Below are 144,179 nucleotides of genomic sequence, written 5' to 3'. Positions count from 1 at the left end.
GAGAGGTTTGTGGTCAAAGAGTCATGTTCTACACACTTAGAGGAGAATTAAAGAACACATTTTGATGTTGTGTCTATATTTGCAAAAAGAGATATGTTGATTTTGTATGAGTTATAGAACTTTCTATGGAGATTATTCTTAGAGTGAGTTTCTAGAAAGAGAGTATTGGTAATTGTGTTGTATCTTTTTGGTGAGGATGAAGATTATTCATCAAGCTAGGATTATGGTTGAAGACATGTTCAAAATTATATGGTTAACATGGTAGAATTAGATTTTCATTCTATGAAAATTTGTGATGTATGTTCAACATATTTTTCCTAGGTGGTTGACTATTGTTAATATCATTATAGGAAGTGTATATTGTAATGTAACATGTAATGTAATATCTTAGTGTGGTCTTATACTATTAATTATAAATTGAGAAAACCTCAATGTTGAGACAATACTTGATTTAGGACTTTGTAAAAATAAAGGATACTTTTCTTATGGTTGAGTATCCAGTGTAGATGTTTTGTAATCAGTGAGATCATATGTTATGTTATGTGAGGTTTCAATGTGAATCATGTAAGATATTCATAATGGAGATTGATGTTGAGAAATGTATTGTGAGATTCAAAGGAACTATCTTGGCAAAGAGGTTATTTTTTAGTCAATCCATGTACTTGGATATGTTATCCCAAAGATTATTTAGTGAAGACATTCTTGAAGTAATTTGGATGGGTTCAATTTTCTACCTATCAACTCCTTACAAGGTTGGCACAACTCCTAACAAGCTTGGAATCTCCTGATAGGAATTTAAAGTCTCCTAATAGGGACTCATACATACTATTTCTATTAATTAGATCCTAACAAAGTTTATCCTTTCACAAGGAACTTCTCTATTAGTATATCATCTTGTGGGCATCATTTCCCCCAGAGTTTTCCCTTTGATCAAGGGTTCCCCTAGTCAACAAATTTAGTGTTATTGTGTATGTTTATCTTTATATGGTTGTTGCATCTTTTGAATACATATTTCAGATTTGATAAAGTCATTATAAGTTGTTTTAAGCACATAACAAATTCACCTCCCAACTCTCTCAATTATATTGGTGAACTTTACTTTTTAATAGTTTTGATACCTATTTTTGGACATTATTTTTCTTGTAGGATGGTTATAGATTGTTGATGAACATCTTATGGTTATTATCTAAGGCAGTCTCATCAAAATAGATTGAAACCTCGAGATGAATTTTTTCACCTAATTTGGAGTTTATCTACAATGGAAAAGGTTAACTATGCTAACCTTTATTATAATGTTATCTTGAAAATGAGTGAGGAATGCATCGATAAGATGGTAGAAGGTCTACCTAGAATAACTAGGAAGGGAACTATACCATTCTATGGAAATTTTTTTAGAGATCAAGAGAACAACTTAAGTCATGCATAATCTTTGGTGTGTTAGTCATTGCATTGCATCAAGAATGAGTTGATATCAGTTTAAAATTCTCCTTCACCACTGTATCATTCAAGCATGAGAGAATTAGATCCTTGTGGTAATGATGTACTCAACAGTTGCATGGTTTAAAAAAAACTACAAAGATAAAACAAGGTTAAATAACTCTGGTTAGTCATAGTTGATAGGTTTTCTAGTCATTTCTACATATGACTCATGTTCTATAATATGATGTTAGAGATGAGATTGTTAAGAGGAAAAGGTGGTGGCACATTATCACCTCTAGGAGGAATGTTACCACCTCTTGGTGGGATGTTATCACCCCCAAATAATATATAACCACCTTTAGGTCTAATATTATCACCCTTGGATGGAATATTATCCCCTCAAGACACTACTACATTTGGGCGTGAATTGCAATGGCAAGTTGTCACGATTGTGATGCCCACCCATCGCCCAAGAGACAAAACCACAAATTGACTCTCCTTAGATGGGAGCCAGACTTTTGTTCTTACAAATTGTGATGGAAAGGGTTGTTCTCACAATTGTGATGGATAGAACTATCATAACCTGGAAGAAGGAAGGGGCAAGAAGTCATGTCGATGTCGTCATAGTTGCAACACTACACCATCACAATTATGACATCTTAATCTAATAGTAATCTGTTGTAATTGTGACATCCATGCAATAGTTGTATTGTGGAAGCAACATTTAAATATCAGAACTATATGTTATAGTTGTGAAAATGTTGTAATAGTTGTGCTTTGGGAGTGATGACTATCCATCAAAACATGTTGTCAAAATTGTGATAGATAGCTGAATTAGTTTTTTTAAAAATTGTTGCTTGGACATCCCACATAGCTAAAATGTCATATTCACATGTATCCAGATTTGGACAAGAGAATACAACTGAATTTAAAGATTTATAAATATTGCTTCCCTTTCTGAATTTAGGGTATAATGTAATGGTTGAATTTAATGTTTTAGAGGTATGTCATCCCTATTTGAATCATTGGTATGATCTAATGGTTAAATTTACTATTCTATAGATATTAAATCTTCATTTGAATCATTGGTATGATACAATGGCTGAATTTAATGTTTTACAAATATTGGATCCCTATTTGAATTATGGGTGCACTATAATGACTATAACTCAATGTTTTATAGGCATTGCATCCCTATTTATATTGTGGGTATGAAGTAATGGAAAAATTTAATGTTTTAATTATGGGTATGATGTAATGACCAAATTTAAAGTTTTTCAGGCATTGTGTCCCTATTTGAATTATTTGTATGATGCAATGACAAAATATTATGTTTAATATCTTTCTTATAGAAGTCTTAGTAATTGAGAATGCTTTGGATTTATCTGGGTACATGTGTTTCAGTATTTTGGATTGTGAAAATATAGGCTCTCAGTTTAAGTAATGGATTATTTTCTTCTAGTGGTGTTTTGTCAGAATAATTGAATATGAACAATCAATTATAATTTTATGATAATGCGTGTGATTAATGTGATTGGGATATTAATATGTCACTCTTAATTGCAGAGAACCTTTGGATATATGGCTTAAAATTTGACAAATTGTTTCTTTGAATAAAACACCACATCTAATATTTCTCAACTCCATATTCTCACACTCAAAGATCCATCAATACTAGTAATAAAAGGTATCAGTTGCATCTTACTAGTTTTAGAGTTTTTGGCCAACAATAGGAAATAATGGTCTCACAAAATGAAAGTATACATTCAAATTAATAGTTTCCTTTAATCATCTTTTGGGGAATTTGATCATCTTTGTTAAGGAGGTTCTATCAATTCTAAAGGTTCAAAGGTTTGCATCTCCATGTATTTTTTAGTCATATAATTGTCCTTTTAGGTAAAGAGAATACAACTGGCAATTGAATTTCATATGTAGAGAGTTCCTTTCATATTAGGCCTCAAGAAGGAAAACCGAGCATGGAAGCCTGTTACTGAATATGATAGTATTTGCAAGCCAAGATATATGTATTCCTTTAAGAAGTGATCTTCACCATTAATCCACAATGCATAGGAGGATCAAACAATTTATACTATCCATCACGTCTTTGAGGGATGGTTGTTTGCGGCCAATTTTTTGTTGAAGAGAATACATCCAGGGATAGAACATGGAGATCCCATTGGAGCATCCAGAGACTGCTAGACCATTGAAAGGATTTGGAAATTTCTTGTTGACATTCAAAGTATGTTCATGTTGGTTGATCCACATGACTTTCTAAGCCTTTTGAATGGTGCTAAGATGGGTGAGATCAGTGTCACCAATGGTGTATATTACCTTAACTCTACTACTTTGAGAAGCCTTAGAGATGCCTAAAAGGATCTAAGAAACCTTGTGCCAAAAGTTGTGGATGTTGAGGCTAATCCAAAGGGTAGACCTACACTTCAAGAATCAGTCATGAAGTTATTTCATTCAAATAGAAAACATGAAAGTGCTCATCATCACGATGGAAAAGTTCATTTGTTGATGGCCTTTAGGCAATTGAAGTTATAGTGAGAAGTTTCCTCTTCTCTTATTAGCATCTTGTGATTGTTGTTATGGAGAGGGTTGAATTAATGAATATATTTACAACATATTCAGCTACTTCAAATGCTCTCACTCATACTTATTTCGACTCTCAAATTGAGATGATTGGAACATCATCTAGAGGTCCATCTAATCCTCTCAATGAGATATATTTGTGCCTCCTTATTTCCCAAGTGAGGATGTTCCCAATACATTACTAAGTGACTACTTGCTTAATAATCCTACAAAAATGCTCTAAAAGATAACTTCTTCATGATAGAAAATATTTGCATACTCTATTTGAAGATAAAAGAAAAATCTACACAAAATTTTGGATGTGAATATATTCCAACATCAATGAAAAATTGATGTGAAATTTTGGATGTAATTATGTTCAAAGATCAAAGAAAACTTGATGTAGAATTTTGGGTTTCATTATATTTGAAGACTAAAAAAACTCCTACGTAAATGTTTGTAGAAATTTGGGTTTGATTATATTCTTAATAGAAGATATTTTCATACTCTATTCAAAGATAAATCTTGACACTATTATAAACTGTAGAATTTCATGAAAATTAATGTCTTTGTCAATATTAACTGAAGAATTCATCATGATATTTAAAAAAAAGTTTCCTTAACATAATTTATCATCTAACCTTATTTATTTTATGATACATGCATTGTGATATAAATGGAATTTTCTATTTAGAGTTGTTTAATCCAAACATCATCTAATTTTAATACATAGAAATTCATGGTATTATAACCTAATCCCATTACTATGTTTTATAATTATATATACCCAAAATGAAAATATAAAGACCTTGTAAACTTGAACCTTATTTGTTATAGCATTATGAGGTAAGTCAAAGACACAAACCCGCTCTAATATTTTGTTTGCTTGGATGAATCATATTCTGGAATACTAAAAACAATTTATCATTAAATTAAATAAGAAATGTTGAAGACAAACATATACCTAAGAAATCAAAAGATGTCTAACCATTGGTGAAGCAACCAATTGGATAGTGAAAAAAGAGACACCATATGGTTAAAAGTTTGTTGTCATGGTACTGGTAGGAATGAAGTTGTTGGTGCTGACATCTCCTAAAGAGTCCACAAATACATACATATTGTTGGGTAAGCCATCACTGTAAGGTGAATGAACTATTTGTATAATGAGGTCTCGTGCCAAGTTCAAGCATATATTTTGAAATCTTGCTATTATGTATTATTAGATTTTTAGTATTATTTATTATTAATTTTGGTTTAAGATCATTCTTTCCTTGAGCCATAGACTTTGAGCCATTTAGCCATACATGGAAATTTTTCAAGTAATTGAAAGCTCTAAAGAAAAGAAACACAAAAAAGCCCTTTGGTAATATGTTTTTTTTTATTTACTCACAATTTACCAACTAATTTCAAGTGTTTGTATCTTGTTGTAGTGTATAGGGATCATGATGTAGCAAAGAGAGAAACCAAACATATGTACATCTATCAAGGTGTTATGTATGCATCTGAATACCCTCAATATATATACATCTATTTCCAATTCTTATTTATAAAATCAAGTTTAGGCACTTCAAAAGTGCCCAAAATATGTCCAAACCCTAAATAGAATTTATATTTATTAACTTATTGGATTAGAAATATTTAAGAAATCTTGGTACTTTACCTTAAGCTCAAGATATGCCACACATTTTTATTCTCCAAATATTTAAAATTATTTTTTGATAAAATTAATAATGCATGCACCATGTACACCAATTTTCCTCAAATAATCATGATATGCATTCAAAGATTACCTCATGCATAACAAACAATTTATTCCATTGAACCCAAAATATTTGAAATGCATGGTACAAAAATGTTTGGATGTAGATTGACCACATAGGCTATAATATATGAAAGAAAAATGCTACAAGATTTTGAAGAGGAGAGAACTACTTGCTCAGATGCCCAATCATCTTCATTTAGGTCATATATATTTGTTGCACTTCTTGGAGACCACATGATTCCATCCAGCAAGCCACTAATGTTATTTTTCTTGTCTTCCAATATGGCTAACTCTCTCTACCCTCTTTCTCCACACATCATCTCATCCATCCTATATTCATCATAAACTAAGAAATGTAACATCTAAATTCCCTGTTAACATCTAAAATTCATTCATTCTATTAATAAAATGTAACATTCATGAGCTACCTTAGCAGATTCAACTCTATCCTCATGCAGTTTACTTGTCAAATAAATCACTAAATTTGAGGCAATCCCATAGAAAGCCATTCTTTCAAATACTTCATATACAGTGAAAAAAATTCATAAATCAATGAGTTTGACTTTAAAAAGTACACATGAATTGTAATAGAAATATCATAATTTGACATAATTTAAAGAATATCTCCCACTTATCATGAATATATCAATTAAAACTCTATAAACCACCTTACAATTAACTAAACTTGGTAATGCAAAATTGTAGATGTGAATGACATTGTACCATTGATTTGATAAACTTGTGAATGCCACTTTGAATGCTCCACCTCATGTCATATGCATATGAATTGAGATTTCATATTGAAGTATGATGTCCTTCTACATTGCCTAAAACCAAGAGATTCACATAGTTAGTTGTCATGCAATCATAGGTTAATGTTGAGCTTCACTTGGTTTCGAGAATAGTTTAATATTCTCTACTAATCAAAGTTAGCCATGTGAAGGTGGAACCTCATTTGGTCTCACCCCCCTGGTATCTAAATTCCCCATTAACATCTAGAATTCATTCATTCTATTAATAAAATATAGCATTAATGAATTATCACATGATAACAATCATTAACAAATAAGTTTCATTAGAACATTAACATTAAAACATAAGATTCATTAGAACATGAACATGAACATTTAATAGAACATAAATAAAATACTAGACACAAACACCAGTCATTATCTAATAACTTAGATAAGTTCACATGAATCATTTCTTTCTTCTTTTTTCCTTTTTATGTTCTTCCCTATATTGTTGCAGAGGCATATCCATGTCGTCATTGATATTTCTTCTCACCCATGGACATGCACTCACTATCCTTTGCAAAGGTTGGTCCTTTGCAATAACAAATAAAAGGGTTACATTTTTAAAAAAAATTGAGACTTTAAATATTTTAAAGAACATTTTAACACTCTTTACCTTGTCCAACCACATCATCTTGCATGTTGGCTTGGACCTCAACACGCTCATCAAGAACAACCTCTACATCCCCTGCAACTGAAATACAAGATGTTTTCTTAGTCCCAACACATATTATAGTTAAATTTCTATTACTGCACCAAATTCAATTTAAAATGTTTATTTGAATTAATAATTCAAAAATACAAAATTGAATAGAAATATCTACCTTGAATACTATGATCCACACTCGAATTGATGCCTCTATGATGCTCCGCTAATTTATCAAGATTGGCAGGCTATAATTCAATGTAAATAATTAGTACATTTATCAATAATATATACATATAAATACAAGAAAAATACTAAGAAATGGTAATCATTCATTTTAATACATATAAATATATTCACTTTAAAGTTTTAAATAAATATATAATCATTGTTTCCTTACTTAAAACAAATATAACGACTTATATTTGTGAAACTTAATATCAAATGTAGTAATTGCTAAAGTATTCAATTTGAAATAAAAATCAATTGACTTAATTACCTCATCGATAGATCTAACAAAAGAACCTTGCGCACTCATTGCTTGGATTCGTTCAACCACGATTGTATAGCCTTGTCTGAAGGCTAATTTCTTGTCCTCTTCAAAAGTTATTTTTTAAAACTCCATGGCCTACATTTTTTCTTCGTATCATGAATTTTTTGTTGTAATCAATTTCATCAAGACCAAATTGTTTACAATTTAGAAATATTTTATATAATTTTTCATTTACTTATACTTACAATTCGTGCAACAAGTTTTTAATATCCATCTGAGTCGATCTTGTGTTGTCTATGCTTCTCTTTTCTTGCTTCGGTTGCCTTTGATGTGTCAGGAAACCTATGTGAAGTTTGAAATATGTTAGATCAGATAAGTATTAAGAGTAATTATTACATGATTTTATTCTTATATTATGACATATTGTCTTTCCTCAGGTGGTACCATTTCTCCATCATCTATTATTTTTTTCTTAGTGACATCCTATTTAAGATTCTCCTACTCAATAAGAGGAATATAGGGGGCCACTCATAACAAGGGTTCTTTTTCATTTGAGTCATTTAGTTGTACCTAATATACTTCAAAGCTTGGCCTAATTTCTCAAGGAGCCTAAGTATTTGAAAGATGTTGGGTCCAAAAAGTGTTGTCATGGCATCAATTAGTTTATCATTTAACTCTTTCGTTTGCAAATTCTACCTTTTAAGAAAACTAAAAAATTGTTAGATTCATAAATGAGCTAAAGCTACCTTTTAATTTACTTGAAGAAATTGATCAAAGGAAACATGGTCAAGTAATGAAATCAAAATATGACACCCTGTGCATATGGTCAGCCCAAATATAGGAAAACATTCATCATTAAGTTTTTCATACAAAAAAAATTATTGCCTACAAAATAATGATGAGATTAGAAGTTATTACAAGGGACTGCACAAGAGGTTAGTGCATTTGATTATGAGTATAATATTGCATAGTAAAAGAAATGATCAATCTTTAAAACACCTAGAAGTCAGGCTACTCTTGGGGGAAGACCATCTTCATTGCTAACAAATAATTGATCACAATTATTTATTGTTCCTGTACATCTAATGAAAGTACACCTAGGAATTTCCTCATCACCTCTTGCATAAAATAAATACAATATTACAAAATGCACCCTAAGAAATAATAGTTTGAGTGAAATAAACACATGAAAAATGAGAGCGAAAAAGAGGAATATACATACCAATAGGTGTTGCTACTGCATCGTGCTACATGTTGCCAAATTTGCAATGGAGATTGCCTCTTTGGTTCTGTTCCTTGTAGCAGGCAGCGTAATGAACATCAGATCAATGGTAGAAGTTGAAAAATTAGGTTGTTAGAGCATACTATAACAATATTGTTAGAGCTATTACAAAAAATATTGTTTGAGAAAAACACAAGTGTAGGATAAAACATGTGATGTACTTGAACCACTTAAAGTATCATTCTTTGGGGCATCACCCTTGTACATCCTCAGCATCCTCTACAAAAATAACACATGTATTTTATTTAATGACATAAATAAAAGAGTATACTATAAAAACTTTTATTGAGATTTTGTTACAATTGTTGGTGTAAATAAGTATTTACCATTTACACTTTACTTAAGTTTATTTAGGTTAATGCTTTAGCATATTAGTTGTCATGTAGACACCTAGGAGTTTGCATATTCATATAATTCGTACATAGACAACATAGTTGTTTGCAATCCAATTAAGCACATGTTGTCTACTACATCTCTTTATGAGATACACCTTTGTATTCTTATCCTCTCATTATTGCGCCTACAGTCATGCACAATGGAGGATAATCCACTCTTGGTGGACATGTGCTTAGTTGTGATGATTATCTCTTTGTTGACTCCTATTCATTCTAGTTTCCTTTATATACAAGGCTCTTCTATGATGTATTCATCCAATCATCTAATATTCATTCTCATTTGATCATCATTTGTCTCTCTTGTGCTCTCTATTGAGCTTCCTGATTGTGGTGTTGAATTATTGCCTTAGGAAAAGTCTTACATGGTGTTAGAGCTATACCAAATTCTTACATGGTATTAGAGCCATAGGAATTTCATTGCATAGCCATTGGATTATTTTTTATTTTTTTTTGCAGGTCAAGATTGGAGCTTGCTGGTGCAAATCAGATTGTTGGTATCACATTCAAAAGGTGAAGAAAACCCCAAATTAACTTTTGTTTCATCAAAATCAGACATCTAAGGTGAAATCTAGATTCATTTGATTTTTGGAGGTGCTACGGTGGCAATTCAGGAAAAATAATTATAGAGGGGATTTTCAAACAATGATATCTCCCTCATACGGACTCCATTTTTCAAGCAATTTTTTTTTTGTTTTAGGCTAGAATTTTGTGATCTACACATTGGTGCAGGTTATTTGTGATCTCTATTCCTAAATTTTTCTAAAAATTGCCAATCCTAACTTTTACAACTTTAGAGGCTTCGTTCGGGCTCATATGGACACATAATCAAGTGTTATTTTTTTTGAAAGTGCATTATTTTTTGTCTACTTTTTAGATCTGGTATTAGTTTGGAGTAATTTTGAGTAGACATTGTACTTTTAGTATTTATTCATTTTTGGCCTATTTTGGCACTTGCAATTAATCAGATCCTTGAGAAGTCTTGTGTCTTATCTTGTTGAGTCATATATAACTTCATATTTTTAGTTGTCAATATCAAAAATCAAAGTTCCACTTTGGCCCAAAATTAGCAAGTGGCTATTGTACCCATACTAAATATAAAGTGCCAAATCATCTTTTTTTGGGGTGGGGATTCTTTGATTGAGTGAAAAGGGGGGGGTGTCTTGTGTTCTTCCATCTCCTTGATATTGTGCTCTTTCTTTTGCATTATGGATTCTTTTTCTAAATTAACACCACATAATTATGCTACTTGGAAAAAAAAGATAAAGGAACTATTAGTTGAAAAAGGTTTATTATGTTATGTAGCTGGTGCTACAAAGAAATCAGATGATGATGTTGATGAGTCTCGTAAAGAAGACTGGGCATCAAAATAACAAATGGCCTTAGGAACCTTGTTAAAGAATATCTTAGAACCTGTCAAATATCACATTAGGAACATTACCAATCCAATAGAAGTTTGGAATAAACTTGAAGCATTGTATGGGATAGTAGATGAAGATATCACCTACACCATTGAGGACAATCTTCTCAAATTGAATCCTAGGGATTTTGACACCATCAAAGATTATCTTACCCAAGTAGACATGTATAGGGCACAACTTAAGGATTGTGGTGAACCCATCAAGGATGCAAATTTGATCAAACGTGTGATGACTCATCTTCCTCCTAAATATGTGGCTTTTGTTTCAAGTTATAATACTCACAAGTTAACAATGGGAAGTACCTTCACTAAGCCTTCATTCAAGTCATTTTCAGGAATTTTGGTTTCAGAACATGAAAATTTAATGAGTATGGGAATTATCTAGTCTTCCAAGTCCAAAGCGTTGGTGGTAATAAGGGGAATCAAGGGAATCAAGATGGTAAAAATTCCAACAAGGAGCAAAAGAAGTGGAAGGCTAAGCCACAAGATGACACACAACAATATTCCTCTACACAAAAATCTTTCTCTACACATCAATCTTCCTCTACACAACAATCTTCCTCACAATAAGGAAAGTTTTTTTTCCAAAAATAATAAGAAGGGGAAAACCTTCAACAAAAGGGAAAAGAAAACTTGTGCCTATTGTAAGAAGGATGGTCATGATGAACATGAGTGTAAGGATAAGAAAATTGATGAATTGCTAAACATAATGAGGAAACATAAAATTGATGTGCCAAATGCCTATAAGGATAAGGGATCCTCATCCACTTCAAAAGGTAAGGGAAAAGCTTTGGTAGCAAGTACAAATAATTCTAAAGAATGGGTTATTGATTCAGGAGCTATACATCATATGGGTGCTTCAAGGGAGCATTTTTCCTCTTTGAAACCATCACATGTACCTTACATCTATGTGGGAAATGACACGCAAGTGGAAGTTGAAGGAAAATGGAATGTTGAGTTGGAAAATGGAGTTTTCAAGGATGTTCTTCATGTTCCCAACCTTAGCACCAACCTCCTTTCAATCTACCAAATAACTCACTATGGATGTGGAAACCAAGTGGAGTTCCATCCTAATTCAGTTGTGGTGAAAAACCTAAAGGATGATTCTATGGTGGCAATTGGAAAGGCTAATCATGCTACAAGACTTTATTCTTTTTTTGATTTTGTGCCTAAGTCCACTTCCCTTGCCTTGTTGACCCACTCAAATTCACAAAGTAAACTATGGCATGAGAGGTTTGGACATCTCAATTACTGCTACCTGCAACAACTTAGAAACAAGAATATGGTCATAGGTCTACCTCAAGTCAAGTATTCATAGGGTGTATGTATAGGTTGTGAAGCAGGCAAGCATCCTGAAGAGAAGTTTGACAAGGGGAAGTCTTGGAAAGCTATTGTTGTTCTTGAATTGGTTCATAGTGATGTAGTTGGATCATTTCTAGTGCCATCATTTGGAAAGGCTTGCTATGTTCTCACCTTCATTGATGACTTTTCATGCTACACTTGGGTCTTCTTTCTTGCTCATAAGAGTGAAGTGTTTGATAAATTTATCACCTTCAAAGCTCAAGTTGAGAAGCAATTAGGGAAAACCATCAATATTCTTCGAACAAATAATGGAAGGGAGTATGTAAACTCAAGGCTTATATACTTTTGTACTCATGAGGGTATTTATCTTCAACATTAAGTTTCATACACTCCACAAAAAAATGGTGTTGCTAAAAGGAATAATAGAACCCTTAAGGAAACGACCACTTGTATGCTACAACATAAATTTCTAGATCAAGATTTTTGGGTAGAAGCTATGTGTTGTGCCAATTACATCCAAAACAGAAGTCCCCATGAGGCCTTAGATGTAATTACACCTTTTGAGGCTTGATGTGGAAGAAAACCAAGTGTAAAGCACTTTAAAGTTTTTGGTTGTCCAGCATGGGCAAGCATAACTCCACAAAAAAGGAAGGCATTAGAACCTCAAAGTAAACCTTATATATTTGTTGGATATCTTGACCATCTTAAGGCATACAAACTTATGGATCCAAAGACACATGAAATTTTATTTGAGAGGAGTGTTCACTTTGAAGAAACTTGTCCAAGATTGGCTCCTTCATGGAAAGTGATGATAGTGATGATAGTGACTTGGAAGATGATATTCCTTCAACTTTGACTTGCAGGACACCAACTTTGCAAGGTCCACAAATAGTTGAGGATATTCCTTCTTCTTCTTCCACTAGACCTCATTGGGCAAAAAAAACACTTGATTTAGTAGGTTCATTGGTGGGGAATCCTTTAGATATTAGGAGGACAAGGGCACAACACAAATTATTTCCACCTGCATATATTGCCATTGCTTCTGATTCACAGTTATTTAAGGAAGCATCAGGGTTTCCTAAATGGCACAAGGCCATGGAGGAAGAATATAACTCTTTAATAATAAAAAATAACACTTGGGACTTTAGTTCCTCTTTCTAAGGGAAGAAAGTTGGTTTGGTGTAAGTGGATCTATCGGATGAATTTTGCAGTGGATGAAAGTTTGGATAAGTATAAGGCTAGACTTGTTGCCAAAGGTTTCTCATAGGTTCTTGGTATTGACTATACTAAGACCTTTGCACTAGTAGATAAGATGAATTCTATTCATTTGACACTAGCCATTATTGTCGATCATGGTTGGGTTATACATCAGATGAATGTGAAGAGTGATTTCCTCAATCAGGATTTTCATGAAAAGATCTATATGGAGCAACCTCAAGGATTCATACAAGATTCTACTATGGTTTGTAGGTTGAGAAAGTCTTTCTATGGCCTTAAGAAGTCTCCTAGGGCTTGGCATACCAAGATGGATTCCTTCCTACTCTTAGCAAGATTCACCATGTGTCATTCAGATTTGAATGTCTACAATCTTCGAAGGGATGACTCACACTTGATACTCATGCTTATGTAGATGACTTGATAATTATAGGAAGTACTTCATCCATCATTTCCAGTGTCAAGACTTCTTTGTAGGATAGATTTTCTGTGATAGACTTGGGTTTACTTCATTATTTCCTTGGAATTGTGATCACACAGTCTTCAACTAGGATCACACTTTCTCAACCCAAGTATGCTCTTGATTTCATTTCTTACTTTCAAATAAGTGATTGTAAGCCTACACAAACTCCATTTCTTTCAAATGTTAAGTTAGAGGCCAAGTGTTCCACTCTACTTGTTGATGCTACATTGTACAGACAATTGGTTAGGAGTCTCATTTACTTATTACATACATGCCTTGACATAGCTTTTGCAATTAGCATGGTTTCTCACTTCATGCAAGAGCCATATGAGCTTCATTATAAGGCTACCAAACACATCTTGCACTATATAAAAGGTACACATACACATGGGATACACTATGCAATAGGTATTGGACTTCAGTTGGTTGGATACATAGACTTAGATTATGCAAGAGATCTTGATTCTCGCAAGTCTACTTTAGGTTACATATTTCATCTTGGTTTTGGCCCCATTTTTTTTTAAATTAAGAAGCAAAATACTATTGCACTTTCTTCAACTGAGGCTGAGTAACAACAGAGGCTATATGGCTATGACATATCTTGAAGGAGTTTGGGTTCAACTTTCCATAGTCTACACTCATTTATTGTGATAATCAGAGTGCTATTGAAATCTCAAAACATCCATTTCAACATCAACGGACCAAAGACATTAAGGTTCATATGTACTACATTGGAGAGCTAATACATGAGCAGGTCATTGAGTTGAGGTATTGTCCTACAACAGAGTAGGTTGCAGATATCTTCACCAAATCCTTCATTAAGGTCAAGTATATCCATTTGTGAGATCTCTTGGGGGTGTGTGATATTTTAGTAAGGGGAGTCACTTGACTTCTCTCTTCTTTCTTATGGGAGGGATATTTTCCTTACATGAGGTCTTCTTCTCTCTCATTTAATTTTATTATACTTATCTCTCTTTTTGGTGGGGGGTTTTTCCCATGTGGTTTTCCCTCTTTCTTCACTTTATGAGAGATTGCATTGCATTTTTTTGCACTTTCAATTTGCACATGGGTACCTAACATGGCCTAGTAGCCAGGACCCATGATGCATTTTCATCTAGCTTTTGTGAACTTAAGTACATTTTCCTAAGTTGCACTTAAGGGGGGGTGTTTGTGTAAATAATTATTTACCATTTACACTTTACTTAAGTTTACTTAGGTTAATGCTTTAGCATATTAGTTGTCATGTAGACACCTAGGAGTTTGCATATTTATATGAGTTGTCATATAGACAACATAGTTTTTGGCACTCTAATTGATCACATGTTGTCTACTACATCTCTTTATGAGATAAACCTTTGTCTACTTATCCTCTCATTGTTGCACATACATTCATGCACAATGGAGGATAATCCATTCTTGGTGGACATGTTCTTAGTTGGGATGATTATCTCTTTGCTGACTCCTAGTCATTCTAGTTGCCTTTATATACAAAGGCTCTTTTATGATGTATTCATTCAATCATCTGATATCCATTCTCATTTGATCATCATTTGTCTCTCTTGTGCTATCTATTGAGCTTCTTGATCTTGGTGTTGAACTATTGCCTTAGGAAAATTCTTACATGGTATCAGAGCTATACCAAATTCTTACAATAATTAAAAACTACATTAATACTTATTGTATATGTATGAACTAGGTGCATCAACTCATCCTCTGTCTGTTGTATTTCAGGAGTCTAAGGTCGAGTTGATGCCAATTGATTTAACCTTATTGCTAAAGTATGAAGCACCTTTTACACTGCAACCACAAGATTAATAGCTGACACAAAATCAATAATGAATTCATCATGCTCATTTGTGGCTCCTCATGGACTAGTTTTTCCTTTCCCTTTTCATGATCAGTACTCATTTGTAAGAGTAATATTGTGATATTGCTATTAGGATTTAACTATGTGATTTTGAGTCAAACTCATTGACCCATGTTTCATGAGTAGTGATTCAACATGAATCCATCTCTCATGAGAATAAATGAAACACTTAGCACTCACTGTATATAGGTAATGCTCACAGGGGTGAAGCACCAAGACTTCCTAGGAGGCCACCCATCCCATTACTACTCCACCCTAAGTGCACTTCTATGAATTTTACTCTATGGTTAAACCTAAAGCTTGCAACCCCATTTGTAAAACCTTCACCAAGTGTTGTGCCTTATGAACCATTCATTAGAAAGCCCCTTAAGGTCATCAATTGATAAGTAGGAGATAATTTCCATAGCAATTCAAATTATACTCCATCTATTCTCATGAGAGACAGATTTATGTTGAATCACTACTCATGAAACATGGGTCAATGAGTTTGACTCAAAATCACACAGTTAAATCCTAATAGCAATATCACAATTTGACTTGTTGTGGAAACTATCTCCTACTTATCAATTGATGAGCTGAAGGGGCTTTCTAATGAATGGTTCATAAGGCGCAACACTTGGCGAAGATTTTTCAAATGGAGTTGCAAGCTTTGGGTTAAACTATGGAGGAAACTTCATGGTTAAGCACACTTAGGCTAGAGTAGTACTAGGATGGGTGACCTCCTAGGAAGTCCCCGTGCTTCACCCCTGTGAGCATCACCTAGATCCAATGAGTGCTAAGTGTTTCATTTATTCTCATGAGAGATGGATTCATGTTTAATCACTACTCGTGAAAGATGGGTCAATGAGTTTGACTCAAAATCACACAATAAAATCTTGATAGCAATATCACAATTTGACTTGTTGTGGAAACTATCTCCAACTTATCAAGAGTAATATTATTAGTGTTATATTTAAAATCAATCCAAAATAATAGTAAAGAATAAAACATAATAAAAAATACACATTAACATATTTTTTGTATCTAATTTGTACAACAATAATAAGTTTTACCTATTGAGAAGAAGAAGTCTTGTGAGAACAATTGCCACTATATGTATCCTGTGGTTGTTGATCCATACTATAGCCCTGTATTTCAAAAAAAATCATTAAGACATGTTAAAACACATGTTATTATTCTAAGTTAGGAAAAAAAAATAAAAATTTAATGGTGTGTTGGATTCATTGATTGGATTTGATTTTAAATGTGCATAACATAGCACCTCACCCATGATAGTGGTTTTGTTTGCATCTATTGAATTCAAATTGTAATAAATAAGAAGCTCTTCTCCTCCATGTATTAATTTTATTGCACATAAAAATACGCGATTTCCTTTACATGCCTCAAATATGCAAATGGGTTGCTTCTTAGTTAACATAGGTCATGTAGTATTTATAAAACCTATAATATTCCATGATGCTTTTGGCCTTCCATCAATGTATATAGCTACTGTTTTACTTTGTTCACTAACTTTTTGTTCTACATAATTTTCCACGAGTGCATACCTACACGTCTTTTTTTATCTAACAATCTGCATCCAACTACTGTAATCATAATAAGTTTTGACATACTCCATTAATTTAACAACCTTGTTATAAGAGACCTTTATTCCATCCATGGAAAATAGCCCAAGCCATGTAATGAGGATGGTGCTAGGTGATATATCCTCTCTCCAACACAAAAATCAATGTTTATTGGAGGAAGTTCATTAGGGACCCATTGTTTTTGTAGATGTTTGTATCTAAAGGGCACATTGAAGTTACCTTCATTCTCATCATCATAAGAACATGACCCCCCCCCCCCCCCCTTGAGCAAGGAAAATTTTAATGGACTTATTGAATTTCTTTATGATATTTTGACCTCAAGTTGATCTCCTTGATTTAGACATACTAAATGTGTCACTTTCCTCTTCCATTCCTACATTTTCCTCTCTCAAGGAAGACAAATATGATGAATACATATTCCTTGGTACTTGCACTCCATGAAATAAGAGAGGTGGAAATGAGAGAGATAATGTACAAATGGTAAAAGATATTAATCTCTATGGGGTGTATTGACTTATACCTAATGCATCATGAGACTGTATGGGATGCTCGTGAAAGGGGTTCAAGTTTTTGCAATAGTAAATCAATTGTCTTATGTTAGTTGAAAAATTCATGATACATATACTCAACATTACATCGAATATTAGCATCACATATAAATTATAAATAGTAAAAGTTACATGACAAGTTAATCAAAATAATCATTGATCTATCAAGAATTGAATATTGAATAGCAAAGGCATTGATCATAGAACAATACATTTCATTCTTCTCATTGATAATCAAAGCCCCTGCTAATGTTAGCTGTTTTTAAAAAAAAAACCTATCATTGATATTATTATTCATTCATCTCATTATCAATATCATTGTCATCATCAAAATTTTTACCACCACTACCATGCTCATCATTGTCATCATCATCATCTTAATCATCATCATCACATCATCATATCATCATCATTGTGATCAGTATTAGCATCATTTGCATTAGAAGTATCATTGACTAACTCTCGATTGTGATCCACTTCTTCCTCTTCCTCGATATTTCTTCTTCCATAACTTTATTCTTTATCAGCCTTCCTCTTGGATAACGTCTAAAAAAAATTGACCAACCTAGTTTATGTGGAACCTCTGAGTAAAATACCTACTCACATTGGCTTGGAGGAACATAGGGTTCATCCCCAATTGGCTCAAACGACCTTGTATTAATCATTGGAAATTCATTCTCATGCTCAATAACAGTTCTATCAGGATAATTTTGATTGATTCGTAGTCTATACCATTTGATGATGAAGAGATCTAATTTGAAGGAATTAAATGCATAGTCAAGTATATCAACCAAAATGCCATAATATCAATTTTGAGATTCTTGAGGATGTAAGTCATTTCTAGATGAAATATTGGTCACCTGGAAGATTGCACTTATCCCAGGATCACAAGTTCTCTTCGTGCCATCAAAATTTTTGATGCAAAATTTATAACCATTGCATAATATAGCCTTGTGGTGTTTCACCTACAATAATGTCAAACATGTATAAATTATTGCATCACAAGTTCAAAAACATATGATTGATTAACAAACTTATAAGTACTCGGAGATATCTTAAATCATATGCTAAATTTATTTTATTTTGTGTAACATTGGGAACTCTATTACAATGAGCTATTTCAATGTTTATTCTTCTTGTCTTTAAGACATTACAACTTTTGCAAGGATAATAATATTTGTCATCACCTTCTCTTTGAAAGTTAGACAAAAATCTAGTGATTATCTCCCTATTTTGATTAAATTCCCTTATATTATCTAACATGATCCTTCTTCATGGGAATAACTTATTCTTGTACGTTATTGAGTTGATTGTACTTAATGTTTATATCTACACATATGGTTTTGAAAGAAAACTTTGGTGTAATTAATGTGTATATCTGCAAAAATATTGGACATGTTGTACTTAATGTTTATATTTGCGCATATGGTTTTAAAAGAAAAATTTGGTGTAATTAATGTTTATATCTGCACATATGGTTTTGAAAGATTTGTTTTTGTATTTATGCCTCTTCATTTTGATTTTTTCCAAGGGAATCCTGTCAATGGTAATAGAAAACAAAAATGCATTTTCTAAGAGTTTACAACTATTCAACAAAATTAATGTTTTACAAGAAAATGCACCTAAAGAACTATTAGCTCAGAAGAAAGAACATGGTGTTGAAACAACACAAAAAATGCTTGACATGAGAGGTCTACAAGTGAGGGGTTGACCAATCTTGAAAACATGAATGCTGAAATGAAAGCTATCAAGGATAAAACACCTAGATGCCAGAGTTACAACACAATGTGAAGTTGATTTTAGATATGGTAGAGGTAGATATTCATAAGTTTGATCAAAATTGAAGGCACGAGAGAGAGTCTATGGCAATATACCAGAAGGAGAAAGAGTGGCTTTAGAAAAAGACTGCACAATAGAAACAACAACTAGACAACATAGAGGATATTATGGGAGCACTAGATAGAATCACCATAAATGAAAAGTTGAAAAAATTTAACCTTCATACTAAAGTTGAAGTTTTTCTAAGTGTATCAAAATGCCTTACACATTCTATTTTAGGCAACAAAATGGGTTAGGCATTTTGTTCCTTGGGGAATTTGCCCAAAAAATTGACTAGTTACAATCCCACAAGTCTAACCTTTATGAATCTATTATGACATTTACAACAACACATGTAAATATGAAAATGATGGGGGAATGGAACCCCTATCTAGGAATCAACCTTAGAAATGAAATACAATTTCATGAAAAAAACCAAATCGAAAGCTAAATATTAGATCTACCTTGCTAAGTCCTAATGGGTTGGGCTATTATTATTTGTCCCCATCACATTCTCTTTGATAGCCATGTTAAGGAGGTGATCTCACCTAATTCATCCTTGTGACTTTGAATTCCTTAATAATGATCTTGGCTACTCAAATTAATGTCCAAGACATTTGTGCCTTAGGGCCCTATTTGATCATCATTTGAAAGGGCGTCAATGTCAACTCTCAATATGTTGTTATTTACTTTCATTAGAGGGGGAATTTGTCTATTTCTTACTTGGAGATAAGGGTGAGCACCCTAAACTTGAACTTTTTATTATCTCTAATTCAGTTACAACTTGTGAAGCCATCTTGCCTTTTTACCTTTGATTCTTTTGAGGTGGCCCCTTGTCCTCTATCCCCTTCCTCTTTATTCCTCTTTTGAGGAAAGTTAAAATCTGTCATAGTGGTTAGTCACAAGGAGTATCCAGAATTGAAAAATGATTTAGATTCCACTAAGAAACAAAAATCTAAAGGGAAAATAAAAACATCAATAAAAAGTAAGGGCTGGAGCAAGAATGGAGACAGAGCAGATCAAAGTCCATAAGAACATCAGATATATAAAGAGAAGGAAAAAGGAACTCTAAACACTACTATAACCAAGCATAAGAAGGCAGAGGCTACACCTAATGATAAAGACACAGAGTTTAAGATAAATCATGCTAGTGAAGATGTCAAACATAAAGGGAAAGTTCAACAAGCAGAAGCTACACAGGATAATCAAGAGGGCAATATAGAGGAAATTGAGAATTCTTTGATATTTAATTCAATTGGGAAAAATGAAATGGAATTCAATATTCAGAAGTAAATGGGACAAATGAAGCACTGTCAGCCTCAGAAGCCTGATAACAAAATGGAAACTCCAATCACAAAAAACAAGTTCTGGCAAACTCCTGCTACCACAATAAGCTCTCCATTTACACCCATCAATATTCAACAAAACAAAGGAATGAATACAAAGAGAGCATATAAGGTGCCGATAAAGAAATTTTATGACTTCTTGAACAAGGATAGTACTTTGGATACTACAGTGGAAAATTTGAGTGTTACAAAATCAGAAGAAGCTAGCCTGAACAATCTAACTAATGAATTGATCCAAGTGTTATGTTTTGAAAATATTGATAAAAACACTAACATTTAGAAGGAAGAATTAATGCAGAGAATCCTCAAGTTAGGTGGGAACAATTATACTTATGAAGATCTAAGAAAAGATTTATTAAACATTGAAAATGAAGACAATAAATTGAGCCAATCCCAGATGATAGAGCTTGGTACAACTACGGAGCAAGAGGGCAATGATAGTGTTGGTCTGATTTTTCACAATATAGAAATTTTTTGAAAATTTGGGTGAAAAATCATTTAAGTCTTTGAATTAAGCAGATTAGGGTTTTCATTTCTCATATTTTCAAATTTTTAGGTTACCCTAGTCCTGCCCTGTTTCACGTGTTGTCTTTTCCTTTTAAATTCTCAAGGTTTGTCTCTTGGCTTAGCCATTAAAATACCCTAAGTGTGAAAAACCCTAGGTCTCTTTTTAAATTTTTGAAAAGATTTGTAGAGTGCTTAAAATTTTCCCTTTACGGTCTTATGGTGTAGGGTTGAGTGGGTGAGCACAAAGGGTTTGAAAAGGCATTCCTGGGCATACGCTTAAGGTGATTTGTGAGTAAGCATAAGGGTTTTAAAGGAAGATGTTATATTGCTTTACGAGGATATGAGTAAACAGTTGAATGAAAGGGTAGAGATGTATTGAGTTATGATTTACGCATATATGTTTCAGTGGATAGCATAAGGGCGTAATACCTCGACATGGCATAAAGCATGATCTAAAAGGGTGCATGAAAGCTTTTATAGTTCTATAGGTAAAAGGATTCCATAAGAATGAAAGTAAAGTTCAAATGTGATTATGTGCATACTTTTTTTAGCTCGGGGACAAACATAAAGCCATGTTTTAGCAGTAAAAGTGTCAAGTGGGACCTGTTGAATTGTCAGATGGGCCCTAGTGTAAGAAAATCAGATGAAGACACGACATCCATGGCAGATGGGCCCAACCTGCCTGGCATACAACTTAAAGACTAAATTTTGCATGTGCACAAAATCAATGACGATGTTATTTTTTAATTTTCTGAGATCAAATCTGGGTTGTTGATACTTGAAAAGGGTAGTTTTGTCATTACGCTATTACGCTTGCAAGCTAAGTGTATGAACGAAGAGCCTTTTTATCCTTTCTCTATGGTTATGAGTTGAGTTTCAGCGTATAAGCATAAAAGGGTAGATAAAGGAGATGAAGAGAAGGCTTTACACTTCTATGAGAAAGGGTAAACATAAGAGCAAAATATCATCTGAGAAGGCTCTTCAAGGTTACGAGGTAAAGACAACTTGTAAGGGTGTAAAGGAGAAATAAAAAGGGTAAATGGAAAGCCTTAGCAAGGGTTTTATGCTCATACGAGGAATAGTTGAATCATGAGATTGAAGGTGTCAATAAAAAGGTTTCTGATGTTGTGGTGTATAGGGTTGTGTATAGGCATAAAGGGTGAAGAAGGCTATGATAAGGGTTTTACGCTTATACGAAAAAAGTCTAAATCATAAGAATGGAAGTATCAAGTGAAAAGGTTTGAGGTCATATGGGGTAAAGGGCATCGTAAGAACATAAAAGGGATTTTCAATACAGTGCCAAGACATCATTAGGTTCTTATGATTAGGGTATGCTGAAGCATCTCTGAGTGAATGTAGAAATTCATCAGGGGTATCTTCGGTGTTACAAAGATTGAAGGTTTGACTCAGCATAAGAATGGGAGACCATAATTTGAAAGAAAGTAGCTAATGTGTCATGCCAGGTAAGAAGGAAAGACAAAATTTCCATAGCCAAGTAAAATAGAGCTTTGAAAAGTACATCAGAATCAAATTTTGCGGCTGATATACCTTGATGACAACTTGCATGAATGGTTTTAAAGCTCATGCATGCTAAATTTATTGAAAAAGATAGCAGTTGCATGATTAAAACATCAAGGGTTTAATTAAATAATAGAATATTTGCCACTTTGAAGAATTTGTTTTCTATTCCATTCTAAAATCTACCAGTTGTAGAGTTTTGTGTATCCTGCATAAAGAGTCACGAGCATACTTATAGAGAAGATGGCGGACAAGGAAGTTGAAAAAATGCATGAAGAAGAAGTCAAAGTTGAAGACGAGGGTGACGATGTTGTAGAGGTCACACCTGAAGGAAAAAGGAAGAAATTTGCTGCTAAGATTGAGAAGAAGACAATGGTCAGGAAACCAAATAAGTATGCTGACGATTGGCTAAAAATTCTCCCAGGATCATTGAATGCGATTTCAAAAAATGATCATGTTTTTCGAAACCCATATGTCTTTGTTCGAGATGCTGAATGCCCTAGAGTGACTGGTTATGATCTTTTTATGTACTTCTATCATAATAGAATAGAAAATGTGCCAGTATGTAACTCATGGAACATAAATATGGAAAAATCGATATTTGCAAAAGTGTTCATGGATGTTGATTTGTTGAAAGCTCTGATGAATTCCTACAATCCAATAACTAGAACATTCCATAGGCATAATGGGAGTATACTATGCACGTTGGATAGAACTTCTTTTGTTGAGGCCTTTGGATTAATGGGACAAATGGATGTACCTATTGACATTGCAGATTTGCAAGGAAAGTTTGACAAGAATAAAACATACTTTGTGAACAATGTTATGCTACCACATATTCCTTACAAAGTAGAAAAGGCAGGGTTACTTCCAAAAAAGGTGGGAGATTTTTTGCCTTTGAGTAGATTTAAGAATTATTTCAAAAACACAGTGTATGGGTTGTACAAAGTGATGGGAAGTGATGGTGTAGAAGATTGTGTGTATGGTCCCCTTTTTTTGATGGCATGTGATATACAGGACCCTTTCCACCACAAGGAGTATGATTATGTAGCCTTCATCATTGACAGTATGCATATGTAGATTTGTAATGCAAAAAAGGGAGAGATGAAAGACTTCAAGTTCCACCATTATTAGCTACTGATGCACCTTATCCTATACAACAACATTGGATACATCAGGGGCGACTTCATTGATCAAACTTCTGATGAATTTGGTGAGTTACCTATGCAACTTTGAACTCGTATTTGGCATAAGGATTTATATTATTCAAATGCCCTTGTGTTCTTTAATTTGCTTAGTTATGTTATTATGAGGATGGTAGACCATACCTTTTTCAGAGCACCAAATGTTTTAAGACCTTTTCTTAGACCTACTTTCCTAGATGAGAAAATAGGATAGATCATAATTGGGGGGACATCTTTTTGTTTAAGGAGTGCACATTGATTAGGGTATATGCATGTCCACAACCTCCTCACATTTTACCCAAATATTTACCCCCCAAATTGGCCATTATTGAATTCTTTTGGTAATTTATATTGATGAACAAGGAAATGATCGCTCGTACCTTACACAAGCCTACATTTGTTTGTAGAACTTTTAAAATAGGGGATTTTGAAATTGGGAAAAATGCATATAAGGAATTGAGTGAGTATTTGAGCCAATATAAATTTGCTACTGGGCCATATAGGATGTCTGACCCTGAAAATTATATTACCAATGAGGTCAAGGCCATTAGGAGATATGTCCTGCCTCCAAGCAAACCTATTCCTTTTGAAGATTTGATTGCAAATATAGTAGCAACAGGGGAGGTTGATGAGCTACTTGAAAGGTATGGTGAAATTAGGAAGGTAGAAGAGGATTTGAGGAGAACAAATCCTAATTTTAAAGGTTTTTACACAGAAGTGCCCTATCCTAAAAATTTAAAGAAAATGGTGGAGAATTTTGACTACATAATATCCCAAATGCCACATGAACTAGAAGGAGAAGAGGCCACTATAAATAGGGAATCACCTGAACTAGCTGTGCAAATGGAGGTTGAGTTAGAAGAAGAACAACCATCAACCTCAACATGGGTCCCTAAGGGAAATAAAAGACAAAAAACAATGCATATCCCGAAGAAGGTAGTGAGTAGAGCTTTGCAAGTAATCCTGGGAAATGATGAGTATTTTTCTAAAATGAAGCAAAATTATCTATATCAACAAGCTATTGAAGCAAGAAAGGCTTCCACTAATTTACAAGTTGCAGCTTCAAGATTGGATGATAGGCTCATCCAATCTGAAAAATTCATGGAAGATGATGATTTTATTAAATCATCAGAATTTAAAAGTTTCTTCTATAAAATAAAACAAAATGAGCTTAGTTTGAGCCTTATGCTAGGAGAAGACCCTGACAAGAATAAAGAACTGGTGGACAAACTACTTGCATATGACCCTGAGACTAAAAAAATGACCCCTATAGAGGCTAGGGAGTTGGTACATAGGAGTGGTATGATTCTTATACCACATTGGGATATTGAAAGGGCTTTTGTTTTGGATCAAATGAGAAGACAAGAAAAAGCTATCAGTTATGAAGCCTCTAGCAGTGAGGGTTTTAAAAGAGGGTCAAGGTTTAATATAGACACAAGCACCTTAGCAGTGTGGACTGTGGCCCCTGACACTAAAAAGCCCAAAGTGATGGACATAGAGGAAACTGCACAAGGCAACATGATTGTGTGGACCTTGGAGAACACTACTGGGAAAGAAATCTCTAGCTTAGTCAAACACTTTGCTCTCATGAATGAGGTAAAGGTGGAAGAAATTGAAGACAAGCTAGCTTCAGTGTATAATGAATATTTAGATATAAGGAAGTTGTATGAAGAAGAGCTCATGATGAGCCATGTGCAAAAACAAAAGATAGAAGAGTTGGAGGGGAAGATATAGAATTTAGAAGCAGAAATAGTATCCCTCAAGGAACAACTCAAGGTAGCTTTACAAGTAGAACATGCACCAAGGTGGGAAATAGAAGGAAGGAACACTATAGAAGCAGAGACCCAAACAGAGGAGATATCTATAGGGGTAACAGTGCCAGTGCCTGTAGTTAGTGTGGAGACAGGAGCTTCCCAATCTGATAGTGCCACCAAGAAAAATGATTTGATAAATGTATTACATCATAGAATAAGCACTCTGAAAATAATATCTCAAGATTCTTATAATGCATTTATCAATCTACAATCTGCAGAACAAGTATGCAAGGATGCAATTGGATGGCTTAAACCTATTTTTCAACAATGGGGGCCATATATGCAATTCTTTGACAGGATGATACCCTTGTTAGCCAAGAAGCCAGATCTCCCAGATAAAGTTATTACTATGAAGGAAGGTATGGATAAAGTGAAAGACTTATTGCAAATTTTCACAGGGAAGCTAGCAGTAATTCAAAGCAAAATGAAAGTGTTGACAAATGGTTTTTATTCTTTAATTCTTTCTGTTACTAATTCTGATGACAAAATGAAGGATTTCAATGAATGGTCTAATTCTTTTGACCATATTGTAGACTTGCCACAGGTGGCACCCATTTTTCAGAATGATATTGATGAGTATGTTTTTAATGAACTAATTGATACCCTATTCAAGGTTGAAACTAAAATGAATAGGTTTGCCATAGAAGGAAGGGTAATTACTGATGCCAGGTGGTAGAAAACTGTTGATAAACTAACAATAGTCAAGGAATGTGAATGGCCCACCAAAAGAGAAGTATTTTTCTAGGAAGCAATCGTAGAAATCAAAGCCATACCAACAGGGAGCAGTTAAAGAAAAAGAAAATATGAAAGATCTTATGCTCCAGTTGTCATCTGCAACTATTTTTTGTTTCTTTTTGAATTAAGGTGTCCAGTTATTTTTGAAAAAGGTTGATGTACTCATTTTTGTAAAAGGACACCTGTCAATCACATTTGCCCTTTTCTTATTGCAACTCATGCCTATATAAATGAGTTTTCAAGGCAATGTGAGGGTCCAAAAACTTGTATAATTTTTGTGTTTCTCAAGAAAAGTACAGACAGTCGGCCCAATAGTATGTAGTTGTTTTGAGTTTTCTTCCACTTGTACTCTTTGATGACACATTGGAATGACAAAAATAGCAATTTGTTCTAACCTTTCAATTGATTTCTATTGGTCATTGTATTAGTCATCTGAAAGGATAATACAAAGGGGTATTTACACTATATTTGTGTCATCAATTTATGTCTCCTTTTTATGGGTTTGTCTACTTTGAAGTCATTTTAAATAAAGTTTAACTTGGCGGAATGCAATTTGGATGGGTTGTATGCTGATATCATTGTTTCTTTTAATTCAAGGAATTATAGAAATAGATCTCCTGCCAATAGAAATAGGAATCAATTCATTTACAAGTTTTTTTTGAATTAGATCTCCTGCCAATAGTTAATTTTCTGCCCAATGGATAAGGCACTGGTCACATAAGTTAGAAGTGAGCAAGGGTAAATTTTGTTGCTGCATATCAAATCATTTAAAAAAAAATCAAAACCATTTTATTCCATTTTGTTTAAAGTTACAAATGTTGGTTACCACTCATTTGCATATAGTTTACTGAGTCTTAGATAGCCACTAATGTTGGATTTGTTGGATACAATTGTTAATTATGTATTGTCTTTGATGTTACAAAAATGTCATATTAGTCATCAGATAGAGTCTATCGAGCTCAGATGGTTAGCAAAGCAATTTATAGTGACTACTGAGCATTCCTGAACATTACAAAGGTAAGTTAGCTTTTATTAAGCTCACTTGGTAAGCAAAGGCAAGTTAGCTTTTGCCGAGCTCACTCGGTAAGCAAAGGCAAGTTAGCTTTTACCGAGCTCACTCAATAAGCAAAGACAAGTTAACTTTTACCGAGCTCACTCGGTAGGCAAAGGCAAGATTAGCTTTTACCGAGCTCACTCGGTAAGTGAAGAAAAATTAGCTTTTACCGAGCTCACTCGGTAAGCGAAGAAAAATTAGCTTTTACCGAGCTCACTCGGTAAACAAAGAAAGGTTAGTATTTATCGAGTTAACTCGGTCTTCGAAGGAAGTTGCAAGGTTTACAGTGTTTACCGAGCTTCACTTGGTTAACACGGGGAAACCATTTTGAAGCATTGGTTACCGAGCTGGGTCGGGCAGCAAAGAATTTTATGATTCTAAAGAATTAAGTTTAATTTTTTTGTGCAACTGACTGATTTATGTTTTTCCAGTTGTTGTAAACTTGTAATTGAGCCGACTTGACAATCTGTAAGGTATATATGAAAGGTCAAGTTGTGAATTCAAAAGACGTATAAGCGTGTGGATGCATAAAAGTGCGAATGTATAAGCAATTACATGAGCAAATGTTGAGGAAGAAGTTGTCATCCCTATGAAGCTGCAAAGTTCCTTTCGATCAGTGAGGATTTAATGAAGCAGAACAGAGATCTGTATTCAACAAAGATAAGTTGCATATATCTTAGATCACTTCATTATTGCTTTCTAATCATTGTAACAGTGATTCAAAATCTCTTAACAGAGTTGGTTTGACAGCCATTTGTAAATCCTCTAACAAGGTGACAATTCAGTTGAATTGTTTTAAAGACCTCTCACAAGGCCATCTCTAACAAGGTGATCAAATCCTCTAATAGGGTCACACCTAATAGTGTGTTTTGTAACCTTTAACAGGGTTGGCTCCTAACAGAGCTCACTTCAGAAGAGTGAAAATTGGTAACTAGTTACTTGGTGGTTTTTTCCAAATTGGGTTTCCACGTTAAATCTGGTGTCTCTTCTATTCATGTTATTTCTTTATGCATGCATGTTAATCACTTTAAATGCTTAATAAAGTTAACAGAACATCTATCAAGTTTCAACATTTATTTGTGTGGTTACCAAGTGTCAGCAGCAACTATATTTTAAGACATCTAAGGATCTGTAGAAATAATTTTTGTGGTAAATGATTAACCCCTCCCCTCTCAGTTACTCCATCTCTATTTCCAACAATTGGTATAAGAGCTTTTGGTGCTTGCAGGATAAGATTTCAAGGATCTAAGCCAAAGATCAGGATGTCTTACAAAAGGGAAATCTCAAGACTTAATAGAAATAACCTCTCAGCATGGCAAGGACTGATGAGACTTCACCTAGCATCCATTGGTGATACAGGACTGAAGTACCTTGATGAAAAATATGCAGAACCAGCTGGTACACTATCTGTCAATGATATTGCTGAAAAGAAGACTCACAACATTATGTTGATAGATATAGCATCTGCTATGAGTTATGAAGAATTTTATGATATCAAGGACTACAAATCTGCCTTTGAAATGTGGGAAAAGCTAAAAGAGATATATGGAGGAGATGATAATGTTAGAAGAGCCAAAGCAGAAAGTCTAAGAGAGGATGAAAACATTGCAAAATATGTTGAAAGAGTTAAAGCATGTGTCAGTGCAATCAAAGCTTCTGGTGGACATATCAGTGAAGAGACAGTTATAAGCAAAGTTCTTAGAACTCTCCTTCCCATTTATGCAATCAGATTCTCTGTAATTCAGGAAAGAAGACGTGAAGCAAATCATAAGATAAATCTAGAGGATATAGTTGGAAGATTGACTGCATTTGAACTGGACAACTTTGATAACTATGTTCCAGCTTCCAAAAACATTGAATCAGCATTTGAAGCGAAACTTTCACTCAAGGAGAAAGGCAAAAAGAAATCTCAGTCAAAAAGTGAAGATGAATCAAACCAAAGTTCAGACAGTGATCTTGAAGTAATTGAAGCCCTTCTAGCAAGGAAATATTCTAGAGGTAGAGGAAAATACAAAGGTAAAGTACCCCTAATCTGTTTTTCATGTGAAGAAGTTGGTCATATTGCTGCTAGATGTCCAAACAAGCAAAATAAAGATAAAAAGAAAGATAAAAAATGGAATGGCAAGAAAGATTTCAAATCATTCAAGGACAAAGGTAAGAAAACATGTTTTATCGCTAAAGATTCTAATGACTCTAATCATGAAGAAGAAGATGAGATTGTCTATATTGCTGTGAAAGATGAATCTGATAGTGATGAAGAAATGGCACTCATTTCTCATATGAGAAAAAATGATACATGGATCATAGATAGTGGTTGCTCTCATCACATGACTGGTGACAAAACTAAGTTTGAATACTTCGAAGACTATGATGGTGGCAGTGTAAGATTTGGTAACAATGAACCTTGTTGTATAAAAGGAAGAGGAAGAATCCCTCTAACCAAAGAACTTATATGTGATAATGCCTATTGGGTGGAAGGACTAAAGCATAATCTGTTAAGTGTGGCACAACTACTCAATAATGGAATCAAAGTAGAATTCATGCATGGTAAAACAAGACTGTTGGATGGGAAAGGAAAGCTGATTGGATTAGGCATCTAACTAAAGGTAACTTGTTCTATCTTGAACTAGGTGAATGTTCATGTTTCATTGCTCAAGTTGAAGAAAGTTGGTTATGGCATAAAAGGTTGTGTCATGTAAACTTTGATAATTTGGTAAAGATAAGCAAGTTCAGAAAAGTAAAAGGCATTCCCAACATAAAGAAACCCGAGGTCGGTCTATGCAAAAATTATCAAATTGAAAAGATGGGAAAGACTAGTTTTAAAAGTAAAAACTATCAGTCTAAAGACATATTAGAAATTGTGCATACTGATTTATGTGGAACTATTGGAATTGAAAGCTATACTGGAGAAAAGTTCTTCATTCTTTTTGTTGATGATTACTCAAGAATGATGACAGTCATGTATCTAAGAAATAAATTGGAAGCATTTGAAAAGTTCAAATGGTATTTGGCTAGAGTAGAAAAGGAAACAGGAAAAATATTAAAATGCTTGAGATCAGATAGAGGTGGAGAATTCATTTTACAAGAACTTAATAACTTTTGCATTGAAAGAGGAATCAAAAGATAGGTATCAGCACCTAGAAGACCCTAGCAGAATGGAATAGCTGAAAGAAAAAATAGATCCATCATGGATTGTGCAAGAACATTAATGATTGAAAAGAGCATTGCTATTAAATACTGGAAGGAAGTAATCAGCACTACAATCTATACCTTGAATCGAGTACAGCTGAAGAAAGACTTATTCAAAACCCCCTATGAGTAATGGTATGGCTATAAACCTAATGTAAGTTATCTTAAAGTATTTGGAAGTAAATGTTACATTTTGAAATAATCTAGAAAAGGCAAATTTGATGTAAAAGGTGATGAAGGTATATTCCTTGGATACTCATGCACAAGTAAAGCATATAGATGTTTAAACTTGTCTACTCACAAAGTCATAGAAAGTGCACATGTGAAAGTTGATGAGTTTGCAGAAAGGACTGAAGAAGAAAGCAAAAAGGAACCAGAAGATTATAAAAGGTTTGTCTTCAGTGAACCTGATACAGTACCAGTTACATCAGAGAATCAAGAAACTTCTACTCCCGAGTCATTTGTAACCGAGTTACAAGAAGTTCAAATCGAGCCACAAAAAACTGAGTTAAACTCAGTATCTACTGAGCAAGTATTTACTGAGAAAATATCTACCGAGCCAAAATAGAAAGAGCCTGAAGTTGAAATGCAAAAAGATAATAATGAAATCCATTCACAAGGTAAGGAACCTGTATTAGCCAAGTATGTCAGAAGACATCATTCAGCAGATCAGATCATTGGAGATAAATCTGAAGGAACCATGACAAGAAATAAGCTGAAAGGTACTTGTTTACTTGCTAATTTTGAACCTAGAAATTTCAAAGATGCATTGGAAAATGATATTTGGATTGAGGCTATGAATGAAGAAATAGAGCAAATAGAGCAAAACAAGACGTGGACTCTTGTACCCAGATCTAAAGACAAAAATGTAATTGGAACTAAGTGGGTATTTAGAAACAAGTTGGATGAAGATGGTAAGGTATCAAGAAACAAAGCTAGACTAGTATGCAAAGGATATGCTCAAGAAGAAGGAATAGACTATGGAGAAACTTTTGCTCCTATTGCAAGATTGGAAGGAATTAGAACCTTACTAGCATATGCTGCTCACAAGGGTTTCAAATTTTATCAGATGGATGTCAAATCAGCATTCCTCAATGGTATACTGGATGAAGAGGTTTACATTGAACAACCTGAAGATTTTGTTAATCCAGATAAGAAGAACCTGGTGTAAACCTTTTGAAGGATGGAGAATGCCCTATATTTGGGTGTAAACCTTTTGTTGTGCCTTTTAATTGCTTGAGTTACCTGTTCTTTTGTCAAATTAGGCAGTAAGTTTGCTAGGGTTGATTCCCTCATCTCTTTCTCCATCATTAGGTAGAAATGCCATCTGTCTTCTATAATTTTAGACAATTCCTTTGGCAATTGTCCATCTAGTTCAAGAGGTGTATACTTGAACTGTGTCATAAATGCATAGACTGATTCTTCTATGCTATTTTGTTCCTCTTTACTGGACTTATTGAAATCAATATTTTTCATTTCATTTATGTCTCCATTCCTAATCTTCTTACATAATATATCAATTGAAGATTTAGGAGGACTTACCTCTTTAGTTTGATCTTCTTCATCAATATTAAGTTGGGCCACATATCTTTTCCTTTTCTTTGGCTCTTCTTGTGCCTTTGTGTTTTTCTTCTTTGTGGCTTCCTCTTTAGCCTTCTGGGTAGAGGCCCTTGTTGTAGCTCTGGTTGTTGGCTTCTTTGGCGTTTGCACGACAACTTTCTTTGGTGGGGGCTGAGAAGCAAGAGAGGTATTTGTTTTCCTTTTAATGACTCTGCCTCTGATGGGTGCTTCCTTGGTTTTTGTTTCCTCGGCACTCTCATCTTTTTCTTCTCCTTGTCTTTGAGTCAGTTCAAGTGGCTCTTGTTCTAGCTCACCTTCTTCTTTTCCTTCACTAATCTCTTCTTCTTCACCTACTACACTTGATTCTTCAACACCAAATTTCTTCTTTATCTGTTTTACCAACTTGTCCTTTTTCTTTACTGTTAAGGCTATCTTGAGTTCTGTAACAACTCTTGATTTTACAGTGTCATATGTCCCAAATGCCTTGGAAAATTTGTCCATTTCCTCTGCAAGTAAAGCTGTGATGGCTACAGAAGCTTGGTCAACATCAAGCTCATATCCTAATGGTCTAAGCCATCTTGTCCTTGGAAGGACTGCTTGAATGTAGGTGTAATCAATATCAACAAGAAAACATATGTTATTTATATGCTTTTCTACCAATGAGACTGGTATCCTCATTTTTTTCTTCATTGCATTTTTGAAATCCTCAAAATAGATAGACATTTGATCGTCAAAGCTATCTCCCATTTGTGCAATGAAATCATTAATTTTATCAACAATGGTTTTATTTTGACTCCAATTGACTTTGCCAAATGAAGGGAATTCCTTCATTACATAGAAGAACATAAAAACTAACGCTGAACCAAATTTGCACTGTGCTCCCTTGGATTTTCTAATAGCTCCAAGATTTTCATTAATCTACTACAACAAGAGCTCTGCAAGATCATAAGTGCGATCTTTCTTTACAAGTTTATGTGCCACGTCTACTGCTATGCAGTGTACACTATTTAACCTGCTGGATTGGTAAAACTTATGTGATATGATCTTTACAAGAAAACTAAAAGGGGATTAGTTATGGTATCTATAGTCATGCCTCTATTGTTCCACTTTGCTCCTGTGTTCTTCTCAATTGTTTCCTTCTTTTCGCTTCTCAAGGTTTTTGGTCGATCTAGGGTTGGAAAGTCAGTAACCCTATGAACCATCTTCTTGGTAATCTTGACTTGCCCTTGTTCTAACCAGAATGATCCATCATGGATTTTGCTAAGTATAATGTGTATCCACTCATTTTTGAATACTATTGGAAAAACTAGGGCTTTGGTTAAACCCTTCTTTTCTATGAAAGAAAACTCATCTTTCAGAATACCATTATCATAGAGTTTGTCATAGGCATTAAAGATTTCCAAATCTCCTATAGCCCCTATTTTACAATTATAGCATTTTCACACATCCTGAACCATGACAACTTTTTCAGGGATGATAGATAGGGCACCAACGAGATCATTTTTGTATGCAACCTCTGGTATTGGTCTAAACTCAGGTTGCTTTACTTCGTTGCTAACAAGTTGATTTTCATGACTCATTTTCTCTTGGGTCATTTTTGAGCTTGTCGCCATTTTTATCTAAACTAGGGTTTCAACAATTTAAAGCAAAACTTTTCAAACTATAAAACTTGGCACTTAAAGGAAATACCTGGATAGATACTTTGATCACTTGGGTAGATGCTGAATTACTACAAATCACTAGTTGAAAGCTTAAAAATTGCTAAGACGTGCTCAAAGTAATCGCTCTTTATTTGAATGGCTCAAGAATGAATCAAATTGTACTTTTAAACGATAGAAGAAACTTTTGCATTTAATGCATTTTGGTACCTACACCTGTCACTCGGCTTCCAAATGTTTTTCAACTTGGCATCCACTCGACAGCTATGCTTACTCGGCATCTACTAACTTTTCTGATTAACTCGACATCCAAAGCAGTTTTACTCGACTTGGCATTATTATTTGAATTTTAGTCTTAGCATCTTATCTTATGCTTAATTCTTCTTTTCAGTGCTTCTTTGTCTTGGGACTGATGTATGATATATCTTTGTATATCAGTCCCATATATCTCCCTTATGCTTAGTTTGATGAAGTGTGATCACTTGACCCGTTAGGTGAAGTGATCCCTTTGCTTGATGTACTACACTCATCTTTCTTCTTCCAAGTCTTATTCATTTGTCCTCTTATGACGTCAATCTTTTCTTTTCCTTTGTTGGCTTCACTATTTGGTGTTTTGGACCTTGTAGGACAGTTTTTGCTGGTATGACCAATTTTCAAACAACTGAAACATGTAGTTTGGCTCAACCATCTTTTATAGTTTCCCTTGAAATGTGTTCTTATGCAATTCTGGGGTGTATGTCCATATTCTTGACAATAGTGACAACTGTACCTGGTGTTATAATCCCAATGGTAGTGGCTTTCATTCTCTTTTGCTGGTTGATTTGATGTCCACATGGGCTTTGATCTGCATTCAAATGCCATATGTCCATATTTCTTGTAGTTATGACAATGTCCATCAAATCTTTGTGTTCTTAGGATTTTGGATCTATAGTCTTGTGTCATATGTCCTTGCATTTTGCACTTGTGACAGTAACTCTTGCTTTTATTTGTGTTTGGCTAATTGATTCTTCTACTCCTGCAAATATTAGCAGTATGTCCCTTTTTATTACAGTAATGACAAGTGGGTTTAGAATCCTTACCTTTGTCATTTATTTTCTCAATACTCTTTGATGATTCACCAACTTCAGTGTTGTTGTATCCAAGTCCTGACGTATCATGGGTTGATCTTGGAAATTTCAGCAACTGTTCAAAGTACTTTATGGCTTTGCTTGACTTGTTGAGATTTTTTGCTCTCCCCTTTTCTCTGTTCAGTTCATTTTGTAATTATTCATTATGTATCCTCAAAGTAGAGATCTCAATATCTTTCATATTAAGTTCATGATGAAGGTTCATCATTTGAGCAAGTGTATCCATCTGCATGTTTGAAATCCTTGTTAATTCAGTACTCTTTTCTTCCAGTCTGTTTACAAGATTTCTTTTGTCATCTTCCATCATGACTCTATCCTCAACTGCTCTTTTCTTTTGTTCAATGATTTCACATAACATTATGGCTTGTGATTCATGTTCCATCTTGAGAGATCTTATCTCATTTGCTTGAGCTTCATTTTTCTCCATCAGTTGTGTTATTGCTGCATCAAATTCTTTAGTGTCTCCATTGGCAAACACTTGTGTGGTATCAATTTCCTTGTAGTGTATGTCATTTTCAGCTATGGCTATCTCCTTTCTTCTTTTTAAAGATTTTCTTAATTCCACTCTTGCTTCCTCTACCTTTTGTAAAGCAAGATGCACATCTATCACCCAGTTTTCAATGATCTTTCCAAGTTTGAAAACTTCCATCCTTAGATCTTTTCCTCCAAGCTGTTAGGCTTCTCTTTGAGAGAAACTGTTCTTTGATACCAATTGTTGGATTATCTTATTGGAAAGAATGCTTTTGAGAGGGGGGGGGGGGGGGGGGGGGGGGTGAATCAGAAGTACTAGCCTTTTGCTGTTTCAAATCCTTAATAACATATTTTTGAAATGAACATGCATGCATATAAATATTAAGCAATCATAAGAAACAAATATGCATCACCACATAACACTTAAGATTTGGTAACCCAGAAACCCTCCAAAAATAAGAAGGTAAAACTGGGGTGGGGATGATACCCACAATATCATACAGTAATAATGTTTAACCACTTCTGATGGTCTGCCCTGTTAAAGGCCTGCCTTATCAAAGGCTTTACACTGTATCAATAGTGATTTCCTTTGTAATACAATAGTTAAAGAGTATTAGGTATTTTAAACCTAATGGCTTACAATCCTTCGATTGCTGAATACAGGCACTTGATCTGCTCTCTCTAATCTTGATCCTCTGTGATCTGATTCTCTTCTCTTTGATATTAGACTTTCTTGTACACTTTTTCCATGCTCTTTTTTCTCAATCTGATTTCATCTTCCTTATAAAAACACTCGAAGACTTAGGGTTAGGTATGGATCTACGATCCATATTTAATCTCTAATTTTTGCTTATTCCTTACACATCTCTTATTGGTTGCGTGTCTTCTCCATTTTTCTTATTGGCTACATGAAGATTGCATACAAAATATAAATGATTGATCTTATCACTTAAATCTTTCGAGATTTGTCTTATGTCGGCTATGAAAATGATTTACATATGAGTTTGTGAAGTTTCAAACTCATATGCTGATTCTAAGTTACTCGGCATTTACTACTTCCTGATGCTCGACACCTACTATAACTCAGCTTCAGTATATACTCCTATCTTGCTCGACATCCTTTAAGACTCAGCACCTGAATAATGCTTAGTACTTAGATCATGCTTGACACCTGTACTTACTCGACACTTGATCTTCACTTGGCACCTAAAGATTGCTCGGCACCTGAAGATCACTTGGCACTTGTTGAATTTCCTGACTCGGCACATGCTGTGGCTCGGTATACACAGTGTACTCGACTTCAATGTGAAAGGTGGTTAAGTGTGTTGGCACTCAAATGTCAAAACCATTTTTAGACTAACAAGTAATGCCAGGAATACTTGTAAACCATAGGAGATTTATAACCAGATCTGCTTATAGGGGATGCATATAGATTTGAGAAGCTTTTTAGAGAAAATTGATAAACTGTGTATGTGCCTGAGGGTAAAAGATGAGAATCAAAATGAAACTAAGATAATTTCATACCACAGTTTGCATTAGAATCATTCCTAGGTATACCCACCTTGGTTTAGTAGAGCCTAAAGAGTAGAAAACCATTTTTAGTTTTGTTGAAGTTGGGTCAAAGTGGTTTATGCATATAATTGCTATTAGGAATTGGCTAATCCTTAGATTGTGTGAGTAATTTCCCTATGATATTGAGCATTTTGTTGATTAGTATTTTCAAACACCAACATATATCAACAATGACAGCAAAGTTGGATCTGATCTAGACTCAGGGAAGCATTCTAGTCTCCTAAATCAGATATTTAAAGAATTTGAATATGAAGAAAATGAAAAGAACGTTGTCAAGAAGATGTCTACTGTTCAAAAGGTGAAATCATGTTTAGATCAGCTTGGGATTCATATGAATCAAGGTCTCAAATCTCCTATTTGTGGAAAAATGAAAGGTAAAAGAGGAAGAAGATCATTAAAAGAGCTCAGGGAAGCAAATAAACAACAGAGAACAACAAACAATAGACTAGATTTTCAACAGTGGGAAGCGAAAGTGCCTTCCTGAGGAGGTATGAAGATCACCACATGGAATTCTAAGGGTCTTAATGCCCCTAGCATAAAGAGGTTATTAAAACATAACCTCAAAGCCTTTGAATCTGATATTGTTATAATTCAGGAAACTAAATTAAATAAGCTAGAAGGAGTTAAACTAGATAAGATGTTAGGTCTTTGGAGTTCTATTTTTCAAGAATCATTAGGGGCTTCTAGGGGTTTAGGCATCCTTTGGGATCTTAGGAAGGTTTGTATAAACACTCTATATGATAGTAACAACTGGATTAGTGGTGGTGTACAAAGTTTAAAATCAAATCCTAGGTTTATTCTCATCAATGTTTATGGTCCTATTAGCAATCTCAATAAAAAATTAGTTTGGGAAGATATTGGCCTATTCATGAATAATCATAAGGGTAGTTTGTTTCTATTAGGGGGTGACTTCAACGCAATTTTAGATATCAGTGAAAAGGTAGGTGGCAGTAAACAATTATCACAAGCGTATAAAGATTTCAAAGATTGGTGCTTTTCGCATAATTTGATTGAGATTCCAATTAGTAATGGGATTTACACATGGAATAATAGGAGAAAGGACTTCACATACATTTTTGAAAAACTTGATAGGTTCTTGATTAAAGGTAATTTGGATGATAATAATCTGAATATTCAATCTACTATGTTGCCTATTGCTGGGCCAGATCATTTTCAAGTCAGATTTGAATTTTCAGAGCCACATAAACTGGCTAGGAATCCATTTAAATGTGAAAAAATGTTGTTCTTAGATCCAAGTTTCACCAATAATATTAAAGAATGGTGGGAACAAGATAGTTTTGAAGGCTCGAAGATGTTTGTTTTTGTCTCCAAAATGAAGATGCTCAAGGAACGAATACTTAAATGGAATAAGGAACATTTCAATAACATCTTTAAAGAAAAACTAGATATAGAGAAGCAACTAAAAGATTTAAATGTGGAAGTAAATAGTAAAGGTATGAACAATGACAACTATCTATTAGAAAAAGATTTATTATCAAGGCAAGAGGATATATTAACTAAAGAGGAAATTTTTTGGAGACAAAAATCAAGAGAGAGATGACTAGCTAAAGGGGATCGAAATACAAAATTCTTTTATAACTCCACTCTATATAATAGGTTAAAGAGTAGAATAACTTGTGTTAAAAATCACTTGGGCATTCTAACTAATAATCCAAGTGAAATTGTGGATACCTTCATCAAAAACTATTAGAATATTTTAAACAATCATGAAGGTTCAAACAAAATAGCGCAAACTAATCTTCTTAAAGTAATCCCAAAAATTGTTACAACTGAAGATAATAAGGTTTTAAACAAATCTATAACATTGGAAGAAGTCAGGAAGGTAGTCTTTGATATGAATGTGGATAAATCCCTAGGCCCAAATGGTTTTCAGGCCTTTTTTTCCAAAAATGTTGGGATATTATAGGTTCATATCTATGGAAGGCAATTGAAGCCTCTAGGAATGGGGGTGCTCTTTTATTAGAAATCAATCATTTTTTTCTCACTTTGATCCCTAAAAAGGCTAAACTTGAGACCCTAGGTGATTTTAGATTGACCACACTTTGCAATACTGTATACAAAGTTTTTTCCAAGATCCTAGCTAATAGGCTTAAATGTATCCTTCCTAAAACAATATCAGAGGAACAAATTGGCTTTACACCGGGAAGATCTATTCTTGATGGAATTATTACCATTCAAGAGACTATTCATTCAGCATGTAAGAATAGAGAGGTGTGCATGTTCATGAAATTGGACATTCAAAAAGCTTATGATATGGTTGATTGCAGGTTCTTGTGTAAGGTTTTGGAAGCCTTTGGGTTTTCCCATCAATGGATGAAATGTCCCTTTTTTTGTTTTATATGATATTTCAAGCCTCTAATTAGATCTTTAAAATCAAACAACCAATATTACAAAGATCCACCAATTTCTCAATAAACCCCAAAACGGGTATGCTCGAAATAGTGCCGAAAACTTTATAGCTTCACATATTATTAATAAATCTGAAAGTGGAAATTTTTATAGAAATTTCAACAGAATAACAGCCTCCAAAATGACATTTCTAGATCTGTATAACATTTACACAATAGCTCCCAAACGGAGGATAAAAACAATGCTCATCGAGCTCCTGAAAACAACAAAGAATAGTTCGGAAACACCACAAAAACACTAATAGTCTATCATAGAAGTATAATCATGACCAAATAAATATATTCAGATCTATTTTAACATCTAAATGCCTGATATACAGCAGCAACCCAAACTGATATGAAATACTCAACCGAAAACATCAAACTCTTACAAAAAAACACACCCGAAAACCCACAAATCTGCACTGTTCAGCACAAAGGCAAACTCTGCATGAGCATGCACATGGAATGGCTTCAAAATACCATCCTTAGCCTTCTTGGAAACTTGAAAACTCCCGTTCTTGGGTCTCCTTCTCCACAGGTTTGGCAGCCTCTGAAGAACTAGAAAGAAATGAGCAAAAATCAAGTTCTAGAATGAGCCCAAAATGCCTCCAAACCCCTTAAAAGAGGGCATAACCCTAACTCACATCTAAGAGGGGTTAATAAAACATATTTTAATAATAATTTTCATTTATTAATCTATTAGATTCCAAAGATTATCCCCTTTTTCCAAAACTTCACCTTTTTGGGCTTGCCTGCCTTAGAAAAGATTATTATTTTTAATTATTTGAAAAGGGGACATGACAAGTCCTCCCCTTCCAAATATTGCTTGTCCTCAAGAAATGGTTGAATAATAAACCAATCAATCCACCTGGATCCCAAATGTAGTCATGAACTATACTATTGCCAATTAACACAGGCTCCTACAATATCCTTTGCAATATAACCAAGAGGAATCCATAATCAAACTGACAATTACTGCTCAACCAAACTCCAAAGTCACAACTTCCACAGTCAAAAACCCACGAGACACAAACTCCTAGAACATCAAAACCCAAGTAAAGTGGACAAATCAAACTACCAACATAGTAAATACCATCAACGCATCCCACTGGCCTATACGGAATGTACAATCCAACTCTGCAACAATGGTGAATGCTCCTGAATGAAACTGTACCATGTATGGAGAATCCACACACTGTAAAACTCCTGTAGTCAACACAACTCTATAGATCACCGGCCACTATCTCATAACCATAACTCCCATGCACCCCTGATGGTGAAAAGCCATCACAAGATAAACAGTAAGAAATGGAACCCAAACCAAATTTGCCTGCCATCAACTCCTCAACACAAGGATCAAATGATAACTGATGTGCATACCCTACAATATAATGTTGATAAAAAAAACCAACCTTAGTCAATAGCTCACCATGAACAAGTGATACAACCCACTTTGATTGATCACTAGCTAAGTCAAGAGATGTCATAGCCAAAGGAGTAGAATCAATAACAACACCCACTGAAGCATCACTCCAAAACTCCTGCTCTAAGTCATGTATTATCAATCTGTCAATTGTAGAACCTATTGCCATGTCGTGCCCATCACAACTCTCATCCCAAGGTGTCAAACTATCCCATAACTGATGATAAGCACTAAGAACCAAAGTACATCTCTGTATCATCATCTCATCAACATGGTCATCAAAGCTGAATTGATGAGCATACCTCACAATGTAATGTTGATAGAATGCGACAATCTTAGTCAGTGGCTCAGACTGCAATCCAGATGTAACTAACTGCAATCGATCACTAACCAAGTTGGAACTGACTACTACCTCTGAAGACATCGTCAAGGGAGTAGTATTACTAGCAAGAACTATGCCAATTGTCGGCTCACCAACATCACACATGGTCTTTGCTACAACATCTTTAGTCTCTGTGCCATTAGTACTAGAGGCGACCACCATGTCAAGCATACCACAATAATTTGCTGTAGCACCCAACTCAACTAAACCTAACTCTAGTGGGAATGATCTTGGTATGCCAATGTTAGTATCAAGGATGGATGCATCCCCATCTCCACTATCTCTGGCAATCTCAACCATGGACATCCTCAAATCACTAGACACCATAGCTTGTGACTGTATAGAATTTGGTAAAGATTGTAGTCGCTCCAACTCCATGGTCACCTTAGTCAAATAAAATTGTGACTCCTCGAAAGCCAACTGTGTACTCTCAAGAATCTCAGAAGTTACCTCGAGTTGCTGAGTAAGCTCACTCACCTCAACTTCCTTGGCCAATAATGCATCATATGCTGTACTCTCCCACTCCATAAGATAATCTCTGTTGACTACCAACTGCATATAATTCTGTCTCAAAATTTGAATAGCCTCCCATAAAGAGTGGATCTCTGTCAAGGAAAGATAATTTCCTTCCTGCTCATCACTAGTAGGAGAACCCCATCCATAAACTGCTAACAACTGATGAGCAACATCGAAATGCTAGCAAGTGATAGCAATGTTTCACTCACTAACTCTCAACTGATTAGACACATGATGGCACTGGCTAGACTGTCTCCTACAAACCTCCTCTGATGCACTGTCTAAAGGAGTATCCTCAAAGTTACTAGTCTCTAGAGTATTACCATCCATATCCTGTGAATCAACTCCAAAGCTCATATCAACATACAGAGTATCAAAAATTGTAGCACTGCTATCTAACTCCTCTGTACCAAAAGAAACTGCCAAGGAAACTAAGTCTTAAAAACTACCCACTGCATCCTCCTGGATGTCATCAATGCCAATATGATCCTGGGACTCATCTGTACACACTGCCAAATATGAAAGATCATCAACAGATTCTAGCAAGTATGGTCGATTGGATATATGAACAAAGCCCAACACCAGTGTATAAAAACTAATACCAACATCGGACAAGCTGCTAGCACAAGAAAAGACAACACCGTGCAATCTGCTAATCAAATCCATGATAGCACCCAAACAAACACTGCTACCAAAAAGTGTTAAAGATCTCTAGTCAACTGAATCCCAAACGCCAATATAACAATCTCGAGTCCATATTCATAAACTAGAATTAGATGGTAACTCAAGAAAACTCCTCACCTGAGTAATATGACCAATACCAACTAACTCCACATACCTGCCATGATGAGATAATGAAGTCACGATACTGTCTTTGTTCAATTTCAACTGGCTGGACAAATCATGTGAAGTACTACCAGCCTCAACCTCATGTGACGAAGCATCTAACTGTGCCTGGTACTCTTTCTCAGCAAAGTCATAAATGCTCAATGTCTGCTCATCTCTACGAGGTATCTCACCATCATGCACAACAACATCCTCATAATCATCATCTGAACCCACTACGCTGTAGTCACTGCCTGTTGTAACTATACCATCCTGAATATTTGTGACATCACCCTTTGATGACTTGTATACAATTGTCTCAATTTGAGTATCAAGTTGACCATTACTATCAATCTGTGTAATATCCTTTCTCACTACCTCCTGTGGTGGAGTAGAATTTGAGACCTTTGCCTGGCTATAAGCTAGTTTCTCAAACTCCTCATGCAAGTTCTTGGTAATTGTGTCATCTGCCCTGTGAGAAAATCTGCCAAATAGAAATTTTGTCAACTTATCCACCTTAGCTGGGTCAGACAACATGTCATTCATCATACGGTGGTGCTCAACCAACTGTTCAGACATGTCATGGTTTATTTTCCTAAGTTTATCTCGAATGTCTAAATAACCATCATTTCTACTGTTCTGACTCTGGATATCAATTGTCTAAGATCGTGTCCTCTGAGACTCTGTACTATACCTGTCCATTCTGGATAAAGTAGAGTGTAACCCCAATAGGTTATAACTTCTTCAAACACCAAGAACTAACATGCAAATGATTAGAAGTAGCATGCAACCATAGATTTTGACATGCAGCTGATTAGAAGCAACATGCAACCACCAATTCACCAAGAACTAACATGCAAATGATTAGAAGTAGCATGCAACCATAGATTTTGACATGCAGCTGATTAGAAGCAACATGAAACCACCAAATTCACCAAGAACTAACATGCAAATGATTAGAAGTAGCATGCAACTATAAATTTTGACATGCAAGATTTGGGTAGTTGTCAAAACTGACATGCAAACTTCTACAAACCCTTAAGCTGGCAAGATCATAGCTCTGATACCACTGAAATGTCCCTTTTCTAATTTTATATGATATTTCAAGCCTCTAATCAGATCTTTAATATCAAACAACCAATATTACAAAGATCCACCAATTTCTCAATAAACCCCAAATCGGGTATGCTCGAAATAGTGCCAAAAACTTCACAGCTTCACATATTATTAATAAATCTGAAAGTGGGCATTTTTATAGAAATTTCAGCAGCATAACAGCCTCCAAAATGAAATTTCTAGATCTATATAACATTTACACAATAGCTCCCAAACAGAGGATAAAAACAATGCTCATCGGTCTCCTGAAAACAACAAAGAATAGCCCAGAAACACCACAAAAATACTAATAATCTATCATAGAAGTATAATCATGACCAAATACATATATTCAGATCTATTTTAACATCTAAATGTCTGATATACAGCAGCAACCAAACTGATATGAAATACTCAACCGAAAACATCAAACTCTTACAAAAAACACACCCGAAAACCCACAAATCTGCATTGTTCAGCACAAAGAAAAACTCTGCATGAGCATGCACATGGAATGGCTTCAAACTCCCATCCTTAGCCTTCTTAGAAACCTGCAAAATCCCGTTCTTGGGTCTCCTTCTCCACAGGTTTGGCAACCTCTGAAGAACTACAAAGAAATGAGCAAAAATCAAGTTCTGGAATGAGCCCAAAATGCCTCCAAACCCCTTAAAAGAGGGCATAACTCTAACTCACATCCAAGAGGGGTTAATAAAACATATTTTAATAATAATTTTCATTTATTAGTCCATTAGCTTCCAAAGATTATCCCCTTTTTCCAAAACTTCACCTTTTTGGGCCTGCCTGCCTTAGAAAAGATTATTATTTTTAATTATTTGAAAAGGGGACATGACAATGGATCAACCTTATTTTCATATTTATATCCACCCCCAAAATTTTAATCCTCATAAATGGAATGCCAAAAGGTTTTTTTGATATATCAAGGGGCATTAGACAAGGAGATCCACTATCTCCCTCTCTTTACATCATCATGGTAGGGGCATTTGGGAGAGCAGTGATTGATGCACATAAAAAGCAAAGGCTTTTAGGTATTACGGTTACTAGAAATATGCCTAACATTACCACCAAAAATATGTGGATGATACCATCTTGCTCGAAAAAAGTACAATCGAAGAGGCACTTGGCTAAACACCATCATAAAAATGTATATGGAAGCCTCCAGACAGCAAGTCAATGAGCTTAAATCCAAATTTTTATTTATCAATACGAGACCAGATACAAAGCAACAAATATGCAAGACCATGGGATATAAAAAAGGTTTATTTCCCTACAAGTATCTCAGAATTGCCTTAGAGAAAGGATTGAAATTGAGTAAGGTATGGTGTAACACCTTGGAAAAAATGGATGATAAGCTTGGCTATTGGAAGGATAAATGGCTTACAAAGGCTGGGAAAAGCACCAAGATTAGATATGTGTTGTCAGCCATTCCAACCTTCCCATTATCTTGTCTTCCTATATCCAAATGACACCTCCTCAAATTCGAATCCAAATTGCAAAATTTTCTTTGGAAGGATTGTGAAGAGGACAAAAAATTGGCGTTGATCAAAAGGGAGAACATTTGTAAACCTAAGGATTTGGGTGGGCTATGGATCAAGAATCTCCTATGGAAAAATGAAGCCCTGAGGGTGAAACTTCTCTGGCATCTCTATAAGGAAAGAGAACACAAATGGGCAAAAAATCTATACAATAAATATCTTAATGTAGAGGACCCGCTTTTGATTTTTAGAATGAAAAATCCTCCTAGAGGGTCAAAAAGTTGGAACTTTATGTTAAAATGCCACCACTTAATCTGTAAGTTTTTAACCTGGGATTTTGGTAAGGGCGATGAGGCCTTTTTTTGGGAAGATTCTTGGGATGGACATCCACCCCTATATCAGAGCTATATCCCAAGGGATCTCAAAGATACACTTATTAATCTACAGGGCAACAAAGTCTGTGATTACAAGACTATGGCTTACGTTGATGGTACTCCTAAATGGGTGTGGAAATCTTTGGAGGGTATGGGTATGGATAGTGAGTTGGTTAAAGTTTACCAAAACTTATTAGGAGATAGGAGGATTAAGCAATCAGAAAAGAAAGATAAACTTATTTGGGTAGCCTCTAATGATGGGAAGTATTGTGTTAAAAATGGATATAGGGCCTTATTAGATTCCCAAAATTGGGACAAAGTGAATATCCTGCTAAAGCTGTGTTGGGATTCTTCATGCCTTCCAAAAGCAGGATTCTTTTTATGCCTGGCTTCCCAAAATAGAATTCTAACCATGGACAAGCTTTGTAAACTTGATTTTCAGGGTCCTTCTAGATGTGTTCTTTGCAAACAAGACAACGAAGATGTTGATCACATTTTTTTAATTGTTCTTTCTCCCAAAGCTGTTGGGAACGGCTTAGGCACATGCTTGGATGGTCCACCCCTTTCTTGAAATCACTATGTGATCTTCTTAAGGGATGCCTACAAATTTAGTCAAAGGTGTATATAATAAGCTTTGGAATATTTGTCCCTCCATTTTGGTATGGGAAATTTGGAAGGAAAGGAACCGTCATATATTCCTTAACTTAGAAATGAAACTTGAAGAATTAATTATAAAATTGGAAGCTAGCATTGTTGAGACTACTAACTTGCATCTTAGAAAGTCTTTGAAAGATGAAGGATCCTTCTCCAGTTGGGAAGAGTAGATGAAGAAACACTGGCCAAACTTGATTAATCCACCTCTGTTCTATCTAAAGAATAGTAAGGAGGCAAGAGAAAATTGTAGATGGTCTCCTCCACCAAATGGTTGGGCTAAACTGAACTTTGATGGTGTTGCTTGAGGTAATCCAGGTGCAACCAGTATCAGATGCATCATTAATGATGACACTGGTCACTGGGTAGCAAAAAAAGCTATGTCTATCCAACCAACCTCTAATAATCTAGTATAATTGGAGGCTCTAAACCAAGGTCTTCATTTATGCCATATGTTAAAACTATCTAAAGTTGTCATAGAAGGTGACTCACAAATTGTCTTAAATGCAATTAGAAAACAATCTACGCCTAATTGGGTACTCAATTCACAATTAGAAGAAGTCCTAGTGCAGTTGGACAAGCTTGAAGATAGTAGGATCTGCCATATTTTTAGGGAAGGTAACCAGATTGCAGATCATTTAGCAAATTTGGGGGCAGATGGGATCAACTCCTTGATCTTCAAAAATGGATCATCATCTCCATAATTATCTGGGTCGTAAAGCATATTTGATGATCAATTTCGATCTTCTTTCTTTTATCACTCCTCTTACATTATATATGTTTTATTACTAACTAACTAACTAGCTAACTAACTAACTAACTAACTAACTAACTAACTAACTAACTATATATATATATATTCTCATTGTCGTTTGTTTTATTCTCTATTTGTATTTCTCCTATTTCCTACTTTGGCATATCACGATAGTCTCATATTCTATATATATGATAGCCTACCTTAGTGGCGGTTCTTAGTTATTCTTTATGCAATTGTTCTCATTATGAAATGGGATGATCTTATAATTGTCCCTATATTCTCGGTTGGTAGTAGCTTTTATCCCGTGATAGTATCATTATTTAGTGGCTAGGGCCAGTTCATAATGGATGACATCATCTCATAGCGTCACACTGGTCTATTTCTAGGAGCTTCTTTTCCCTTTTTAACTGGGTGTTGGGTCTTGTCTCCATCATTTTTCATTTTCTGTCCCTAAATATGGATTCAAATATCTTTGTGTTTCATGCAACTAAAAATTGAACTATGGCATTCTGTGGAAATGTAAAACTGGGGAGATGGAATATAATTCTCAACCCGGTTGATGATATGACTCAGATTGTCATCAGTAGGGTTGTTCGGGAAGGGGTCTTTGACTACCAGTTTACATGGAGGACTAACAACAACATTATCGGGTCTTTCATTGGATGCTTGGCTAGAGCAAAGGTTGAGGCAGGGGACATAATCAGACTTTGATGCGACCTATTTGTTCCAACACGGAGAAAGGGATTGGAAAAAGTAGTACACAACATAGATGATAAACTACGAATCCCTTTGCCAGAACAATATATGAAGCTTCCTTTGGGGTCTCCTAATTTAGCAACTACATATCGACATCCATTATTGGTAATCTGCGAGAGCCTTGCCTTTTATTGGGAGTGGCCTAAAATGGAGGCGAGCATCCATTTTTTGCTTCATTGGAGAGGGATTGTTGTGGATGAGAGAAAATACTGGTTGATTAATTATCTACATCTATCCAATGCCTACATTCAACTGGGAGTGGTGTTTGATAACCTTGACGCCCTGAATTTCTGCACATTGAACTCCAAAAAAAAGAGTACCTGGCCAAAGTTGACTTTGAATTCCTGCCTAACTATTATGTGGAGCATCCTAATGATATTCCTAAAGTGATTATGGTGTACTAGAAGTAAGGTGATGCCTGATGGTTTTTTAGAATTTTGCATTTGTTTTAGTACTCTAGTAGCAGATAGGTAACTTGTCTAATATTATTTTTTGCTAGACTTTAGGATTGATCAATCTATTATGTTATCAATACGTATGAACTTTTTTTACTATTAAGAAGCTTAGAGACTTTATCGAATGTATCTATTGATCGCGATCTATATCTTCTATATATATTATTCAGAATATATGAAGTTTATTAGATTACTATTTCTTTGTGTTGATTAATACATGAATATCCACAGGTTTTTAGTTTTGAGGTTATTTAATTCTTGATTTTAGGGCTTGTTTCTGCACTCATGGTAGGTTATAGTTCAAGATTAGATATTAGGGTTTTTAAAATTATGGCTTCAATATTCTTGTCTTGTTTTTTTTCACTAATGTATGCTTGTTTTAATTTCTCATACGACTGAGATAGGATAACTTAGCTATCTATTGTTTCGATTAATTAATGCTCTATATCTAGGACACTGTATGATAAAGCATTTTTCACATCATCACCATGTCTGGAATAATCTCTTTAGGATGCTATATTTTGCATAAGTAGTTTTTATCAGTATTTCCTAATTCTGATTGCATTATCCAAGTGTTTTGATTCAATCATTATTACTGTTTGATTCAATTGTCACAAAGGGTAATTGTTTGTATTCTGGACAAGTAATTCCGATGAGGGTTTATTTATGGTAGGATTGGTTTTTGAAGCATCTAATGAGTTATTATAGGGGAGTATAGTTCATTTATGTGCTTTGGAACCCTTTTAATGGGCTAATTCAAAATTAGGCTTTAGGATGATATTCTATGTTTTGTTACCTGTAGTGAGGATGAAGGTTAGTAGGGTGTTAGTTTTGTTTGGATCATCTTCGAATCTTAAGAGATTTGATTTGGTTGATTGGTGCTTTTGATTTAGTCCATGGACTCTCTATTCGAATCTATATCTCTTAGTTTAAGGCTTGATTGTTTTTTCTTTATAAGTTATCTTTCATTAGTTTTATGACTTTGTTCATTGTTTAGTGTAGTTGTAGTAGTTTAAATATCTTGTTAGGTTTATAGAGTAGTCTAGTTTATCCTTGATATGGTGTTATATAATGCTACTTTAGATGGTTTTATATTTACTTCGTATCAGATGGTGCCGCTGCGTAAAGTAGTGTGCAATATTATATGATTAACCTCTTTTGATTGGCAAGATGGTTAGACAGGTAAGCTCGTTTCTGGCACCTATGCAAGAGTCTAAAGTATGAGATGGAATTTCATTAAGGAAATTTGTAATACTTCAAAGAGTGTGTGCTCCAAGTTTCTATGTAATTGGATTGTTATAACATATGGGACATAATTTATTGGATTGGGGTATGCCTCTTTTATGTTGTAATAATATAAGACTTTGGTCCCGCGCTAAACTAGAGGTTTTCTTCCCTGTTCTTTCCTACCAGTGCTCATTTGAACAGTGGAACGCTATTGTATTTGTATATTTATTCTTATAATAATCAATTATCATGACCATTGACTGTTTACCGATAATTTAAAAAAAAATTTAAAAAAAATTAAAAAAAAAACTTTTATAAAAAATAATTTAAAAATTAATAATTATAAATATATGTTAAGTATTGCGCAATTAAATTATTAATTATACAAATAAATTCATAGAAAGAATGAAATGAATATTTATGTATATGTATAATTAAAATTTGATAAAATTAACAAATCTTATAAATAATAATAATAATTTAAATTTTTGAATGTATAAATATTTTAACTTTCTTTCTTATTCCTCGCATAAGACAGGGACTCACATAAGACACGGACTCCAGCTCCACAAGAACTCTTGTTTACTTTACATCTAGATTCTGTAACATCGTTGAGTCTTGATGGAGGAAGAGGACGACGCCAGGAGGGAGGCAGCGATGGCTGCTACTGATCTTTAGTCTCACACCCAGCTACGCAAGCTCAAGGTACATCCAACCTTAAAGTCTCCATTTCAAATAAATTTCACTATAAACTTTTGTTTTTGGCAAATCGTGGAGATTATCTACTGTGCAGTAAGTGTTTGAAAATATTCTTAAGATTTATAAACATATGTCACACTCAAATGCATCACAGGATTGTCTGATGACAGCCTTACTAAATGTTCTCCAACTTGGGGATTTTTACAATTCTGGGGAATTTGCATCACCTAAAGTAATTTAAATTGATGGACATGGCTTTAGGTCATGCGAATTACCCCGAATTGTAAAAATCCCTAAGTTGGAGAACATTTGTGAAGTTTCTGTGAATTTTTCTATTACTGCTTCTTTCTAACTATTAGATTATGTTAGATAACTATTTCAAGTGCATTTCTTTTAAGCATCGAATTAGGAAGGCAACTGTACTGCAGATTTCCTCGCCATGATGCCATTGAACATCTCCCGTTTACGGCGGAGGTTAGATCCCCCCCGCCTTACCACCCTTTGTGCTGCCCACTGTCTCCATCCACTGGTGCACTCGGGAAGCTTTTGAAGCTATGACGGTGCAGATGCAGGCCCTACCTAATCTCCGATGCATAATTCAAAAAATTGGCATACTTTGGAAAGAATGGAGAGGGAGGGTGGCAGTTGCCACTGGCTATTCAAGGCTTGACATATAAGAACTTATAGCCAGCATGAATGCACTCATGCCTTCTTTTTTCAGCTCATCGAGCACTCTCTGGTAATGCATTCATGGCTTCTTGGTATGTTTTTTTTTACTGTGTGTTTGCAGGCTGTGAATTGAGATGGAATTCAAAAGATCCATGCTACAGTGCTTTGACTGTGGGAGGGATTCCCTTTGGCATTGCTGTTTTGGATTTCGGGTGATGTACTCTGCACACATGACCTTCCATTTGGGGAAGACTTTTAATCTAAGTTGAGCAATTGAATTTAATTATCTTCAGAAATTCAATGGATTCTGGGTAGGAACATCCCTACAAATGAGGTGATTTGTTCTGGTCCTCCAAATATTTCAGTCTCTCTAGATGTGAATTCTGCCCCCTGGTTGCAGTAACAGACTGCAATGAATCCTCTCTTCCTATGGGTGGCGTCGGAAGAGCTAAATTGTCCTTCTTTTTGGAAGTTGTATTTCAAATTGACCCCAGTTCTGTGTCTGAATTAGGATCATTATTTGGTTTGTCTGATGTTTTTGTGGGTCATTTTTTTGTTGTTTCCTCTTTTTGGATGATGTGATCAGTATCTCTGTTTTAATATTTTGTTATTTTCTTGTTTCATTGCGGCAGATGGTGTAGAACCTACTTTTGTTCACCCTTGTAATGCTTTTATTCCAAGGGATTGCAAGAAAAAACTCCACCAATAAGAGGTGCTAAGTATGCATTATCTTTGATTAGACCACAACATGTCACACAATTCTATCTTTGCCTCCAATATAGAAGCACTTGTTTCCCTGTGCACAGCCTCTTTACTCCAGCTTGTCCCTTTACCTGCGATATAAGGAATACCTCTACATTCAACTATTCGTTTTACTTTCTACTTCCAAGGAGCTGATTTTATAGTTTTGTAAAGAGGTTGTATGTGGCAAACTTGGCACCCAAACATGACTCTTTATTCTAATCTCAACCTTGATTTGCTTCTTATGAATATCATAATATGTAGGATATAGGTTTTGGCTCCAAAAATTTCCCTTTAACCTAAGCAACCAAACATGGAAATGAAACATCACATGGCATGTAACAAATGAAGGAATATGAAGAGATACTTGTTGCCTCTTTCCAAATGCCCACTTGGAGAAGCCCATAGTCACTCTTTTGTACTTGTCACTTGTCTTTTACCATCGCATTTGAGGCATCTCATATGGAAACAACATTAATTAAATATTTATGTACACGAGTCACCTTTACCATTGCTACTGGAACCCTTCATCCTTTATAAATATATTATAAACAATGGTGAGAATACATATTATAATTTTTTTCATATACACCCAAGTGCAGAAGGATACTATCCAATGATGTTATAATAATGCATTGTTACATAGGATTTTTAAGGTAGATGATATCTTAATCCTAACATTCTCCCACTTGATATTATACATTGCAAATACACCTATAGTAATCACTAACAGCGAGAAACATCCCTTCAAGCAAAAAAATCCTCACATCATGTCACCGTGATTAAACAAGGAACATGCCAAAGTGTAGCATGCCAATTGTCATTGAAATCTGCACCAATCTTTAGATGAGTACAAGTGTCAAATTCAAATCATAACAAATGGCTCTGAGTAATTGCCTTACTCATAGTAGTTGGACTTGGAATAGCAACTACAACAATTTGCAACTCATCAAGCCAACCATACTTCAATCTATGGTATTCAAAACATCATAGGAAGAGCTCCTTGTTATAAACATATCAACCCACAATCAGCCAAAAAGTCCTTGTATGTGACCACAAACAAGGCTACCTAAGGTCTGCATTAGTGCTGAATCAATCTTGTGGGTACAGACAATTCGCATTCGAATCATCCTTCTCTAATAAATAGTCTGTACACACCTACAGATTTCATACCTCATGTATCCAAAATAAATACAATGAGAAAACTCATCATCACATTAGTATCTTGCGAACCAAAGTAACAAGGATAACCTAACTACAAACAAACAACATATCCCAAAAACTCCTGCATGGGTAATGTCAAATCTGAAAACATGATCAAACCATTACACAAGTCTGCCTCTTGCAGAAATCATAGAGGATGTGGCTAATCCCTCAATCACATAGTGCAACAATAATCTCTAACCAGTAGTCTTCATAGCTCTCCCAAGTTCTCCACACTCAACAAAAAGAAAGAGATCAAGTAACCTCTATGTTGCCACCCAAGAATAACAAACAAGTCATGACCACAAACATAGTGATTACCATGGCTCCCATAAATATCAAATCCAATGTAATGCGAATACAAACATTGGCGAAGAAGAACAAGATTAAAGAAAGAACCTGGAAATCAAACCATATCCTTATACCACACTAACATGTGCCAAGCTATGTGAAGTAAGATATCTTTAACATCCAAACATGAAAGAATATCAACAGAAGTAAGATATTCTTTAACATCCAAACATGAAAGAATATCAACATCTAACATTCAGATTATGATGAAAACATGGCAGCAATAGATGTAAGTTACTGATATTGAAGGTAGATCAAAGAAGCCAAACATTCCCACATTATAGAGAATACACCCAAAGCAACATACCATTTCTTGTACCTCTCCAAATAAGTCATTAGATATAGATCCATAGCTCAAGATCAAGAAATAAGGAGAACGAAAATTCATTAAACTGTGTATCTTCTTCTTAACAAGTCTTTAGAAATTTGATATTCAAGACCTACCCATATGAGAAGACAATGGTATAAATTGAAGACTGCATTTGATGTTCAAGTGGGCAATACCTCTTAGATCATTCACTCCTTGAGTAGACCAGAAGGGTGCCACAAGATTGTCTTACGTGTACACTAGCAAGCAATTGAAGCTTTATAACAAATGCCAATATTTTCTTCAAGTTCATAATGCATTATCTTATGCATACACCACCAAGGAATTAAAGCTTATGACAAATGCTAGTTTTCTCTTTAAGATAAGATTAGATAAGATAATAGTATTAATGTCCAACAAAAGGCCACAAAGGGTCTGTGGGATTGAGAGCTTACAACAAGATAGTTGACAGAAGCAGGAGCACCAAATGGTGCTCGAGAAAAGCAAACAAGAAACAAGATACAAGAAGAGAAGAGAAGTGCCAAGGCAAGGACTAGGAGTCCTTTGTTGGAAAAAAGAAATCGGTCACAGAAGGATATGATTGTGGGTGATCATGAGCCTTGATTTGTCTATGTGAGCTACTAGAGGATTGTCGCTATTGAAAGAAACTGCTACGGACTCTGATAGACCTAGAGTCACTGGTGGTACTGGATGACCTTTTCACATCCCGAGACGAAGATAAGGCTGAGAAAAAGGCAGTAATGAGTTGAGCAAAGGTATGCCGGGAAGGAAGTAGTGACTGTAAAGTACTATCGCAGAGCAGGGTGGCCTCTTGAAGGTAAAGTGCAAGACACTGCTAGTCAATGTAACTGAAGAAAGCTGAAAGAGAAAAACAGTCATGGAAGAGACAATGAAATCTCCCTTTGATCTCATAGAAGATAGAGCAACAGAAAATATAGTGAGTCTTTGTCTTGATGTCTGCTAGGGTACACAACTGACAGATCTGGTCTCTACTATCCATATGACAGTTGGTCTGGGCCTGAAGACGGTGAGAACCAAATTTGAAGGAGCCCAAAGAGATATGTAAGGCATTATAACGTCAAGATAGGTAGCTAGGATGAACAATATTCCCATCATGGATCTCTAAAAAGTGCTCAACATAGAAGGCCATCCTTAGACGTAAACCTCTAGGAGGGTTATTGATAGTGTATTGTCTATAGGTATCAAGTTTGACATGCTCATTCAACTCCTAACAGGGAGTGGGGGAAATGAGTAGGGGCATCCAGCGATAACTGATATGGAGGGAGGCAGTCAATATCAATCCTAATCAAACTTAGTAGAGAGGTTGCTTGAGCATACTAACTTTGAGCTCAAGAGTTAGTATCAAAACTCACAGTCATAACAGAAGAGCAGTAGGCCAGGTAGGAGCATATATATGAATCTCTAGTCGAATTTGTAGTAGGCTAGGTAGGAGTATCTATATCTATGTTTTAGCATCATGATGGATTCACATCCCTAACTAGGTGTAGGCTCTTTGGTTTTTCTGTTAAAATATTCATAGCAAGTAACATTTCAGCACACATCTCTAAGTAGCAGAGATACTAGCTATTGATCTCCAAGTCATGTTGCCTATTAGTGTCAAACACTTAGTCATTTCCTAGGAAAAGTTGGTCAATCATTACTGCGACCGAGCCACCTAATGAAGGCCCAATGATGCATTTGAACTTGTTCACATTTTAGTTTGAGCTGAGCAAGTCTTCGATTGTCAAGCACCCCAGTATGTACTGAGTGATAGTTTATGCCGAGTAAGTCAGAAGTCAATAGATGCCAAGCTAAACAAAGATAATTCATGCCAAGTTACATAGTGTTGAGCATTTAGAAGCCAAGTGACAACATGAGTATTAGTCATGACCAAGTGTTAGAGTATTCATGTGCCGAGTGAACTAGTTTTGGTATATGTGTTTGGAAAGGCACAAACACTTATGTAAACCATTTTGGTTGACTTCTATACATGATTTAATGATTGTTGAGATAGGTAAGGAGTTGTTTACGCATTTTGTCAGAGATCATTAATCCCTATGAAGGTAGTGTAACCAATCAGAAAAATGGAAGGATTAAGTGACAAAAGGGAGAAATTTGGATCGTTGATTATGATCCAGAACCCTCTCCAGTTGGTTATTTAAGGAGCACCCTAGTATGTACTGAGTGACAGTTTGTGCTGAGTAAGTCAGAAGTCAGTAGATGCTGAGCTAAACAAAGATAATTCATGCTGAGTTACGTAGTGCTGAGCATTCAGAAGCCGAGTGACAATATGCGTATTAGTCATGACCAAGTGTTAGAGTATTCACGTGCCCAGTAAACTAGTTTTGGTATATGTGTTTGGAAAGGCACAAACACTTATGTAAACCATTTTGGCTGACTTCTATACATGATTTAATGATTATTGAGACAGTTAAGGAGTTGTTTACGCATTTTGTCAGAGCTCATTGGTCCCTATGAAGGAAGTGTAACCAATCAGAAAAATGGAAGGATTAAGTGACAAAAGGGAGAAATATGGATCGTTGATTATGATCCAAAACCCTCTCTAGTTGGTTATTTAAGGAGGATACAAACCCTAAATTAGAAGAGAGAGCGAATGAGTGAGTGAAGGAGAGAAGTGTGTATGTGAAAGGGGCTATGTTTGGATGTTAGAATCAAGAACCAGGTAGAGCAACTAAGCAGTGAAGTACATAACAGAGTTTATCAGATCAAAGAAAGGATTAGGAATTGGAAAGAGGAGATCTGTAATCAAGCATCAGAGTGCTAACCGAAGGATCAGGTATTGATACATTCTAGCAAGTGAATTAGGGTAATTCTCTTAACAGAGTGGTCCTAATAGACCTATACACTTAGTTGTAAGTTTAAATCCTTTAATCAAAGTAAACTGAATAAGTCTTGTAAGCTCTTAGCAAGGTAGACCCCTTACTGGGTAGATCATTAGAAGTGATCAAACACTATAGCCTTATCAGACACACTTTATTGCTGCAATAGTGAAGATTTGTGGGTGTCATCCCCACCCTAGTTTTACCTTCACCTTGGAGGGTTTCTAGGTAACCAAATCTTTTGTGTTATGTGTTTACATTTACTTTCATGTTTATGGATGTAATGAATAATTAAATCTATTTCAGTTTATGGTTATATGATTCATGATGCTGATATGAGATGGGTTAATGGTGAATGCATTTGATTTGTTTGAAGAAGATAAAAGTTTTATAGGTCCTGATTCACCCACCCCTTAGTATCTTACTAGCTTCACCTAAATCTCACTAGTCTCCATGAGTATCTACCAATCATTCCATGCCAACTTCAAAGGCAACCTGCAAATCTTGAAGCTCAAAGAAAAAAAATTAATACCAAAGGAAGATGATAGCAGATCTGGAAGGTAAACTTGGAGAGGGACCCGTGCAGATCACAAAAGGCAAAGGGGAAGATGAGGAGATTGAGGAAGATGAAGAAGATGAATCAGAAGGAAAGGAATTAGTAGTTACCAAGCCTTAGGCACCAAAACGAAAGACTATTGTAATTGTAGATCCAAAGGTCAAGAGGAATTTAAAGAAAGGGGTTACACCTCCCTCCTCTACAGCTCAAAGGAGAGTAACTAGGCAAGGATCTAATGCAACATCTCTTGTAGCTACCAAGCCAAAGAAAGGGACTGTAAAGATTACAAAGTTAGTTAAGGGCAAGTCCCCAACAAAGAGGAAACCAATAGCTAAAGGGACTGAGCAAGGTCAGAAGAAGAGACCGAGGAGGAAACTAATAGTAAAGCATGACGATGAAGAGGAAAATGAAGGAGAAAGAACCAAATTTGATGACATGAGCAAATTTCAGATTGTTTCCAGGCAACCTCCTCAGGACATTGAAAAGGTGTGTAATAACATCAGAAATTCAGCAGATATTTCAGGTTTTAATCATGTAAAATATGATTCTTTAGAGAAAATTGATAAGGAGAAGGTGGGGCAAGTAGTTTTGGACATGATGATAAAGTTTAGGTATACACCTATAGAATTGGGTAAGGCAATACCAGAAGAGTTGTATAATAAAATGGATTCCAAATGGAAATGGGCATTAGGTACCAAGAGACAAATAAGGAAAACAACCTTACCCCATATAATGCCAGATCTAGCCAAGACACATATGTCTATAGCCTTAAGAGATTTTGCCAAGAAATTTGTGCCAAAGCTAAGGGCATCAAATTTTGTAAAATAAAATTGAGGAAGTAGTACAAGAAAGCAATTTGGTTTGGAAGAAGGCATTTGGGCTGCTAGCTACAACAACTGAAGAAGAAGTTGAATTAGATAATAAAAAAGATATAAATGAATCAAAAAATCTGGAGGAAGAACAAAGGAGAAAGGTAGAGGAGAGTGAACAGTAGGACATTGTCACTATTGAAGATATACCTGAGGATACATAGTTAAATATCAATACCTTGACCAAGGAAGATCTTAAGAATGAAACATTCATTAAGGCAACCTTAGATACACCTCTACCGTGCATAAATCTAGTTTTGATACAAGTGCATGATTACTCCAGGATATAAAGTGCTCCAACTATTGACTCAGTGCTTGATAGTTCTAATTTAACTACAGTCACAGTTGAAGAAAAGAACATACAAGCTGTAAGTGCTGAGGAATAGGGTAGGGCTATAATTACAATTATACATCCACCACCCGAGGGCAACCTTGTCATTGATGTAGAAGGAGAGGAGAAAGAGTAAGCATATAGGTTTGCAACTGATGCCTCAGGACCTCACAGTGAGGGATTAAAGGAGGCTGTACAGTCAAAGACCAAGGAGCACCAAGAGCCTAAAGAATAAGAGGCTATACACACACTAGTTTAGTTACTGAGTATAGAAACCCTTGCACATATTGAAACAATAGGTGATTACTACTCATCACAAATTTGTTTCAGTTGGTTTTGAGACTAGTAAAGGATAAGGCGAGCTGAGATCAAGCATGGGTATTTCATCCTTATAGCTCACAGTGCCAAGCGACATCACACCAAGGAAGAAATTGTTGAAAGAAGGCTAGATCCCCTGTTAAGCCTATAACATTAGATGAGGTCATTGTGCTACCTAAGTATGACCCTAAGAACATAACGTTTGATCATATGCAAATTTTGCAAGAGTTATTGAAGAGGAAGACTAAATAAGAGGAATTGAAGGGAGAACACCAACAAAAATAGGTACTTCATGAAATAAAGGATATTTTTGTTGATGCATTTGAAATTCAGGAGATTAATGAGAAAACTCCTATTTTAGATCAGCTAGTTCACATTGTTGAGAAGGTCAACAATGATGATATCAAGGATATTGAAAAGTTAATGAGGTGATCTGAAGAGAAATTTGTGACTAAAGTTTTGGAGAAAGTTTCAATAGAGATTGCCATTAAACAGGTTGAACTTTCTACCCTTGTAAATAATTTAGAGGAAGTTATACAAAATGTTCATTCTTTGTATAAGAAGCTTTGTGATGTAGAGTACTTTACTAAGGACAATCAACACTCTATTGACAAGCTTCAGGCAGATTGGAAGTCATTAGGACATTCTTTGAGCATGTATGCAAGTTCAAGCTCCATTCATTTCAATAGGTTGACTTATGCCCAAGGAAAATTAGCCAAGTTGATGGCCAATGATGGCAAAATAATTGCAAAGTTGATTGCAATTCAGACAATGTTAATACCTCATTTGGAGGTCATGCAAAGAGAATTGACAGCTGTAAAGGCCTTAGTACAAAGAGATATACATCCCTCAATTGCAGACAATTTGGTTGATCTAGCTACCCCGCTAGAAATCAAAATACAAGTTTTGGAATCTGTTAGATCTAGTTGGGTTAAGGCACTGGCCATGATTCTATAGATTCATAAACCATTTTTGGAAAAATATAATTTGACCCCAACACCCCCACAACCATGAGTGACAAAATCAAGGGGGAATAGATATATATACAAGAACACAGGAATAGATGAATATCACAAGGGGAAATCAGCTGAAGATCAATAATGTAATGTATTACTCATTTTTGAAGACATGTATATATGATGTATATAGTGAAGTCTTTATGAAGACCGAGTCATAGTCTAAGGGGGAGGACTATTTTGTAATTTTGGATGTAACGATCAATCACGACAAAGTGTTTTTGCTACTAATGTCAAAGGAGGAGATTGTTGATCTCCAAGTCATGTTGCCTACTAGTGTCAAACACTTAGTCATTTCCTAGGAAGAGTTGGTCGGTCATCACCGCAACCAAGCCATCCATTGAAGGCTGAATGATGCATTTGGACTTGTTCACATTTCAGTTTGAGTTGAGCAAGTCTTTGGTTGTCGAGCACCCCAATATGTACCGAGTGATAGTTTATGTTGAGTAAGTTAGAAGTCAGTAGACACCGAGCTAAACAAAGATAATTCATGCCAAGTTAAACAGTTAGTGCAGAGTAGTCAGAAGCTGAGTGACAACATGAGTATTAGTCATGGTCGAGCATTAGAATATTCATGTGCTGAGAAAATAAGTTTTGGTATATGTGTTTGGAAAGGCACAAACACTTATGTAAACCATTTTGGCCAACTTCTATACATGATTTAATGATTGTTGAGACAGATAAGGAGTTTTTTACGCTTTCTGTCAGAGATCATTAATCCCTATGAAGGAAATGTAACCAATCAAAAAAATGGAAGGATTAAGCGGAAAAAGGGAGAAATCTGGATCGTTGATTATGATCTAGAACCTTCTCCAGTTGGTTATTTAAGGAGGATCTAAACCCTAAATCAGAAGAGAGAGTGAAGGAGTGAGTGAAGGAGAGAAGTGTGTATGCGAAAGGGACTGTGTTTGGATGCTACAAAATAAAGTTTATCAGATCAGAGAATGACCATGAATTGGAAAGAGGAGATCCATAATCAAGCATCAGAGTGCTAACCAAAGGATCAGTTACTGATACATTCTAGCAAGTGAATTAAGGTAAATCTCTTAACAGAGTGGTCCTAATAGACCTATACAAATCTCCTAACAGAGTACTTACTGAGTTGTAACTATAATTGCTTTAATTAAAGTAGATTGAATAAGTCTTGTAAGTTGTTAGCAGGGTAGACCCCTCACTGGGTAGATCACTAGAAGTGATCAAACATTGTAGACTTAACATGCACACTTTATTGTTGCAATAGTGAAGATTTGTGGGTGTTATCCCCACCCTAGTTTTACCTTCACTTTGGAGGGTTTTTGGGTAACCAAATCTTTTGTGTTATGTGTTTACATTTACTTTCATGTTTATGATGTGATGAATAGTTGATCTATTTTAGTTTATGGTTATATGATTCATGATGCTGATATGAGATGGGTTAATGGTGAATGCATTTGATTTATTTGAAGAAGATAAAATTTTTATAGATCTTGATTCACCCCCCTCTTAGTATCTTACTAGCTTCACCTAAATCTCACTAGTCTCCGTGAGTGCCTACCAATCATTTCATGCCAACTTCAAATGCAACCTGCAAATCTTGAAGCTCGAAGAAAAATGATTAATACCAAAGGAAGATCATAAAAACAACAGCTTAAACAAAATCTCCAAGTCCTTCATGGAAAACCAAGATGTCAGCCACTTCCTGGAATGAGCTCTGATCAAGAATGCAAATCTGAATAATCTAGATTATTCTGGAAACTTGGAAGAGATTGAATCCAAGCAATAAGATATAACTGATATGCAATACTGTACTACAATGAGGAGTTTACTGATATTGATTCTAGACTGTAATAACCAGCACACGACAACACACCCACAGCTGGGTGTTAAAGTTATAAGTTAACACGACCAAACACCACATTGTCACAGATATAAGAAAATGTGCACACATTAAGAATTCTAACTTCACTACAGCAGCTCAATGATCATAGCAAAACAGATGTGTCCAATTTGTAAAGTACTGGGCAGGATGAAATACATGATAGCCTGGGGTGTGGTCCACCCTCAGAACTTGGGCCAACCATGGAAAATGGCTCCTTATCTAACTGAAAATCCAGCAACGGCAAAAAACTTCTTTAGAATGAAATAGTTGGTCAATCTCATGCTTCAGTCCTCAGCCCATCATGCTTGGCTCGCCTATACCACCATCTTGCTAGAACTCTGACCCTGTGAATATGCCTCCAGTTCAAGCATCCAATGCTAAAGATAATCCACGTCTCAGTTCCTAAACAACTGCGATCATGTGCAATTCATCCAACGTTAATGCCCCATCAATGTATAACCATAAAATTGATTGGAAAAAGAATTGAATCCAAACAGGGGCTATGTCCTATTCAGAGTTCAGAGCGAAGATTGCCCCTCAGAGAAATGGTAATTCACCTTAGTGAGAAATCCGTTCTTCACGCAAAAGGTGACTCCCTCCATGCTCCCCATCCTCAAGAAGTGCTCGGAAAACTCCATTGAATGCAAGAATAGACATTATGCTGGGCGCAACATCCAGCTCCAGATATTAGGTCCATGACAGAAGGTGGCTACAGTGGCAGTCAGAAGGAAGGGAGTTGGCAGTCAAGTGCCATATCAGATAGGGGACCACCAACGCTGTAGAATGAATAGAAACAACTTAGATACAGTGGAAGGTGGGTAACATTTGATATTACTAATTTTCCACCTCCACACCATGACACCTCTAGTTTATAACTTAGGCCTATCGGGGTGCAGAAATAGGCTATGTTTAAAACCATAGGCTACTGAGCGGGAGGGGAGATGACATCTCCAATCACTTGAAGCTAACCATCCTTTTTCAATAGTATCAACAATGTCAATGAACTTTCACATAATAGGGACTCTTAATGACCCCAATAGGGATTCTTAATGACACGAAAATCATTGTGAAAGATCACCCATCTCTTAATCAAAGATACCGATAGAACAAGATGACCAAGAATAGTGAATGAAACAGAAACTTAATTATGAAGTCCACATAAAAAATAGATTTAACATCTCATAGTAATATGGATATTAAAAACAACCAGAGATCACAGGGAGGTTCCAAGACTTAAACAACAGATTATTGCTAGAATCAATTTGGCTAGCCAATCTGCAAATAAAGTGACCATAGTTTTAGGGACCTAGGTAAGCAACCATGCAAACCTGTAACTGTCTTCATCTAGAACACACTAAATGTAGACTTAACGTAGATCTACATACCATAGATTCTGGTTAATATGTAAAACCTGCAGAACTATCTTTGTAAATCCATGTAACACTAGTTGTTTTGTAAAAATATGCAAATTTACAATTTTATACTCTTTGAACCTATTGTGTTGCTTTCCTGACTTTTATTAGCTTGCGAACTTGTTTCAAATTGTATCCTTTCGAAATGTGAACTTGGGCATGAACCTTGTGATGTAGCATACAATAATGTACCTTTGTGGAAATGTGATATTCTGCCTCAGTCTAAATTGATGTCATCAATAATTGATGCAAATTGGCTTGAATATTGTGATATTGTTGGGATTTTGATAACTGTCTACCTATGAAAGGAGGCTGGCTTCATAATTAAACCACATTTTTAATTGCATTTTCATCCAGGGGTGTTTATTAACTTTTCTCTTTGCTTGTGAGTGATGGGAAATGTACATCATCTTTCTAATTGCTTGTTTTATCTCCTTTGTTCAGGAGTTACGTAGGAGACGTCTACAAATTAAGAAGAATTCTTCATATTTTAAAAGTATGAAAGGTACAGCTACAAACAAGTTAGCAGTTATCTGGAACCATCCACAAATTAGGCTCATTGCATAATGTATTTCTTTCAGAATATTTTTTTCATTTCTAGTGTTGCAATCTATATGACTTGTAACAATAATTCTGAAGGAAAGACAAATGGAGAGAGGACCAAAGTGGTGGGTGAAGCTGGTGGGAAGAAGGATATTATCCAAACAGAGTTTCAACAAAGTGTTGTGCTAGAGGAATCATTTCCATGTACTAGGAATGAGTTTCGCAATACAAAAAGCATGGTTAATAACTGAAGATCCACAAACATCACATTTGAAAATATTTGTTAGAGATAAATTTGAGTGCAAATCAGAGAGATTTAATTAAAAAAAGAAGATTACTTACTTTTTCATCTTTACTTGTTTTACTTACCTGTTGTAATCTTTTATTTAATCATAGAAAGAGAATGCATCATTGCCACGGAAGAAGGAGCAGAAGCTACACTGGGGGTATGCTTTTTTCATTGCTTCATATAGCTAGGATTCAGTAATATATTACAAAATGAAAAATGTTTCTTGATAAATCATAAATACTAGGTATATTGATATTTGATAAGAGTTGCAAAAACTGCTAAAAGCATTAGTGAGAAAAAGTTTTAATTATAAACAGTCCTTATAGGATATTCAATGTAACGGGGCCTAAAGGCAAGAGCTTGAACCAAAGAAACACCTGACCGTTGCACATCTTATAGAAAGGAACCTGGAGGGTATCCCTGTGCCTTACAGAAGTGGTGGAAATATAGACTAGATCCATATGAAAGTTAGAATTCAAATGTCTAGTGGAAAACATGTTACTGCCATCTAAGAAGATTGTTACTCTTTCAGTGGCTTGTGGAAATTTTTAAGATAATCCATTAAAACTGGGGAATTGGGTGGCACCAGCATTCAACAAGCCTGTAAGATTTATGCATTTCACTATTGGTATTGCAGAGGGCTGTATTAACAAAGCTAGATTATGTGCCTGATGTGGTTACTGTGAGTGTAGGCTATTTGAAAACTGCGGCCAGTGTGCTAGGTGATCCTTATCATGTTGAATCACTTTTGTCTTTAGCTGGATGAGGCTTATCCAGACTTCAGATGAAATACACCTCGGCAACTTCTTCTGCACTCTTCTTTAACACTGCTTTTTGAAGTGACTTGTGGTCATGTTTATTATAATTCATTCTATTGCATAATACTATATCTAAGCAACAGGGCTAAATTGAAGTTATGGAGAGGAATGTTGTGAAAGAAAAGCCAATATTTGTTTGGATGGTTGACACGTTATTTTTATCACATTGAATGAGTTTTATGTCTTTAGCTGGATGATACTTATCTATCATGTTTGTCTAAAGCTATGGTTGCTTTAGATGAAAGACACCTCAGCAAATTCTTCCCAACTATACTTGCTTGTAAAACTGCATTTTGTAGTGACTTGTGGTCATGTTCATTAGAGTTCATTTTTGCATAATAGTTGGGGACAAGCCTCTGAACCCATCATTATTAATCAGCAGTAACCTTATATTAATGCAAGGTTGAGACACCATTTTCCTAGCAAATGAGAGAATCATTGCTTCCAGCAAAGGTGTTTCACATCCCTTTCTTTAATTTGTATTCTTTATTGTTTTAAATAATAGTGCTCAGCATGTGGCACCACACATTCATTCACGAGATTCTGTCATTACAAAGCCTTCTTCAAAATTTGTTTTTGTCCCCTAAAAAACTCAATTATATATGGGATCTCATTCTCTTTAAAGGTTGGTTCATTTCTCCCAAAACTTACCTCTAAAACGCTCCTTTTAGGACTGAATTTTTATCTAGCTTGGTGTTATTTTTAACCTTTGTCCACAATTATATAAAATCTAGTTTTAAATCTGCATTGTCCCTACTAAAATTCAAGAAGAGGTATTTTACATTCCTCTATTTAATCTGCAAAATAGTCATCTTTGCTAAGTGTTCACCCTCATAATGCCTAGCCAATTTAAAATAATCAATTCAGAACTTTGGATGTGTGTATCCAGTGCCAAAAAAATCAAAATTTAAAGTAACTTTAACCAAGAGCTTGAAAACATCTGAAAATTGGTGAATATGTGAGAATATATCCATGTTGACTGCTATGAGGATGGGAAACTTCTAAAGCAATCATCTAGGGTAGACAAGTTAGAGAGACCTTATTTGGTGCTATCTAGACGATACAGTAATAGAGCTGCTATCAAAGGGAAACACTTCTAGCAAAGCCATTTGCCATATTCTAGACAAATCTATGAAATTAAAATTTTTCATAAAACTGTTTTTAGTATTTACAGTCAAAGAAAATTAATTTCTTGAAAACTGTGAGGAGGAATTATGTCTTGAATTCTTTAGAACATTTTCTGAAATTCTTTTATTTAAATTCCCCTCAAAGAATTTTTTTGTAGCCTTCACCAATTCTGAAAATCAATTTTGTTTTTAAAACAACCTATAGTGAGTGAAATCTGCCTGAAGTAGAAAACTCTAATTTCACAAATTTGTTTTTGGAAAATGCATGATTACCTGCAGACCCAGATGCTCTTGCATCATTTTCTCCTGGTTATGCAAAATTTTCATGAGAAGGTGTACTCCAATGATACAGTGAGGTCTGAGTTGGTGCTGGAATGTACTATGAGTCTATGTGCAACTTCATGAGTAGTTCCTAATGCAAGGAACAAGCTGTGTTTAAAAGCCTGCCTTTCGAGAAAAATCTGTCTGAAAGTCCTTAGCCTGTTCATAATGGGGAAGTGCTTGAAACTATTGGGAAAGACCTTATTACTAAGGTTTGTGATGCTTGCAAACTTAAGAGGGAACTTGGTATTATGATTGGAGAGTCCTTTATGAGTTTTCTCCTCTGAACAATGAAAGAAAATTCTACTCATGTCTTGCCTTTCTTTAGAGGCCTTTGATAAAGTTTTGTTTCATGCCACCTTGACTTACTAGTTTCTGGCTTGCTATTCGGCAGCTGCTCATAGTCATGCTCTTCTGCTGGTTCTGATGTTCTATGCTGGTCTCTGTCTCATTCCTTTCTTCACACCATCTGTACTAATTCCCCAGTCAAGGAAGACAATCATCCCATGTCAATAAACATGCTGTATCTTGAATCCTTTTCATATGATGTTATTACATTTCCCATGTCATTCATCTCAGCTGCCTTTTCCACTTATTTAATATATCTTTATTTAGCTTCATTGTAGCTGTTCAATGCATATCCCCATCTGGTAATGCTGGGCACCGTTATGTATGATCAACTGTGATGAAGTTCCTTCCAGTACACTCTTACATGCTGAAAGAAATAAATTATGACAAGAACAACATAATGTGAAAGACCTGTGTCTCCTTACATGAAAACTCTCTTTACTGAAGCTTTGATCAAGTTTAATTTTACCAAAGGCCTTTGACCTTCCATTCTATGCATAGACACAGTTAACTAGTTACATTGTAGCTGAAGATATGCTGTCTTCACAGTGAACTAGTTTCATTGCAACTGAAGATATACTGTCTTCACAATTAACTAGTTTCATTGTAGCTAAAGATATACTATCTTTACATTCTAATATCTAAGATTCATCATTTGAATATTATTAGTCCTGATAGCGCGCTAATAGTTAACTATCTAAGATCAATGTGAGTCCTCAAAATAAAACTGCTATCTTGCAACTCACACATTCCTCCATATGATCCATGTCCATAATGAGTATTAAAGGAATCATTTCCAAATCTCTTAATAGTTCGCAGAGTCCTATGTTACCGTTGACAGTCCCAAATATGATAACAATGCCATAATCCCTTTTTGTTTGGTGTTATGTTTGTGAATTGTAATAATTCTCCGTTAAGAGATTGCCTTGAGTACTTGTCAATGTATTACCAATAGTTGTTTTGTTAAATCTTGAGCCCACAGGTCAATGATAAAGAGCAATAAGAAAATAGTCAAAACTGAAACAATAAAACACTAGAAATACCCTAGGAAAACCCTTCTAGAATAAAGGGAAAAACTCAGCCACACAATAAAAGATCTTCTTTATTGATAATAAAATATTCAAGTGTACAATCCTTTCACTTGAAGCAAAATATATAACCAATAAAGAGATCACTCAGATAACAATCAAAAGTCTCTTCAATTTCTCATGACTCCTATAATTAATTACAACTCTTCAAATAGTGGTGCCTCAACGCATATGAATGACACATGTCATTTACAGTTAATATTACAATAAATGTCATTTTCAGCTGAAGGTGACCATAATGGTAATGACATCCAGATTTTGAGAGATAAGGATCTCTATTTCACGTACAATCTCTAACACTCCCTCTAAGCAAGAGAGAGGTCTTTAGTTGAATAGTCACATAGAGCTGCAACCAAAATATCAATGATGAAATCTAATTACATAGATCCTATAAAATTCATGGAATCACTCAACATGAAAACCTATAACAATTACTCATGGAATCACTCAACATGAAACTTGACAAAAATCATAATAAACTATCATCATGGATTCACTCAACGTGATGTTGTCATGGTATCTTTCAACATGACAAGTTAGGAAGGTTTACAATCAGAATTTTATCACAGACTCTCTCAATGTGATCTGTCATGGAATCTCTCAACATGACATCCAACTCCCATCACGGATTCACTCCACGTGATGTCATCATGGATTCTCTCCACATGATGATCACTCCTAGAGTGAAAGAGTCATCAGATTGTCTTTACTAACAAATTATGAATAAGAACTTATAATCAGCAAGACATGCAATCATAGTTTAGACTCATTTCCATTAAGAGTTTTAAAACCAAAATATTATAATGTAATTTTTTTTATAGTGATTCCATAAATTCTCCCTCTTAATCAAGAATTATTTTGAGCACAACAATAAGCAAGAGAATGTAACCTTCCTATGAGGTTGTACATCTCCTTCTGAAGCACAAGCTCCCTTTGAATCTCACATGCAAATTAATCCAATTTAGTAAGCAACATCCTCATCTCATCTTGTTGCATCCTACAAACAAGAGAGATTAATAAAATCAATCTATCATAAATTATATATACATTAATGCAAAAAATCATGCATTATTTTCCATGATATGATTACCAACTAATTATTCAGGGATAAAGGAAATCTTATCTCATGTTTATCTTTTCTAGATTTTGATCTTTATAAAATGGTAGGATACTATGCCACTGCCCAGTATTCCAACTTTGCATGCTTCTTTAATCCATCGAGTTTTGCGTGAAATTCTAGAATTTGCCGGTATCCTTCACATCTCCCTTCAACTTGTTGTACGATGTTATTCAATGATAAATTTGAATTCTCCACAAAGCTTTGAAGATTGGTCTGCTCTGCGTGAATGAAGAAATGTCACTAGATGTTGGATGTATTAAAGCCTTCAATAAAATCGCTGAATTTTTCTGTTTTCAAACTTTCCCATCATTTCATACACGAAAATTTTAATGCCAGATTAAAGGCTTTTTCATTGACTTTGAAATAGTCCCTTACAAGAGCTTGATATAAAAACGGTAGAAAGAACACAACTCTTGATTAAGCATAGGTCTCCAAAAGACTTATGAACAAACATCCAACTTAGAATGTATAGAAAACATAAGCTTTACTCGATAGACACTCAAACATATAGCTCAAGAATAAACCAAAATATAATAATCATTAGATGAGAATTGTTGCTAGAAACAAAAAATGGTATTATCTCCAAACCATCGATCAACAAGAGAGAGATGCGAGTCGCAGAACAAGAAATGTGCCGAAGAAATTACCTTGTAGTTGATGTTAAGGTAAAATGGGAGCAAAACCAATCTTACTGTACCATTTTAAATTGGAAGCACTCTAATTTAATGAAGGTTTAGCACCTATTTAATGCGAGATCATCATTTTACCCCTCTCTTTCATTTATTTTTCCCTTTTCCATCATTTCTCCTAGGCGAAATTGGGGTAAAACCTAATAGATCCTCTTTAAAGCTCATATTTTCATGGCGACAAGCTTGAGATAGGATCTATTTCCCCTAGGTCCTTCCTTTCCATCCACCTTTCCACTTGGAATCTACTCCTCGCACCGAAATAGGGTTTCCTTAGAATTTGAACTTGATTTCTGGGTTACGACACTTGTTTTGGGGTCCCTAGATTGTTCCCAGGGTTTGTGCACTTGACAATCAAGGGCACATTGCACTCTTGATGCATCAAGGGCACACTGCACCCTTGATGGGCTAGTCAAGGGCGCACTGTACCCTTGATGAGGCCCTATTTTGGCCCTTTTGTCTAGGTTTCATGTTTCGGATAATCGAGTGTTAACTTCTATGAAAGCTGGCCTATGGGAGTTAGTTAATTCTGATCTCTATATAAACCCCTCCATTTGCTCCATTTTTAATAATAATTTAATCATCAAGCGATCAAACATCCTAGCATTCAAGCTCTTGAGCGTTCAAGTTTCAAGCTTTCAAGCATCCATTCAAGCATTCTGCCATTGAAGATCAAGGATTCAAGCATTCAAGTAATTGAAGGAGTTTATCTTCAAGATCTTTTTTAATATATTCAAGATTCTTTGGCACATCTTCTACATCCATCTATGTTCATCTTCTTGGTCTAAATATGTTGGTGAAGTCAAACACATTGCATTCAATTCAAGAGATTCGGCTTTGTAAGGTGAATTCATACATTTACTTTACATTCATGCTATTTCTATTATTCCTAAATTGGGGTTTGACCAAGGCAGACCCCCCATCAATAACAAAAACCTCTTTTTATTGCAGGTGGCAGATATCAAACTGATGAACAGGTTGCTGATTAGAGTAACATTTTCGGCTTTCTTTGAAAATGTGAAAACAAAATCAATATTGGACATAGTCAATTAGGGTCACATTGCACCCCTGATGTGCTAGTTCGCCCATGATGTACCAGTTTGCCTTGATAGATCGTTGAAAGATTTTTGGGTTTCATATGTCGCACAATTTCTGGCGCAAATCTGAAGATTTCCTCCCATTCTGATCGCTACAACGAGCACAAATTTTTTTTCAAAAGGCGAGTTCCCTTTCCTTTCTTTGTCAATTCAACACATCTATATCTAGCACATATACACATATTAAGGGTCTTTAAAGATTTTAGATATCTTTTCCTTATTCTTCCTAGATCCAATTTGCATTAGTGCTCCTTATTTGTTCTTTTAGCACTAATCTCTCTAGACCTAGTCCTCTAGAATTGGGATTGAAAGGTATCTTGATGCAGAGGTATACCTTATAAACATCTTTTTTGGGGTTACTACTCAAGAGGCTTCAACAATGTGTTCTTACACATTAATTAAGGAACTTTTACCAATTTATTCATCTAGGATAGAATATAAACTCTCCAAAGAACCATTAATAACTTTCACAAATGAAGATATCAAACCAATTCCTTTTATGAGAGTATATATATATCAGTTAAACACGTTTTTCCAAAGTTATACTTCAAAATTATAACTAGAATAAAAGTTATATGTCTTCTAAAATTGCTTACACAAAAAATCAGGTTCAGACCAGTCTACACTCAAATGCTCATAACTTCTTCAAATCACAATGAAATTCAATCAAACCAAAACCAAAAGAAAGATAACTCAAAAACCTTGCCGAAAATATAAGTTTTAGGTCTGTATCTTTTCATATGAATTTGTACCAATAGAAACAACAGTTAGGTTCCTGGAAAATTACACAGAAAATTAACATAAAACTTACAAAACAAAACCTCATTTCATTTTTATTCTCCTTAGAAAGTTTTCCAACCATTCAAATCTGTAAATCATGACCATTACATGATATTTTAATGTCCTTTAAATTTCTCTAACCTATTGGATGTAAAGTTTCTACAAAGTTTGAACAACCAAATCTGATATGAAGCTTTTGGACTTTGCTGAAGATGATCTTTATCAACACCAACCGGTATATACAGTATCCTTTATCTGATGTATAATTCTGCAACTATATATTTATATCTGTTATAATTTCTAAGAGGCAATGAATGCTAAAGGAGCAGACTTAGTATTTCTTGTGTGTCCTTTATCCACATTCACTCCCTATTTAAATATAGTAACCAAGGGGCAACGTCCCTTCCAAAATTGGCCTTAATTGCTCTCTTAAAATCAATGACTTTACAAGGAGACATACTGTTAATATATAAACTAACCAAGACGATTAGTTAGTCTTTAACTATGTTGGCCAAAGGAGACGCTGATATCTAGTAAGGAGAAAACAATTATTTATAGGACTAACTTACTAAGGGATTCTATGCAAGAACAAATCTGTACGATCTCTAATTAGACTAGTATGATATACTGGTGTTACAAAATTAATGCTTCTGCTTAACTTGATAATTATACTGAGAGATAACATATCTAGCAACATCAATTAAGATGAATAAGCATATATTGATACTCTATATCTATCTGAATCTTCTAAGCATGTGGTATCATTGTAACACATGATACAATGTCATATTACTATACCTATGATATGACTTATCACTTATACTAGTGATAACAATATTGCATGGAATGCAACATACATGATAAAATCCAGAGAATGATTAATTTCTTCTTTTATCCAAGTTATGACTCATAGGTACTAGCAGGCCTATATCACAGTATGACCTTGAGTTAAGATCTACTAGTTCATAGGATAAAATCTGGAGAATGATTAAATTCATCCTTTATCCAAGTTGTGACTCATAGGCATAAAAATGTCTATATCACAATGTGATCTTGAACTCATCTAGATCTGACAGTAGTTCTCTACTGTTCAACACATTATCTGAGAGATCGTTATCTCTCATAATGTCTTTTATACAAGTGTTTATTATCTCAGAGATTGTCACCTCTTAAATAATGAATACAAGTGGTGGAGCCCATAATAGTCAATAGCCCGACAATAATAATTTTAACTCAAAATTATTTTATTAATAATTGAAGAATACAAATGCATTATAATTCAACCATATCAAGTCTTTTCCTAAAGTGATCCATCTTCACTCAAGAGAGAGGTTTGGTAAGAATATGTACTATCTGATCTGCAGTGCAAATGTATTCTAATTTTACAGTATTCCTATCTACCATATCTCTTACATAATGGTAAGGAATCTCAATATTCTTGGACCTATCATGGAAAATTAGATTTAAAGAAAGCTTGATGGAACTCTGATTATCACAGTGAATAATAGTAGGATTCATGGCTTGACCAAATAATCCCACAATTAACTTTCTAAGCCAAACTGCCTCCCAAGAGGCCATTGTTGCAGCAATGTATTCAACTTCTATAGAACTCTGTGCTACTGATGCTTGCTTTTTGCATATCCAAGCTATCGTCGCTGAGACTAAACTGAAACAACATCTTGAAGTGCTTTTCCTATAAGTAACACTTCCACCCCAATCTGAGTCTGTGTACCCATGTAAGTCCAAGTCAACTTTCTCATACTTGAGCCCAAGGTTAAGAGTGCCTTGTAAGTATCTCATAATGTGTTTGACTGCAACTAGGTGAATCTCCTTAGATTCACACATAAACTGACTTAAAGCATTAACATCATAGAAAATATCAAGGTTTGCATTTACCAAGTACATAAGAGACCCAATCATCTGTCTATAAAGATTAGAATCTATGGAGGGTGATTCTGCAATTGCTTTCTTAAGTTTGTGTAGATTAGTCTCCGTTGGAGAAGACATAGGTCTGCAATTCCACATTCCAAATCTCTTCAAGATGTCTAATGTATACTTTCCTTGATTAAGTATGATGCTGTTAGAATTTTACCATACTTCCAGTCCTTGGAAGTAATGAAGGAGTTCTAATTCTTTCATTTCAAATTCTCTGATTAGATCTTTCTTGCATTAATCTATAAGATGATCATCACCTATAATTAGTAAATCATCAACATATAGTATCAAAATTATCATATCATCTTTATCCTTTTTATAATAGAGATTTGGATCAACTTCATTCTTGGAGAATCTTAAACTGGAGAGATACTTATCAATTCTTTCTTACCATGCCTTTGGAGAGCTTTCTTGAGCTTGCAAATGAAGACTTTAGGGTTATGAGTTTCAAATCCTTCATGTTGTTCCAAATATACCTCTTGTGTAAACTTTCCATTCAGAAATGTTGTTTTTACATCCATCTGATGTACTTTCCATCTCTTTGATGTTGCAATAGCTAGAACTACTCTTAGAGAGGTGTATTTGGCAACTGGAGCAAAGGTCTCTTCATAATCAATTCCCTCTTTTTGAGAGAATCCCCTAATAATGAATTTGGCTTTATATTTTTCAATGCTACTTTCAGTAGCATGCTTGATTTTAAATATCCACTTAGAAAAAACAACAGATTTTCCTTTAGGCCTTGGAACAATTTTCCAAACATTATTTTTAATAATGGATTGGTATTCTTTTGTCATAAAATCTTCCAAGCTATATGTTTAATAGCATTTGAAACATTGGGTGGTTCTCATTTAGAGAAATAACTCATGTTTGCTGCATAACTAGAAAATCTTTTGGGTCTTTTGCTTTCTCTGAAGGTTCTAGAGGGTGTAGTGAAGTCTTGTGCTTCCTCTACAGTTTTAATAGTCCAAAGTGGTCTTTTATTAGGATTTTGAGTTTCTTCAAGATTAATATTTTGAATTTCATCTTCAATTTCTTCAATGTTCTCCCTTTGAAACTCAGATTCATGCTTTTCTTCAGAACTAGGTAAATGTGTGGGATCTTTAAAACCAAGGGCTTTTTTGAATGCCAAATCTTCTTCAAATATTATATCCGTACTAAGTTCAATGTTTTTTTACTAGGTATGAAAATTCTATATGCTTTAGATGTTTCACTATATTTGATAAAAATACCTTTCCTCCCGGAGGGTTCTAACTTAGTTCTCTTTTCTTTTGGAATGTGAATGTATACCGGGCACCCAAATATCCTAAGATGGCTTATATTAGGTTTAACCTTAGTGAAGACTTCTTCAGGAGTTTTATCTTCAAGGTGAGAGTGAGGACTTTTGTTTTGAATATAGAAAATAGTACAAGAGGCTTCTGCCCAAAGATAATATTCTAAAATTTGATCAAATATCATAGCTCTTGCTGCTGCTATAATTGTTTTGTTCTTCCTTTCTGCTACCCCATTTTGCTATGGTTTATAAGGAACAATGTACTCCCTCTTAATTCCTGCTTCTTTACAAATCTCTTTAAACAAATCTGAAGTATATTCCCCTCCATTATCAGTCTTAAGAGTTTTAATTTTGTGTCTTGATAACTTTTCAGTTAAGGTTTTGAATTCTTAAATCTCTTAAGGATTTCTTCTGATTCTTTACATTTTAAGAAGTAAATCCAAGTTTTCTTAGAGAAGTCATCGATAAAAATTATATAGTACTAGAATCCTCTAAGAGAAGGAACAGACATAGGTCCACATAAATCCAAGTGGACTAATTCTAAAACATTGTTAGTTTTTCTAGTGCTATCATGAAATGGACTTTCGGTGTTCTTACCTAGAGTGCATCTTTTGCATATGCTTGAATGATCTTTATTCAACTTAGGTAAACCAGTAACCATCTTCTCCATAGTCGATAATGCTTTGAAATTTAGATGTCCTAACTTTCTGTGCCATATTTCATTTATATCAACAACTTCATGAATTAAGGCTTGAATAGGTTGACTAGGTTCTATATTTAGTTCATACAAGAATCCCTTTCTTTGACCAAAAACTTTGATTTCTTAAATGAAGAGTTCTTAGACCAGGTCATTACTTTATCGTCCATGAATGCAACATTATGTCCATCATCTTCAAGTGCTGTAATAGAGATTAGGTTCCTCTTTATTCCTGGTACTTAAGAGTATTTAAAAAGTAGAAAAATACCTGACTTTAGTTTCAAGGTGTAGTTCCCAATTTCTTTGACTGAATGAGAGGAATTATCACCTATGGTAATTTCGCCATCAAATTCTTTTAATATTGAGTCTAGTACTTCTTTGTATCTTATAATGTGTCGAGATGATCCACTATCAATTACCCATGCTTTCTTGATGCTTCACTTGATAGTGCAGAATACAATACACGATTCTCAGGATCATAGTTTTCTTCTTTTCTAGTAACATTTGTACTATTTACTTGCTGCTTTGTATTCTTAGGGCAATTAGATCTTTAGTGTCCAAATTTTGCATATTTGAAGCATTTTATTTTGGATAAATCTTTCGTAGGTTTGTTTTTTCTTTGATTACCCTTCTTCTTCTTGAAGCGCTTCTTCTTACATTTATAGAAATTTATGCTGAGAACATGAAGTTCTTCATCTTCAGTTTTCAAGTTTCCTCCCTTCTTAAGTTTCCTAGATTCTTCTTGAAGGAAATCTCCTTTAAGTCTATTGAAGTCTAGGAGATTGTCTCTAGCACTTACTCCTTGTGAGAATGTTTCCCATGATTTCGGTAACCCATCTAGAGGTATAAATATTAGCTCTTTGTCTTCAATTATGGTCCCTATACTTGCAAGTTCATCTCTTTGACTAGCCACCTTAAGGAAGTAAGAATTCATAGATTCTCCCTTCTTTATCTGTATATGATTTAGTTGCCTCTTTAGGTGCAAGGGTTCTAGTCGCATTATTAACCTCATACATTTAATAATGCATTCATCATATTAAATGCTGTCTGATGTTTCATTAGCATAGGTACTGTTTCATTTTTAACCCCATCTAATATGATTTGCATGGCTTTCCTGTTTCCTTTAATCCATGTAGTTTTATGAGGATTAGCATAAGGTCTCTTGGATTCTTTATCATCAAACTGTATTACATCATTGTCTTAAAAAATTATCATAATTCTAAATTTCCAAGCAATGAAGTGTTCTTTTCCATCAAACCTATCTTTGGGTCTGATTGTGCTAGCCATTGAAGGTAGAAGGAGTTGCTAGATATTTTAAATCTGATTGTCAATTTGCAGAGCTTAGGTTTGACTACCAGAGCTCTGATACCATGTAAAGTTTCTATAAATTCTGAACAATCAAATTTGATATGAAGCCTTTGTACTTTGCTGAAGATGGTCTTTATCAACACCAACCGGTATATACAATATCCTTTATCTAATGTATAATTCTGCAACTATATATTTATATCTGCTATAATTCGTAAGAGGCAATGAATGCTAAAGGAGTAGACTTAGTATTTCTTGTGTGTCCTTTATCCACATTCACATTGGATACCTCCTATGATCTTTCACCTTCTCCCTTATATCATCTTTTTCATATTATCACATTTTATGACAATATTTACTTACATATTTGACATTTTTTGTATTTTCCTACAAATGAATTATAAAACTTATAAAACACCTAATAACATATCAAATATGACACTCTATGACATTTTCCCTTTCCATGGGTTTATTTACATAATTTGACCATACTAGACAACTTGGACAATCTATTACAGATGACTTTATTTAGCTGTACACATCGACTCAAATGGATTCAAAATACATTTGAAAGATCATGATGAGTAATTAAATGTTTTCTATACTCCTGGAGCCTCGTATTGTGCCTTTATTTTATGGGTGTTACTGCACCATACTCTCAAGGACAAAAGAATCGAAGTCCCTTGGATTGTCCTTCCTCTTTCTTGTCTTCCAATTCTTTGGTATTTGTTGTTTGTACTCTTGGCAGGTACTCAAGTCAATTTTCATATCTTCATAGACCTCTTCCACATAAGAATACAAGTAGAACTTTTTCCTCCTTGCAATAAATGGATTAAGAAAAATAAATGGGACCTCATCATATATCAATTCATTAATTTGGTTCACTATAGAAACCTTTGCATCCTTTTTTTTCAATGTCTTTGTGTTGCAATATCTCCATGCTTGGAGACAAATTCATCACTATTTGAGCCTTCTCTATTCTCTTGGCTTCATCACAAGTCTTCTTCTTTGCTGCTACTATTAGCTTTTTGATAGGCCATATCACTTGCTTATTTAACTTCAAATGGCATCTCATGGTTCCATCAACAACCGTCACATCCATATCTTTCCCATCTTTATGAACCTTTTCATCATAAGGCTCATTGACAACTAGCACTTCCATCTCTTTCCTATCTTCAATAACCTTTTCATCATAATGTTCATCAAGAACTATTTGCTTCAAACCTTTTATATCAGCACCAATTTGTTCACTTTGTCCTTCCAATGGACAAGTCTTTTCTTCATTGGTAATTGGGTTCTCTATTCCATCTTCACATACCTTTGTATCCACAATGAATGACTGCTCCAAATCACTAATTTCCTTGTCCATATTTTTCTTCAATTCCTCTTTTAGTCTCTCTAAACTTTCTTCCCTTTTTTTAAGTTTCCTTATTAAGAATCTTATTTTCTCTTCTATCTCTTGTTTCATTCTAGCTTCCTCTTCTCTTTTATTTGCCTCTTCCTTCTTTTTCTGAAAATCGCAATATGAAACCCATAGGTTCTCTTTTCAATCTGTCACAACTTACACAAACTAACAAACTCACCTTTTCCCATACCTTTTTCCAAGCTTTGATACCAAAAATTATGCACACCTCTTTTGCGATTACTACTCAAGAGGCTTCAACAATGTGTTCTTACACATCAAGTAAGGAACTTTTACCAACTTAATCATCTAGGATAGAATATAAACTCTTTGAAGAACCATTAATAACTTTCACAAATGAAGAGATAAAACCACTTCTTGTTATGAGAGAGTATATATAGCAGTTAAACACGTTTTTCCAAAGTTATAGCTCAAAATGGTGACTATAATAAAAGCTATTACTCTTCTTCCAAAACTACTTACATTAAAAATCAGGTTCAGACCAGTCTGCACTCAAATGCTCATAACTTCTTTAAATCACAATGCTATTTAACCAAACCAAAACCAAAAGAAAGATAACTCAAATACCTCTCTGAAAATATAATTTCAGATCTGTATCTTTTCATATGAATTTGTACCAATAGAAACAAGAGTCTGGTTTTTGGAAAATTACACAAAAAACTAACATAAAACTTGCTAAACAAAACCTCCTTTTATTCTAATCTCCTCAAAAGGTTTTTGAACTATTCAAATCTATAAATCACAACCATTACATGGTATTTTAATGTCATTTAAATTCCTCTAACCTATTAGATACCTCCTATGACCTTTCACCTTCTCTCTTACGTCATCTTTTTCATATTGTCACATTTTATAATAGTATTAACTTACATATTTGACAACTTTTGTATTTTCTTACAAATGAACTATAAAACTTATAAAAAACTTAATAACATATCAAATATGACATTTTATGACATTTTACCCTTCTATTGGTTTATTTACATAATTTGACCATACTAGACAACTTGGACAATCTATTACAAATGACTTTATTTAACCTTATACATTGACTCAAATGGATTCAAAATACATTTGAAAGATCATAATGAGTAATTAAATGTCTTCTATACTTATGGAGCCTCTTATTGTGCCTTTGTTTTATGGGTGCTACTGCACCATATCTCTTCCTTATTTACCCCTTCCTATATCACACACTTGCATATGTAGGTGGGTTATGTAATGAACTCGAGGTTTGTATCCTTGAGTCATATTTCCCACACCACGTTTATTCATGAACCCGACTATCAACATTTCCACTTCTGATTTGGTGTTAGATCTTTCATTCAACATTATCTTGTATTTTTACATGCTTTACAGTTGTTAGATTTGAAGATCGTTGCAAATGTACTAAGCATTCCCATAATTTGTGGTATATGTTTTCCAAATGCATCGATCTCTTTGAATTTGTATGAAGAATAAATTGAGAAGAGACATGTCATGGGACATGTTTATTCATCAATATAATTAATATAATATCAAACTTAATTATATATATCATTGTAATTATATTAACATCTCTATGATCTCACAAGTTCATCATACTAAAGCTAACAAAACATCAAAACTCCCAATTAGCTAGGGAGGATAAAGACATGACATTATATTAATTAAATGTACTATACGAATATCTTTGATCAGAAGATGTTCAACGTTTTGATATCATAGTTGATATCATGACTCTTGGTCTCCTAGAATATCAACATTCAATATCCACCAAGTATTCAAAAAGTTCTGGTATCACATATAATATCATGAGTATTGGCCTCCCAGAATATCAATGATATTCAAAAAATACTCTTTGAGTAATGAGCTTCCAAAATGCGTGCAAAACATTCACCAAATAATGTGAATAATGACTTCCAGAACATCAGGATGCATGATATTCACCAAGTACTTTGTGAGTAATGGCCTTCCAAAATATCAAGACTTATGATATTCAACAAGTGCTCTGAGTAATGGCCTTCCAGAATATCAATAACATTCTCCATGTACTCAAATTTTTTTATAAGGTATGTGCACACGCATTCTCATAATGCTTACCATATAAACATCTACTAAGCAAAGTATAATCTATCATAATCTACATAGACATCGTAAGATATCCATCATAATAGAAAATTAAGTTATTGTAAGATCATCACCATTCAAAAACTTCTGCATCTTCAAGTGGTGATCATTTGGAAGTCATCACTTCCTCATGATTTACACAGGGGGTAGGCCCATTACATAGTCATAAGATATATTCATGATTTGTAGTCCTCTTGACTGCTACAATTTATTGATTACTGGAGAATCCATCTCAATATGGTTTACTCCTTTGAATCAATATGACTGAGATCACTGAAGGTTGACTGAATCATATCCTCTATATGCTCCCTCTCTTTCAAGGTTGCTTGAAATGTCAGCCTCCCTTTGAATCTCAATCTCCTTTTGAGTCTAAAATCAATTTCTTTTCATACAATGACGTTCTTATATCATATCATTCATTATTTCTTAGGATTTCATTATATATGTATGTATGTGTATATATGTACACACACACACACACACATATAAATACACACACACAATCAACTTTACCATATGAGATAGTAAGAGATAATATTGATATCTATAAAACATCAAATATCTTTAATAAATACAATATCAAAGAAAAATGATCACTTATATACATTATATTCTAAGGATATCATATATATAGTCACATATATTATATAATTATAATATCCCATCTAATGTTTGTTTATAGAAAGGAGAAAGAAATATTAAGACACATTATACATACCTTTAATAATATTCTCTTAATGTTCGATGCCTTTCTTAACTCTCTTTGTTGTGGGCTTTTCTGCATGGTGGCAATTTGTTCTTACAGTAATTTTTCCCTTCTCATAAGATTGTCTAGTAAAACATGGGTCGAATGTTGCGGAGGAGGTGCAAGATTGAAGAATGAGTTTGATCAGCCCAACCTAATTTGTGTAGGACACCACTTGTATACTGTTATTCTTTATTAAACATTGAAGGGGTTAGGGTACTAATATGTCATTTTGACGTCCAAATGTTCCACATATATCTCAATATTCAATTCATTCTTCCCATACAACTTTACATGTCTTCTTTTTGTTCTTTCACCCATTGTTCGATGATAATCACGTGGGGTGCCCTTCGACTTGTCCTTTGTATCTGACGACACTCTCAAGGGTCGAAAACTCCCAATCTTTCTCACAAAGGTCTATATGTGATCGACAACCTTGGACCAAACTCGCAAGTGAGACCAAGATGGTGGGTCGATTTGATGTGGATTGTTCGAGAATGGTGAGAAGTTTGGCTCATGCAGCAATGGCATTCATATTCTGGGTAGATGTAGAATGCCAAATCAAATCTCAAAATGGTGTCAATGAGATAATTGAATACCGTAGAAGCCCCAACTCTGTGAGTGTTGCTATAGAGGAACCGCATGTGGATGCTTAAATGAGATGAGCTAAATTGACAACTCAATGATGAATGAAGTTGCACAAATTTGTTGTGTCAAGTCCACAATGATTGGATCTAACTATGTCTACATGCTATGATGACAATATTCTTGCCAATGCCAGATCAACTTCACATGAATGGGAGGCCCGCATTGGCTGGGGTCAATGCATGGTTTACCAAACCTCTTGTCATCTAAAGGGTGCAACAATTTGTGCAATGCTCAATATGATGATCAGGGTGTTATCCAATTCTCTAATTTAATGGGCTTGTTGGATCATGATCAGGAGGTGGGCTGCAAAAAGTCTGTGAGCCAATTTAATTTGGTATCTACAATTCTGATATGCATGTCACTTAAATCGATGTGTTGATGAGATGGATGCCAAATCACTAGAATGTGGATCACTATGTGCTCCAATCACCTTGACTCGTAAATGAAACTATTACAGTTCGTCATTCACCAAAGAAATGCATGAATAGTCATTCAATCACGAACAATATTTTATACTCTCTAATCAAACCTTGATTCGATTTACATTTGCAACTAGGCTTTGATACCATGTTAGGTTTGGAGTATCACTGCAAATGTACTAAGCACTGCCATAATTTTTGGTATATGTTTTCCAAATTCATTGATCTCTTTGAATTTGTATGAGGAATAAATTGAGAAGAGAAGGGACATGTCTATTCATCAATGCAATTAATATAATATCAAACTTAATTATATATATATATATATATGTGTGTGTGTGTGTGTGTGTGTGTGTGTGTGTGTGTGTGTGTGTGTGTGTGTGTGTGTGTGTAATTATATTAACTTCTCTATGATCTCATAGGTTTATCCTACTAAAGCAAGAAAAACATCAAAAATAGTTCATATCATAAGGTTAGATCTCTTATTGTCTCCTTGCCTTGTTTGGTGTACGAGCTTTACTACTTTTAGTGTTCCCTATAGCATTCCCGTTAGGAGAAGCCGTAGACTCATGGCTCTTTTTGATCTAGATTCTTCTTTTTCTCTTCTTTGAAAGCTTGGTGACCCTATGGTTTCTCTTGACCCTAATCCTTCTATGGAGCATTACTCTTCTCACTCATCTCATGATGAGGATGAGGCTTTAAGAGTTCCCATGAGAAAGTTGATAGGTTTGGTAGTGAGATTGATAAAATGCATAATTGTTTTTTACAAGAAAATCACAACACTAAAACTATTGCTGCTTTTGATTCTCTTAAAAAAGTGATCCGTAATGATGTTAATCTTTTGTATGGTCTTACTCACCTTGTCCATACTCATGTTAAACTTTTGAATCAAGTTGCTTTTGAAGTAGGATTGGTTCCTCTTGTTTCTACTCTTGAGCCTATTTTGCCTGCCTGGATGCCTATCCCTAGCATTTCCATTTATGTCCCTCCTATTATGACCACTTTTGTTCAGGTATCTAATCCTCTTAGTGGTCTTCCTATTCCTTCCTTGCTTGTGAGTGTTCTACCCGTTTCATTGCCAACTTCACAACCTTCACTTATCCTAACCCTTCTACTGTGATTCCTAGTGTTCTCCTTGTAGTCTCTTCCTTTCCAGCCAATTCATACACTTTTCCTAGTGTGTTGAATGTGCCTATTCCATCTATCTCTTCTAATGATTCTACTATCCTTAGTTTTGCTTAGACGATGTCATCTTTGCAACAACTTGCTTCTTGCACTCAAACTAAGTTCAATATTCCTTCATGTGAAATGGGTAGTCCTTTGTCTTTTGATATTATCTATACTGCTTCTCCTTTAAAGCTGATATACCTCGCCTTGATACTTAGAATGGTAAAGGTGATCTTGTGACATACCTCAAGACTTTCCAAGTTCTATATAGTGATTATGCTCATGACCATAGGATTTTAGCCAAGTTGTGTGCTCGCACTTTTCGTGACAAAGCTTTGCAATGGTATTGCTCTTTGCCACTTCATTCTATTGATTTATTTCATAAACTTGCTCATGCATTTATAAAACAATTTCAGAATAATATTGGTCCTTCTCTTTCTGTGACTAATTTGATGCATTGTAAATAAGGTCCTAAGGAGAAAGTGACTGATTTTATTGGTAGATTTAAGCATTTGCATGATTAGATTTCTTATCATATGCCTGCTATTGATATACAACATATGTTTATTGCAAATTTACAAAAATATATTAGAGATAAGATTCTGCTTACTGAGTTTACCTCTTTTTCACAACTTTGTGTAGCACTTCATCATTATCAATTACAAGTGAGTCAATTTGAGAGCACTTCTCTAGTGGCTCATATACCTGCTAATAAGAGTGATGCCACACCTAATCTTAACAAATTCTACAAACCTAACAACTATGTCAAGATCAACAAAACCACAAATATAGTAGATGATCAAGTGTTGTTGCCTCTTAGATGCCACTACTTCTTCCTCTGTTTCTCGGATAAACCATAAGTTTACTTCTCTCTCTGAATCTTTGCATTCCATTACGACTAGGTTGGTTAGTGCTAATATGATTATGCTTCCTCCTGTTAAACCACTTTTGCCTTCTACTACATCAAGTCCACACTTTAATCCTCAAGCTTTTTGTCAATTTCATCGCCAATCTGGACATGATATTGAAGCTTGTTATTCTTTAAAACATAAGATTCAAGATTTGATTGATGCTAATGATTTATCTGTTGCAAGTCAAGACAATGGGAATAAATTTTTGGCACCTCCTAATTTAGATCTTCAAATCTACACTAATCCTTTACCTCAACACACAACAAACACTATTGTTCAATATCTTTCTTCTTCTGTTCCTATTGAAGTGAATGTTTCTAATAATACTTTATGAGAAAAGAATGATAATATTGTCAATGCCGTAGAACGTGTAGTTCAACCTCCACCTTTGCCTAAGGAAGACATTCCTTCTACATCTGATGATCAACCTAAACCAAAATGTAAGCTCACTAGAGCCCTTACTATTTTATTCATTGATGCTGATAAGTTTAAGGCTTCGGATGGCCCCCTCTATATTGCTACTCTGATTGCTAAATATCCTTCTTGTGGGTGTCTTTTTGATCCTACTTCTATAGTTAACATCATCACTGAAGAACATCTTTATAATAAAGGGAAACAACATAACTTTTATGACTCAACTGATACTTGGATTCAGACTTGTAATGGTTTCTTGTAGCCTCCACAAGGTTCCATCTCTTTTCCTAGTTGAGCTCTGTGGTAAAGTGGTGAATAGTACCTTTGTTGTCATTCCTACTTCCAATCAGTTTCAAGTGAAGCTTGGCCTACCTTGGTTGACTTCCATGCAAGCTATAGCTTCTCCTATTCATCAATGCATTAAATTCCCTTATGATGGTGAGATTAAGAAGATCAATTATAGTCTTTATCATCCTTCTAGACCTTGACATTGTGCTACTCTTGACTTCTTTTGGCCTTCTCTTCCTACTACTCCCCCTACTTGTCTGGATGATATGTTCCGTTCATATCAAGAATATAAATGTCAAAAGATTGCTGAGTTAAGTAAGCTCCGTAGTCTTTTTCCTACAATTTCAACACTCATCTCTTTAGATTCATCTATTTCTATTGGTCAGCCACCTCTTTCATCTCCTGACCCGTTCCTTCTTCTACATCTCAGCCTTCTATTGTTCCACCTCTTGTGCCATCAAAAGGAAAGGAACCTATGGTTGTTCATCCTCCTTCATCTTCTCAAAAAATTTCTAATAAAACTAAGCATAACCAACATGATTGGGAACGTCAAAAGAACCGTCAAGCTTGTGCTAAAGCTCGTATGAATGCTTCTCAACAATCCACGTCTGTTGAAGAGGTTAATGATATGCATATTCTTGTTTTGTATTCTATTACTATTAACTTAGATGAGGAAGATATTTTAGATGGTGTGCGTGAGATTATTGATATTGATGTTGATTTACCTAACATGCTTTCTACGTAGTTTACACTTACATCTACACCTCAGCATAGTGACTCTCCTAAGAGTCCTTTGGATTTAGCTATTGTTACTATTGTGTTGGACATAGCTCCTCTTGCAAGTTATCGACCTTATCTTATTACTACTAACCAAGATAGGAGAGGAGGGAATCATGCTTGAAGTGAGTTCTCTAGCATAGTAGCTTTTTGTGTGTTTTCTTGTTGTTATGTGCTTCCCTTGTATTATAATTGTATGTTCAAATTTCTTTAAACAACCCTTGTTGCTTTGTCGATTTAAGGTGATAAAGAAAATGCAGCGTCGTGACATTCTTTTATTTTACTACTTCTATTTGTTGTTCTTTGCACATGTTGTTGGTACTTGTATCCTTGTGTTTTCTTCTTGGATTTGCAACATGGTATCACCAATTCTTTTTGGTGTTTGTGCTAGTGGTCCAAATAGACTCTTCTTTGTAACTCTTACGTGTATTTCTTCCATTGTGTTGTAGTTTTACTCCCTTTGGGAGATGATGACATGTCATACATGGTTTAATACTTATTATCAGATGATAATACTGATCCTAGAGTTAGTAGATCCCTTCTGTGCTCTTGCATGTTATGTTTTCATTTCCCTTGATTTGTTTGATGTTGGAGGCATCTCATAGTGGAAACGTCTTTCAATCATTGTACGTATACTCTGTTAAAGCCATTGCTCCCATTAAACTATTGGCAATGACTTTAACGTGGGGGCATACGCTCTTCTCATCCTTGCATTCCAATCATGGGGTAGTGAATATGGATTATGAATCTAGTTTGGGGTACGTTAGCCTTAGTTTCTTAGTATGCTTCCTAAGTATCACATTACTACTTCATCCTTCTCTTTCAATGCACATATTTCATGAATCTCTTTATGGATTATGCACAATCCTAAAGAGCAGATTCTCTATGCACACATTCAATCTAGGAAGTGAATATCCTTGACATCAAGTCTCTCTTTCCTTTATATGCACATATGCTAAATCTCATCTATGGGCTACACATAACAATTTGCTGAAGTCCCATGTACGGGTAACTCATCATTGCTTAACCTTATTATGGTGATACAAAGAATGTTGACCTATGGGTGGGTCCTCTGATGGGTTGACTAGCGGTTACCACCCCGTTACACTATTTCAACGCCATCTTTTTCAGCAGCTCTTTCAGCGATTCACAGTAGGATGGACATGCTACTGGGCAAGATAATCACCCCTTTTCTTTTCAGTCAATGATCTCTCTCATTATAATTTGGCAGTTACAAAGTCTTAAGCCCTTGGGGGCTTGATTCTTTCTTTCCTAGATCTTAATAAGAGTATCTTATGCCTCGTGCTCGACTTTACCAAGAGTTTGGATTGAGTCCAACCTCTCGCTAAAGTGGGGGCTAAATGTACTGTCTTAAATTGGAAGCACTCCAATTTAATGAAGGTTTAGCACCTATTTAATGAGAGATCATTTTCCCACTCTTTCATCTCTTTTTCCCTTTTCCATCCTTTCTCCTAGGTTGAATTGGGATAAAACCTAATAGATTCTTTTTAAAGCTCCTATTTTCATGGTGATAAGCTCTAGGTAGGATCTATTTCCTCTAGGATATTCCTTTCCATCCACCTTTCCACTTGGAATCTACTCTTGACACCGAAATAGGGTTTCCTCAAAATTTGAGCTCGATTTTGGGTTTCGAGACTTATTTTGGGGTCCCCAAATTGTCCCCGGGGTTTGTGCACTTGACAATTAGGGGTGTGTTGCAGCCCTGATGGGCTAATCAAGGGCTCACTTCACCCTTGATGAGGCCCTATTTTGGCCCTTTCTCTTTAAGTCTCGTGTTTCGGATAATCGAGAGTTAACTTCTATGAGAGTCGGCCTACGTGAGTTAGTTAATTCTGACCTCTATGTAAACCCCTCCATTTGCTCCATTTTTCATAATAATTCAATCATCAGGCGATCAAGCATCCTAACATTCAATCTCTCAAGCATTCAAGTTTCAAGCTTTCAAGCATCCATTCAAGCATTCCTCCATTGAAGATTAAGCATTCAAGCATTTAAGAAATTGAAGGAGTTTATCTTCAAGATCTTCTTCAATCTATTCAAGATCCTTTGGCATATCTTCTACATCCATCTATCTTCATCTTCTTGGTCTAAATATGTTGGTAAAGTCAAACGCATTGCATTCGATTCAACTTTGTAAGGCAAATTTGTACATTTACTTCACATTCATGCTATTTCAATTATTTTAATTCAAGGTTAATTCTTAAACTGGGGTTTGACCAAGGAAAACCCCCCATCAATAACAAAAACCTTTTTTTATTGTAGATTGCGGATGCAAATCAACAAACAAGATGCTGATCAGAGTACCCTTTTTGGCTTTCTTCAAAATTGTGAAAATAGACAAAATCAAAATCGGACACAGTCAATTAGGGTTACACTGCACCCGTAGTGCACCAATTCACTCACGATGCACCAGTTCAACCCTAACTAATCATTAAAAGGTTTTTGGGTTTTGTCTGTCACTTAATTTTAGGCTAGGATCTGAAAGATTTCTTCCCATTTTGTTCACTACAACGAGTACAAAGTAGATTTCAAAGGTGAGTTCCCTTTCCACTCTTTGTCAATTCAACACATCTATATCTACCATTTACACATATATTGAGGCTCCTTAAGGATTTTAGACATCTTTCCCCTATTCTAACTAGATCTAATTGCATTAGTGCTCCTTATTCATTTAGTTAGCACTAATCTCTCTAGACCTATTCATCTAGAATTGGGATTGAAAGGTTTCTCTTCCTTATTTACCCCTTTCACACACTTGCATATGTAGGTGGGTTATGTGATTAACTTAGGGTTTGTATCCTTGAGTCATATTTCCCACACAACACGTACAAAATAAGAGATTAAAGAATCGATGAAAGGAAGATGACAGTTTCACCAAAAGAATAGACTCACCAAGAGAAAGATTCCTTAAAAATCAACCACTGTCTTTGAACTCAAGCAAGGATTAAAGCATAGCGATGATGTTCAAGAATGACTCCAACCAAATTTTAAGAAATATTGCGATAGTTTTTCCTTAGATTCTCTTTCAAATGACATGATAAGGGCAAGAGTCCCCAATAACACTTGCCAAGTCAACATTTATAACTGGCGACCAACTCTACTTAAAATAGAACGCACATATATTTTGCTCAAAAAAATGGAGGAATTACACACTCGAATGAAACCGCTAATAAAGACGATGCCTGACAAATTATGAAGAATAGATCTTTGAAGGAATTGCAAACGACAACGAATACCTAGATAACTATGGTCCGAACATCACCCACAACTCTACTGAAATCATTTGAGACATGGTACAATGTCCAACAACAGTGATGCCATCTTCTCAATGACATGTGATGCTTTGGTCCTCTTTGCAAACATCAAGACTTGTCAGAATGAAAATGAGTGCATCGCGTTGCTACTTGCAGTCAAGGATAGTCAAAGGACAGCTGGGAAACTAGATGCCATTGCACAAAAAAATGAAGGAGGCACCGACTCTTCAGAGTAGACAATCGTGACAAAGATCAAGAGCTCCCGCAAAATGTCATTCACTTATTTGTGTACTTCTTGGATCATTTTTGCCACCCTAGTCTATTCCATGGCTGACCAAAGCTCATCATTCTGTCCATTGGTTGCTAGCATCAAAATTTTAGGGATTAGCCTAATATTGAATCCTCATAGGCTAATGAGGATGGTTAGAGGGTCTTCTGAGGATTGATTCATTTCCAACATTCAATGATTTATGGATTTGGCCTTTGTTCGATGTCATTTGGACTCCATTTGCCATACTTACTATGTATAGTAAGTCAGGGGTAATAGAGATGGACCCTTTCTATTTTGAGAAAGTGTATTTGGTCACATGGGGAATTATGAGGAGAGATTCTTATTTTAGATGGCATGGCAATCAGACAAGTATTTCAAGAGATTTTAAAGTTGAAGTGACTTAAGCAATTTATTTAAATATTTTAATGTTATCAAGTTATAAAGTTACTTAAGTGACTAAAAGAAAAAATTGGCTTTTAATCCCACATTGCCTAGTTATTTGTGTCTTCCCTCGTATCAAGATTATAAAAGTGTGGACCTACATTGGGATTGATACCATGAATATAAGTTATTATTCAAATCCTAATCTGTTGCTTGAATGTGATTGTGTCTTCTTAGGGATGAAAACCCTTAAGAAAGTTTTAGAAGTTGGACGTAGCCTTGGCCCTCTTGGAGATTTCAACAGCTGCAAGTAAGGAGTTACAGATTAGTACATTATATTAGAAGTCTATGTTAATATAGGAAGGCGGTATGTATTTCTTTGGTTATACTAGTTGGTGATAACATATGATCAGATGGTTATTATATTCAGAGTTGTATGAGGGATTGTAGTATAGAAATAGTAGACACCTACAACAATCACCATATCATTTGAAAAAGAAGAACAATAGAGTTTAAGAGTAATCACATTTTAGAGGGGTGACGATTCATTTAGACCAATCATGTTGTTGCCCAGTTGTGTGTTCTATCCGCACCTTACAGTCACAGCCGGATTACTATTCTGATCACAGGAGTAGAGCGTGAGAACAAAATATGTTCAAATACCTGTAGATGGTAGGTTCTGGATAACAGGAGAGCTTGGGTTGAAGCAGTTATCAGTTGGACGATGTAACAAGGGGTACATTGACTACAGTCAGGAGAGGATTTAATGCCATTGTCAGTCATCTTCAGATTTGTGTTAACTATAACTAGAGTGTAGACAGTCCACATTTGTGGTCTTCAAGCTTGACTGAACACAATACAACACCAGTTGAGTGACCTTGGGACAAGCTAGTGTTGATAGAAGCCATACATTTGGAGAAATGCGAGAGATCAGACTGACTTGCAGGCATTTGCATGGTTCGAGGTTTCATCATTTCTTGTTTGCAATTTGAAAGACTATCATTAAATGTTTCAAATCATTGCTAAGGCCATATGAATGAGTTTAACTTTCTTTATTTAGCATCCAAAATAGTAGACCATTCATGGAGTTGAATTTGATGTTATTATTTTAAGCATTGTCATTGTAAGTGTTTCATTTTACTTTGTATGAATTCCTTTGCCATTCTTGCTGCATTATTGGAAATCAAAATATTTTAGTGGCATTATAGCATAATACTTGGATTACAAACCAACTGTTTGACGAAATATCACTAGTCCTAATTTGAAATATTTGCTCAAAACAACAGGGAATATTATAGTGGAATCAGAGCTAGTCTTCCAGCTAGCCTGTGGATTTATAACAGAGGCAAATTTTTATAAGGATTTATCAAAAATAGTTTAAGTTGACAGGTGGAGATTGTGGAGTGAATTTGTAAGGCGTGTTTATGCTAGCAAAAGCTTGTTTGTGAATGCAATAGTGCAAAGTCATAGTTTTGGGAGATAGTGGTATTGTGATTTTTGCTATCATCATAGAAGTAATAAAAGCCAAAAACCAATAGTGCTTATGAAATGGAGCATTGTTCAGTAGCAAGTACAGGAAAGAGGAAGTGAAACACATACAAGACACTCAAATGGCTCGTAATGAGAATGAACAAGGACGGGAAGTGAGGGAAACTTTGAGGGCTATTAGAGATGGGTAGAACAATATAGCCACTACACTTCAGCAACTTACAGGTGCTATGCAGCAGTTAGCTCCGCCTCACAGGGCAGCCCCGAGTCATCACAGGGGGAGTGGTAGTGTGGCAGGATCACCCTGAGCTGCTAGGGCCCCCACATGGAACATTGACAGGCCTTTGATGCTCATTTTTAATGTAGAGGAAGTGGTAGCACCACTTGCGGCACCAAACTTACTACCAGATAATGTTATGGCAATGTACAATGAATGAGATTTATTCCCTGATCCGGTTAAGCAGAATTTGTCCTTTGTTCAATGCTTAAATCAAAAAATGGAGAGCTTGTCAGATCCAGAGATAGTTGAGAGGACAGTGAAGTAGATGGTTTCTGCTTGTCGAAGGCCAAAATCGAGATTGTAGGGAAGGAAACTTGAGTTTTACCCGACACCTGCTAGTCCTATCTGTCATGTTGATGATGGACCTAGTTCACAGAGATTAGTAGATGTGTCAGTACCCTTGAAGGATAGCGGCACTAAGCTTCAACACATTGAGGCCCTTAGAGATGTTGCAGTTAGTGCAAAGACAATTGATGCAGTTGTTACTATTGATACTTCGGGCTCCCTTGAGGAGGGAATTATTATTGGAGATTTGTAAGCTCCAGTGCAAGAGGCAGTTGCTTCTTCAGGTAGGACCGATGCATGTATGGAGTCACCAAACTGTGATACCGGTGATTTGGGTGTTACAGGGGAGTCAGTAGATGTGGGTTCATGCTCTAGCGTTATTGATTCATAGCCTGGCATAGAGTCATGTGTGTAGAGTTAGGTGACAACAGTTGAGACTCTATTAGGTGATGGGGATGCAAGTAGTATGGACACCTCTGGTGATTTTTTGGATGATGCTATGATTTGCACTAGGTATGATACCCCTTGTCAGATATTGGGTGATGACTCTTATGAGATTTTGGATGAGTCAGGGGATCAATGCTTATAGGATCTTACTATTGAGGTGGAAGCTAAGACATGTGGGGAGATTGAGATTGTGAGGGCTTCTATTTCTTTAGAAGAGTTGTTTGAGGTACATAGTAGTTGTATCTTGGATGTAGTTTTTTGCAAGGACTATAGCACATGTATGAGTGATCTTGTGGTGGACAGTTCTAATTTAGTTCCCTATCACAGTACAGTTAGTGAGACATAGAGCTTGCATAGGAGTCAGGGGTTACAAAGGCCTCATGTGACTTATCAGCTGAAGGTGAGTGATAGTGACATTGATTCATCTCTTGATCGTTATGATGCTATTCAACATATGCTAGCTACATCTAGTTGGGGTGCCCCAGTGTTAGATGAGCATGGTGATAGTACTCTTTCCCTAAGAGAGGCTCATGTGCTTCGAGAGGCTATTAGGATCTTGAAGCATAGTTACTCTCAGTTAGTTGATGATAGAGATCATCTTCTGGAGTGGGGTATCACCTACTATGAGGCATTTTTAGGGAAAGAGGAGGAGGTGGCTGAGCTCACCCGAGAGGTTGAGGTGACGGTGAACTCTCTTTAGTATATTCAATTGGCTCTTCAGGTGTCACAATCACAGTTGAGTGAGGTTACCATGGAGTTAGAACAGGTACAATTGACACTAGCCCCAGACCCTGTTCAGTTACATATTGTGGTTGGTGTTGAGTTTGCTTCTATAGTTGAGGATGAGGGAACTGATGATTTGGCGAACACATTTGTCCAAGATATGAGTGTAGTATGTATTGAGGAGGCGAGAGCATCAGTGGAGATGGACTCTTATGGTGATTTTCTTCCTTCTACTAGAAGTGAATCTATTTCTTCTTTTCATACAACTGGTAGCATCAGATAGTTGGCATTGTCACATTTTCAAAGAGATCAGTTGTGGATTGTGGGGGAGTGGATTGATGCGTCCACATATAATTTCTACTATACTGAATCATTCATGAAGTATTTGCTTGAGAGCTCAGATTTGCAAGAGGTTTCATATAGTATATCTAAGGGTGCTCTCATTCGAGGCTCTTGTGCTATTCAACGATAGGTGAGAAAGATTGTCGAGACCTTCACTACAATGCTTCCCAATAGGGATTTTGTGGTTAGGCTTGTTGAGAGGGTTGCCCAAGATCCTACCCGACCAATAGTTTAGAGTCAGAGATTGGAGCCATCTTCTGATTTTCAGTTTGATGATGATGAGCCCTTAACAGAGATTGGGAGTTTTTATCGACATTACACTATGAGTAGTGCTCATCACTTTTCTTTTAACCCATAGGTGGAGGACTTGGTTTTTAGTGTTATGGATGGTGACAAAAGGTTTGGTATTGTGAGATTCTGAGATACAGGGTATTGTGAAACAATTGGATGTGCTAGTGAATGAGATGAATCAAAATCACAAACAAATGACCCAACTGATTTCAAAGCCGAGATTTGAGTAGAGAATGATATCAATTTTTTTGAGAGTGGAAGGTGATGATATAGTTGCGGCTTCAGATTTGTGGGACATTTCTTATGAGACACTGCATGAGTTGGGCACAATTGAGTTGGAATGTGATGAGGATTTATGTCAGGTTAAGTCAGATGATGCAATTGTTGGCATGAGTTCCCTGGATCATGTATTTGATGGCAATGCAATGATAGTGGGAGTAGGAGGATGCAATGATACTATCAGATCAGCAACCACTTCTATGTTGGTTGAGCCATCCAATGAGGAGTTTAGCAGTATGCAAGTGGTTGTATATAGTGGTTGTATATGTGTGCTCTAATGGTAGTACACTTGTTATTGTTGATGAGGTGAGCAGTGTAGTGATAGAGTCATGTTATATTGTCGATCAACAAAGTGTCGATGTTCACTTTATGAATAGTCCTACGTTTGACATGGGTGTAATGTTGTCTTATGAAAATCCATTGTTTGAGGTTAATTTTGATCACTCACTTGAGTGGAGTTGGGCTCAGTTTCACCATCTGTAAAGATTTAGTTTTGTGCAGTGGCAATTACTAACGTTCCTGTGTCCACATATTTTGACGTGGCTATACTTATGGTTGATACAGTGGGCATGAGTGCATATGGTTCTCTTGTAGCTATGTCTCTTCAAGGGATTGTTGATCTCAATTCCAATCTAGTTTATATTATATGTGAGAGAACCAGGATGAAGATATTTCTTGTGAGGGATTCTTCTGGTGTTATTCTAACTCCTGCATCATTAGCACAAGTTTAGAGTGCTATTGCAGATTATGTTGTTGGTCTTGATCATGTTAGTGGCATGCAGTTGGTTCAATGTTAACAGGGGTGTCACGTACTACTTCATTTGGGATCCAGGTGGAGGTTGGAGTTTACTGTTATTGTTGGATTGCTTGAGGGCAAGCAATCTCGGGAAGGGAGGACTGTAATGGCCCCATTGGTTGCCAGCATCAGAATTTCAGGGATTAGCCTAATATTGGATCCTCGTAGGCTAATGAGGATGGTTAGAGGGTCTTTTGAGGATTGATTCATCTCCAACATTCAACCATTTATGGATTTGGCCTTTGTTTGATGCCATTTGGACTCCATTTGCCATAGTTACTATGTATAGTAAGTCAGGGGTAATAGAGATGGACCCTTTATATTTTTAGAGAGTGGGATTTGCAAATTTTGAGTGTGTTTTTGCTTCCTTCAATTTGTGCAAATTAGTTTCGATGGGTGTAGACATGGGTCTACATTCCAACATTCGAAACCTCTTCAAAATGTCAATAGTATACTTCCCTTGATTTAAGAGTGACGCTATCTGACTATTGTCAAACTTCTAATCCAAGAAAGTAATGTAAAATGTCCAAGTCCCTCATGTCAAATTATGAAACTAGATCCCTCTTATATTGAGAGATTAGGCAATCTTCTCTAGTGATTAACATGTCATAAACATATAAAATAAGTATTAATATCACCATTAATTACCTTAAAATAAAGGTTTGGATCAACATCATTATTGGAAAACTCTAGTCCCACAAGATAGTGAGCAATCCTTCCATACCAAGCTCTTTAGGTACATGAATGTAGACAAGATACCCAAAGATTCTTAGATGACTTATATCAGGCTTGATGTCGGTGAATGCTTTTTTAGGGGTTTTATTGTCTAGGGGTGAACGGGGACATGGTATCAGAGCCTCACTAAGGAAGATCCGATTAGATTTGAGAGTGCAAACTACTTAGAATATAAATTTGCTCTTACAAGAATAATCACATTCCATTCTTGAAGGAACATCTAACTTTGTCTCTTGTAAGTTCAGAGTTATGCTAATACTGAGAAAATAAACTAGACTCATTTGTGAACATAAACACATTTGAACTAGAGAATGATCTTGAGAAAAGTCAATGGAGCGAGAACAATGGAAAGGCTATGAAAATAATTGTGGATGTAGTTAGGGACCATATAGTACCAATTATATCAAAATATGATACTGCATACCACATGTTCAAATCACTTGAAAATACATATGAAATGAACAACACTAGAAAAGCTCTCATATTGAAAAGACAACTCCATCTTGTGAAGATGAATAAGGGAGAAATTGTCACAACATACTTTATGAGGATCACTGAATTAAGAGATTAACTTTCAACAATTGGTCATCAGATTGACAATAAGGAGTTAACATTGATGACTCTAGGTGGACTCTTGACATCATGGGAATCATTTATTCAGGGAATAAGTGCACGGTCAAAATTCCCTAAATTTGATTGGTAAAAAATAGATTGCTTACAAGAAGAATTCAGACTAATCACTAGAGGGATCAACCAAAATACCATCAACGAAGATATTAATGTATTAAACACTAACACTCATAAGAAAGGAGAGAAGAAGAATTTCAAAAGGAAGAAAAATACCTTATGGAAAAGGCTCTTCCAAGAAGAGGAAGGACATATCTCAAATTTTAAGTCTCAGATGTGATAAGTATGGAAATTATGCCATAAAGTGTCCTGATAGTACAAATCAACAAGCCTCCTTTGCTGAAGTTGGAAAAGCAAACATAGAAAATGGTTCAGAGAAACTTGTCTTCTATTCAGCCTTGTCGAGTTTCAATAAACTCAACATTTGGGTGATTGATAGTGGATCCTCATGCCATATTATAGGATTCAGAGAACATCTGGACACTATGGCGGAAAATAATGATGAGGAAGTAACTATTGGGGATGATTCTAACAACACAGTAAAAGGGATTGGAACTTGCACCGTAAATTTGAAACTAGGCATATCTCTTCAACTCACACGAGTATTATTTGTGCCAGGAATAAAAAGAAATCTAGTCTCCATTTTTTCACTTGAAGATAGAGTAGAATAACCTTTATAGATGACAAAGTTTTGGCATGGCCAAAGAATTCCACTATAAAAAAAGCACATACTATAGGAATAAGACATGGATGTCTTTGCAAATTTTGCACTAATTCAAATCATGCCCTAATTCATGAGACTTCTAACTCAAATGAGATTTGGCACAGAAGACTAAGGCATCTTCACTTTTGTGCCCTATCTTCAATAAAGAAAATGGTGACTAGCTTGCCGAAACTAAATCAAACACATGAAGGAGCATGTGAAGGTTGTTCTCTAGGAAAGAATACAAAGTGAACTTTTCAAAATAGTGTTAGTAAAACCAAAAATGTACTTAAACTAATTCATTCTAATCAATGTGGACCCATGTCTATAACCCCCATGGGAGGATTCTTATACAATATAATTTTTGTAGATGATTTCTCTAGGAATACCTAGATACACTTTCTTAAATGTAAAGAGTTTGAAGAAATCCTTAAGAGGTTCAAGGATTTCAAAACTCTTATAGAAACATGTCTAGGAATAAAATCAAAACATTAAGAACAGATAATGGAAGAGAATACACTTTAGACATTTTAAAAAGAGTTATGTGTGAATATTGACATTAAGAGGGAGTTTTCTGTACCTTATAATCCATAACAAAATGGAGATGCAATGATATTTCCTACATAAATATTCTTGATATGTTAATACTTCAGTTACTTCAGACCGTGAAACAAATTTTGAATATGTAGTTCGAAAGCTAATGACTTGCACTCATGGATTTCAGTACTTGTCATTGTTTGATCTGCATTGAGATATATGTTTTGGCAAGACATATCGGTGTATAGACATGTCTCTCTGAGACATGCCTCTATCCCAATAATTATATCTCTTCATTATTAGTGAATAGTAGATGCACCCTTTCAAATAAACAATATATTATCTCATTCTCAATAGTTTTTGGCAGTATAACAAGTCTTAATCAGATTCATGATCAATGCTATTTTTCTATTTATTGATTAGATATTGATGCTTATAAATGGCAACGATAATGTTTATCAATATTGATCAAAATGCAGATCAAAAACTCAGATTATACTTGGAACAATATAAATGATAATAAGATCATTATGGATGATGATTGGTTTTACAATATGATCAATATAATGATATATGGTTAAGCATTTAATATGTTTGTGTATATATCAATATACACAATGTATATTATTATGTATACATTCCTATAATCATAGATCATTCTATTGATAATTATCATCCATAGCTATCAGACCGAAGCTATCATTTCAACAGATAGTTAACAGTCTACCATTGCATTTTTATCAACCTAATAGTAAATTAGCAAATAGTAGAATACACAAGAAGTCCATTTTTGGTCTATGTAATAAAAATGTGTGTCTGTTCACTTATCTTCTCAAACTTTAGGCTTAATCTTTCTTCTATTTAAATAGTTGAGATATTTAGGTCTAGAGACAATTATAATTAACAATGGCTTTATTTATGTTTGTATTATTTGAATTATGACAGGCTTGACACTAAGGAACGCTGGGAACGGAAGGGGAACATGTGATTCGCTAGCACACTCTATGCTTGATTCTCTCAAAGATTGCATACTTGTTAGATAATTTTCAAATCAATTTGGTATTCATGTCTAGCCGCAATGCAAGGAACAAGCTCTAGTGGAAACTAAACTATGTTCATTAGCGAGTTTCTCAATCACTACATGATTCAACTCTCAAGCTTCAAAGGACTAGCAATGGCGAAAAGTACATGTTTACCATTATCTGTAAAAACAGTGCAAATAAAGTGTTTAGTTATGTGTAATATACATTAACCTGTAACAGTTTAGCTTTAGCTTTGCTAATGCTTATGTTTGGACTGAGTGTAAATAGGGATGTTGTTGGAATTTGTTAATGTTTAGGTTAAATTTCCTTGTGGAGGCTGGTTGTAAGGGTTAAATACTTGAAATGCAGATAAACAGAATAGTTGCGTAAAAATCTATTTATCTTACTGTTTTCATTCTTTGTCTATGTCAGATTGTCAAAAGGTGCAATTTGAACATGAACTTTTGTTATTTAGGGTCCTCACCATCTTGATGGTATTTGCTGAATCAGAATAACCTTGGTGTTTTCTTTAGTGCTGTTCCTAATGATAATGGTTCTTCCACAATCATCTTGAGGGCATTCAAAGAACGTTTCCATGTTAAGTCAATTTATGATGATCTTGCTTCTCTAATGATGGATTTGACATTGATATCTACTACCTCATCTAAACTACATCTTGCCTTTGAGCAGGTTGTATTAAATCTAGATGTTTCCTGGATTTTTTATTACCAGATGAACTTTTTAAATTTGTAAATCCTTAGTTTTGGTTATGCTAAATTTAGAATCATACCAAAGTTATTGCATGTGGCACAAATTCAAATATTTGTATCTGAACAACTTGACCTCTTCTAATTATGTTTAGAGGTATAAACTATAGTGACAGGAGGTGGAGTAACTTTCATATTATAATCATGAAAGTAAAACTATTTAGAACAAACTTTATAAACACATCTAAATTTTAAAACATAATAATATGAAACTACTAGAAATTAATATATGAAGCATGAAATGTTTATTATACTAATAGAAACAAACAAAAACAAAATTAAGAAAATGAATAATGCTAGCATTTTTAATGGACAATACAAGTTTTCCAAACAAACAATGCAAATAAAACAATATAATACTTAAGCAAATTATATGAATTAAATATCTCAAACTCGCAAAATTAATTGCAATTGTTTGCATTAGTATTTAGGTATTGTAAAATTTTTCATGCTGTCCTCGAAGAACTGCATAGAAGTCGCAACTAGGTTTATGGTTTGAAATTAGTTATCTAGGGGCTACGTATAGATTTCAAATGCTTGGCATGCTAGTGATCCATTGGTTTGAGAAAATCATAGATAATTGCAATCATACCAAAGAGTAGTGAGTTTTTCTGTGTACATGATGGAATTCAATAAAGTCTCAACTGTTTGAAAGACTCCTCAACTTGTGTTGACTACTCAACAGTCTATGCTTTACTCGAAGATAGTGTAATGATAGTCAACTTGTTGCAAAACCAAGTGATCATTTCAAAAGCAATATGGTAGATGTAGTAAACAATGTTCTTGTAATCATCAATGTCTCCTTCAACCTTGGACATGCATAACCTACTAACTGTGAAGAGTTCCCAAAAGTATATCAAATGGCATATTGTAATGTACATCGATTCTTCTATTGTGTTTTTTGAATAAATTGCAAAGTCATGCACATTTGTGTGTCAAATAGAGAATATTACATAAATTGGATCTACAATAAATATTTAAAAGGAAAGGAAAGTTGTGATATTGTTGTCCATGTTTCATGAATAGTGGTCTACTAGTACCTATCTTTCATGAGAATGAATGTAACACTTAAACACTTACTGCATCTAGGTTATGCTCATAGAGGTGAAGCATTGACTTCTCAGAAGATCACCCATTCCAATACTACTCTAGCTTTAGTGGACATGGCTACATGGTTAGCCCACTTTTCTTGTAACACCATTTGCAAAAACTTCAACAAGTGTTATCCCTTATGAACCATTCATTAGAAAGCCCCTTAATTTCATCAACTGATAAGTAGGAGATATTTTCTATAGCAAGTCAAATAGTCATGTTGTTATTAGGATTCAACTATGAAGTTTGTGAGTCAAACTCATTGACCATGTTTCATTGAGTAGTGGTTCACAAGAGCTTATCTCTTGTGAGAATGAATGGAACAGTACACTTTTGCATCTAGGTGATGCTCAAAAAGGCGAAGCATCAAAACTTCTTGGGAGGTCACCCATCCTAGTATTACTCTAGTTCAAGAGCTCTTAGTTGTGGAGTTTCCTTCATGGTTAAGTCTACTTTTCTTGCAACCCCATTTGTAGAACCTTCAACAAATGTTGTGCCTTATGTTCCATTCAATAGAAAGCTCCTTAAGATCATCAATTGATAAGTAGGAGATATTTTCCACATGTCAAATTGTGATGTTGCTATTAGGACTAAACTATGTAGTATTTGAGTCAAACTCATTGACTAATGTTTCACAAGTAGTGGTTCACAAGAACCCATCTCTCATAAGAATGAATGGAACACATAACACTCATTGCATCTAAGGAATAATCACAAAAGTGAAGCACTGGGACTTCCCAAGAGGTAACCTATCCTAGTACTACTCCCTCTCAAGCGTGCTTAACTACAAAACATCCTCCATGGTTCACCCCACTTTGCTTGCAGCCCCATTTGCAAAACCTTTAGTAAGTGATGTACCTAATGAACCATCCATTAGAATGTCTCTTAAGCTCATTAATTGATAAGTAGATATTTTCCACAATAAGATAAATTGTGATAAATGTATTAGGATTCGACTGTGTAGTTTTTGAGGCAAATTCATTAATCCTTGTTTTATGAGTAATGGTTTGCAAGATTCCATCTCTCATGAGATAAGATAATATATTAATGTCCAATAGGAGAACAAAAATAGGTCTACAAGACTAGGAATACAAATAGGAGCCAGGGGGCAAACATACCACCAAACGGTGTCAGAGACAATGAATGGAACACTTAGGACTTATTGCATTCAGGTGATGCTCACAAAGGTGAAGCATCAAGACTTCCTAGAGGTCATCCATCCTAGTTTTACTCTAGCTCAAGAAAACTCAAGTAAAGTGGGCCAAACCATGGAGGAAACTTCATAGTTAAACATATTTAAGGTTGAGTAACATTGGAATGTATGATCTTTTGGGAAGTCCTAGTGCTTCACCTCTGTGATTATTACTTAGATGCAATGAGTGCTAAGTGTTCCATGCCTGGCATGGATTAGAAGTTGTGCTACTAGTCTACTATTAGTGGTATTTTTTGACCTTGTAAATAATTATTCTAGACAACCCTTGGATTGTGGTGGTGTAAAGGTCAAAACAATATTAGATATTTTAAACAAAAATAAATAATTTGAAGTAGGGGATATTTTCCACAACCAATCAATTTTTAGTATAGTTATCGAGAATCAATTGTGAAAATTTTGTAATGAATTGTTCATAAAGCACAACACTAGTTGAAGGTTTTGCAAATGGGGTTGTAATCTAAGAGGGATTAACCTTGGAGGATACTTGATGGTTAAACACGTTTGAGTTGGAGTTGTGCTAGGATGAGTGACTTCCTAGGAAGGCTTATTGATTAATCTTTGTGAGCATCACCCAGATGCATGAGTGCTAAGTGTTCCATTTATTTTGGTGAGAGATGGATTCTTGTGAACCACTACTCAAGATTGACTCAAAAACTACACCATTGAATCCTGATAGAAATATCGCAATTTGACTTATTGTAGAAAATATCTCCTATTTATTAGGAAAGGAAAGGTTGTTTTACAACCCAAATACTAGTTATGTGTTTTTGAGTCTACATGTGACAACAATATGGAGCTATCTCGTATACTTGCAGGAGGTAATTAGCTGTGGTACAAACGAGGCACACACACCCTACCCCTAGTGAGATTTGAACTTTTGATTTCTTAGAATGCAAGAACTCCCCCATTGGATCAACTCAAAGGCAAACACAACTGTTAAGTTGTTCCCATATAAGGTACTAATTGCTATATAAGAATTGGTTAATACAATTATATAAAGATCTTTTACATTTATCACATATTGTTCAAACATCTATGCTTATGACTCAGATTGAAATGAATTTGGATCTTGTTTACAATCAAACATTTGAAAGGATCTATGCAATTTATTCAACAAATTACCTTTTACAACTTTTATAGAGGTGAAGAGGGACAAACCCTCCAACTTGGGAGAATGCTTTTACTTCTAGAAAGTTTTTCATTAGTGGATGATATTCATATATTATGGTCCATCCCAAAATACATATTAATTGCAACTTTAAAGGTATTATAATATTTTGAATTAAAGATGATGAAAAAATTGTAAGTTGGGGTGCTATAAAGTGATTCTAATAAATGATAAATGAGAGCTGTTTTTGATTTCTTGTACTACATAAGATAATTTGGATGAGCTAAGATAGGGATTATTTTCCTTCTTGTTCTTCTAATAATTCTTTATTTAAAAAACATAGAAACATACAAAATAAGAGAAATGGGGAGAGGAGGAGCTTTTGGCTTGTAGGTCAATGAATGTTCATATGTTTTAATATTTCTCATTAAAACACTTATGAAAACTTTGAAAAAAATGCTAGATTTTAATGTTTTTATAATTTTCAATACTAATACAAGATTAGCTCCTCTCTTCATTTTTCTTGTATACTTTACATTTGTACTTTACATTTGGAAATATGCACAATCTGATTTGTTGAAGATTCAAGATTTAAAAATGTTGGAAATGTCATATTCTTCTTTTATCTCATTTTATATCATAATAAATATGGTCTTACATATACTTTGCACAATTGATGTCCTCAACATAATATTGTTGGAATGCTTTTTCTATTTTTATTTTACAATTGGTTATTTTTTCATTATGTAGTTTTTGATCAAGTGACACTGTTTTACTAAGGCATGTACGAAAATACATGTTATAATATGAGTTGTAGGAAAACAACAATGAATTGGTCACCTATTTATTCACATTTTCTAATTTTGTCTCCATATCCACTTCATATTCTAATACTTCTTTATTTTAAAGAGTAGAGGCACATGTAATAAAATAGATAGAGAAAGAAGGAGATTTTGGCTACTAAGTTCATGAGTGTTTGTGAAGTTTAATATTTCTTGTCTAAAACATTTAAGAATATTTAGTAAATAAAGATAATAGATTTTATGGTTTCATAATATCTAACATTGATACATGATTGGTGCATCAATGGTTCTTCTTCTCTTTTTCCTTGCACTTTACATTTGGAAATATGCCCAATCTCATTTGCTTATCACTCAAAAGTTAAAAATGTGTTGGAAATTCAATTCGATTTCACTCCATTCTTCTTTTATCTCATTCTATACCATAAGGATTTTGGTCCTAGATATGACTTGCACAAATTCTAGGAATGTTTTTTTGGCTTTAATTGTGCAATTGACTATTTTCTTTTCATTATGTAGTTTTTCCACAAGTGACACCATTTTATTAAGGCATTTAAGGATATACATGTTACCATATATCCCATGGGTAGTGGAAAAAACAAACGAATTGTTCATCTACACATCTACCACTAAATTCAAAATATTGATTTCTTTTAAATAAAAGAGGGGTTAAAATTTATTCAAACTAGAAGAAATACAACACAAGGGCATCAAACAACCCTATCAAGATCCACCAAGTGGTAAAAATGATGTCACAAACTTGAAGGCAATTGACTCTTATCTACATTATTTTGAGTTTGCATGTAATCAATAGCCCATTTAGCCAGACAATCACTACACCATTCTACTCCCTAAGGACATGAGTGAAAGTAACAAAATCCAAAGGACACAAATCAAGAATCTGATTAACAATCAAAGTTAAGTGCCAACAAATGTCTCAAACTAGAAAAAAAATCTCAAATCCTTTTATACAAAAGCCATAAAAATTATGGGTAAATCTATCAAGCATTGACTATCGAAGTGTTATCTTTGTCATTAAATAAAGTGATGTAGGAGCATCATAGGCTTTCTTGTCATCCTGCATGTTGGGGGTATTTGGCTTTGGAGTTGTGGACTCAGTCACCAAAGGAGTAGTGCTCAGTCATTGTTAAAAGTAGTGTTAGCCGAGGTACTCGGTCATTGAAGGGGCTCGATTACTAAAGAGCTCAATAGCTACTATTTCTCAACACTCATTGTTGTGCTCGACATGTGTTGGCTACTCAGCATGTGTTGGTTACTTGGCAATGCTTGGGAGTTTGCTGACACTCGATAGTGTGTTGGTGCCAACTGGAGTTCTTGGTGCATTTGGCATGTCATTGTGATGTAGATTGATCTGAAAGTTTGTGTAGACCTATGAGTGGTCTTGGTTATCTCTTATATGTGCATTTAATATGTGTTGTAAACTTGGGGCTTTTCCTAAGCTTTTTGTGTGTTATCACTTTCTAATTGTAGGTTAATGTGAGGGTTAACATTTTTTATTTAATGTTTGTTGTGAGCCAACTTGTGGCTTAAATATGCATTTAATGCAAGGCGTATTATTTAATTTGTAATTGCTAGACAGACTTGTAGTTTAGTTGGGTATAAGTAGGGGATTTTGTGGAGTCTTTTGTCATGATCATCTAGATTTAAGAGGGAGATTAAGTGTAGGAGTGAAATTTGAAGAGCTTTGTGGCTTAGAAAGTAAGGAGATTGCTTGGTGGGCTTGCAAGCACAAGTTGAGATCTTCCTTGGAGGTTTCTACTAGAGTGCAAATCAGGACTACCTAGAATTAGTGTTGTGAGTTGGATCTTGCAAAACTATTATTGTATTTGCTATTGTATTTGGCCCTAATCCTGAAGGCCTTACAACTGGGCATATTGCATGTAAACAATCATTTTATAAATAAAGAGTTGTGATTTGGTATCAGATCTTGCATATGTTTTGCATTGTTATTGTGTTGTCATTGTGTGGTTATTGCTAGGGGCCAGGACATCTCCTTTGGGGATTTTACTGCCTTACCACACATCATAAAGATGGAAAAGCTTTGTTGAAATTAAATGATGGCTGCAAACATATCCATGATCATCTAGCTTAGGAGATTTGGTAGCTCAAAAATTCCTTCATTTAATCCTCCTTGATCCAATCTAGGTGAAGCATGCAGCCTTGTGTTGGGGTTTAAATTTGTAATGTCATAATATTTAGTGAGTCCTTTCCTTTTTGTGTCTTAGCCATATTTGACCCCATGGTAGATAACAAAAGTGAAACATTCTAAATGAGTCTCCTAAGTATGAAGAAATTTAGAAATCCATCGAAATTCCAAGTCTGGATTGTTTCTAGTGTCACCTCTTAGTGTTTTGTATATTTATCAACCTTAAAGAATTTCAAATAATTACATACCAATATATTTTATGTACCAATCTTGACAACTTTCTCATGCCCTCATATAATTTGTTCAGATGTTTTTTTTTTGGAATTTCAAATTTTAACGCCCTTATGTACTCATTGAACTTGTCATTCTAACAAAAATACATTTCCCCTTTAAATCAATTTATTTGTTTAATAATCCCATACTGAAATACCATTCCAAGCACATAACTTGTTCTTGAACCTCAAAGCTTGGAAACATATAAAAAATCTAGTCCTACAATAGGAATTTCATATGTATACGAGATATTTTAACTATGACATTAGCATAATTAAAAAATTATTAGTTTTGAAATACTACTACTACACTCTTTGATAAAGTAATATAAATGATCATGACTCATTGAAAAATATAGAAATGCAAATTCTAATTATGAAATACATTGCGTATTTTTTTGCATATGTGCTTATTGTGAATATAAATGGTGTAATGATATTATGAATGTGTGTGATGTTAATGCAAAGCGTAATAGATGAGTCTATTTTACATCGTAATAGAGTTTATGTTGAGACATGATGTGTTTGATTTCAAGCAAATGAGATGTTGTCAACTAGTGAATATAGTTGTGTACCTCCAACCTGATGTTGTTAACAGTTAATTATCACTAGCGGTGGCCTCTCATATGTAATTATTTGATGATGTATATTTCACTTTGGAACTCTTCAATTCAAATTAATGCACAAATATTGAATTAGTAATAGTTGGTAGCCTTCTATTTATAATTTAACTAATTGTGACCTTGTGACATTGTTATTGGGATTCAACTACGTACATTTTGAGTCAAACTTATTGATCCATCACAAGTTGTGATTCATAAGAAGCCTTTTTCTCATGAGAATGAATGAAGCACTTAATTCTCATTGCATCTAGGTGATGCTCATAAAGGTGAAGCATTGGGACTTCCTAGGAGGTCACTCGTTTTGGTACAACTCCAACAGAAACAAATTTGATTGTTTCCTCCAAGGTCATGTCCTATTAGCTCACAACCCCAATTTCAAAATCTTTACCAAGTATTGTGCCTTAAAAAATATTCATTATAGAACCCCTTTATCAAATCGATTGATAAAGATATTATCCACAACGTGTCAATTTTGAGTCAAATTCATAGACCTATATGGTCATGAGTAGTTGCTCACAAGAACCCATGTCTCTCATGAGAATGAATGGAACACTTATAACATCTAGGTGATGCTCATAGAGATGAAGCATTGGACCTTCTTGGAAGGTTACCAATCCTAGTGCAACTCCAAATTAAGCACACTTAACCTCCAAGATTAAGCCCACTTAGATTAAACCATGCCAACAAAAACTTTAGCAAATGTTATTTCTTATGAACCATTTATTGTAGAACCCTTTAGCTCATCAATTATTTCTACAATAGGTCAAATTATGATATTACTAATATGATTCAATAAGATTCATCATTCAATCACTAAGATGACACATGGAGCTAGGGTTTCTTCCCATACAGGATCACTTGGGTCTTGAAGATATGGTTTTATATCTTGCATTGCTACAATGTCATCTCCTCTGCTTGGAAAATGTGCTAGTGCAATATATGTTGGTCCCTTTGTGTCTTCTATTGACCCATCTCCTTTTGCTACAATGGTGCCTTCTACTCTTGCATTAGCACCTGTGTTTTCCCATCTTAGTGTTTCTTGGTCCTCTCTTTCTACTAAGGTAAACGAGGATGAATCATAAAGGGGTATTAGATCTTTCAATTAATTTTCATCCATTTCACTTTTGGGTTGTTTATTCAAATAGGTCACTTAGTGTGGCAATGCCCTTTGCCCTTCTCTCATGGCTATGGTTTCCTTTGCTAAGGTCTCTTCTATCTTGTAGTTGGAGGAAACATCCTAGTGTGGTCATTATGGATGTTGATGTTGATGCTAGGGTCACAAATTTTTAGTGGCTTAGACTTGACAATAATGGGATAATGAAGAAGAAAATTGCTAAGCGTGCATTTTTCCCTATTTAAAATCTCATTTACATTAGAGGAAGTAAATCATAATACCTCTAGTTTCTCCATCCATGCTTCAATCTATTCATGTTGAATGTTTTGGTCTAGCCTCCCAAAGATGCACGTTTGGATATGAAAACCTTGGGAACCCCTCCTTACTAGTATTGTGCACATTTACCCTATGGCCAAAGGTTTTTTTATTGCTAAATTTGAAGATGTTGAGGGAAAAAAAAATAAAAATTTATGTGATCATTTCTTTAGCTTGAATGATAGATTTACGCTTAGGGTAAAACCATCATGACATACTGATTTAAAATCTTCTAAAACATTGGATAAGATTATGATATGGGTTCATCTACCTTATCTCCACATTCATCTTTGGATTGACTCTCTTCTAAAGGAAATCAGAGATGTTATTGGAGATTTTTTGGTGGTGGATGATGAATCGTCTAATATTCTTCATTCCACCTTTGTTGATATTCTAGTTGATATGGATGTTTCTAAAAGGTTTCTTGTAGAGATCTTAATCAAATATTCTAAAGGAAGACATATTTGAAATTTGGTTAATGAAGGGATTCCCTTTAGGTGTAGATGTTTTAAAGTTGGACATTTAGCCGCTCAATGTGTATTAGAGAAGAATACATCTCTAACTTCATGGTGGATATGTGTTTTAGTTCAACATAATATGATTGAGATGACATTTAATTACCAAAGAAGTTTCTTCCAGGTGGCTGTGTAGGATCCTTTTTGCTCTGTGACTTCTACTTAGTAAATTCTAGTTTCTGATGGTGGAATTTCTGAAGCCATTGTGCCTTAGGTTATTATTGTGTTTTCTTCTCAGGCTAATCTAGTTTTTAGTGGAGTTATAGTGGAGGTTGTTTCTAAATCTCTTATCCTTCTTGATGTTTCTTTGGATGAGTGTATGAATATACTCTTGGTTTCTACATCCTCTATTAGTGCTATGCCTATCAATTTTGGTAGTACCCTTTGTGTTACCTCTAAGGTTGTGGGTGTTGTTGGCTCTCTTTCTTAGGGTAGGGATGTTTTACCAATGGGTTCATTGGATTCATAGGATTTTTTTTGCTAAGTTGAAGAGGAAGATTAAAGTAAAAGGAAAGAAAACAAAGACATCTTTGCCTTCTTTTGATACAAATCTTCATTCCCATGAGGGCAAAGCTGAAAGAAATCATGATGATTCTTTTTGTGGGTGTTTGGGTTGGATTTTCTCGAGTCCTTTCTTTGGTTTTATGGTTTCTTGCAAGATTTTTGAGTGTCTTTTAGTTCAAGTTGTGGGAGCTTGTTGGTAAAACTCATTCTACGTTCTTTGTTTTTTTCTTTCTTATTTCATTAGGGAGCTAGTAATTTAGTTGACTTATCTTTTAAGGCTATTGTTAGGCGTTAGCTTTGGGATTATGTTTGGTCAATTTCTTATTTTTTTCAACTTCTCTTCTTAGTGGGGCTTCATACCCCCCTCAAAATCTAATTGTAATGGGTTTAGGGGTCCTGTCAAAACTTTTTTTTTTCTTAATCAAAATTGTATAGTTTTTAAGTTTAACTCATTGACATATGTTACATGAGTAGTTGTCTAGTAGAAGTCCTGGCCATTAGAGGTCAGTTTTTAATGATTGGAAGTGACTGGGTATGTTGGAGACAAGGTGAAACAACCTTCAATTGAGTCTAAAGGTGTTTGGAAGATAGAGATTTAGAAAACCCAACATTTGAGGGTTTATAGGAGGCTGATTTCAGTATTCTAGTGTTACAGAAGCTTTGAGACTAATTCCTTTTTGGATTTGGAACATTTATAACCTAAGAAGAGATTGTCTAGAGTTTGGGGTCTTTGGATTACAAAAAATTGTAGTTACTTTGTTAAATTGCTCTATTTTCAAGCATTTTTGGGTCCTAGTATGGTAGGAACAGGATATGGTCCAAAAGAACACATAGAATCCTTCTTATATGTTGTTGTGTGGCCAAATGGGTATATAAATCCACCATTTGTTTGGGGAGTTTTTTGGAAAGTTTGGGATGAATTTTCACTTTTGTATTGCTAGAGGGCTAATAAGAAATCAATTAGGTCTCTAGAATAATTTGATAGTTTTAGGTGTTAGATGTTGCTTGAGGACCAAAAATCTATAGAAACCTTTTGAATCCACCTTGTTTTGGCCTATGACACCCATCCTAATCATTTGGGATGTGTTGGAGTTGTTTGTGTACTAGTTTCCTTGTAGAGGGTTTGGGGAAACTTGTATTTCCCTTATAGATATAAGAGGGATGAACTTAGTTTTGACTCCCACCACCCTTACCTCTACATAAAGTGGTATTAGAGCACAATAAGAACCCTTTGGAAGTTTGGAGAAGTGGTCTTACAAAATTTGATAGTTTGGATCCTTAGTTAGCCCTTAGAGTTGAAATATCCTTTGAGGAGAAGCACTTGAGTTGATACAATTTTTCATGGAGAGTAGGAACCATGTCTGAAGGGGAAGGAGATTTTCCCACCAGGATGAAAAACATGGAGTTGGGAAGGATAGTCAAAGAATAGTTGGCAGATAACAAGAAGTTGAAGGCAACATAGAACAAAGAGAGAAGGAGAGCCATGAGAAGGATATGCCACTAGAAATTATGGAGAGAATCTTGGCATTAGAGAAAAGGGATAAAGGCAAAAGACAAGATGAGGAAGTAGAAATTGAAGAAGAGAAAGAAGTACCCCAAGAGGAAGAACAATTAGATCCTAAAGATATAAGGATGGCTAGGTTTGTAAAAGTCATAAAGAGTGGAGATACAAGGGCAAGAGCAGATTTTCCTATGTATGGAGGAAAGATTGATGACGAGGAACTAATATATTGGTTTAGTGGGATGGAAAATTTCTTTGAACATGAGGATGTTGAAGAGGGATATAAGTTGAAGATAGCAAAGTCAAAGTTGAAGGGACACACTCTACTATGGTGGGATTGTGTTCAAGAAGAGAGATGGAAGAATAGGAAGCCAAAAATCACATCTTAGTACACTATGATGTATAAGATGAAGGAAATTTTTTTGCCTAATGATTATAGGGTGCAGCTATACAAGAAGTTGTAGGGTCTTAAGCAAAAAGACATGGATGTACAGAGGTACATCAAGGAGTTTCATAAATTGAACATAAGGGTAAGTCATGATGAAGATGTCAAAGAGAAGATTGCAAGGTACATGGGGGGACTTAGGTTCAATATCCAAGATGAACTTAATCTTGCTACCCCTAGATCAGTTGAATAGTGCTACAAATTGGCCATCAAGGCTAAGGAGAAGATTAAAAGAAGGCAAGAGAGACAAAGTAATACAAGAGGAGTTTCATCAATTAGAGGAAGAGGTGGTAGAGGTACTACTAATTTTCCGAATTGCAGTGATAAAGACAAGGATAAACCATACAAATTAGAGACAAGAGGAAGATATAGGGGAGGAATATGTAGAGGAAGAGATGATGGAGTGTTCATAGGAAGATGCTTTACTTGTAATGAAGTGGGCCATCAGTCATATAGGTGTCCTAAATGGATTGAAGACAAGGGTAGAGATAAGAGAGTCACTTTAACCTAAGAAGAACCAAAAGGAGAGGAGGAGTCTAGAAACATATTGGCTTGACCTGAAGGGGAAAATGTTTTCTACTAGGAAAAGGAAAACCTCACAATCCAAGCATCTTCAAATCCAATTGTTTGATCCAAGGTAAAGTATGTCAATTCATTATAGACTCAGGAGCAAGTCATAATGTAGTGTCTTATGAAGTTGTTAGGAAGTTGAATCTGAAGACTTTTCCACATCCTCAACCATATAATGAAACTTGGATGAACATAAATCAGAATATACTTGTTAGTGATGAAGTCATGATTGAGTTCTCAATTGGAAAGTACAAGGACAAGGTACAGTGTGATGTTCTCAATATGAGTTGTGGACATTTGATTTTAGCAAGACATTGGCAATGATCTAGAAGAGTTATCCATGATGGTTTCACAAACAAGTACTTGGTCCATCATGAAGGCAGGAGATATGAGTTACAACCCTTGTCAAAAGAGCAATAAGAACCATTTCTCATGTGTTTTGGGTAGGAAATAAATGTGCAAGTGCAGTATGATATTGGATGGTACAACAGTAAAGGAGTATAGTCACAAAGCAGTCAGAATAGTCCTAAAGGAGGAGAGCTTTGGGATTTGACCTTTGTACAAGTTGGGGCAATTAAATGTCCTATAATGGAGTCACCACCTAGAACTAAAGAAGAAATGGGGAGGTAGATATTTTCTCCAAGGAATGAATCAGAAGTGAAGGCATCGAAACCATCTTACTGTCCTTCATCCTAACAGTAAAAAAATGGACATTGTTTTACTATTTTTGTGTGCGAGTGTAGGGCATTTCATGAAGAAGCAACTCACCTTGGGAGATTACCTCACCCCTACATACTAGAAGTCACCAAAGATCAATGCTTGGCTTAAGAAGATCAACTCTTGGGACACAAGTTTCACTAGAGGAGGGGAGTATGATCCAGGAGCATCATGACATGTAAGGATCCTTAAAGAAGATAAAAGATGGATCAAAGGCAATGAAGAGTTTAAACCAATTAATTGGCATGTGTTGAAGCCAATCATGGCCATAGGAGGCTTTAAATATGATAAAAGTGTAATGAATCCTAAAGGGCTTGCTAAAGACCTTGGGATCTTCAATGATGAAATAGGGGTAGAAAGGAAATATTGATTCAAACAGGTCCTTAGGAGTCTTAGAAAGGTTTAGGATTGGTTAAATTGGTCTTGAGGACCCAATAGACAAGTTTGAAAAGTTAAATAGTTGTTTTATTCAATGAATTGTAAGTTGGAGAAACCAAATGTTTGAATCCCAATGGTTAGTTCATTTTGGAGGGAAGTTAGTTTATAAGGAGTTTTGGGCATAACTAAGCATGGAAACTAATCTAAATCAGCTGGGATGGTTGTTAGGTAGTGTTGATGGCATGACGATGGAGGGTATGTGCCTCACCAATGCTCCAATTTTCTCAAGAATGAATTTGATTGGCCGTCCTTCTAATGCCAGATAATGTTGATGGCATGACAATGGAGGGAATGTACCTCACCAATGCTCCAATTTTCTCAAGAATGAATTTAAATCAGCCCTCCTTCTAGCGCTAGATAATGTTGATTGCACGATGATGGAGGGTATGTGCCTCACCAAGACCCAATAGACAAGTTTGAAAAGTTAAATAGTTGTTTTATTCAATGAATTGTAAGTTGGAGAAACCAAATGTTTGAATCCCAATGGTTAGTTCATTTTGGAGGGAAGTTAGTTTATAAGGAGTTTTGGGCATAACTAAGCATGGAAACTAATCTAAATCAGCTGGGATGGTTGTTAGGTAGTGTTGATGGCATGACGATGGAGGGTATGTGCCTCACCAATGCTCCAATTTTCTCAAGAATGAATTTGATTGGCCATCCTTCTAATGCCAGATAATGTTGATGGCATGACAATGGAGGGAATGTACCTCACCAATGCTCCAATTTTCTCAAGAATGAATTTAAATCAGCCCTCCTTCTAGCGCTAGATAATGTTGATTGCACGATGATGGAGGGTATGTGCCTCACCAATGCTCCAATTTTATCAAGAATGAATTTAAATCAGCTCTCCTTCTAGCACCAGATAATGTTGGTGGCGCAATGATGGAGGGTATGTGCCTCACCAATGCTCCAATTTTCTCAAGAATGAATTTAAATCAGCCCTCCTTCTAGCTCTAGATAATGTTGATGAAGCAATGATGGAGGGTATGTGCCTTGCCAATGCTCCAATTTTCTCAAGAATGAATTTAAAGCAACCTCCTTCTAGTGCCAGATAATATTGATGGTACGACGATGGAGGGTATGTGCCTCACCAATGCTCCAATTTTCTTGAGAATGAATTTAAATCATACCCTCCATCATCGTGCCATCAATTATCTAGTGATAGAAGGAGGGCTTGAAATTTTTTTTTGAGGATTTGTTGGCATTAAACTATGAAGAAGAATGGATCTTCTTAGATCAAATTAGCCTAGAGCAACTTGGAGAACACTTCAAGATCATATTGTAGCAAGTTTGTGCTCAACTACTTGGGAGGAAAGTGAGAACACTAGAGAGTATCTGGACACCATTGACTTACTAAATCAAGAGGAAAGGAAAGAACGTGCTATTGAAAGGAGATTCCAAAAGAGGTTGGAACATCAAAGAGAATTGGAAAGGAAGGATGAAAGAGAAAGGAATGCACAAAGGCAAGCTCAAGCTATTGTTGAAGAAAACTTGAATTAGAGAGTCAATCGAGTTGGTATTATTTTCAAGTAGGATAAAAAGACTAGGTCTTTTTCCTTCAAAAGGTTTGAGAAATTGAAAGCTGATAAGAGGTAGAGGATATTGAGAAATACACCACACCAAGAAGAAGACTTACTTGTGTTATAATTTCACAAGAAATCTAGGAATCGTTGTGTAGTTGATACTCAAACTTAGCTAGCCCCTCAAGTAGTCAACCAGTTCAGGCTCAAGTCAATCAAACAGTTCAGGCTCAAGTCAATCAACCAGTTTAGGCTCAAGTCAATCAACATGTTCAAGCTCAAGCCAATCAACCAACGATGGCTCAACCACCATGGATTCAAAATAATGCCTCACCCATTTCATTCCAACAATACCATGATCTACCAAAGAATCAAGTGATATTTTGCTCCAAGTTCATTGCTAATAACCCTAATCGTACCACAAAGGAGCATATCAAGATGTTTGAAGATGCATTGTGCAACAGGGGGAAGAACCTTATTACTAGTTTGTCAATTCGCCAACATCTTCAATAATGGGATGGGTTCAACTTAGAGAAGCCTTTGTTGCAAAATTTGGCATGCTCACCACACCACTGGAGTTACATAGAATGTTTTTGGACATAAGGAGACATGATAGGGAGTCAATAAGCTCCTTCAATGATTGTTTCCATAAGGCTTACACAAGATTGCAAGACCCAACGACGAAAGCAGGTGCATTGGAAGCATACTATAGTGCCTTGGACAACCAGACAACTATGTTCACAAGGATGGAAAGTCCTACTCCCACAACATTGACTAAGGCCTACACTAAAGCAATTGAAATAAGGAAGCAATTGGGCCAACAATGAATGGAACCCCAAGGTGCTAGGTATCCAAACAATCCAGTTCCATAGCTTGCATACCAGACACCTACAAATTAGTTGGTAGTACATCTAGGGCTTCTGTTGTCTCAGGCATCACCATCAATGCTAGTTTATTTGCAAAGTGCAACTTCATCCACAATAACTCAAGAAGAAAAGGGCGAGATGAAGGAATTGATTGACCAAGTCAAGAAGTTGTCTACTGAAGTTACCTATTTGAGAAACCAGAAAAATCAAATCTAAAGCTCCCACAAAAATAATCAAGGAAATAACTATCAGAATCAAGGTGGAGGTTATCAATGAGGGTCTCAAATAAAATATCGAGAAGGTGGATACCAGAGGAACTATCAAGATAGAGACTACCAAAGAAATAACCAAGGTGGTGGTTATCAAAGGAACTATCAAAACAATAACTATCAAGGTAACAACCAGTCACAAGACCAAGGATACAACAATCAATCCAACCAAAAGAGGACTTGGAACATAGGCCCAAATAATGGAAATGTGGCATCGCCACTTGATAATCAAGCTTCAACAGATAGGAGGCTGGTGGACAGGATATTCATAGCTGAATCCGCCATGTCCAAATATTACAGATTTCATGAGATTGATCAAAATTCAAAGTTAGGATGTGCAAAATTCAAGAGGGTATCTAACCTATTTCAAAACATAATAGATGAGTCAAGTAGTCAGGAAGATGTTAAGGTTACGGGGTATGAGATTGTCCCATCCCCAAGATATGATCAGTGTTTGACTTTTGAGGAGTTTTCATTTTCGCTAGAATTTGAAGCTTATGAGGAACACCAAGGGAGATTTTCTCCTCAGTTAGAAAATGGCCAGTTGATGTGGTAATGGATCAAAAAGGGTATAACAATGGGCCTGATTTTTCCTTCCCACCTTTAAGAGACACTGTTCTAGTTCAAGGAACAGGTGGGAACCAAACATTTCAACAACTAGCTAGCAATGCAAGGTTTTATCAGAGGAACAACAAGAGAAATGATGGACCCTTCACATCCTCCATACCCCCAAATAATTTCAATATGCCTCCACACCCCAATGCAAGTAATGTAATGAATGCTTCAAGGGATGCACCTGAATACAGACAAGGTAACCATGGCAATGGAAATGGACAACATAGTTTTCAACAAAACACACAACCGAACAATCAAGGTACTCAAGGATCGTAGAATGTCTAGCCGACAAAGAAGCAAATAGAGGAAAAACTAGAAATAATGCCATGAACAATGATGAGTTAAAAATATTAGGAAAAAGTGTGATAGAAGAGATGAAGGTGGTCAAAATGAATCTCCCTTTGTTCAAATTATTGAAGGTAGTAGAGATTAGAGATACATTCCTTGACAGTTTGAAAGATAACAAATTGCAAGGATCTCACACTCAAGGTGCAATAGCACATACTCAAGGGAGGCCTTCTCCTAACTCGGTACATGTGATCCAAGACATTCTAGGAGCGAACATGAAAAACTCATCTCAAGACATTTCATATGGAAGGATAGGAAGCTCTACACAAGATATTGCATATGGCGATATCAGTGAATTTAACAGACAACTAGGGCCTCAACTAGTTTATGTGGCTCAAGGATCAACACTGGTGGAACAACAAACTCAAAGGAGTCAAGACTTGGTAAAAAATAAGGAAAAGGTGAAGAAAGAAGAGGTGGCTCAACCAGTAGATTTCAAAGTGAAGCCAAAGCAAGTGCATAAGATACCCATAGTGTATTATCAAGGGAAGGATAAGCCAACTCCATTCTTGCTATCAATAAGGATATTTAGGAAGTTTCTTCACAATTGCCTGATAGATTTAGGAGCATCAAGTAATGTCATGCCTTTGAACATTTGTAGAAGTTTAGGAATCATTCCTTTGGGGTCAAATAGAAAGGTTACCCAATTGGATAAAACAGAAGTACCAGTAGTAGGTGAGCTACACAACATACACATATAGTTGGCATCTGATCTGAGAATGGAACACATGGTAGATATTCAGTGGTAGATGTGGCTGATACCTATGGGTTAATCCTAGGTAGAGATTGGGCTAGAAGGTTGAATGGATATATGGCAACTAACTTTTCTCACATGTGCCTCTTGTAGAAAGGACTAACCAACCAAATCAAAATCGATAGCACCCCAAGGTTAAGATTAAGAGTTATAAAATATGGAGAACCAAATGAAATATTGTTTGTGGAAATGAATATGAGCACCTATCGACCAAAGAAGGTAGAAGTATTGACTATGAATATCATAAGTGAAGGAAGGGATTCCATTGAGATCTCGATTGAGTCAGATCCAGATGCTTCATCTGACGAGGGTGAAGGCATGTTCTAAAACTTCAAGAACTTTTTGACTAGAACTGTGTAGCAAGGAATAGCGTTGGGTAACTGAACATTAGTGAAAGACTTATTATTACCCAATTGGTGTAGAATTCATAATGCATTCCATTTAGAGTTATCTTGTTCCTTGTGTATAGTGGCCTTAGAACAAGTGGAAAAGAGAATCCCAGGGGCTCTAAAATGAGAAGATCAACATGGAAAATAGAAGGTTGAGACTCTACAAGCTGATGAAGTAGAGAGTAGCATGATGGGTGAAACAAAGAACCAGATTACACCACCCAATGCAGAAATGAAGGAAAATGATGAAACAAACAAGTGAAAGAATTCCCAAAAGGAGAAGTATCAAGAAAACAATGGAATATGGACTCTAAGGTTCAATGGTTCCAAAACTAAGCAAGGACTTAGAGCTGAATTTGAGTTAGTCAACCCAATAGGGGCAACATATTTGGAGGCACATAGATTGCAATTCTGATGCACCTATAATATGGAAGAATATGAAGCTTTGATTTTAGGCTTGTGTGCTATCAAGAAAGGTGCTAAGATACTCCATGTAATTGGAGACTCATATTTAGTGATTGAGCATATAAAGCAGAAGTTCACCTGCAATGACAAGTGATTGAAGAGATATAGAAATAGAGTCTAGGATTTAATAGAGGGCTTTGATGCCTTCAATATCAAGTTCAGCTATAGAGAAAACAATTAGGTGGCAAATGCCCTCGCACAGACTGGAAGCTTACTGGCACCAATTAAGTTGGATGGCTTGAAGAAATTTAGAGTTGAGTTGGCATCAGTCCCATCAATACTAGACGATGTCAAGAATTTCTAGGTATTTGAAGATGATAGACATATCCTCAAGATCTTGACTAACTCAGATGTCTTCACAACACAAATCATTGATAGGCGAAGTAGATGAAGAAGTAGAGATTGACGTAGGAGTGATGAGCTTAAAGAAAAATACTATTCCAAAGGAAATGATTGAATTAGAAAGAATATTCAACATGGACCAATTCCACAAAGTTCAATATCAACCCACAAGAGGTGATGAGTGCGAAAAAATTAAATTGGGAACAGAAGATTGTCCCAAAATTGTCCACATTGGGAAAGTTTTCACACCTAAGGAGAAGGTGGATATATTGAATTTGATGAGGGAGTTCCTTGATGTGATTGCTTGGGGATATGAAGATTTGAAAACATGGGATCCTTCCATCATTATAGACACAATTCCACTGAAACAAGGGAGTAAGCCATTCAGGTAGTGACAAAGGCTAGTCAACCCTTTGTTAGAACTATTGATATTTCAAGAAGTGAAGAAGTTTCTAAAAGCACAGATCATCTTCCCAGTAAGGCATTCAACATGGGTTACTAATCTTATCCCAGTCAAAAAGAAAAATATAGAAATAAGGCTATGTGTTGATTTCAAAAACTTGAATAGAGCATTAGAAAAGGACAATTATCCATTGTCATCACTAGAAAAGGTCTTGCAAATTATAAATGGAGCTCAAATGACATCATTTATGGATCGATATTCAAGGTACAATCAAGTGATTGTTGAATAAGAAGATAGATTGAAAATGACCTTCACCACAAAGTGGAGAACATTTGCATATAGGAGGATGCCTTTTGGCCTGATCAATGTAGGTGCAACATCTCAAAGGGCCATGGATTATGCTTTCAACGACTTAAAGGAAAAATGCATTATCATTTGCATGGATGACATAACATTGTTTTCAAAGAACAGAGAAGATCACATTATGGATTTGAAGAAAGTTTTCACAAGGTGTAGAAGGTTTGGAGTTTCTTTGAATCCAAAGAAATGTATGTTCGGGGTTACCGAAGGCAAACTTTTGGCACATGTGATTTCAAAAAAAGGTATCATGATAGATCTAGAGAGAGTGGAAGCTATTTCCAAACTTGGCATTCCTGCTAGCAAAAAGGAGCTCAAATCGTTCTTTGGAAAGATCAATTTCATGAGAAAGTTCATATCTGCATTTGTTGAGATTGTGAAACCAATGAATAACATTATAAGAAGGATGTAAAAATGGATTGGACCCCAGTGGCGAAGAGGGAATTTGAAGAGATAAAACATGCTATCATCAATGCACCAGTTCCAGTAAGCCCAGATTATGAAAGACCATTCAATATATATTTTTTCACCTATGATCACACATGTGCAGCCATTTTAACACAAAAGAGTAAAGAAGGTGAAGAGCACCCAATAGCATTCATGAGTGCACCTTTCAGGGAGGCTAAATCATACTACCCAAATGTGGAGAAACAAGCTTATGCCTTGGTGAAAGTGGTAAAGAAGTTTAGGCATTACATCTTGAGAAGCAAAGTGCATGCAATTGTGCCTGACATAGGAGTGAAGACTCTTTTGATGCAAAACGAGCTTGGAGAAAGAAGAAGCAAGGGGGTCACCACTATCCAAGAATATGACATAGAGATTCAACTAATGAAATTGGATAGAGGACAACAATTGGCGCAAACCATGGCATTAGAGGGGCCCGAACTTGTGTAACAAGTTTATGAATTGGAGGATGTACATCTCGATGAATGGTATTAAGAGATAATCAACTATTTGTTAAATCACTGATGCCCTTCACATTTGAACCCAATGCAAAAGCGAGCATTGAGATTCAAGAGCAGGAGATATATGCTACAAGGAGCAATGTTATATAAGCAAAATCACAAGGGGATATATTTGAGATGCGTTGAAATGGAAGAAGCCAAAAACATTTTGGAACATTTTCATGATAAATGGGGAACAAGACACATATCAGATTTGGCCACAACACATTGGATACTGAGAGTCGGATACTACTGGTCAACTTTTTCAAAGACACTCATGAGCATGTAAAGACTTGTCATGTTTTCCAAACTGTGGCAAAGAGAGAAAGGAATTTAACAATGCCTTTATGACCAATTTTTGAGGTGATACCTTTTGTGATCTAGGGACTTGACTTCATTGGTCCTATCAATCCACCTTCCTCAATATAACATAGGTATGTTCTAACTGCAACTAACTACTATACTTGGTGGTCAGAAGCTCAAGCTTTCAAGAATTGCACGACTAAGACTGTCATTAAATTCTTAGAGGAAAATATCACTACCAGGTTTGGGTGTCATGCTTTTGTATGTGATAATGGTTCTACTTTCACTTCTTTGAAATTTCATACTTGGGCATTTGACTATGAGATCATATTACAATTTTCATCAGGTTGCTATCCCCAAGGAAATGGTGTAGCAGAATCCACCAATAAGAAACTTTTGATTGTAATTGGAAAAATTTTAGAAAGGAACCCAAGAGATTGGCACACTAAACTAAGATACACTTTATGGGTAGATAGAACAAGGGTTAAAGAGTCCATAGAAATCACACCTTATCATTTGGTTTATGGACATGACCCTATATTCTCGATTCAATTAAAAATTCCAACTTTAAGGTTCATACAGGAATACTATGATGAGAACGAAGACAAAGTCCAAGTTAGGTCAGCTCAACTGATGTAATTAAATGAGAAAAGAGATGAAGCCCTAGAAAAAAATGTAAAATATCAAGGGGTAGTTGAGCATTGGTTCGATAGAGGAGCACAAAATAAGGCCTTTAGAATCTCTGACTTAGTCTTATATTGGGATAAAGCCCGTGAAAAGAAAGGACAACATGAAAAATTCGATAAACCATGGAAGGGTCCTTTCCAGATATTTGAGATCATCAGAGATAATGCATTTAGACTTAAGACACTCACAGGTGACGATGTCCCATTGCCTATCAATGGACAATTCCTCAAGCATTATTTCCAAGCCTAGGACTCCATTCAGAGCCCTTTTTTGACATAGCTAGAATAGGTTTGATTTTGGTTAGTAGTTAGTTAGTTTTCCATTCTTTTGAATAGAGTTTGTTTTGGACCATTTGGCCCAAGGGTAGATTAAAGTTTCCCTTTTAGTTGTTTAGAGTAGTTTCCCCTTTCAGTTGTTTAGAGTAGGTTTCTTTTTAGTTGTTTAGAGTAGGATTCTTTTGGTTTTTTAGTTTAGGTGTTGTGAGGGAGCTTGAGCTTGATTTGCGTCAAGTCTTTTGACTTGGGATCTTTTAGCTTCCCTTAGTTTGAAAGCAATTTTTTCTTTTGGGCCTTTGCAAGGGCAAAGGGGGATCCATGTTATCACTCGTGAGTGAGGTGTGTAGATTTTACATTTTTGGTGACAAAATAGAATCTATCTTGTTCATTTATTGAATGCATCTAACAAGGTTCGAAGATTAAAGGATGTGTTTAGTCGTTGGTCTATGGTAGGACTTGTACTAAATTTGGGTTAGACTCGATAGAGGTTCTTGAGTTATCTTTGACATAGTTACAAAATTCTACCCACACTTAATTGCTCTGAGTTCTTGATGTCTTGAAGTGAAATTGGACTTAGTAAAATTATACACCTACTTCAGCATCACTGTGGTCTTCCAAACCCTCCGCAAGCTTCATTTTTGACAAACCAAACAAAAGATTGAAAAGAAAAGAAAAAAGATAAAATATCATGAGAAAAGAGAAAAAGCAGTATCTAAATGAAAATAAAGATGAAATTTGGTTCAAGGGTGTGCAATCATATCTACCAGTGCTATAAAAATAGTCGCTAAAGGTAGAACCATGATTGTGGTGCCACAATGATAACTCCATTGGGGCTATAGATGCCTGACTGGTGGCGGGGTTCTATCTAGGTTGCTTTTGAAGTAAGGATATTATAATAAGCTAAGTTTGATGGATCTGAGAGATTATCAAATTCTTGTTGAGCAGGGAATAAATCATTTGCACACACGTGAGTAACTTATGGTTAGGATGCTTAAGCTCAACTTGAGAGTTCTTTCCCTTGTTGAGTGCTCATCCTTAAGTAGGCATTCAGGTAAGCCATCCTGAGATTTTTGTTCTAAGTTATTTTAGTCTTGAAACATTCAGGAACATTTCACTCATGGAGTCACCAGATGTTGTGAGGTTCTCACACCATCGCCCTAAAACTTTGGGGACCCCCTTTTTTTCAATTGCCTTGGTAAATTTTTGAGTTGTCCAATTGTTTTTTTATTTGATTAAGTGATAGGACACCTTCAAGGGCAGTGGGGAGAGGTTAGATTTATTTTTCACCTGGTTTTAAGCTTGATTTTCCAAATTAACCAATTTCATCCTTAGGCTGGACAAATTTCAAAGAGCAACACTTGTTAGGATAAAATTGTAGATTTTGTATTTAGACGATTTCTTTTGAAAATTTGGATGTAATTGTATAAATATGGATAATTTTCAAAAAGTGAAATTTTGTTAGATTTGAGTTTTTGTGAAAATCTTGAATTTCTTTGGTGAAGATGAAATTAAATTGCAAAATTGATTTTAGACTCTAGAAATGTGTTTTTTTTTTTTATCAAAAATTTTAAAATTCTTGGCAAAATCGATTTGAATTGAATTGCAAAGAATTGGCTTTAAATGGATTAAAATTGCCTTGAAAATTTTTAAGCCTTTAATGAAATTGGTAATTTAATATTGAAAAAATGGCTTTTGGCTAGCCAAAATCTAATTTTAGTGATATATTAATTACTAAATTGTCATTAAATGGAAACATTTAGCATCTCCAAGGCATTATTTACTTTCTTTTTGCAATTTTGGTCTAATTGGCAATTTAAAAAAGTAAATTTCATGTTGGCAAAGTTAATTTTTGGCTAAGCATTTAATTGAGGGCCAATTTGGTGTTCTAATTAATATTTTTGTTGCTCCCAAGGTCCTAGTCAGCTAGCTAGGAAGGAGAGGTAAGTGGGGTATAAGAGGAAGCTCTTCCCCCTTATTTCTTCATTCCTCACTCCTCCTCTTTGGTGCTTAGGTGATTTTTGGCTAAGAGTAGATTTTTCTCTTCTTTGAGCGATTTTCCTAAGGCAGAATGGCATCTTCTTTGGGTGATTTTCTAGCTAGGGAAGATTAGCATTATTGTTGGCAAATTTCTTCATGGTAGAGATCTCTATGTTTGGCAATTTTCCATGATTGAGGATAGATCTGCACCATTGGCAATTTTTCTTGATTAAAGGAAAATTTTCTGTGATTGGCAATTTTCTCTAATGCAGATCAAAATTCCTATTCTTGGCGATTTGTTTTGGCAAGGGGAAATGTTTTTAGAATTGCAAAGTTGGAGGGTAGATTGATTGTTATTCAAGTCTGATTTTGTATTTGCTAGAGGGCTGCAATTTTTTTCCATGCCCTAGCTAATTTTTGAGGTCTGATTTTATATCTTCTAAGAGTTGCGATTTCTGCCCTAACTCGGGCAATTTTTTTTGTAGGAAGAAACACATGACAAAGGTCTAATTTTGGGCAAATGGTGGACAATTTTGAGAGCGCTAAATTCTAATTTTTTTCAACTAGGGCCTCAAGATTCGCAAGGGATTTGAAATTCTCAAGTCTAATCCTGAATTCCAAAAGAAGACCCGACCATTGGTAAAGGTAACTTCAAATCATTTAGAGTTGAAAGGGATCCTTAAGCTGATTTCTCTCTTTTAGTCTTGTCTAGATATTGTTTCCCTTGGTTCTTCTTGCATTCATCATCCACCACTTCATCATCCCATCATAGGTTGAAGTTTGGAGATTGATAAGTGTAGAATCCATGATAGGACATTTGAAGAGGCCGAAATAAGCTAGACCACCCTAGGTATTGGAAAGGGAGATATAAGTGTAGTCCATCCTAAGGCAAAGGTGAGGCAGAAATAAGTGGTAGTCCCACCCCTAAGTTGAAGATTGGAGATTGATAAGTGTAGTGATAGGGCATTTGGAAAGGTATAAAAAAGTGTAGAATCTATCGATAGAAAGAAGGTTGGAGATTGATATGGGTAGTCCATATCACTTAGAACAAAGGGGCAGAAATAAGTGTTTAGGATGGTCACATCAAATCACCATCTCCATCATCCCACCAAAGTCCAAGTCATCGTCAACAATTAACGTAAGGCCACCTAAGTGATTACCAACAAATCACATTGATAAACTGAGTGAGTATCCACATGTGTAAGGAACATTGGAGTTATTCTCATGTCCCATGAGCATTAACTTTTCAAGAGAGGAATTGTGTGTTTGATGCTCCGTATAAGATATTCAATTGCTAATATGTTATGTGGTATACAAAACTAACATCAACAGGTAGGTTATTAAGTCAAGTTGGAGACATTGTATAGAGAACAACACCTAGGATTGATCATTTATACAGACTGTGTGAAGAAAGCCAATAAAAACTTCATTTTTCAAGCATTTGAGGCATGGTAGTTTGACTCTCATTAATTTCTTGTAGCCTTATGATCCCATAAGCATATTTTCTTATTGTTTGATAAATTCCTAATGCACTAGGACTTGCGAAACTCATTCCTTTCAAGTTTATTGTTGTTATTTTGAAGGAATTCATTGTTTTCATTGACAAGTTTTAGTTTCTAATTGAAAGGTTGATCTTTCCATGGATCTAGGAGTCTGATTCTCATGGAATGATCTTGTAACAGTTTGTAAAAACCATATCTAACAATCTTTTGACAAGAAGGTCTAAGGATTGGTGATCACCATTGGAGTTTGTGAGGAAAAGGGCACTGTATTCATGGCTATGGAGCAGTAGTAGAAGTTTTAGCCATTAGAGGCAAGTTTTTAATGATTGGAAGTGATTGGGTATGTTGGAGACAAGATGAAATAACCTTCAATTGAGTTTGAAGGTGTTTGGAAGGCAGAGATTTAGAAAACCCTACTTTTGAGGGTTTGTAGGAGGTTGATTTGGAGCTTTTGATGTTATAGAAGCTTTGAGACTAATTCCTTTTGGACTTGGAACATTTATAACCTGAGAGACTGTCTAGAGTTTGGCGTCTTTGGAGTATAAGGATCTTGTTGTTGCTTTGTTAAATTGCCCTCTTTTCATGCATTTTTAGTCACAGTATGGCAAAAATAGGATATTGTCCAAAAGAACACATAGAATCTTTTTGATATGTTGTCATATGGCCAAATGGGTATTTAAATCCACCATTTTTTGAGGATTTTTTTGGAAAGTTTGGGAGGAAAGTTCACTTTTGTATTGCTGGAGGGCTAATAAGAAATCAACTAGGTCTCTAGGACAATTCGATAGTTTTAGGTGTTAGATGTTTCTTGAGGACCAAAAACCTATATCTAAACCTTTTGAATCCACCTTGTTTTGGCCTAAGAAACCCATCCTAATCATTTGGGAGGTGTTGGAGTTGTTTGTGTACTAGTTGCCTTGTAGAGGGTTTTGGGAACCTTGTATTTCCCTTATAGGTATAAGTGGGGTTAACTTAGTTTTGACTCCCACCACCCTTACCTTTTCATCACATGGGCCTTTAATTGTGCTTCTTGTGAAATTCTTTCTACCTCAACAAGACAATGTTGATCTACTATTGTATGTGGACATTTAGGTCAAAATTGTTTTTACCTTAAAAGCCATTAGATGTAATATTTATGTTATTTGTCACTTGCCATTTGTGATGACCTACATGTCCTAGGTTATGCACAAGACATGCACCATATATGTCACGATGTAATATTCTTTGATCTTTTGTGGTATTAATATCACTATTGATTAATTTTTTTGTTGGTTCTAAAGGTACAAATGAACTCCCGTCATCCCACTAGGTGGTCTAATTGAAGTAGGGTGATTGTTCAACGTGTAAATTTTAGAAAACTACTAATTATTTATAAATAAAATCGTTGAATTTTTGCTTTTTACATATACATGTAAATCTCTATCGATCCATTTATCTATCTATATGCATACGTATACACACACAACTATATATTGAAAAAAGAAAATCAAAATTACATGAAACAAATTACAATACTAAAACTTAAAGGCAAAAATATATATGAACTAATCTAAATATCAATTTAATAAAACATATGGGATGAGTAACCCAAATAAAACTGATTAAAACTAGGTTGGCCTGAATCAGTTAAATCATTCGTTTGTTACCATAAAAATAGAATATAATAGACCCAAAATGACTTAATTAGTTAGTTTCTAAATATGATATTTATATCATTTGAAGAATCATGCCAATACAATGATATTTGCAGTAATACGGTTTCATTACCAACATTGCAAAAGTAGCTTCACGCACAATATTTATTTTACAATTTAAGCTTGGTTATAGTTTGGTCTGTAGTTACCTAAGAATCACTGGCTGATCACATTTTCCTTTCAGTTATAGTCTAGTTTGTAATTACCTAAGACTCACTTTTCTTATCACATTTTCCATATAGTTTCTTTCTCAAGAACCCTATGGAGATAGGGCAGTTGTGCTTACGGTACAACGGTATATTATTTTGTAAGAAATTGGAGTTCGTGAAATACAAGCTTAAAAGATAGAGGCAGTGCTTTGGTAGCCTCCCTGTCACAAAGAGGGTAATCCAAGCACCTCTGAATGATATCCTGTGCTAAATCTGGGATCATGGTTCAATGGAGAGTCTAGCTAGAGATGAGTCTCTAAGAGTGGGAGCTTCGTGAGGAAATTTTAAAGAGGCTATTGATTGGTTCTAGGAAGGTGAGAGAAATAAGTCCTTTTTTCATAACTTCATTTAAGTTCATAGGCATGAGAGTTATATTTGTTGATTGGTTCAAGGAAGGTGATAGAAATAAGACTTTCTTTCATAACTTTGTCAAAATTCATACGCATGTAAGTTATATTTTCTCTCTTATAAACTTGAAAGAAATTTTATTAGCATATATGAGGAAGATGTCTCAAGAGGCTTCAAAATTTTGTTCAACTCTATTTTTTGACTCTTCTCCTACTGGAGATGAGGAGAATCAGGGTAGTGATTTGTGGATGATACTATTCGAATGGGTGTTTCTCATATTTATGAAGTGGATAACTACAAAAAAAACAAAAAAACTTGTGATATTTGTTTAGCTGCATTGGAAAGAAAACCAACGTGCAAAAATTTGTCATCCACTAATCTAATACTCTTGGGCTCATTTAGATAAGGACTGCTAATATTTTGCAATTTCAAATTGATCCCTTCCTTTGGCTGTGGGCACTCAACTTGCAGGGTATTGAGAAGAGTTGTTCGATAAGTTATGTAGGAGAGTTAATCACAAGACTCGTAGATGATTCTTCACTGCCGGTTGGGTGACTCTTTTGCAATCAATGATTTAGTTTCTCCCTATTTACAAGTTCTTTATTCAGGAGGCTGCTTTTTTATTATTCATTAAGGAATATGTCTCAACAATTCCTTTGGAGTTGCAATTTGCTTGCAACTAATTGGAAATTCATTAATTGTGATTTAGTTTAATGATCAAAGAGAGAGTGGGCCTTGGTCTTTGTTCAATGACTTTGAGTGGGCAAGTTCTAGCTGCTCTAGCTTACAAATCTTATTAATAACTATCTAAAAGGAGTTGATAGTTTAGATGTTTTGTGATGTTGCTTGAAGGGGAAGAGATCTATCATTTGACATAATCTAAAGATTAGGGAAAAACTAATTAAACAAGGGCTTTTTGGGCTTTGTGATAAGCAGTAAGAAGTTGTTTTCGTAAGACTCATAGGATGGTCACCTTCCAATCCTTCCCATGGATCTACATATGGAGTCCTTTGTGACAATTTTATAGCAATTGAATGGTGCAAGATAGCTAATTATAAAATTTGTTCAGCATTCGAAGTAGTTGGATGTTTGCAAATGTTAAGATACCCACAGATGGCCAACTAGAGGGACAAAGGGAGCTCAACAGGAGTTAGCTTGGTATCTTGCTAGCAGGGAGTGCAACTCCCTTGTAGAGAGGGATATCCTGGCATGGGATCAAGGTCCAATAAGTAGGCACTTGGTGGCTTTGGGGGTGCTTGGAGCTTGATAGATACATGTATGGGAAAGCAGGTCTTCCATGGTGGAAACCAGTGCACAACAACTTTTCTTGGCCCCAATGCATATTTCTTATGGTTAGTTGTTCAAAATAGATCTCTAGCGAGATTAGCATCTGTAGAGGGGAATTTGGAATCAAGCTTGTTTACATACTTCCTTGTTGGTTGAGTTTTGGGGTTGTTTGGATAAAGGTGTAAGACCTCTTTTAGGTAGCATGGGTTATTGGGATTACATGCATTATATAGCATCTATGGTTAGAAAGAAATTGCGAGATCTTTCAAGGAGCGAAATTGATTGTTCAAAATTTTTGGTGGAGAATTGTTTGTACAATTTAATATATTGTCTTGGCTAAGTGTGATATTTTTGATGCAGTGGATCATACTGATGTGGATATTTTTAGAAGGTTGATCTTTTCTTCTCGGGGGACTACTACTTGTGCAAGATGTAGATAGGCTATACAAGCTAAGAGGAAGATTGAATGTGTGGGCCAATCGTTTCTTCCTCAATGAGTTATGAAGATATATACCAATGTGTGTTTTATAAGGAATCCTGGTTATGCTGGTGTAGGTGGCATTCTATTTTTCTTTTTCCATTCATAAAAGGCTTCAAATGAATAACTTTGTTGAGTTTCTTACTTTTTGGTATGCTATGGAGAGAGGTTGTGCTTTTGGTTGGAAATAAATTATTTGTGAATATGTTCAATGAGAAATGATTGGATGATGCTAATTGACATTTAGCTTTGATTATTAAGGAGATTCTAAGTTTGAGGTCTTTAGAATCTGTTGGCTTATCTCACTTTTCTAGGGAGTGGAATAGAGTAGTGGATTACTTGGCCAAATGGTCATCTAAACAAAAGCAAGGTTGGATTGCTGAAGATAAGGGACATTTTTCTTTAGATTAATTTCATATGTTATAGCAATTAGATATGGAGGATAAGAATGTGTAATTAGTTCTTGTCCTTTGAACCATTTGCCATTCTTGTTTCATATTTTTCTTTTGTGATTAATATTTTTTACCCATGTGAAAAAATAAATAATAATGGGACAGATTGTTGATATAGCACAAGGCAAATGATTGAACGCGTTTACCACTATGTGCCAATTAATAAATGTTTAGATTTATTGGAGATTTAAGGTTTAGTACCTGTCCCTACAGTAATATTTTGAGGCATCACATTCTAAGACCGTTGTATGTGAATTCCATCAGTGTTTGGACTTTCCGGAGCAAAGATTTTTCAGCTCATATGCTTTAAAATTGTTATAAAATTAATTTGTATGTGAATTTTAGTTGATATGTTTTTTGTTGGTGAATTTCTCAGGGCAATATCTGTAAATCTACTAAATTGCAAGCATTGTAAATATGCTTGATCACAATTCAGTCATTATAATTTGTTTATGTACTACTACAAATAACCATCTTTAAAAGAAAAGATGAATATAAATTGAGATTTTCTATATTGGAAAAGGGATCTTCTCTTTCCGGAGTTAAATACATGGAGATATTTGCACAGAAACATCAATTGTTCAGATTTCCAGATTTTAAATAGTTTATATCCTGACGAAATATTTGGATTGTCCCCTGGAAATAATATCCAAACTAGTTGCATCTCAAAAAAATATGAAAATAAAATTCAATGAGTGAACTACTCATTTACAAATTCTTTTGAGGTAACATAGTAGATTATTTTACATGCAATCACAGTCGGCATTTTTCTCAAAGTTGTCCTTGCCAAACACTATTTGTATGTAGCTCATCGTTATCCAGCTTAACTTGCACAAATAAGTTTGTCAAATCAGTATATTTTGATTTCATGGAGCAAAATAACTAAATCTATCTCCTTAAACACCATCAAAGTCCACCACAAATATCTCATTGAAAATCATAATCACAAATGAAGGCACTTTCTAACTGGGATCCTCTTTTTGGAAGACACAACTTTGGAAGCTGCAAAAATCATTGGAGACATGAAATGCTTCAACCTATCTCCTTTGGATGCAGGGGTGTTCAAATCTTTGAACGGGGAGGCCCTTTGATGGCAATCTGCAGAGTCAAATCATATATTTTACAAGTAATTAAATATTTTGTCAGTTCTTGTTTAATTTCATTGAAAAAAAATCCAAGGTCATGAGTTATGCATAGTGTTTTACCTTCGTTGTTATTGGCTGAAGTAAAGTTGAGGAGCTGGTTATCCTTTCTCGAAGGAGTTGCCTTGGGAAGAACATTAATGTTTATGCTCTTTTTGAGCAGTTTTTTCTGAGAATTTCCAACCGAGAGAAATTTTACCTCTGATTCCTTATTGATTTCTATTTGATCTAAATCATTAGAAGATATGCCAGTCGTATTCATTTCTTTTTCTTTGTTCGGGGCCTCAATCTCCTTAGTCTCAATAACCCTAATCTCACTAGGGTTTTCAGATTTGAGAATTTGGTGCTTCTCAAATCCCTCCTCTTCGATCACATCAATGTCGAGGCCGCTGTTGGGGCGATACCTAAGAAACATAGGCCTCGGGGAAAGATAAGTGTCTTTCTTCATGGGGTCATATGCAGGAAGAACAGTGCTACTCTCTTCTCTAAGATCAGGAGAAATTTCAAATTTGAAAACCTCGGGCTTTCTAAACCCCTCATCAACTTCTATATCTTCAACATCCAAGCTTCTGTTGGGGTGATACCTAAGGAAATCAGGCCTCGGCAAAAGATAATTCTTTATGGGGTCATAGGAAGGAAGAACGGGAGTACATTCTTCTCTAGGATCAGGAGAAATTCCAAATTTAAAGAACTCAAGCTTCATAAAACCCTCATCATCTTCTATGTCATTAATGTCCAACCCCCTGTTGGGATAATACCTAAGGAAATCGGGCCTGGGACAAAGATGATTTTTAACAGAATCATAAGGAGGGAGAACAATGGAAGACTTTCCTCCAGAAGGTGTGCCAGTGGCATCCATCCTTTCACTCACAGATTCAATCTCCTTAGTATTGGTAATCTTGATTTCCGTGGCAGGTTCAGATTCTTTTTGCTCAGAACTTTCAACTCGGACCAGAGCTTTGGACGCTGCGGAGAACCTCCTTTCTGTAGGAGCTCTAGATTTTTTTCGCTCAGACCTTTCAGCTAGGACCACAGGTTTGGAAGTTGCAGAAACCGTGGGGGACATGAAATTTTTCATGCCTTTTGCTGATGCAGATTTAGGAAGCGATGGACGGACATTTTTGAGTCTGGATATGCTCTTTTTGGAAGAAGCAACCGTAGATGAGTATGTGGGGGAATTAATGACACCGCTGAAAGTATAAATGTCGATGATATGATCATTTGGATATGCTCTTTTCAAATTTCAAATTCGGCATATCAATGTTTATAATTGAAATACAAGCTTCATAAATCCACTTGGGTTTCAATGACTGCAGCGAAATAACTTCACAGATTATCTATGAATACCTGTCAAAATGAATTGTTATTGCGAAGTAGGAATAGATAAGAAATTTCACTTAGAATGTTTTCAATCGTTGTGATTGTAACACTTTTAAATTTTTAATTTTTTAAAATAATATTATACTACAGTTGTGATTTCAAAATTATTTTTTATTAATTCAGTAAAAAGGGGCTTTGATCTTTAAAAAGACAACTTGATAAGAATTGAGCAGAACTATCAAACAACTCATAGCATCACACAATTAAAAGAAACAAACCTCGTGCAAATTACATAGTCAAAACTTTAATAAATAGATATCTTCGAGGTCTAATTCTTAGATATAAATCCACATACAAAATCATACTCTTATGCATTCTAACCATTAAGGAAGTATCAGACAAAAATCTAAACTTATCTAGGCATATATCCATTGCGTTTGTAATTATATATAGTAATTAATATAATTAACCATTGTGTTTGTAGGTATATGTCCTACAAAGTAAAAGATTAAATGAAAATAAAACATAAAAGAGCTAAGTTTAAGAATATTGAACCTTGAGTTGCTATCCTTGCTATTAGCCCTGTGTAACACAACATCCATAATAACCAAAATGTCTAAATGGTCATTAGTGCCAACAAACCACACAAGCCATATGATTAATCCCTTGTAAGAAACTCCCAATTCATTCAAAGTTTGTGTAGGCATTCTTTGTAGTCATCTTGATCAAAGTTTAGGTCCATCTTGGCTCGACCTTGTTATTATTCATTCTCTTGCCAATTTTTTTCTCGTTTCCTCATCTTACTTTGTCTAGAAACAAGATCCCTAATAGAATAGCATGACCTAGCTACATTTTTATAGTCCTAAAGGACTCAACCCTATCTTCTGCATCCTTGACTCTTCCATGCAAATCAATAAAATTGGACTTTTAGCTCAAAAATTATCTTCTAGTTCTCTACTAGGAAAGAATCAAGATATTGTTTCCCATGTTGTCCTTGTCATTGCTAACAAGAGAAGAGGATCTATCTCCCATAAGGTTATACTCATTCAAATCCACTATAAGGTCTATGAGACCCCTCATCTCCTCATCATCTGAGTCAACCTCTTTTGCATCAAAATCCTCATCCTCAAATTATCTAAAGAAACATCCCTATGTGGCTCAAATTCTTCATCATTCTCTAGATCATCTTCTATAATTAACTTTTTTCCTTTCAAATAATATCGAAGAAGGTGAGAAGAACACCTTTCATCAAAGATGATCTCCTACCAAAGTTTGTCACCTGTGGGATCATCTTTATTCACTTCTTTTTGGTCTACGAAGTCTGCAATAGTATTTTTATTTTTAAGTCCCTTGCTTCCCATTTTCCTAGCCTTGGAGGAGTTGGGCTTATAATGAGTAGCCTTAGGATTTTCCATAGTTGTCTTTAGCAATTCTCAAGAGCTTCTTTTGTTAGGGGATATTTAATCATCCTAGATTTCCTTTTAGGGGTAGGGCTAATGTTCTCTAAGTTTAAGGGATTACTTTAAATCAACTGAATTCTTATATAGTTGAGAGGGTTTTTAGATAGATCCTTAGGGTTATTCTTTGGGTAGGAGATAAAGTGGCTTTCGAAGGGAGACTGGTTAAATTCAAACATGTAAAGAAAACATTAGGCCTTGATGGAGAGGAGGAGCCCCTTTAGAGATGATAATATAGAGTGGAGAAGGGGATGCCAATTTTGTCCCTGTGGAAAATAATGTTCAATAGCGAAAAATGGTAATCATGAACTTTGCAGGTATCTCTTCCTTATAATGTAAGATATTTCAAAACATGGAAGCTAATCATGGAAAGAGGTAACACGAATATATCATATACCCATTTTGAACTACATTTGGCTTTTCACCCCTCTTGAAGATTTTCCTTATAAAGGCTTTATAACCTCTACAACTTCTTTTATCCACCTTTTCACCTTTGCATTTGATCTGTGTAACTTTTGTGATCAACTCGGATGTAACCATGAACTTGTACTCCCAATAGTGATAATCCTCTTTATTAAGACTTGTAGAACTTGGTCAAAAGACACGTGTTATACCCATAAATGGTTGTAAAAGAAGGTGTCAATTCAATATTAGTGAATAGGTTCCAAAGCTCTTCATTCTACATGAGTTCTTTATAGCCTTTAGGTTTTAACCATTTAAAGGATCGTCTCATTATAATCAGCTTCATAGTGCTAGGCAAAGAGTGGTAATACTTCATCTCAAAGGGCCCATAATACACTCTCTAAATTGAAGCAAGTTTGTTTACACTTAAAACTGGATTTGAAATCTATAGACTTCCTGGTAAGACACTATTAGAAATGCATAATTTTGAGAGGGGGATGGGGGGGTTAATCAATATTCTACAAACTTTTTCCCACAATTGGATAGTGTTTAATTACTTTATAACTTGCATAAGAAAGTAAACCAGCAATGTTGAACAATAAATAAAACCATACACATAGAGAACTCATAACACCATTATTTATAACTAGGGAAACCTTGGCTAAGGGAAAACCCCGATGGGGATGATACCCACAAGATGATCCACTAAACAAAAGAATCTTGTTAAGGATATTGACCCTATTAGGAGTCTATCAAATACATATAGTGTCTTAAGTCCTTGTTAGAGTACTAGAACCTGTTAAAAGACTCAACCTTGTTAGGAGTTGCTTCAACCCTATTAGGAGTTGGTAGAACAATTACAATGTATGCAAGAAGAGCCCACAACCCTAACATGTAATATACACATAAGTTTCTTCAGAAGTATAGATATACATACAATATTCTCTCACTGTCACACTTTACATGAATCCTTTGATCATACACTAGATCTTGCATCATACAAAGCTTGTATATCATATAAAATTCCTTCACAATAGTTCATATCACATATTCACTACCCTTTAGCTGCACAAAATATGATCTTTACTTATACCTTGCAAACTATCAAAACTCTTATCAGTTAGTCTTAAAGATTTCACCAACTTGGCTAATTGTAAAAATGACTTGGGGTTAACATTTAGGATGTTGGTCCATCATGGCTAAGTGAATTTTTTGTTACCAAAATAATTCCTTAAGTTGTACAATCAGTTTTACTCTCGTGCTTTGTTCTATTCTGATAATTACATGTACTGGAAATTCATTTGTAGCTATCATCATACTGCACATATAGATCTGCACATTGATACACGTTGTCATAACACTGTTGTCCATCAGTCCTTAATTGCACATGAGCTAACTTGAACTTTGTCATCTGTACTTACCGAATGAATCTCTCTCTCTCTCTCTCTCTCTCTCTCTCTCTCTCTCTCTCTCTCTCTCTCTCTCTCTCTCTCTCTCCCTCTATGCACTATTGCAAATTGTCCATTACTTAGACAATTTTCTAACACTGATTTCATAATAAAATACCAAAATATGTATGTTTCCATAAATGACAACACTTACACATCTACTTAGCCATATTACCAAAAGGCACATGACTTGACATCTCCATAATTGTCCATTCTTTTTTTTATCAAAATTTAATCCATCGTCAGTACTGTAAATAAAATCATCATTGTTGAAAGTGGTGACATAATCATAAATTAACCATTTTTGGGGACTCATGCCGCCTCTAATGATAACCCTATTAGCATGAATGTTTATGGTATTCCTTTGGGGAAGTATCCTAAGCATTGCTAGAGCACTTGAAAGATTGTTAATGTTGCATTCATGACTATGTTTGTCATTGATGTCAACATAGTATCATTTCTATAAAGACTTGCAGAGTAGAAGACAAAGAATGAGGTTGTATGGGCTAAGTATTGATGACCAAGTCAAGTGCAGTTGAGGATGTATTCTACATTGTGTCCTAATGAAGTGGACAAGAGCACATGCAAAGAATTGAAGACATGAAGGAGCTATTCCTAATTTACAGAGGACAATACACATACAGAGTACCTGAGAAATAGTTTATGATGTTTGGATTGTATCTCCTAACAGAGATAAAATCTTGATATGAAAATTCAAATAGTGATAGTAGAAGCCTGTTGATGATGTTAGCGAGTGCGCAAGGTCAAAAGTCACACGTGTGAGAATTTGTAAAGACTGTGAGCCAATAGTGTTGTGTAATTGTAGAATAGTTGATTATCATAAAGGGGTCCTATTATAATTAATTGGGAAAGCCTTAAGGTTGACTCAAGGAATTATTTTGAGGATATGGTATAAAGGAAGGATTTTTTCCTTGTTCTGAGGTATGTATTCAAGTGTGTGATATGCAAAGTATTTGGAAAATGCGAGTAAGAAATCTGAGGAATTATTGGATGCAAAGTTGGTGATCTGGTATCAAGATCAGATGAAGTTTGGTTCAGTCAGAGGATAGAGAAGGAGCTATATATTTATATTATTTTGCAAGGAATAATATAGAGGTCAATTGGATAGTGAGTTCGGTAGTCTTTCCCCTGAAGTTGTTTGGACAATGGGTCCATTTTCCTTCTACAAATCCTAATAGGGTTGGTACAACTACTAACAAGGTTGGAATCTCCTAATAGGGATTCACAGTCTCCTAATAGGGACTGCTATGCATTGAATATATTTCATTGGCTTCTAATAGAGTCAGTCATCTAACAAGGAACTTTTATATTAGTACATCATTTTGTGGGTACCATCCCCATCGACATTTTCCCTCCCATCAAGGGTTTCCCTAGTTAACATATTTGGTGTTATTGTTTATGAGTATCTTCTTATGGTTACTGATTATATTGATTACATTCTTAAGGACTGATAAGGTTGATAATTTTTTTAATAGTTGGATAACTAATTCACTCCCCTCTCTCAATTATCTTGGTGAACTTTAATTTCTAACAATTGGTATTATAGCATTAGGTCCTTGAAGAAATAAGCTTAACATATTTGAGAGATCAATGGAGGGTCCCTCTAGAAAAGAAAGTCCAAAGAATGATGGGTTTAGTTTTGATGTTCAAAAGGTGCAGTTCCTTGGTAAGATATCATAACTATGTACAAAACACAACATTGAGTTTTCAGTTCCATAATCTTTTTTTTTCATACAAAATAAACCTACTAATGCTAACACAAGTAAAGATAGATCCATATCCGAAGAAGACAAGAAGATTGAAGAGGAATCACTCTGCTTATGAAAAGAGAGTTAGAAGGTATAGAATTTTTTGTTTGTTGGATATGTAAAGAATTTGGTCATTTTCATCCAGATGTCCTAAGAGAGTAAGGATAACTAGAAAGAATTGACTTTCTGATGATGATGAAGAATTTAAAGCAAGTATGGAAAGATTCTTGAATGATAGTAATGATGATGAGCTTGAATTAATTGAGAAAGAAGAAGTAATAGAATAAACAACCTTAGTAACTATTGTTGATGATGAAGAAGTTAATCGTAAACTTGTTAGAGAGAATATTGAAGTTTTTTTTGGGACCAACAGTGATTTGCAGAATGATGTTCAAATTGTTGAACAAAGAGAAGAACAAAAATATGAACCAAGAGAAGAAATAAGAATTGAAGCAGCAACTCCTACACTAAACAAGAATTTGACAAAGAACCACCTTGAGAATTAGATTATTGGATGCAAAGACAAAGGATTTATGATAAGAAACAAAGTACATGAGGAATTATGTTTGGTTTCTCGAGTTGAATTTAAGAGTGCAAAAGAGGCATGCAAGGATGACCACTGGATTCAAGCAATGAAGAAAGAACTAGATTATATTGTGAAGAATGAGACATGAGAAGTGGTTATTATGCCTAAAGACAAAGATGTTATAGGAACTAAATGGGTATTTAGAAATAATATGAATGAACAAGGTGAAGTTGTGAGGAATAAAGCAAGATTGGTATGCAAAGGATATTCACAAAAAGAAGGTATAGATATTATGAAGAGACATTTGGCCATGTTTCCAAAATAGAATCAATAAGAATGTTCTTGGCTTATGCAAAAAATAAGAAGTTTAAAGTGTATCAGATGGATTTAAAGTCAGAATTTCTAAATCGAAAACTTATAGAAGTCTACATTGAGCAGCCTGAAGGATTTCCTTTGCTTGAAGAAAATGATATGGTATGAAAATTGAAGGAAGAATTGTATGGTCTAAAGCAAGCACCAAGAACTTGGTATGCAAGGTTAGATAAATATTTGGCAAAATTGAGATTTGCTAAAGGTATGACAAACAATAACTTATATTTGAAAGAATTTGAGAATGGATTATTGATCATTGTAATATTTTTTTGATGACATTATCTATGAAGTAATGATGAAGCAAGCAATAAATTTTTTGATGAAATGGAGAATGAGTTTGAGATGAGTATGATTGGTGAGATGAAGTTTTTCTTGGGTTTACAGATTGTGCAAAATAGTGATGGTATTTTCTTATCACAAGCTAAGTATTTAAAAGACTTTTTGAAAACATTTGCAATGGAAAATTGTAAGCTTGTTGGTACACCTATGATAATTGGTCACAAGTTATCTAGCAAAGACAAGACATCTACAGTTGAGTAGAAGAAGTATGGATCTATGATTGGATGTTCGCAATATCATACTCACACCAAACCAGATATAGCAAATGTAGTTGAGATAGTAGCAAGATTTCAATTTGATCCCAAGGAATCTCATTATGCAATAGTAAAGAGGATATTCAAATATCTAAAGGGTACTGTCATGCCCAAACTACGTGGGCAAAAACACACAACTCTTTTGAAACAAGAGGACGATAACATCGTTAAAATTTTGAAACTTCGTTATTAGATTAAATTAACATTAATGGTAAAATCAATTGAATTACATCTGCAAAATTAAACAAAACTATATTTAAATAACAACTAACTAGAATAATTAACAAATAACAAAACAATAACTAACTTAAAACTTAAATAAATTTTAAATGACTTACAAACATTGTTAACCAAACTTAATTACATTCGAAACTAATTTTAATGTAAACTTTACAACATTTTTATAAAAATAACATACTAACATTCTTAAATTACTTTTAAAATTAACTAATTAAAAGTAACTACAAATTAATCAATAACATAAGTAACTAAAAAAAAACATAATATATACTACTAAATACAACTTAGTTACATTTTAAACTAACTAACTTTAATTAAATTCAAACTAAATTAATTTAGAAATTAAACAAACCTATAACTACTAACTAAAACTAATAACAAAGTAGAAACTAACCAACATTATTAATAATTAGTAAAGCAAAATAACTACACATAAACTAAACTAAAAAAAAACAACTAACACTAATAACTAACTTACTTCCTAACCCATCCTACACTAACCCTATGCCCCACTTGGGCAAGCACTTCCCAAGGAGCGCTTCCCAAGCGCTGTCCTTGGGACAGTGCTCTTCCCAAGGGAGGCATGACAGACTCCCCCACCTTCCCTCAACTCAAGCGATTTAAGTGGATAGCAAGTGGACGGATGCAGGATAGAATCTCTTGCAAAATTTTGTATATATATTTTTTTAAACTCAAAATTTTAATGCCTTCCCTCCAATCTGAGCACCCAATTTGGAGGAAGATAGTGATGGGACATGGTGACGTCATCATGAGGGATGACAGTTTGACTTGCTCCAAACATTCAATGCTAAAGTTTTATAGGTGAGTATTAGGATATTAAGGATATGTACTACAACTATATTATTTTTACCATAATGCATAGAATTTGGGTTTTAGATTTTATTTTATTTTATTGTGATGTGAATATTTTAATAGACTGTAATGGCATCAACCAATTTTGAGTTTCCCATAAAATTTCCAGAATGAAAATGTGCTTCTACAGGCCTCTTTTATATGCAATTTTGAAACTTATTTGATGGTTAAGGTCTTACTATATAGTCTTATAGAATTGGTGTTTTAATTCATAATGATATTAATCTACCACCTTTTTTATGCATTATGCTCAACAAATCAACTAGTGCAAGATCATCAAAATCTACGTAAATTTCTTATGAATTCCTGCTTAATAACTTTCATGAACCTCAAATGCCATGTATTTCATGATACCTACATTACATGAAAAATCATCTACATATTCTTTTAACTATCTATTATAACTAATGGAGCAAAATTGAAATAACATAGTGATGAAACTAGTCTTAAGGCAATTGAGAAAATAAGAGATCAAAATGATAATGCTCCATTCCTTTTTGAAGGGAGTATCAAAATACACAAAGTTATTTCTCTATCATGTTTCAATTTTAGCTTGGATCTCTTGACGTAAGTCTTTCCTTCATGTTCTTGCAAATTCACTTTCAACACAACCTTACATAAACTAAATCATTTCAAACTTGATAAAGACACCATACATTTACATGGATTAGCAACATCCCTCTCTACAGTCCATATGAATACAGGCATCACCACACATCACAAATTGAATCTTGTATAATTGAACATCATTGTTGCATCTTATCTTTGATACACATTCATATGACAACATAGAATACGAAAAATTTAGGAGAAGTAAATTTACTCAATCACTTATTTTATTATCAACCTGATTCAAGGCTCAGCTGGGAAAGAATCAGGAAGAAAACTTGGCTTCGTAGCCATATATAATAGGGTTTAAAAAAAATACAATTTACAATAGGATCTCAATCCCAATTTTCAATAATTTTATCAAATTTTCTTCATGATCATAATCAAGGAGTTTGTAATGTCTTCTGAATCTTATTTCAAGAACCATGGAGGAAACCAATAACTGATCGGGTGACAACCAAGCAGAACCAAAAGAACATCAAGCATGCATAATCATACATGGTTTACACAATAAGATTCACAGTGAATCAAGACTAGGGAGAGGTGGATTCTTCCAACTGGAGAAGTCAAGCACAACACCAATTCAGATGCCCAATCGGGGCCAATAACCAAGAACTTTCGTTCTTCCATTTAAACTTGCCATACTCATACCAGGTTTGTGCTGACGGGTAGGGGCCCATAACACCCTACCCTTTATCCCTCTTCTCATCCTAAGAAGAGACTCTACACAGGTTGGAGTCCAACTAAACAGACCTCTCCCAAAATTGGTCACTTCTGCCCTCTTCTAGGGTGAGTAATACCAAAACACCCATGCAAGGAAACTCAAAATTGCAAACATAAACAAGAAAGGAAAACAACCAAAATAACAAGGTTTACAAATCTTCCCAACATACCCACAACCATACAACAGTAAAACAACAACAAGGTAACAAGAACATGAAACAAAACATAAAAACTGAATAAGGGAGATGGGAGTTTCCTACCTTCACAAAGAGGTAATGGCAATGAACCAATTTGAGTAGAGTATCCCTCCTTCCTTCAAGCTTCAAGAAATCTTCTCTAAATGTAGAGATTGGGTAACAAAAAACACTAGACCAAGGGAGGCCTCTAAATAAGCCTCCAACTCAACCACCCAAAAAGGAACAATAACTATTTCCACCCACTAGCCACACTAGAAACTCCTAACTCAACCTACACCATGGTTAAACCCTAAGAGGAGGTGGGGTAAGACAACTCATGACAACCACTTGCAATTTTCGCACAAAGGCAAAAAGGGACTTTTTGAGTGCCCTCAAAAGTCAAAGCTAGGGGCTTAGGGGTTGGAAAAGACCCCTAATCCATACCCATACCCTTTGGTTAGAATAAAAACATGTTAAAAGCCTTAGGAAAGAGGTTTAGATCCAAAATAAAATCTAGGAATAAAATAGGTCCATCTAACATCTCTAACTAGAAAATTAAGCACATAAACATTTTACGAGTGTCAAGCGACACTGAAAGAGCATAATTACGAACAATAGGGTTTCCAAATTTTAGCACATGGAGATCAGTTTTGTTCCTCCGTAGGGTTTCTTGGCTAAATATTTGCACACTCATTGCACACATCAATAGTCCCATAAAATCACATGTATATAAATGTATATGTATCAGAAATTTTCATAATTTAAAACATACATTAATAAAGTTTCTTCTCCCTTCATAATTCTTAACCATTTGAAATATCGTAAATCAAATCTCAATCCTACATCTACTGATTTCATCAACATACATATACATGAACATTAAATGACAATCATCAAATATATCTGGAAATAACATCACACAACATGAAATAATAAAATATGTTCTAAGCATCAGATAATGTCTCGACATCTCGAGTCGCAGATAACAAAAATAAGAGTAATGCATCACTATGCTACGATGGGTCGAGGCGAGGCCTCACATCCTCCCCCACTAGGAATGAACTTCCTCCTGGAGTTCATCAAAAAGGTACGGGTACTAAGATCGCATCTGCGCTGCATCCTCCCATGAAGCGGTGACCTCATCGTAACAATCCCATTGGACCCTAACTTGGTCCAGCTCTTGGCCTCGAAGTGCTAGGGTCCGTCGGGCAATAATGCAGATAGGCTCCAGTGCCAGCTGTCTGTCTGACTCCACCTGTAAAGCATCCCAATCTATAATATGAGACTCATCATAAATGTATCCTCTAAGTACTAAAATATGAAACACATCTTGGATGCGTGACAGGCTAGGTGGCAAAGCTAAACGGTATGCAACAGGTCCTATCCTCTCAAGGATCTCGAACGGCCCAAAAAACTGGGGTGCCAACTTAGAGCCCTTTTCGAATCAAATTAGACTCTTGTGTGGTTGTACCCTTAAGAACACTCTATCACCAACCTGATACTCTCGATCTGTCCTCTTCGCATCTGCATACTTCTTCTGCCTATCCTGTGCCTCTTTCAGGCGTTGTCTAATCAGGGTCACCTGCTGCTCCATCTCCTTTACTAATTGGGGACCAATAGATACTTGATCCTCGATCCTATCCCAACTCAAGGGTGTCCTGCACTGTCTCCCATACAAAGCCTCATACGGTGGCATACCTATGGAAGAATGATGCCCATTGTTATAGGAAAACTCGACAAGATGAAGGTATGCCTCCCATTTGACCTGATGGTCCATCACGTACATATGTAGCATGTCCTCCAGAACCTAATTCACTCGCTCGGTCTGGCCATCGGTCTGAGGATGGTACACTGTACTAAAATTGAGCCTAGTGCCCAAAGCCGACTGCAACTCTCTCCAAAATGAAGAAGTGAACAAAGAGTCTCTGTCAGATATGATCTTACGGGGAACACCATTAAGTCTAACAATGTCTTGCAAGAACACCTGAGCTATGTCTCGTGCTATAAATGTAGTACGCATGGGTGAGAAATGGGCAACCTTGGTCAATGTGTCAACTATCACCAAAATGGCATCATGGCGATGAGATGACATAGGAAGACCAACAATAAAATCCATAGATATAGTGTCCCATTTCCACACTGCAATCTCATGCGACTGGAGAAGCCCGCCAGGCTGACGGTGCTCTGCCTTCACCCTCTGGCACTCGAGGCATCTCGCAACTATGCTAGCAATCTGTACTCTCATGCCTGGCCAATGATACAATTGCCTCAAATATGCATGTAACTTCTTAACATTGGGGTGCGCTGCATAAGGTACCCTATGAGCCTCAAGTACAATGAGCTCGTGCAAACCCCCAATGTAAGGTACATACATACGTCCCCTATGATGCAAAATTCCATCAGTCTCCAAAGAATATTTTGCAAACTTCCCTTCCAAGGGTCTTTGAGAATGTACTAACTGACTTACTTCTGCATAAAGCTCATCAGCTGATAAGTGCTGCAAAATCCGCTCTCTCAAGTCAGTGCAAGTAGTCACAGATGAAAGTTCATGGCGCCTTCTGCTTAAGGCATCTGCAACCACATTCTCTTTTCCCTTGATGTAGTGAACATCAAAATCATACTCACACAGGAACTCCATCCACCTTCTTTGCCTAGCATTAAGGTTTGGCTGGGAGAATATGTACTGCAAGCTCTGGTGATCTGAATGAAGCTCGAATCTATGACCCAGAAGGAAATGTCGCCATCTCACCAAGGCATGAACCACTGCTGCTAGTTCTAGGTCATGAGTAGGATAATTGAGTTCATGAGTCTTCAACTTCCTAGACTCAAAGGAAATAGGTCATCCTTCTTGGATAAGGACTGCTCCCAAACCATCTAAAGATGCATCGGTGCACACCACAAAATCTGCAATAGGATCTGGTACTGCAAGAATTGGTGCACTCATGAGGGCTCTCTTGAGCTCTTCAAAGGCTCTACCACACTTCTCTATCCACTCATATTTCTTCCCCTTTCTCTGAAGAGAAGTGATGGGGTGTGCGAATCTAGAAAATCCTGAAATGAAGCATCGGTAATAACCTGCTAGCCCCATAAAGCTCCTCACTTCGGTAACACTGGTGGGTGCTGACCAATCCATGATAGCCCTGATCTTTGATGGGTCTACTGGGACACCATCACCTAATATGACATGACCCAAATAGTGTATCTCGGGTCTGAAGAATGCACACTTCGACAAGCTGCCAAACAACTAATTCTCTCTCAGCCTCTGCAATACCTGTCTCAGGTGCTCTTCATGCTCTCTCTCATCATGAGAATAAATCAGAATGTCATCAAGAAACACCACCACAAACTTATCCAAAAAGGTACGAAATACTCCATTCATGAGGCTCATGAATACAACTGGAGCATTTGTAAGGCCAGAAGGTACCATGGTGAACTCATAGTGGCCATATCTAGTACGAAAAGCTGTTTTGGGGATATCACTATCCACAATCCTCAACTGATGGTAACCCAACTTTAGGTCAATCTTTGAAAATACTCGGGCACCCTGCAACTAATCAAAGAGATCATCGATTCTGGGAAGAGGATATTGGTTCTTGATGGTCACCTTGTTCAATTGCCGATAATCGATACACAACCTAAGTGATCCATCCTTCTTCTTAACAAAAATCATCGGTGCACCCCAAGGTGACACACTAGGTCATATATGCCCCTTCTCCAAGAGTTCCTCCAACTGAGCCTTTAGCTCACTAAGCTCATGAGCACTCATCCTATATGGTGCTCTCGAAACTGGCTTAGCTCCTGGTACTAGGTCTATGTGGAAATCCACTGCTCACAGTGGAGGCATACCAAGAAGCTCTGAAGGAAACACATCTGCAAACTCCTAAAGGATTGGAAAATCATCAAGGGATGGCTCCCTTTTTGAATCTTCCTCTCGGTCACTAATAGTGATAGCAAACAATTGACAACCCTGTCGCATGCACCGTCTAAGCTGCATAGCGAAAATCATCTGAAGGGACACTGGCCTCTTCACTCCGAAGATCTCCCTAGAGATACTATCATCATCCACACATTCCACCCTCTTCTGTCGACAATCCACCTTGGCACTGTGGGCACAAAGCCAATCCATGTAAAGGAAAACATCATAAGAACCTAGAGGGGTAATGCGTAGGTCAGTCCTAGTGGACATGTCTCCCATCTGCATCTGA

At 35.3% G+C, this 144,179-nt stretch overlaps 1 protein-coding gene across 1 annotated transcript; it reads left to right on the top strand.

The window, feature by feature from the left end:
- The first annotated feature begins 63,410 nt into the window (after nt 1-63,410).
- Nucleotides 63,411-98,247, top strand: LOC149571759 (uncharacterized). The gene is made up of 3 exons (XM_089809825.1): nt 63,411-63,651; nt 63,809-63,858; nt 97,603-98,247. The coding sequence occupies exons 1-3, from the start codon at nt 63,436-63,438 to the stop codon at nt 97,643-97,645; spliced, it is 309 nt and encodes a 102-aa protein (XP_089665951.1). The 5' UTR covers nt 63,411-63,435; the 3' UTR covers nt 97,646-98,247.
- Nucleotides 98,248-144,179: the final 45,932 nt, after the last annotated feature.

The sequence above is a fragment of the Cupressus sempervirens genome, chromosome 2, assembly GCF_028749045.1.
Source record: "Cupressus sempervirens isolate cs-2001-9-10 chromosome 2, ASM2874904v1, whole genome shotgun sequence".
Lineage (NCBI taxonomy): Eukaryota > Viridiplantae > Streptophyta > Pinopsida > Cupressales > Cupressaceae > Cupressus > Cupressus sempervirens.
Note: the sequence above shows the minus strand (reverse complement) of the source record. Positions and strands in the feature narration are given on the sequence as shown.

Bases quoted from the DNA above. Each gene is read 5' to 3' on its own strand.
- LOC149571759 (XM_089809825.1), top strand. From the start codon at position 63,436: ATGTATTTCTTTCAGAATATTTTTTTCATTTCTAGTGTTGCAATCTAT. The intron at 63,652-63,808 runs GTTAATAACTGA...ATTTAATCATAG, and splicing joins TTCGCAATACAAAAAGCATG to AAAGAGAATGCATCATTGCC. The intron at 63,859-97,602 runs GTATGCTTTTTT...GAATTATGACAG, and splicing joins GAGCAGAAGCTACACTGGGG to GCTTGACACTAAGGAACGCT.